Source organism: Varanus komodoensis, unplaced genomic scaffold (genome assembly GCF_004798865.1).
Source record: "Varanus komodoensis strain SLA01 unplaced genomic scaffold, ASM479886v1 scaffold2, whole genome shotgun sequence".
Lineage (NCBI taxonomy): Eukaryota > Metazoa > Chordata > Lepidosauria > Squamata > Varanidae > Varanus > Varanus komodoensis.
Genome location: NW_025335568.1, coordinates 33,037,577 through 33,181,755, shown reverse-complemented (window position 1 = coordinate 33,181,755; position 144,179 = coordinate 33,037,577).

Below are 144,179 nucleotides of genomic sequence, written 5' to 3'. Positions count from 1 at the left end.
AGAAGGGGAATCCTTGGCTTGAGAATCCTGCAAGTATGAAGGATCTTGGAATTGTTGTAGATCACAAGCTGAATATGAGCCAGCAGTGTGATGTGGCTGCAAAATGGGGAGATGCTATCTTGGCTGCATTAATAGAAGTTTCAGTCTATCAATCAGTATGACCATGGAGGTTGTGTACTCTCTCACACTAGAGGCATTCAAGATACGACTGGACAGCCATCTGAGAAGATTGGTTTAATTTGGTGCCCTGCCCCCAGCAGGGGGCTGGACCCAGTGGCCCTCTGGTCTTTTCCAACTCTAATAGTCTATGGTTCTATGAAATGGCTTCACCTGTTACTCTCTCAAAGACAGAACAGCGTTTAATTCTAAAAACAGACTGCACTCAAGGGAGCCCTGTCTTTGGTCTTATGGCTATATCTTGTATTTAAGTGCCAACTTAAGATGCGATAAGTGTTGTCTAACATGTAAAAGCTCTCCTAGCTAACCTGGCTCCTTCAGAGAGCAAGCTGTTTGTGAAGCAATTGCAAAATGTCAGAGTAACCCTGGGAATGCTATGGATTGACTCAGGAGCAAAGGCTTTGAGTTGACATTTTGAACATTCACAATGATGATTGCACACATGCGTCTTTAAGCTTCAAAAGCTACGAGTCAATATTTAGAAATGTTCAGGGTTTGCTTACCAAGTGGGAAGTCTATCTTTTAATGCACTATTCTATAGACCTGTCAGCAAGACATTGCTTATTTTTCTTTTATCGTGCTGCAGGACAATTTCTGTTCTTATTTACATAAGTCTAAAACTGGAGGTGTTCCAGTAAAGTCGGTGCAATTATCCCAGCATCGCAATCATGCAAATGAATGGAAAAACTGTCCACAGCTTCCCCTAAAGTAATATTCCTCTTTTGCCACATATTACCTGCATTCCTTTGATTGCATGAAACCCACTGTGCTGTTTTACATTAAAATGCAAGCATACTTGTGTTTTAATGCTGCAATATGTGATACCAACAATTTAAATTTTGAGAAGACCATGCTTTCAAAGCCACAGTTGTGAAGAGATTGCTTTCCGTGGAGTGCAACCCGATTGGAGGTACTTTATCCACAACCCAAGTGTACTTCCAAAGAGTCCTTTTGATTTCAGTAGGGCTTACTTCTGAGTAACTATGCTCTGCATCATACTGTGAAGCTATAACTCTCATGCACACCATCTCTCTCTCTCCCCCCTCACTTTATTCTCTTTCATGCATGCACCCGCCCCCCAGGGGAGGACCAACATAGGAAGGAGATACTTAACCCTGCCTTGGCTGTGTGAATCTTCCCATGTTAATGGTGCCCCCTGTAGGCTACCTAGCAGCTGTTGAGTGGGGTGTGTAAAGCACAATTTTCTTCAGCATGTCATATGGAAACACAATTTGACAAGGAGAACCATGCAAGTGAAAATCCATTCCCAAGCCCATGGCGTTTCCATCCAGCCTATCAATAACTGTGGGAAGTGTGCCTTTCCTGGGGAGGATGACATGTTGGTAGAGTCATTCTTGTGTGTGCATCAAGAAAGTTATACTTCCCTCCCCATGTCTATCAAACAGTAGAGATAAAGGCTGGAGGGAGCATGATTTGCAGATAAATTTGGCAGAGGTGGCGGAAAATCTGGCAGGTCCTGGCAATACTTTGTCACCTGCAGGGACTGAAATTTCTGGGGCCCTCAGGTAGCTCAGGGCACATAGGTGATTAACAAAGAATGTATATCTTTACAACAGCATTGCAGGAAATGTAGAAATAATATTTAGGATTTCTATGCTGATTTCCTAAGTGCCAAAACAGTGAATGGGTGTGGCATAGGGTCCATCTTTGGCCCCAGTTAATTTGATGCCTGAAGAAGAGCATCAGATCTTCTTGTCACCACAACCCAAGTCAGCCTCTGCTGCTAAGGCTGGCCAAACTATCTGGGCAGCTAAGGCAGGAAACACTGCAAGCATCTCCCCCTTCTCCCCACAACACCACTATCACCACCATTTTCATCTCAGCATGTGCTGGCTCTCATGACCTTCTGAGATGGCCACCTCCTGACTAATGGGTGAGATGGTCAATTTACCATCTTTTAATGTTCCAAACAATGGTCATAGCAAACACTCTTTTCCAACAACCCAAGAGACGACTCTACACATGGGCATCACCAGACGGTCAACACAGAAATCAGACTGACTATGTGCTCTGCAGCCAGAGATGGAGAAGCTCTATACAGTCAGTAAAAACTAGACCAGGAGCTGACTGTGGCTCAGATCATGAGCTTCTTGTTGCACAATTTAGGCTTCAATTGAATAAAGTAGGGAAAAGCACTAGGCCACTCAGGTATGACCTAAATCATATCCCTGATGAATATACAAAGGTGACAAATAGAGTAGAGGTGAGAAATAGATTTAAGGAATTAGATCTGATAGACAGAGTGCCTGAAGAACTATGGATGGAGGTTCGCAACATTGTACAAGAGGTAGCAACTAAAACCATCCCAAAGAAAAAGAAATGCAAGAAAGCAAAATGGCTGTCTGAGGAAGCTTTACAAATAGCTGAGGAAAGAAGGGAAGCAAAAGGCAAGGGAGAAAGAGAAAGATACACCCAATTGAATGCAGAATTCCAGAGAATAGCTAGAAGAGATAAGAATACCTTCTTAAATGAACAGTGCAAAGAAATAGAAGAAAACAATAGAATAGGGAGGACCAGAGATCTCTTCAAGAAAATTGGAGATATGAAGGGAATGTTTCATGCAAAGATGGGCATGATAAAGGACCAAAATGGCAAGGACCTAGCAGAGGCAGAAGAGATTAAGAAGAGGTGGCAAGATTACACAGAAGAACTATACAAGTAAGAGCTTAACGTCCCTGATAACCAGGATGGGGTGGTCACTGACCTCGAGCCAGACATCCTGGAATGTAAGTCAAATGGGCCTTAGGAAGTCTGAGCAACAACAAAGCTGGTGGAGGTGACAGTATTCCAGCTGAGCTATTCAAAATCTTAAAAGACGATGCAGTTAAAGTGCTACACTCAATATGCCAGCAAATTTGGAAAACTCAGCAGTGGCCACAGGATTGGAAAAGGTCAGTTTACATTCTGATCCCAAAGAAGGGCAATGCCAAAGAATGTTCATATTACTGCACCATTGCACTCATTTCACATGCTAGCAAAGGGATGCTCAAAATCCTACAAGCTAGGCTCCAGCAGTATGTGGACCGAGAAGTACCAGAAGTACAGGCAGGATTTCGAAGAGAGAGAGGAACAAGAGATCAAATTGCCAACATATGCTGGATCATGGAGAAAGCTAGGGAGTTCCAGAAAAACATCTATACTATGCTAAAGCCTTTGATTGTGTGGATCATAACAAATTGTGGCAAGTTCTTAAAGAGATGAAAGTACCAGACCATCTTATTTGTCTCTTGAGAAACCTATATGCGGGTCAAGAAGCGATAGTGAGAACTGGACACAGAACCACTGATTGGTTCAAAATTGAGAAAGGAGTTCAGCAAGGCTGTATACTGTTGCCCTGCCTATTTGATTTATATGCAGAGCACATCATGGGAAAAGTGGAGCTAGATGAATCACCAGTTGGAATTGAGATTGTTGGGAGAAATATCAACAGCCTCAGATATGCAGATGATACCACTCTCATGGCAGAAAGTGAAGAGGAACTAAAGATCCTCTTGATGCGGGTGAAGGAAGAGAGTGCAAAAGTTGACTTGAAACTCAACATTAAGAAAACTAAGATCATGGCATCCAGTCCTCTCACTTCCTGGCAAATAGATGGGGAAGAAATGGAGGTAGTGACAGATTTTATTTTCCTGGGCTCCAAGATCACTGCAGATGGGGACTGCAGCCAAGAAATTAAAAGACGCTTGCTCCTGAGACATCACCCTGCCAACAAAAGTGCGTATAGTCAAGGCTATGGTTTTCCCAGTTGCAATGTATGGCTGTGAAAGTTGGACCATAAGGAAGGCTGAGCACCAAAGGATTGAGGCCTTTGAATTGTGGTGCTGGAGCAGACTCCTGCGAGTCCCTTGGACAGCAAGGCAATCAAACCGGTCAGTCCTAGAGGAGATCAACCCTGACTGCTCTTTAGAAGGCCAGATACTGAAGATGAAATTCAAATACTTTGGCCACCTAATGAGAAGGAAGGACTCCCTGGAGAAGAGCCTAATGCTGGGAACAATTGATGGCAAAAGAAGAAGGGGACGGCAGAGGATGAGGTGGCTGGATGGAGTCACTGAAGCTGTTGGTGTGAGTTTAAGAGGACTCTGGGGGATGGTGGAGGACAGGAAGGCCTGGAGGAATGTTGTCCATGGGGTCACGATGGGTTGGACACGACTTCATGACTAACAACAACAATGTTCCAAAAAAGGATGATGTACAGCATAATCCTAAGCAAGTTTATTCAGGACTAACACCCTTTTGACAAAAAGAATATGGTAGAGAATATTCAGACAGAATTCTTCAAAGTAGCCTTTTCTTACTTTGGAAACAAAAATAATCTCCTTCCTTCTCTCTCTCTTAGAGAAAATACCTTCTGGGGATTTATGGCTCATCTCTAATATCTGTTTACATTTGATATTTATCTATTTAGTATTTTTATGTCATGCTGTTCTCCTGCAAGGAACACAAGGGGGGGTGGGTTACATAATTCTCCTCTGTTTTATCCTTGCCACAGCCTTAGGTGGAGAGGCAGTGACTGGCCCAAAGTCACCCAGTCAACTTCATGGCCAGGTGGGGACTAGAACCCAGGTCTCCCAAGGCCCAATACAGCTCTCCAAACACTACAACACACCAGCATATTTTATGGTACAATATGATTTCTTGGCTAACTTTAGTTTATATATGGCAGCAAAGACAGAATAAGGTGAGGAAAATGGGAAAATCTAGACTGGGTTAGGTACAATTTTATTCTGTACTTGTGTTTTTGTTGTATTTAGTGTGTTTTATTGTTTAATTTATTTGAATTGTTTTGCAAGCTGTACCTGAGTGCTAGGTTTTTTGTAGACAGCTGTGGTATAAAGGGGTATTTTCATATTTGTATGCAAATATTTTTAAAAATCTAGCAAACACCGCATCACCAGCAACCATATCTGATATTTTTTATTCTCAAAGTCACCCATTGCTTTTGCATTGTACACAGGATATGAATGAGCTCTCATATAGGCACTGTTCTCACTTTAGTTGCTGATATAGTATTATTTTAATTGTTTTTTTTAATCCATGGCATCACAATGAAAAATAACACCTTCTGTCTAGCAAATGTAATGTTCTTAAATTCTACTCCGATAAATTATATTACCTGGTTAAGAAATAGGAAGTCAAAGTCTAGGTATGTCATTTTGGATCATTATTCTGTTTGCAGAAACAGTAGGGAAAGAAGGGATAAGGAAAACGGAAGAGTACCAAAGAACTGTAAAAAGCTAACTCATAAATAATTTCAGTGTTTTCTTTGACACAATTGTAATATGTCTATAAAAGAAATCCAATAATATCATTCTCATTGCATTGATATGTAGGAAAAGTGTATTTCCCCCTTTGATTTGTATAACTGTGTTGAAATTGTATGTGTGATTTCAACATAGATTTTTTGTCCTCTTGTTGAACACTGACTTCAACTGAAATGTACAGCTGAGCACTAGATTTGCAAGCACTGACATGGGAATAATTTTAACCAGCCCAGCAGGTAATATGTTGGCACGCAGGCTTATTTGTTTCAGCTTGGTCTTATTACCAGGCAGCAGGCATCAATTCTACAAACACAAGAAGAGCCTTGCAGGGAAAGGCCCAAGGACTACACAGTCCCAAGGCCAGGAGCAAGCTGGAGCTGTGCTCAAAACATGGAATTGCTCTCCTGCCTCTCCCCAACACTGCAAATGTTGCCAGTACAGCATACCATGTATTTCAGTGCACAGACTGCTGTGCAGTTTTGTATGTTGCATTTCAGGGGGTGATGGGCACCCGTCCGGCCCTCTCCCACTCAGGAATATGCCAGGTCACCTTCTCAGGTCCTCAGCTAAGAAACCACTGCAGCAATCCAGATTCCTAGTAGCCATTTCCTCCCAATATTCCAATGTAAATATTGGAATATTGGGACCTGATGCAGATCAAGAACCTACGTGATGTTCAACCTTTGCCTCCGCTATGGTGCCGGTTTGTCTCTGGTTCCCTGAGCTTGCAATTCATAATGCTCCCAAAGGGTCCATTGAAACGATGGCCAGTATGAACTGCAGGCAGGGGCTTCTAAGCCAGATTTAGTGGAGAAGCAAGGGATTAAAGTCCCCCCTCTCATTTTAAGGCCCTAATCTGAATATAATCCACTGTGGTTGGTTTTGAGGCAGGACATTGTAGCTATTACCTACTTCATTCAAGTAATGTGTGGTTTGACATTGGTTTGCAGTATCTTCTTGGGAGAAGGCTTCCAGGTTGATTCCTTATGCCGAAGGTGCAAGATGGATGGATACAACTTTGTTTCCCTGCTAACCTATGTGGTGCAAATCAAATGGTTTGCCCCCTTTGCCTCCCTCTCTTTGCATCCCTGCCTGTCCAGCAGGTACCCAGATGCTTTTGGGAAGCTTATACGCAAGTCATGAAAGCAGTACCACACCCTTCTGTGTATCAAGCATCTCATGTGTTCAGGTATGCTGCTCCTGAACAATAAAGTTCCATCACATTGTTATGGCAATTTGCACTTAATTTAATTCTGTTTCTGCATACTAATAAGTGAAGCAACACATGCAGTAGCTGAAGTAACTGGGTTTTTTGCTCACACTCCCTCCCCCAATCCTTGGGGAAAGGAACACAATAAATATTGTTTAGAAAAATGAAGCAGTATTGCTAACACGCATGATCTAGTAGATAGGTTTTGTTGAGCCAAAACCTCCTTAACCTACCTGATTGGTAAATTTATGAGCACAGACACTTTCCTTTAGAAATACTAACATTAAAGGCTCATCGCTATTGATTTGAACTGCCTTTCTGGAAGGCTGCTTCCTCCATAAAAATCAGAGATGGTTCTCATTTGCCTACAAACTAGATTGAATTCTACAACAAAGCTTTAATCGTTAAAAGAGAGGGGGGAGGAGAGAGATTTGAGAGGGAAAGGAGGGAAAATCAGAACAGCAAAGAAAAACAACCACACAAAATACATCAATGACATTGTTCCCAGGAGAGATTTTGGGTGCAAAAGAAAATAAAAATGTTCAAGAGGGACGGGTTCCTTGGAAAAGAGATCATAGGTAGAGGGAAGTTGCTCTCTCAGTTTTGCTCGACTTTATGATCACATCTGTGTGTGTGTGTGTGTGTGTGTGTGTGTGTGTGAGAGAGAGAGAGAGAGAGAGAGAGAGAGAGAGAGAGAGAGAGAGAGAGTATGCAGTGTAAAGCAGAGAGCTGGATGCACTACCCAAATAGCTATTGAAAAGTGTAAGACTGCTCAGCTCTTGCCTGATTGCTGGGTAGCTTCTCCCATCAGTTAGATGACCATGTAAGGAAATCTAACTGCATTTTCCCAGTACAAAAACCTTAGCTAAGTCCCCTTTCCTGACAATTGTCTACAGTAGCTCAACAAAAAGATGGAAAGAAAAAGAATATCTTGTATTCTGCTCCAAATATATTTGCCATCTATGTATAAGCCATATCTCTCACTATCACCATCTCTCTCCCCCTCTCCTCCCCCTCCCCCTCCCTCTCCCCTTTGAAGCAACGTAGCGAGAAGACATTTCCCTGGAATACTTGACGTGATCCAGTGTTATAGAAAATGGCAACAACAACAATAAGGTGGAAATGGAATCTTTTAATAACATATTTCAAAACTAGGGGAAATATTCTCTGCTACTTTTCTTTCTGTGTTGTAGCAGATGGGTTAAGAGGCTTGGAAAAAAGAAAATTGGCTTGATGATTTCTGGAATGCCAAAGTTATTAGAAAAGGAATAGCTGCTCAAGGTAATGCAACAACTTAGATGGCTGCAGGATCGTGATGGATGATAGTGCCTAAATATAACACATGAACTGCCTGGGATTTCCGCTGATGATTAGGGCTAAAGATACACTATTATTTTTTATATCTGATTTGTAATTGGTGGCTGCCTTGTTATTCAATTGTGCTTTACACACACATCTCTGATGTTTACTTTAAGGGTCAAGTTCATTACAGCCGTAAACAGCAAAAGTCACTGTATCATGAATCTTAATGGGAGAGGAAAGATCTGATGGCTGAGAGAACTGATGGTGCTGGAAGTTGCTCAAGAACTCTGTTCTGCCCTGGAAGGAAAGTGTTAATGAAGATTTGCTACCAACTGCTTGTTTTAAAATCCAGAGTATGCATAGCAAACTTTTATTACACTGTGCTTGCAGTATCTTATCCAACAGAGTCCTTCTCACAAAAGGCCTGCTGTGCTGGGGACTGGCCCATTTCAGGCATTATTTCAAAGTTTCCCTCAACGTGTGAATGGAATGTACCACACATCACATGTACTCTTTCATCCCTTACTCAGGTTTCCGTGTGTACAGTGTGGCCTTTGCGTGCATGAATATGACTGCTGGTAGCACATTAAGTGTCTTCCTCCACTCTGAAGGGCGGCCAAAGATCTGCCCTCTCTTGGTGGCGCAGTCCAGCCCAAATCTGATTTAAAAGAAGAAGTCACGGGCCTTGAAGAAACGGAGGTGAGCGCTGCTTCTGATTAGCCACAGGCTAAGTGGAATAAAATACACAGAGACTCTTTCATGGCCCTTGAAGTTGCCCATCAGCAGCTCCTGGACAGTAGATTGAGCAAGGCACATGCGCCAGCTGCTCATGTGTTTCCACACTCTGTGTGATATACTGTATTTCTATTTGGATAACAGCAATACTAATTCCTATCTTTGCATCTGTACATATTGATTATTACATGCAGGTTGTATGCATGTTGATGCCCTCTTTTGTTCTCTAGTTTTGGTGATGCATTTCCCATTTTTTGGCAAGTTGTAAGTGCTCAACCTGGATTCCAGACCCATACATGTGCAGAGCAGGAGAAAGGGGAAAATAAAAGTTCCTGCACACATCCAAGTTTCTTTGATTCCTTCCGTTCCATTGGAATGGCTATTATAAATTTATTTATTTATTTTATTTATTTATTTTTCAATTTATATCCTGCCTTTTTCCTTCAAAGGGCTCAAGGCAGCTTACATCATTCTCCTCCATCTTATCCCCACAACAACAACCCTGTGAGGTAGGTTGGGCTGAGAGTCTGTGACTGGCCCAAGGTCACCCCGTTGGCTCCATGGCTGAGCGGGGACTAGAACCCAGATCGTCTGAGTCCCAGTCCCAGGCTCTTAACCATGACACCACACTGGCTCTCTCAAATCAAGCACCACTGGGACTTCATACCACTGAGATATGTTAAGAACTGATGTGATGTGATGGAGCATCAAGGTTGGACCAGGAAAACTGAACTTCAAATCCCTACTTAGTCATGAAGTTCACCGAGCAAACTTAGGCCAAGCACTCTCACAGGCTAACCTACTACACTGCCATATTCTCCAACAAATCAGTTTACTTCTTCAGCTACAGGCCCTGAAATGTTGAGAAATCAAGTGACAAACTCAAACCAGTGTGGAAAAGCCCTGCCTAGGCACAACCCCATGCTTAACAAAAGACGCGAGTCTCTATGCTCTATGCTAATCTCCTACAGTGCGTCACCTTGTAATACAAGCAATGATAAAGTAATGATCAAAATGCCCCCTGTCTAAAAAGGAGAGGAAATTCCTATGCAAGCCTTTTGCACATGAGGCAAAGATGTGGAGGAGAAAGTAAGTTTGCAAAGGGTGTAAAGGGGTCTGTAAGTACATTTGGTGGAGCTATGGCACAATAAGAAACCCCGACTGGACTTGCAAAACCTGGTACAGACCTTCATGTTCAGTGCACAAGAGCATGCGAACACTGGGAAAGGGGCCCGGGTGCATGGCTGCTTCTCACCCAGCGCTTTTGCTCTGCATGAGGTCAAGGGAATACCTACCTAGGTTTGCAGGAAGTTTGGCTCCTATTTTTAGTTTCATCTATATTGGGTCATGAAATATATTTTGGACTGTATAGACAGCAGCCTTGACTTCCTACAGTCAAGAGAGCTGTACCTTTTAATTAGAAAAAGAAATGCACTCATGATTTAAAGCAGTCTTTTCTGCTCCAGGTACAATTTGAAATGTGGGCAACCATGACGGATCTTACTATTAATTTGTATGCATGTGATGGTTGTTCTCAGCTGTATGTAAGTAAATTTACACTCACCTCTTGGGGCAAATGGGCCACACTGAATTGGCTTTTCAACTGCCATCCTCTGAAGCTTCTGTCAAGAAACACCTTTTACATGTGGTGTTAAGAAACATAGAAACATACAAACAGTATGTCAGAAGGGGTCTCCCGGGCCATCTAGTCTGACCTCCAACAGTCAGCACTCGGCATGGCCTTGGTCACCCTTACATAGAAACAGAAACAGAGTGAGTCAGAAGGGGCCTCTTGGGCCACCTAGTCTGACCCCCAGCTCCACCCGGCTCTGCTCAAGACATGCCCACCATGTGCATGTCCAGCCTGTCTTTGAACACCCTCACCGATGGGGCCTCAACGACCTCTCGTGAAAGCCCATTCCACACCCTCGGGGTCCTAACTGTCAGGAAGTGCTTCCTGGCATCCAAATGGAACCTTGGCTCCCTGAGCTTTGCTCCGTTGGAGTGCGTCCTGCCTTCCTCTGCAGGGGAGAACAGGTCTCTACCCATCTCCGTGTGACATCCCCTCACATACCTGTGTGTTGCCAACATATCCCCTCTGAGTCTCCTCTTCTCCAGGCGGAAGAGACCCAGTTCTCCCAGTCTCACCTCATACCCCATCCCCTGCAAACCGGCCACCAACCTTGTGGCCCTACGCTGCACTGACTCTAACCTGGCTATATCCTTTCTGTAATGAGGGGCCCAAAATTGAGCACAATACTCCAGTTGCAGGTGCACTAGAGTCATATAGAGTGGTAGCAATACCTCTCTCGATCTAGAAGCCACACTTCTGGCCATGCAACCAAGGGTGGCGTTTGCCCTCTTGACCACCGCATCACACTGCTGACTCATGTTTCATCTGCAGTCAACCAGTACCCTGAGGTCCCTTTCACAAATGCTGCTCTCCAGACACTTGTCCCCTAACCTGTACTTATGACACCTATTCCTATGCCCCAAGTGCAAGACCTTGCACTTATCCACATTGAACGCCATCCTGTTGTCTCCTGCCCACTTCCATAGTCTGTCCAGATCCTTCTGGATCTGGAGTACCTGCTCCTCAGTTGTGGCCACTGCTCCAGTTTTAGTGACGTCTGTGAATTTGATCAGCAGACTGTTCACTCCTACTTCCATGTCATTAATGAGAAGATAAAACAGGATCGGCCCCAGGACAGAGCCCTGGGGGACCCTGCTTGTCACTGGCTACCATCCCGATGATTTCCCACTAATGGTTACCCTCTGCTTTCGGTCAGTCAACCATGCCCTAATCCACTGGACAGTGCTTTGGTGTATCCCCAAACCCCTCAGTTTCTTCACCAGGATATCATGGAGCACTTTGTTAAAGGCCTTGCTGAAATCCAGGTATACCACATCCACTGCATCCCCTCCATCTAGCCATCTTGAAACCTTGTCATAGAATTCCACAAGGTTTGTCTGGCAGGACCTGTTTTTGCGGAAGCTGTGTTGTGTGGCTGTCAGCCTCCCTTCCCTATCTAGCCTCACTAGATCTCTCTCTATTATGAGCCTTTCCATTGTTTTTCCTACAATGAACGTAAGGCTAACAGGTCTGTAATTTCCCATGTCCCTTCTATGACCCTTTTTGAAAATTGGGACCACTGATGCCACCCTCCAGTCCTCCAGAACTTCACCCGTTCGCAACGAGGCCTCAAAAATGGAGGCCAGCGGGCATGAGAGAGCCCCTGCCAACTCTCTAAGTACTCTCGGGTGTAACCCATCAGGGCCTGGTGCCTTTGTAATGTCCAATGCCCTGAGGAGCCCCTCAACTTCAGGGGGGTGACTCTAATCTGTGCCCCTAAGTCCCCAGCCTCATCTAATCTCCTATGAGGATATCCCCCGTTCTGCTTCGGGGAGAACACAGAGGCAAAATAGTCATTTAGCATCTGTGCCTGTTCCCTCATATCAGTCACTGGATCTCCTTCTTCCTTATTCAGTGGTTCCACTACTTGTCTCCCCTTCCTCTTCCTATTTACATGCTGAAAGAAGCCCTTTTTGTTGCTCTTGATGTTCTTGGCAAGTCTCAGTTCGTAATCAGCCTTAGCCTTGCGAAGAATCCTGCAACAGGCCTCCTCCTCCCGGTATACCCTTTTGTCTATTTGCCCCAGTACCCATTTCCTACAGAGGTTCCTCTTCCATCTAATCCCTCTAACCACCTCCTTTCGCATTCATGGCGGCACTCTCCTCTGCCTCCCCACCTTACTAACCAGAGGTATCGTCAAGCCTTGCGCCTCCAAAGCCTCCCTTTTGAGTGCCATCCACCCCTCCTCAACTCGCTTACCTATCCCAGGAGACTTTCCCCAGTCTGGCCTTCAGTCGGCCAAAGTTGGCCCTCTTGAAGTCCCAGCTTCTAGTGCTCGACCTGCTGCATGTCCCCAGTCCCCTGATCTCAAAGCAAAGGATGGAGTGATCACTCGCATCCAGAGCTCCCCTAATCTGCACTTCATCTATCAGCTCCTCTCGATTGGTCAAGGATGTTTCCCCCCCTCATCGCCTCTCAGACCCTCTGTGTGAAAAATCCTCCCTCCATAGCTTCTGGGAAGCTACGTGACCTGGCTGTCACCGCCGAGTGAGTCTCCCAACTAATATCTGGGAGATTGAAATCTACCATAATTATTGTGTCTCTCCCCCGAGATATCCTTAGAATCTGGCCTGTCAGGACATCATCCAGGGTCTCAAGTTGATCTGGAGGGCGATAACATACCCACACTGTCAGGTCTCTTTCCCCGTCAAAACCCCTAAGTTTCACCCAGACTACATCTACCGAATCCCCATCTGTGCTGTATTCTATCTCACTGCATCCTATCCCTTCCCTGACACCACGCCACCACCTCTCTTTCCCTTCCTGTCCTTTCTAAAAAGGTGATACCCCTCTATGTTCACATTCCAGACTTGCCTTTCATCCCACCAAGTTTCTGTGATTCCCACCAGGTCATACCCTCCTATTCCCAGGAGAGCTTCAAGCTTTTCCAGTGCAGACACATTTCTGGGGGACCTGAACCCCGCCCCCACTGGCTCAGTTTAAAGTCTTCCGAACAAAGCTCGCTAGAGCATTTCCAAAGGACCTTTTCCCATCCCTTGGGAGTCCATTGGCAAGAAACCAAGTGCTGTGGTCGAGGAACCTGAAGCATTCCTTCTGGCACCACACCCTAAGCCAGTCATTCATCTCAGAGAACCTCCTGTCCCTGCCTGGCCCAAATCCCCGGACCAGTAAGATCGATGAGAAGGCCACTTGGGCCTTTAGCTCCCTGAGTTTCTTCCCCAAGGCCTCAAAGTCCCTGGTGATCCTGACCACACCCTGCCTGGCCACATCATTTGTGCCCACATGGATCATCAGGAGTGGCTGGTGATCCTCGGAGCAAACAAGACGCTCCACTCTGTCCTTCACATGCCAGATGTGTGTGCCCGGCAGGCAGCAAACCTCCCTTGTCTCCAGGTTGGGGCAGCACACCGCCGCCTCAGTGCCCCTCAGCAGGGAGTCCCCAACAACAATCACCCACTGTCGTGTCTTCCTGGTGGTGGTAGGTGGCCATGCCCTGGGCCTGGCTTCTCCTGCAGCGGCCCCCTTGCCACTTGTGGTCCCAGGCTGGGGGTCCTGCTGGTCCCCCGAGGCCTCATCAGCCCCAGCCTCCCCAAGCAGAGAGAACCTGTTGCGCAGCTCCAGATTGGTGTCTCCCTGGCTGCTCCTCCCGTTGCCTCTCCCTCAACCCTCTGTCCAGATGGGAGCTGCTCCTGGGCGGCCTGGAGAGCTCTCTTGGCCCCCAGGCACCTCAATTCCTCCTCTAGCAGGACCACCAGCTTGCACCGAGGGCAAGTGAAACTCTGCCTCTCCTGGGGGAGAAGGGCAAACATGTTGCAGCTGTCGCAGTGGACAGTAACACCCGTGACTCCTGCCAAGGCCATCTCCTGGTCTGCCATTGGGAACTCTACCTTGGTCTCCCACCTTGTCTGTCCTGCAGTTCCCCTCACTCGCCCACTTCTCCCAGACAAAAACCTACACACACACGCAAGGATAAAATAAAATTTAAATTGGAGGAAAAACAAAGGAAAGCAAAGTAAAGCACAGAACAGCACAAAACAAAACAAAAAGAAATAAAAACAAAGCAATTAAAAACAAACAAACACAAACAAACAAACAAACAAACACCCAGTCTCCCAGGGAAGGGAGTCCCCGGGCAGCTCGGGCCACAGTTAAGGGATGCAGACAGGGGACGACGCCAAGAGGCCAGAGCCAAAAGAACACAGCTTAGGATGAAATCTATTCTCCCCAAGCTGAATGATTTTGAAGGGCACAAGACTGGCAGTATGATGGAAGAAAGTGATATGTGAGCACCTATAACCATTCAGCATATTATTTATAAACTTGATTTTTTTTTGTGTGCCACACACTTCAGCTTTGAAATAAATGGCAAACTAAATTGCTGCCAAAATTGTATCATTTCCTATACATTTAGTGCATTAGCCACATTACTGTGAGAAAACAAGATATTTATTTATAAAGCACACACACAGATGCACATGCACACACACACAAATGGAACTGCAGGCACATATGATTACTTTCTCCACCCTCTGCCTTCCAGTTGTTATAATTTCCATTCATTCTCATAGCTGACGGTGCCTAAACATAATTACGCATTTCAATTTTTTGCTTTGTTTTTAATAGCCAGCTTTTATATGCATGCTTGAGTAAATGTACAGTGATGAAAAATAATTTCAGCTCCTAAAGAGAAAGGATGAAGCAGAAAGATGCTGGAAACAGTGTTGGGTGCACCTCTTATCTCCAATATAGATGCAGTGTGGCATAGCAGTTGGGACTGGACTGAAACTCAGGAGATCTGGGTTCAGGTCTGCACTCATCCATGCAGCTAAAGTGGGTAACTTTGGGCCAGTCACTGACTCAGCCCAAGCTACCTCACAGGGTTGTTGTGGGGATGAAATGGAAAGGAGGCGTTCCATGAACACCACCTGGGGCTCCTGGCAAGAAAGACAGGATATGAATGCAATAAATATTAAGCATTAAATTTCATTGTCTTGATAGAATACTAACAGTGATCTTGTTGCTGTCCTTATTACTATAAATATAAAAACTCAATATATTGTATATTTACCAAAGGGGAGGGGAGAGAATAGATCTACTAATCCCTCTCCCCCAGTCTTGGAAAGAATAGTGTCATTGGGCAATATCTTATTATTAAAAATAATAAACATATGAGGGGCCTCTTCCAGGAAGTGTGTCGTGTCTAAACAGTCAAGAGCTGCTTCTCTCCAGACTATAGTGCCCAGTATTCTTGAACTTTGTCCATGCTGGCAGGGGTTAATAGGAGGTGAAGTCCAAAATTTCTGGAGGGCACCAGCCTGAGCAAAGCTGACCTAAAAGCATCTGCTGAAGAAAACAGTAGTTTATGATGTCCAGTTGCATCCCTGGCAAAACTGTCTGGATTCCCTGATGCTATTTGATGACAATCCCTATCATCCCCAAGAAGCATGATGGCATGGCTCAGGGATTCTTAGAGCTGCCAATAGTATCCAAGAACATCTGGGGATACTAGGTTGGGAAAACCAGCTTAGAGTGTGGAGACAATAAAACATGGGTGCTCAAACTTTGGCCTGGGGGCCTGATCCGGCCCGCCATGCCCATTTGGATCCGCTGTGCACGTGCCCACGCACGCACTCTGCTGCCCACCTCACCCTGCACGCGGGGAGGCAGTGGTTTGCTCGCTCAGAGAAAACTATCTCCGAGCGAGCAAGCCGCTGCCTCGTGTGCCTGGTGCATGCCTGCCCCCGCCTCACCTCGCCTCCCCGCGCACGCCTGCATGTGCCACCCCTGCCCCGGCACCAGCCCACGCACACTGCCGGCACCACCTTTCCGGCCCGTGCCAGCACTGGCACCTTTCAGCTGGCCCCCTGTTGGAAAAGTTTGCGGATCCCTGCAATAAAGCAATGCTACTAGAGACAGGCGCAGGGGAAGAAGGAGCACTCTGTGTGGAGATGCTAATAAGTCTACATATTTTCTTGCTGCTTTAGTGCTTTGCAAAAGGACACCTGAGAGCTAAGTCTCAGAATATTCAGCTCCACCATCATCCATGACTGAGATCAACTGCTAACATCCTTGTGACAATTCTTACCTCTTAAAGAGCAGGAATTGCTGGACCCACTGAGGAAAGACCTTCAAGGTTAGGGTTAGTGTGTTGCTTGAGGAATCCCACTCCCAAGCAGGGAAGGTTTTCTTCCTCAGATTGGTATTTAGATGGTTGCTAAACTGTTCTGTTCTGTTGAGCTGCCATGCTTAAAGCAATTCCTTGATTTCAGAGGCTTCTTCGATTTTGTTGACCTTTTGAGACACCTCTACACTTCCCTTTCATAATTTATCTGAGGACTTTAGAGGTCCATAGCTGAAGTACCTGCCTTCATGAAACAGCCTTGAAAATATCCTTTAAAAAAAAAGAAAAAAGAAAAAGAAACATTCTCACAGAAGGGCCAATTTTGATGCCGAAAACTACACAAATTTACACCAGTCATTTCAAAGATTGATATAAATTTGTGTAGTTTTCATCATCAAAATTGGCCCTTCTGTGAGAATATTTCTTTTTGAAATGACTGGCTTTCATTCCGATCATTAACCAGTATCAAAAGTTCCAAAAGAAGTCACAGTGAGGGACAAAAATTATTATCTTGGGCTTAATCTACACTGGGGTTACCTTCCTTGGAAACAGACAATTGTATGTGAGAGGCAGGGGTGAAAATCCTCTTTAAAATGTTACAATTTGGATTAGATCTACTCTGATAGATTTGCTGCTGTGTTCCATATACAGCTACAAATTTTGAAGCACATTTCAAATTTCTAAGATGGAAGGCTTAAATTGCAAAGAGAAGGCAACTGATCAGGGCACATAGATCCTGTTCTTTAAAAAAGAATATGGTCAGGTGAGCCATGGGCCACTACCACACTAGTTAGTCCAGCAAAACTCTATGACTTTAGTAGAAATTTCCAGAGAAATAATGCTACATGATGGCTCCCCAAGATTATAACAGCAGGTGCTTGTGAAGTATCCTTGTTCCATTACTCTCCTCTAAACTGGACACTAAAGAGACTCAGCATCTGCTGAGTCTGTTGGTGTTTTACAAACATCTGTTGGTGTTTTACAAAATATTATATTGTGCAGATGCATGTGCTCAATCAATAAAAGGGCAAGGACTGGAGAGAGAGGGAGACAATGCATTTGGCTGTAGCATTAGCCTTACTTACATTGGGCTTGATGAAATGCTCACACAAAATGAATCTGAATAAAATGCCAGGCAACTCAAGCATTTATTTCAAAGCAATGCCATTTTTACTTCTTCCTGAATTTCTCCAAATGCATAAAACAGTATTTTGGAAGAACATTGAGGAGACGAATTCCTTTGACAGCAGGGGCTAGCACTTAGATCATTACATCCAGTGCACCTTTTCTAAAGCAAAGTGGGTTTGGGAAGGTACTTTCTGATGCTCTTACAGAATGTAGAAAAAGAATGCAAAATGTGGCATCTAAAAGCTAGATGGCAAACATGCTGCGGCCTTCTGAGAGACAGAGATCCTGTCCCTCAATGCCTTCACTGGCATCACAAACCTGATAATGCTCAAAATGTTTTGGACAGTTAAAGAAGCAGGTGGGTAAGAAGTCACATGAGCAGAAGACATCTTCACCAGTGACAATATTTGCACAGCTTTCCTTTCTGGATTGTACAAAAGCCACCATTTTTATTTATATCTTCAGTCTTGGGTAGCTGAGCAAACCCTGCCCGCAGATCATTCAAAAGTCTGCATAGATCTTATGTATGTAGCAGTGTCTCCCAAGGTCTGGGTTTTGTGCAGAAAATCCACACGCATGCAGCTCAAATGAAATAATGCAGAAAAGGGCCATTCCACAATGCATATTCAGTAGCAGAGGCTGTTGTATACATGAGCCACACATATCCACTAACAGCAAACTTAAATCTCTGAGTATTTCTCCTTATGCAGAAAATGTGTGTATGTATGTATAGTATTTATATCCCAACCTTTATAAAATGTCCTAGGATGGCTTACAAACCAAAAATAATCAAACAATAGTCAATTAAAATACAACATAACAAGCATAACAAAACATAGCTGAACATAACAATGTTAAAAACAAGTTAAAATAATTAAATATTAAAATATTGGGCAAATAAAAAGGTTTTTGCCTGGCGTCAAAAAGAATATAACATCAGTGCCAGGCGAACCTCTCTGGGGAGCAAATTCCACAGCCGAGGCGCTACCACAAAGAAGGCCCTCCTCTGGATATGCACTCTCCTGACCTCCGTCAAGGAGGGTTCCTGGAGCAGGGCATCAGATCTTAAGAGGCAGGGCATATAAGGAAGAAGACATTCCTTCAGGTATCTTGTTCCCAAGCCATTTAGGGCTTTATAGATCAACACTAGCACCTTAAATTGGGCTCGGACCTCAATTAGTAGCCAGTGTACTGATAGCCGATCGAGAACCGGCGTTATATGAGAATAACGACCGCCTCCCATCAACAATCTGGCAACTCTATTTTGAACCACTTGAAGTATCCAGACCACCTTCAAGGGCAGCCCCACGTAGAAGCGTTACAATAATCGAACCAAGAAGTTACCAGAGCATGTGCCACCTTTGCCAAGCAGTGCTCGTCCAGACGTAGCTGATGGATCAGCCAATGCTGAAGGAAAGTGCTCCTTGCCACCGCCATCACCTGAGCCTCCAGGGACAGCTCTGGGTCGAGGAGCACTCCCAAGCTCCCAAAAAGACACAATCTACCTTCAAAAAGGAGGTATCAGAAGGCTCGAGGATGCTGAAAGTTTTGCAAAACTACAATACAATACTAAACAAATATTTTGAAAGATTGCAAAACAGACCAATGAGGACGAAGCATGCTCACTGGGCAAAGAGCACTGCCTGGATGTTATAGGGTGGGAAATGGGGGAGAGGGGAGGTCTTACAGCAGTGCATAACTTCATGTCTGTATTTGCTTACAATGCATGCAAATGGTATGTGTAGCTTTTCATTAAATCTGCTGGGAAGATGAAGGCATATTTTAGGGTCAAAAACTCGTGCAACAATTTGATTAGCCAATAGAAAATGAAATCCACAAAATGTGTAGGAAAATAGTTTCCTTCTTAAATTATGGCACAGATCTCTACATTTCCTAGGGAAAAAAAAATATATAAGATAGCTCTTGAGGTCTAGGAAGCTGGAAGATATCTATAGTTTAATAGATACAGTTGGGAAGTTTGAATGCTTTCTTCCCCTCAGAGTTGTTTAAAAATGCTTATTCAACAGTACAGCTAACAATGGCTGATTTGGGGAAAGTAATTATAATTTGGCCAAGTTGCAAAGGGCCAGACAAAAGGTCTTCAGGAGCAGATTTTAACTGGGGGCCATACATTGCTCATCCTTTTCTGCTGTGACATCCAGTGGAAACCTTCTATAGAGGCTACCTTTGAAGGTGCACACTAGTTAGAAAAGAAGTATGCCTCCAAAGAATTATTCTACCAGAATAGTAGACGTGTTAAGTGAATAAAAGTGCACCTCAGTATCTTAAGTGGTTCATGACAAATACATAGAACATCAAGGTGGAACTGTAAATGTGGAGGCACCAAGAAGACAACTGAGACCACTTCTGTGTCTTAAGGCAGGCTCATCGTATTATTTATTGATGTAAAATGTTTAAAATAAATCTGTTTGGCCTTCTTCAAATGGAGCTCAAGGCAGCTAATAAATCAAAATGAAAATAGCAAAACAACATCATTAATAAAACAGCAGAATAAAACAGAGAGAAAAGGAAGACACCTTTACAATGTTGTCCAATCCGAATATAGAAGCTTCAAAACTGCAAGTGTCTCCATAGCTTACCATAAAGGAAGTGTTTGGTAAGCTCCATAGCTTACCATAAAGGAAGGGCATTAAAGGGGAAATGAAGTGAACCTCCCTTGGGAAGGAATCCAAAAGCAGGTGCACAGCCTCCAGGCCAGATAATCACAAAACGTATTTCTAGGAACGTATATGAGGGTTCCCCATGAAGTTCCCCATTGGAAAATAGTTCATCTGACCACCCCTGTAAAAGGATGCCAATCACATAAACCAGAACACACAAAAGATTCTGCAAAGGAGTGTGCTCAGAGTGCCGGAGAACAGAAGAATGCATGCATCCCTTACAAAGTTCCCCCACAGTCTATTCTTATTCCTACAACTTTCCTTTTTCATCCAGAGAGAAAAGAGTTAACTTTCTCTGTTGATTATAGAAACATTTATCTGACTCTAACACCTTTTCTTTTTGCCCTTCAATCTTTCTGCAGATTATAGACTAGATGATAGCTTCTCTTGCCTCTATGGTTATCCACAAACCCTTTGATAGATCCCCAGGGAAATAGTTACAGTGTGCTGTTGTCTCCAGGCTTGTGGTTTTCATATACAAGGTCTCCCCCTGCTTCCCTACACAGCTGCCCTTCCTGCATTACAAACTAGAATTGACCACATTTACAGCATTAAATGAAATCATTTAGTTGTGGATTCGTTCAGTGATCGTTTATTTATAGATCAAATTCCCTATAGCCATTCTTTGCCATTGCAAAAGTAAAGTTTACAGACTTGCAGATGCTTAGGCCAGCTAACTGTTGTGTTGAGCCTCAAGTGTGCAAATGTGTGAAGCACACGAGCTCATGCACACACACACACACACAATGAAATGAGAAATGAAAAATGGATACGTTTATGAGAAAAGTACACATTGAATGCTGGCATTTGTACTTTGCCTTTTTCTTTAGGGAGTTCTATTATACTCCTCTTAAAAGCAATGAAAGAGAGGAGCCTAGAAGAGAATTACTGGCTCATTTTCATTATAGACCTCTCCAAAGTACTTTGAGGAAGAATTTCTTTTCCTTCTCAAGAAGAAACTCCTGCTGATGTGAGGCACAGCACAGATTTCTTTCAACTCACAGTCACCTTAAAAAAACAATATGGTCTCTAGGCTGATATGTAAAAAAAGCAAAGACAAAGGCTTTTTTCTTGAGACATGATTCTCTTTCATACGGGTGAAAGTGACTAAAATAAAGCCAAGATCAAATGTGAGTGCAGGATTAAATTGTGGCAGCGGTCACACTTTTTTTTTTAAAGATGGTGCCCTTGTACATCTTATTCCATCATAAGGCAGTGCATCTTTTGAAAGAACCCCATGCATCATTCACAACATATGCATTTTAACAGTGGCTAATTGAGAAGGGAAACAGCAAGATGGAGAGGCAATGAATCAAGGAACTAGCACTAGCAGGGTATGCATATGTTGCAGAACTGTGTTGGCTCCACAAGCTTAAGCTTGCAGCGCATAGCGAGGGGTGCTTGAATTCACTGAACGAAACTTTCACCCCAGTGCTTTGGCATCTGGAAAAGGGATTACAATTCTTCTACCATGACGAGATGCATGTTGTGCACATGCACTCGGGTGAGATTCCCCGGTGTGCACGAGAGACGGAGGGCTTTGGTGGGAATGACAGCTCAGACTCGCAGGAGGGGGAGTGGATGGCTGAACCAGCTGTGGCTCGGATTGCTCACTCTGATATTGGAGTTGTTGAGACTAGCGAGGCTCTGGCTGCCCAGACCCTCCCTATGAGCCAGCTTGAGCCAGCTCTGGATCAAGCACTTCAAGGACAACCACTGACCCTCCATCCCCTGGGCTGTGGGAAAAGAAGCCAGCAGGGAACAGGCTGGGGAGGGGTTCCTGGGAGGAGAACTTGACTTCCCAGGAGACGTGGGTGCAAGCGCCCATCAATGCACCTGCTGGCTGCACAATTTGGGAAGGACCTTGGCGTGCCCGCTTCCATAGTGCACCCCCCTCCAAAGACTGGCCCCAAAGGGTTCATAAGCGAAGCTTTGGATGAAGGGGGCAGAGTGAGGGGTCAAATTTCCACCTGGAATGCGTGTTTTGAGTTTTGTTAATACATTGATTTCTATGTGGAATAAAGACTCCTCCAAGTGCCTGTATCATTTGGGAGGGGGTGCCTAGCTCATAACAATACATTATTCAGAAGATCTGCAAGATTGCCATCATGGCTGATCCCAAAGGCAGCCTTCCCCCACACAGTGGCCCCTGAAAACCCACATCTCCTGTGCAGCCGGCATGGCCAGTGGCCAGGGATGCTGCGAGCACAGTCCAAAATGTCCAGAGGGCACTAGGATGGCGAAGGCCATGGAAGGTCTTATAGGAAGCTTTTGATTGCTTCACTGTCCATTTGCCTGTGCAGAACAGGAGGTGTAGTTTTGCATCAGCTGTGTTGGTTGCAAAACTGCTTCCAAGTCCAATTTAATGCACTCACATTTTATTGTTTACTTGTTATGTACTCTATCTTTTTTCCAAAATGACACTAGAGGATGACCATTAAGGGAATAGCTGCCAGGTTATCTGAAGGACTTGTATGAACCTGCCCAGGCCTTCTAATCAGCCTCTGAGGAACTGCTCACAGGCCTGCCATCTAAAGGTAGCAGCGAAAGCGCCTTTCTAGTGCTGGCCCCATGTTTATGTTGCATAGAGGCTCTGAAGTCATTTTGCTTACTTGCTTGTTAATAGCGAACTGCTGCAGATTAACCTTTGAACACTCTATTTAACCACTTGTGTTTTACATTTTTTATTATCTGCTGCTTTGTTCTACCTTGTGACATCATTTAACTACAATGATAATATCACTATAATATGGTTAGATTGCAGTTTTATGACACGTTATACTACAATGACACTTTATCTTTCAGTAGAGTATGAACTGCCTGAGAAAGGTTAGCTTTAGAAACAGCCTATAAATAGCTAGGAAGATAGACATTGCAAAACTGGGAATAGTGCAGCTTTTGGAAGACAGGTGAGTTTTGATTTGCCTGGTGGTTCGAAAGCTGAACATAACATGGGTTTGCAATAAAATATGAACTGAATGAAGTTCTCCCATGTCCCTATTCAGAAAATGGTAGTCTCAGCACACTTTGTGGTATACCGGTCACAAGAAAGAACGGCAATAGGGAGGCCGTACGCCAAATGAGAGACGCAAGGAAGAAAGACAACTTTTGCTTCATGCAGAGAAAAAAGAAGCTGCTGCACAATAGTGTATTATGATGGACAGAGAGAATTCCACCTCTCCTTTTCTTAGCTTTCTATTCTACTTCCATCCTTGTTCCACCACCACTGTTCCAAAAGGGACCATATTAGAAGATCTGATGTAGACAGGAATATACAAAATTCAGCACATCAGCAGATAAGCCAAAAATAGCAGCAAGCTCTTATAAAAATATAAGCAATCCACTTTCTTCAGTTGTGAGAGGCATTCTTTTGAGATAATGAAACAAAGCACTGATTTTCTGAATATATTTGCCAGGCATAGATAAAGGAATTCCACAGATAACACAAACAGTCTGTGGTAGAACATTTATTTTAAGTGTATCTTAAAAGTATTTATCCTCACAAATTCAAAATTTGGCTTAAAAAATTCTCATCTATTTAAAGCCAAGAAATCTAATATTCAGTTTATTCCAACCGAGTATAATCATTTGAGATATATCTCTGGGAATAAATACTTTAAACTCTTAACACATTTAAAAAACAAGAATTTTGGTTCCTGTCCCAGACAGGAAAGAGAAAGCAAGAGATGGAGCAGGAGTGGGATAAGGAAGAGATGATTTCTTTTTTTTTTTCCTAAAGAAACTTAAAAATGCATAGGTGATCAATTATATTCCATCTTTAGTGATAATAATTCATGTACAGAAGTATATACAGATTGTGTGCCCTAAGATGCTAAGAGTTTACCTGTTCCTCCTGCACTTTCTTTTGGAAAAATGAGTAAAAATTTGAAGATCACTTATTTTCCAAGGGTATCTCTTTTAAACTTTATGAGCAGAAACCAAACACCATTTATCTTGCTGCTGGATGTCCTTCCTTCTACAGATCTATAGATCTCAAAAATGCCATTTTCCTATGTGCAAAGCTTTCAGACTTCATATGGGTCGGTTGCCAACTGGAACAAGACTTTATGTTCTTTCCATTGTGCTTTCCATTCTTTGCCAGACGCACCACCCAGACGCATTTTCCAGTATAATAATGCAATCATGCAAAGTGATTGATTTTATCAGGATGCATAATCTATTAGAAATGTTTGTTCATCAGCAAGTATGAATATTTATATTTGAACTAAGCCTATGTTACACAATTTTCCTGTTTGAGGGTGCTGTTTGCATGGAGCATGTTCTTTCAGTTGGCCTAAATATAGAGCATCTTCTCTTTTAATTTCCATTTCTCCATTGTGAATTGGAACTTAATAAATAAACCAGCTCTTTGTGGCTCTTTCTGGACTAGTCAAGCTTCCCAGTTGTCGTCATTCTGTTAACCATCTTGTTTACTGTCATTTTCTGGAAGGTGTTCTGCACAGGAGCACACCACGGGTCTGGGAGATTGTGTGTAGGAGACACTTCCATTCTTTGCTAACTGGAAACATATGTCATACTAACCTCCTGTTCAGCCAAAGCCAGAAAATTACAAAATGCCACAGTATTATTCATAGGGATTGTCTCCACAATGACCTTAGTTTATCTAGGCCTGCACTCTCAGTGCTGGGAATTGCCGTCCAATGTATCTGCAGGATAGATACAGGGAACCCTCCTTGAGGCAGGTTAGGAGAGAGAACTCTCAGAGGAGGGCTTTCTTGGTGGTGGCGCCCCGGCTATGGAATACGCTCCCCAGGGAGGTTCACCTGGCTCCAACGTTATATGCTTTTTGGTGCCAGGTCAAGGCCTTTTTTATTTACCTGGTATTTTGAAGTAAATATTTTAATTATGTTTTTATCCTCAGACTTGGGTTATTATGATGTGTTATCGGGTGATTTATTGTAAGCCGTCCAGAGATGTACCGTAATGGACGGGTTAGAAATACCCCTAATAAATAAATAAAGAAGGAAGACTGGTTTCAAAACCTCTGACTGGCTATCTGAAATGGGACTAAGTAAACAGACTTACAAACAGGGAAGGTATTGGCTTTCTCATGTTGTTTTCTTCAGTTTCCAAGATTCAGGTTTATTCTGTCTTTATTTATCTGAAACCAACGCCTGATTTGAGGATGGGGGAAAATCATTCAAGAATTTCCTCCATGTTGCCTTTTCTATATTGGCCGCTGAAATTGGAATGTAACAACGAAGTATACCTGGCAACATCAGAAACATCCTGAATGGGGGTGGGGGGTGGTTAAAGTTCTGAGCCACACAGGCAAGAAATAAAAAAACATACTACTATTACTATAAATCAATCAACCAACCTACCAACCAACCAACCAATCTAGGGCTTGAACAGGGTGAAGAATCAGTGTAGACTAAAGAACAGACCAGAAAAAAATAAAGAAGACTTCGCCTTGTCTCTTAAAACAATGAAAGGAAAATGTCTATTTCTGTATGAGGTGATGTCATAATTGTGGTTCCACCATTGGGAAGGCTGAAATGCTCACCCTCCATAGCACATCGCTTCCTTAGCACCAAAAGGCAGCTATTCTTAGGATCTTTCATTGATTTACATGCATCCTTTGTATATACTACTTAACTTTTCTTTGAACATAAGAGCCTGACACTTGTCTGCCATTTGGTTTTGCACTGGCTGAGCACTTTCCAAGGACTGGGCCCATTGCTCCCATATCCATTTCTTAGACCTTCTAGAATCACCACTTTCATAGTTTCAGTTATTTCATGAATAAAAAAGTCCACAAAGATTCATTTCACGCCATAAAAGATTTCATTTTAAGGAGCATTCAGCTTTATCTATGTAGCAAGTATTCATTTTTATGGCTATTAATACCTCCAGTTTCCCTGACTTCAAAAAGTATGTTTTCATGGATCATTCTTGAACTGTGTTTCAGAGGAATACATTAATCTCTTGCTCACTTGTCCTATTTCACCCCAGTGCTACCTGTCATGCATACCTCTGCATGCCAGGTGTGGGGGCACACTGACCTCCACAACCTGCAAGAAGCAAAAACCACACTGGTGCTTATCCTGAGAGAATTCCTCTTTAGAATGGAGGGTGGAAACATCAACTGGAGGATGGTGAAGACAAACAGATAAGCATATCAGAGAGTGATGCCCAGGGAAAGGGGGAATTGCTTGGGATGTTATATTGCTTGGGATGTTATATATGTAGCTGATGGTAGACTCAAAGAGGAGAGCTGAAAAGATGCATTTTCCTGGCTATTGTCGGAATCCTGCTTGCAGGTAGAGGATAGACAAATTATTCAATTTCACTTTCTTTCAGTTTCTCATTTTCTCAGTCTTAGCTTGAATTCATTCCAATTCTCTTTTTTTTAAAAAAAAAGTTTGATTTTTTTTTTGGTGCAGATTTCTTCAATCGCATGCATTTTTCTATGCAATGTTATTAACATACTACTGCATAAGATATGCAGATTTTGAAGGATAACTACGTTTCAGTTCTCGTATTGGTTCGGCAGTGCAAAATGAGATACTTACACAATGAAATGCTAACCAAATCCATATTTGCTTCCTCTCTAGTTGTAACTGGGGTCAAATGCCATGTGAGATTGGCTTCACTGTTCTCTTGCCACAGCCCTGTAGTTCTTTGTCATGGTCTTATCACACTGGGGGCAGAAGGGAAAAAAAAAATAAACTTTCACAATGCTGATTTAAGCCCCTTCATTTTGAACTAGCTTCACATTTTCTCCTCCCCCACACACTGATTTGTGCTCCTGGCATTTTAGAATTTATATTCCAGTTTGGTTTTGCTCTTGATCTCTGCCATGTGTTGACTAATCTGTCTTAACTTGTAAAATTAGATGACCATCTTACTATGACAAATCTTTCTCAGAGTTTTCAGGGTATTAAAGGGTAATTCAAAATTAATGCACAAAGACTTGGGCATAGTTTGCCCTAAAGCATGGGACATTCAGTTCAAGAAATGTTATTTGCTTATGGCATAACCATTTATGTTAACCATTCAGGGTCAGGAAGATGACTCACAAATGTATTTGAATATAAAACATGTTAAGAAAGGATACCATTTGCTAGGGTCTGTTATTCATCTGAACATTTAAATATAACAGATTGTTTCCTCTTCTAAGGTTCAGATTGAAAATACTTGGCAGACAATATAAATGAATGAGTGCATTCTAAAAATATTTTATCTGTATTGTCTCAACAACAACAACAACAAAATCCAAGAATAATGTGGGACCAAAATTAATAAGTCTGCCTTTCCCTTTTCTTATGCTGACAGTCATATGTAGCTCAGCAAATTATACTTCCTGTTTCCATGTTTTTAAAAAAGTAAATAACCCAAGAGCAGCATTTTTTATTCCTTATAACAAAACAATTTTCTTATTGTGTAAAAAGTGATAGAAAATTCTAGCTGTAGTGTGGGAACAGGGCAGAGATCCAAATACTATATGTTTATGAAATGTTAGAACCACCTAGATTGGCTCCTGGTAGAGAGGAAGGAAGGAATTGTGAATACTTCCAGACAGTTTTTGCCATGTCTTTTGACTTGTCTCAGACATGGAATTTTACAGGGTTCATTGCAATCTTCCTGTCTTTTCCCACCCCTTCTGTTTTTTTAGTGCCATAAACGGCAACGACAAGCCAAGCCAAGCCAAGCCACTAAAATGATGGAGTAGCTGCTGAGTGTATTTGGTGGATGATACCATTAATACTATGAGCTATCCTCTTGGAAACACAGGATAGATGGCATCGAGGGAAAAAGAGCTGGCTCAGTTTCCCTTTTTCTTCAAAGGAACACCTGTTACAAAGCCTAAATATAAGCAAAATGTTGAAATATGACTATTTTCCCAAAACAGGATTGGATCAAAATGTCAATTCCATAAACAGAAGGAGATACTGTTCATGGAAGAAGCAATTTCTTAATGGAAAAGGCCATTCTTTGAGTGAAATACCCTTGGATCCCTCCCACTGTTCACACAACTCTTCAGTTTTCTTCTCTTTTCCAGCTTTCCACTAGTTTGCGCTTCTCTTGCTGGTCACTGATTACACCCACTGACATCGCAAGCTCTGAACAACCTCACAGTCTTCTAGGGATTCTACTCTTTTCCACTGTGGTGATCCAGGAAGGGAAGTGGGCAACTTCTGGCCCACCAGATGTTTTGACATACAGCTCCCATGATGATGCCCATTCAGGCTTATAGGAACTGTAGGCTAATCCATATAGAAAGCCATAATTTGCAGCCTGTGATCTAGAGGAACACAAATCCACATTCTGTAACAATGTAAGAACTCCTGGTGCTGCTTGAGCCTTACTCACAGTTCAGATCACTTTGCCCTTTCAGATTTTGACCAGCATGCCTGTAAATTGAAACTTAGACCCTATCCATTGTAAATAATGTATACCCTTTCTTTACAAAAGACGTCTGGCAAGAGAAAATGCTCTGACCGTAAAAACTCATGGAACACTTTGTTTACTCCTGTTCAAGCCTGCTGTTTCTGAATAGCCCAAGATTTGCAGCTGATGATTGTTTAAATCACATGCCATGGCCATTCGCACATGCCATACATCTGAATGGCATTTTCCTGTGCCACATTTTGCTATCATTTGTAGAAACAGAAGAACCAGAGTGCAACCAGAGTTAAATTTCTTACCTGTGTAAAACCCGAAATACACAAGCAGCACAATGTGAAGTTGATCCGAGTGGGTTCTTTGAGCTGCTCAATCATACTAAATATCTTTGTGGAATTATTTACTTTTGAAAGGCATTATTGGCCAATAAGTTATTTGCCCCCAATTTTGAAGTCTCTGATATTAAAGTGCTGAGTTGGGACTCATCATATATGCTAAGGATCTTGTCCAGATTTGCAGGGTAAATGTGGACAAAGCACAGAATCCCATTTCACTGCAACTGTTAAACAGAGATAACAGTGTGTTGTCCTCTTTCATCATCCTTTCTTCTGACATTAGCATTTAAAGACCTCTGAAAAGAGGCATTATTTTCCTGGTTTGTATACACAACTTAATGTAATGGCTCCCTGTACTAAGCAGTGCTGCAATTAAAATAATAATGATAGTAATTGCTGCCTATTAAACAGAACTGAAAATGACATCCTGTAATGTGGGGAAAAATTAGTAGAACAAGTAGAGTATGGTTCATATGGGAAACGAGTTTTGTTTTTGTTTTTTAATCTTGATTAAATAGTTTATTAGTTAATCAAATAGTTTGCTCTCAAAAATTGAAGGAGTGACTGGTGAAGAACAATATATTCCATGAAGATTGAATGATAATGCAGATATATGTGTGTCCTGCATTATACATGAGACACAGAAACCTACTTCACAGTCTGGTTTATTCCATGGTAAAATATCCCTGATTTTATTTATTTATTTATTTAAAACGTTTATATGCCATCCTTTATGTGTAACATCTCAGGACAGCTTACAACAATTTTGCTGGAATTTTGCTGGAATTAGGAATGTGAAACTTACTACATACTACCCACCATATTTTGTGACCTTGGAAGTTCTTGGGAACTCTCCAATTTTGACAGTTCCGGGTGGCAAAGGGACAAGGAAGCCACTTGGCTTCCCCTGACTGATAGGGTGCCACACAAAGCTAATTAGTTGTGTTAGCTTGTGTTCCCATAGCTCACATTTCTCATACACACACAGATTGTGTGTAGGCATGGAGGTAGGCATGATATGCACCCATGTACCCTGTGTACTGTGCATCTCAAAGGGGCTCACGGCAAGAAATGTCAAACTATACAAATGTCAATGCATGACCCAGTATTCTATCAGAAATACAGAAGAAACTGAAGCAAAGCACCAAAACCTAGAGCAATTTACTTAGATAGGCATTTGTTTATTTATTTTGTCCCTTGCCTTTCTACCAAAAATGACTAACAGAGCCAATTAAAAATGATTAAAACAGGACATCGAAAGGTCATGAAATCATGACAATTACATTAAAATATTATTTCGTGCTTCACTCAGCCCACTGGATCCTTTACAGGCTAAAGGCCCTCTTCAACACAGAAGTCTTTCCTTGCTGGCAGAAGGGCAGCAGAGAGAGAGAGACAACCTAAGCTCCATCAGTGGGGAGTCCTGTAGCCTCAGAATGACCATTGAAAAACCCCTCTGTTGGGTCACCACCAAAACAGCCCAAGGGAGATGGTCTTAAAAGAAGGGCCTCCCCTGAAGATGTTTGGATCAAAGCAAAGTTGTATGGAGAAGGCCGGGCCCCAAAGTGTTTAGGGCTTTATAGCCAGCACGATGAATTCTGATCACTAGTCCAATAGCACACTGACTTTTATTGCACTAGTGAAGCTTCTGCAATAAGGGAGTCAATGGTTCCCTGTTAACCAGTCACAGTCGACAGGCATTCTGGATCAGCTGATGTTTCCAAATAATTTTTGAAGTAGCACCATGTAGTGTGTGTTACAGTAGTCCAAACAGGATATTTCTAAGGTACGTGTGACCATGGACAAATCAGATGTCTCTAGAAACAGGAACAGAATCAGGATCTGTGCTCATCTGGGCATCTAGGTGCAAAGCCAAGTCCAGGGACACACCAAAACCTGGAGCTTTGAAAGCAAGGTAAGTTGAAACTCAGCTGAGCAAAAGCACTTCTGTCTTGTCTGGATTAAACAGTGTGGTTAGTCTCATCCAGTCCAACACACACACACACACACACACGAGGAGTCTTCAAAAAGTGTCTGCACTTTTTAAAATTCTATTAATAATTTCAAAAACCCCCATCACTTTTCTACATAGTTACCTTCCTTTGCGATGCATTTTTCCCAGCACCATACCAATATTTTAATACTATCAACAAATATATATATAAAATATATTTATAAAATATGAAATATAAAAGTGTAGAAACTTTTGGAAGACCCCTTGTATATATCAGGCACCCATTTCATACCAGCTTTCTGAAAAGGAAAGTTAGAGTTAGTTGGCACTGAACCCCAAAGCTCCAGGCAATTTCTTCCAGAGGTTTCATGTAAGTGTTACATAGTATGGAGGATAAGGTATAACAATGAGGAAATAAAAGGACAAAGGCCATGGCCTCCTAGAGGAATCCCCCAGCACCACCATCTGGGATTTCCCCTCTGAGAATGACTGAAGTCACCATATAACGCTGCCTCCCAGTTCCATCTCAGGCATGAGCCTCAAAGCATACCATGGCTGATGGTATTGAAAGCCACCAAAAGGTCCAGCCGAACTAACATGGACACAGTCCCCTTGTCCACCAAGGCAACCAAAGTAGATTCTGTCCCATAACTTGGCCTAAAGCCAGATTGAAATGGATCTAGATAATCCACTGCATCCAGAAATCCTTGGAGCTGAGAAACAATTTCATACTAATAGACTATTAGAAACTGGCCAGAAATTATCCAGAATGGTAGGGTGGGCTTCAGGGGCATTGGCTTGTTTCCTTGTTTAACTAAGTTCTTATTAAAGCCTTTGGCAAGATAGAACTATATCTTGCTGCAACGAGGCTTTAATTTCTGCTTTACCAGCTCAGCCAGTCCTCTGGTTGCTAATACATGCCAGGAAGAGCACACATCCAGTACACAAACAACCTGAACACAAACATGTGTTCATGAACACAAACAGTACAAAGATCCAAAAGCTTTTCTAATAACTCAGGCTTTAATTTGGTACCTGAAAAATCGATCAATTCAGGCTTGGTGTCCTAGCAAAGGGAGGCAGTCCACAAGATAGTGCCACAGCCAAAAAGATTCTGTTCACTTGCTCAGAACACCACAAAACAAGGTGAAAGATGGTGAATGATCTTTATCAAAGGGCAAATTATGAGGAAAGATGGTCCAAAACTTAATTCACTGACAAAAATGGTGCGCCCATTACAATATTACCTGGTGTAATTTATCTGGTACTATCTTCAGAGCTTTCTTAATGACCACTATATGTCCCATAATAGTCCTTTAAACTTGGAAGCTTGATTTTGTAACCCTGATCTTTTTAAGCAGAATAGTTTAAAAAAACTAGCTGTCCCAGGAGAATGGTGCTATGACAACCCTAGCCTCAAGAGGCTGATATGGAGACAAACTGCATTGTGCAATCCCTAGTCTCTAGACTGAAAGTATATTGGACTTTTACATGGTTTGGACAGGAAATGGACAATGTCTGGAGAATCTGCATTCCTTTTCCATCGATCGAACACTGCCCTGTTCATTTGTTCAATACCTATGAGTACCAAACAAGTGAAGGGGCTATCTAGAACATGTTTGGTTAGTTCTGCACCCACCCCGGCAAATGAGTGTCCTGTGTTGGTCAAAAGCCCCATCTTCATACTATGCAGATGTACACATTCTAGTAGGTACTGAAAACCCAAAAGAATTAGTGCCTGCCTAATTTGCAGAGATTGGGAATTCCAGAGAATGGGCACATTTACACTGAAGCCACTATTCCAATCCCTGATGAACCAACACACCAAATCTTCAGTACCACCAGGAGAGTTTTTTCCTCTGAGCACAGCAGCCAAGCAGGGAAGGAGGGGATCAGGCCATCTCATAGATATCCTAGTCCTGAGTTATTTAATATTTTTAAATGAGCACAAAAGCCTTGAAAATGGCCCACCATCGTATAAGCAACCAGCAAAGATCCCTCAATGTAAGTATAATTGGCAATAAATCTCTCCCATCACCAACATGGCGAAATTGTACCAACTACCACTTCAAGACTAACCTTAAGTGCAGACACATGGAACATGCCTTATGGTAGCCCAATTTTGAGGTTACCAATGCGATGATCACAAAAGTCAAGCTGGCTGGGTCCAGGGATGGTTGTAACTGGCCTAACCATCAGTGATGTAAAAGGTGGTCCTAGTCCCCACAGACACTTGTGCTTGCAGTGACAGTGCTGGGTCAATGGCCATTCCATGACCATGTCCATGCCACCCCGTCCAGACATGGGGCCAGTTAACCACACAGCCTCCTTCTTACCAGGAATCAGGTCATTGGCCTTCATCCAGCCCACTTGCCCAAGGCTTGCAGAGCTCCTCCGATTCAGATACTTTAAAGCAGGGATCTCAAACTCGCGGCCTGTGGGCCAATTGCTGGGACAGGTGGGGCACGGGGAGGGGCCCTGCGGCCTTCAAAGCACTGGCAGCGCCTGGGCCGGCCTCCGGATGAGCGGCCCACCACCACCGTGGTGGTGGAATACTTGATGCGGCCCAGCCTCACCCAGACTCTACTTCCAGTGGCCCCCAGGTAAGTTGAGTTTGAGACCCCTGCTTTAAAGAATAATGTGGGTATCATCAGCACACTGATCACATCTTATTACAAATTCCACAATGAGCAGTTGCAACAGCTTCACATACAAGCGAATGTATACAGTTGTGTACTGTGCAGAGATGTTGAAAAAAGCTGCAATGGACTCAAATAAGTTTGGATTTCTAAGAATCTGACCTGCAGATTCTGTAGCAAACATGCTTTTCCCAAGCCACATAGATTCTATGGACATGTGGACTTTAAAAAATAAAATCCATAATTTTGTGCAATTTAACTCTATGGAATGCGCTCCCCAGAGAGGTCCGCCTGGCACCGTCGTTATTTGTTTTTCAGTGCCAGGCGAAGACCTTTTTATTCAAATGTTATTTTAATTGTTAATATTATTTATTTTATTCTTTGGCCAGGGCAACTTAATTATACTGTTAAATTATATTGTTTTATAGGATGTTATTTATTTATGTTTGTGAGCTGCCCCGAGGCTTCGGCGAATGGGGCGACATAGAAGTTCCCTAAATAAATAAATAAACTCTAGAAAAATAAAAAACACACACAAAAAGTATTTTATATTTACATTTACTCCCTGGGTTAGTGTGAAAATATGCTTTTATTTCCTAGGAATTTGTGCATTTTGAGGAGGCTTGTGCTTTCTAAGGAGGGTGAAATTGTGCAAATGCATATAAATGCATCTGTACAAAATCTGATTCCATCAATGATGGGATAATGGAGCAAAAAGCACTTGACAGTCCTTGAAACAGCTATAGAATGGTTTTTGCAACCTCCATAAATCCTTGATCCTGCTGTACCACACAGTCTAAGCATCAGGAGGCCAAGGAGAACTCCCTCAAAGTTACTTTCTGAGACTAACCTTGCAGATGAAACTGTAACCACTGATTGCCTCTAAAGCCCATCTCATGTATTAAATCAAAGATCAAACAGGTTCAAACTTCTGAAATATTTATCTAGTCAGAGCAGCAGGGTAGCATTCCCCAGATCCCTCACTTGCTGAAGGTCACCAATCAGGTTATCCCACCAGAAAAAATAATCCATTTTGTTCTATAAATACTATAGAACTATTTATCATCTGTTATGTAACATTATATACTATCTACCTACCTACCTACCGACCTCATCTATTTTTCTCAGAATTAAAAGGATCACATTGAAAATGGATGCACGTTTTGTTTATACAAATTGGCAGATTTAAAAGTTTTTTTTCTTTCTTTCAGCAAGCCTCATTTATATTCTGCTGTGAACCTGATAGCAAAACAGAGATATAAGCAAATGGGGTTGCTACCCACCAATTGACTTTAACTAGAAAAGCTGGTCCTGATTTAAAGAATGTGACCTTGTTAATCTTCTTTTTCCTGCTTTTTATGACTTTGTAATTTTAAGGCATCTGGAAATGTTGCTGTGCCCTTGCATCCTGTCGCAGGCAACCACACTACTGCTGTGGTGTGTGTGTGTTTGTTTGCCTTCTTCTTCCCCCTCCCCTTCCCCCTGATTAATTCCAAACTGCAGGGCACAGTTTGTCCCTGTATAGCGGAAGAACCTGAGCAGTGTATGTGAACATGTTGGCTCTTAAGCCTGTGGGAGAAATGCTTATTTATCTCACAGCTGTGGTTAAACCTTTCAATATTTCATGACCTCTGCCATAAAGTGGTTAGATTTTACATGAGCTTTACAAACACTGTTCATAAAACATACATATACAGGGGACTGAACAGAAGGGGGAGAAAACTTGAGAATCACAGCATGAAGCAATATAACTTATGGATATAAAATAAAAACGTGTGGCAAGTGTTATTTATTAGAGCCAGGGAAAGCAGATTGGGCAGATTTTATTTATTTATTTATTTAAACCATTTTTATGTCGCCCCATTCACAAAAAGCCTTGGGGCGGCTTACAACAATAATAAACATAAATGAACAATTTGTACAATTAGAGTTAAAAAACCGGAAGCATCTCGTCATATACCTAAAAATCCCATAAATACAATTCATAAGTTAACAATTACAATAACTTTTAAATAAAAAGGTCTTGGCCTGGCGCCGAAAAACAAATAATGACAGCGCCAGGTGAACCTCTCTGGGGAGCGCATTCCATAGGTGGGGTGCCACCGCAGAGAAGGCCCTCCTCTGAGAACTTTGCCTCCTAATGTCTTTCAAGGAGGGTTCCTGCAGAAGGGCCTCTGCTGCCAATCTCGGGGGGTGGGAGGGAATATATGGACACAAACGTTCCTTTAGATAACCAGGTCCCAAGCCATTGAGGGCTTTATAGGTGATAACCAACACCTTGAATTGGGCCCGGACTTCAATGGGGAGCCAGTGAAGCTGACGGAGAACTGGGGTTATATGAGAACAACGCCCAGGCCCTGTCAGCAGCCTGGCAGCTCTATTCTGCACCAATTGAAGTATCCGGACCGTCTTTGCACAGAGTGGGTGTTGCACAGGTGGGTGTTCCATGTGTTAAAATGCCCCCCCAATCTTTGAAAAGAGCTGTGTTTCCTGCCCCATGAGCAACTCTCAGCCCATAAAGATGGGGAGCACATCAGTCTGTGTGCAGAACATTCTTAATGCATACCTAAGGATTGCATTATTATCGATGCATGCTAATTAGCTATAGAATACATTTTTCTGCCTAAACACACACAGGATTATGCCCCAAGGAAAATTCACCGTGGGAAAATATAATTGCAGTTATATTGTAGGCTGAAAGGAACATGAACGAGGCTGTTGGGAGAGAGTGCTCCAAGATCTATGTAAAGCACAGGTCACCATAAATTCAATTTATTGAACAAGTTAAGCATCCATGAGCTGTGTGTGTCCTTCATGTAGATCTTTCCATGAAGCAGCTCACTGAAGGGAAAACATACTCCACAAGGTGTGAAACCCTAGTCTTGACGCTTTTCCAAATCAAAGCAAAGCAAACTTCTATAAACAGAACTTGTTTTGCCTAGAAAATAGAAGTTCACACTTTGCTTACAGGTGAATTTGGAAGATCTTGGAAGATGGAAGATAAGAGGAGAGGACATTGTTTTCTTTGGATTGCTTGTCAGATCAAACTCTACTGGAGCTATGAAGCTATTTGCTCATCGTGTCTGCAATGACCACAGAAGGGCATGCCAACTAGGTCTCTTATATGTCTGGCCAGGGTGAGATCAAGCTTATCAAAATCCAGAGCCTTTCAGAATGGTAAGCACATGCCCAAAGCCACCCAGCTATAAAGTTTCCATTCCAAGTCTGCACTAGTCCAAATAAAGTTCGCTTTCATCACAGCAGCTTGACCAGCCACTGCTTTCCACTTTTTATTTTATTTTTTTAATTTGAGTTCCTGTCATTTTCTGATGCAAGAATGTAAGTGTGCAGTACAGTGACATAAACTGGCAAATGTAGCCTCACAATGCCTGAGAGTTTGCCCTGTCTTTCTTGCACTGAGTTCAGTGGGAGACCATTAAAAGTCAGTGGAAATGAAATGCCTGCGTTTGACATCTCAGATGGCTAGAAAAATGCATTTAAATAGATAGTTCTTTACAATAATGCAGAATATTCTGACTGAGCAATGAATTCATGTTATGCACTTACTGTTAAATGGTTTTAGGTGTTTATGACAATGAACACCCTGTGCGAACCATATAATTTAAAAAGACCATTTAAACGAAGTTCCTGGCCGTAGCTCATATCAAAGTGGCATTGTGTGTTTCCAGAAGGGTGATAAATGTTCAGGATATATTTTCATAACTTCCTGCTAGGGGGCTGTGAAAGAACCCTTAGCAACTAACTAGACCAAGCAATGAAAATACAAGTAATCAATTAATGAAAAGATGCACACACTTGGATTTGAGGGGACAAGTGATCATTTCAATGGGTGAGTGACTTCTTTGTCTTTAGATAATAAATATTCTAGAAACCTTAAAAGATGTATTCCTGCAAGCCCCTTTCACATAGGAGCAAATTCTTTTAAGGTGGTGATGAAGAGGGTACTGGTTGGCAACACAATTAAAAATAAAAGATCCAGAAGACTATCCAATGGGGGGTACTTTTTAAAAAAATTAATTAGCTTACCTAATGAGTTAATTGACTGCATTTCTCACCCCTCGTTATCTTTCATCAGTTCTGAAAGGTCTTCCAGGACTCAAACTGCCTTGCATCGCTTATAACTGGTGTACCAGATGTAACCCCCTCAAAGCAAAGATCTCCACAGTTATCCGTGGTTTGGTAGCATCTGCTTAGACAACTGTGCAGAATTGGATTGGGACATTTGACAACTACTCAGAAACTTAATGCAAAATAGAACAGTCAGGTTACTATCTGGGATTGGGCATATGGGAAACTCTATCACCAGTTCCTGATCCATTTCTGAAAGTATTTAAACCTCTAAATGGATTCGAATAAAGGACTCTCAAGCCCACTTTCCCTTGCATGAATCTAGCTGAATGTTAGTATCCTTCTCTGAGACATTTTGGAAGTGAGGTGGGGAGAGAGATTCCTTGTTCTTATTATTCTAATTGCGAAACATTTCGCATCCAGCCATTTGCCTGGCACCAAATTTGGCAGCTTTTCAGCTCTAGGTGAACATGTTATTTCCCAGACCTTTGAGTGTTGAAATCTGGGTTTTTTTTCAAAAAAAATTGTTTTGCCCTGCTGCGTGTCATTGATTTAATGCTGTTTTTATTGTTGTGTTTTTAAGACAGTGCAAGCCATTCAAACAGTTTTTAGACTGAAGGACAGGTCAATTTGAAATAATAATAGTAATAATAATAATAGAAAACAAATAATTCTGCTTCTCTTTAGGTCCAGAGGCTTCCCAAAATACTTTGCTTATATTATACTCTACTAATTTTCTTAATGAACACTTAAGTTAAAACAAACATAGGCTGGGCTGGTGAGTTGATTGCAGATGTCCTGGATTTACAAATGTCTCCCTCTGCAGCTTTTGGACACAGGTTTGTTTCTTGTAAGCTTACAAGGAAAAAAATAAAAATACCTTTGCCCTACACAAATGTGGTAAATTTTCTTCTATTCCAGACTCACAAAGTCAAACGAAACAGCTGTTTAAGGAAACAAAGCACTGCAATCACTCAATAGAGCAGGATAAACAGTCATTGATGCTTAAAAGTGTGATTCCTTGAGCAATGAAATAACACTTATTAAGACTTGTAACTGTTGCCTACTACCTGCATTTTTACTGATTATGTTTGATTTGAACATGGGGATTCTCCTGAGGTGGAATCACTAGGTGTGTGTATGTAAAAGCAAAAATAACATCAATAAGCCTTCCTAAAGCATTAACTTTACGTACTGTTGGGATCTGACCTGCTTTTTACAAATACAGCCTGCTCATAAGTCAGAAGAACATACATTTACCAGATGGTTACGTAAATGTCCCAATGCCTTCCCAAGCAGGAGAACACACTCTTGTCTGCGCCAGTGGCCGCATCTACGCAAACATTGTCATCACCTTCCCATCCACGCACCACTGCCCCGCCATGTTACATCAGCCCTGAACCACCACCACCTGCCCTGCAGCGCCCCCTGAGGAACCCATGCAAGTGAGCCCTAGAATGACCTGGATCTCTGAAGAAAGCACTGAGCCCTGCTCTTCCAAGGGCTGCAGAATCTAAGCTGCTCCTTGTTTCCAACTGGGCATGGTAGGGCAGTTGTCCCAGGAGACTGATAACGGCTGATAAACACCCATTGTGGTGTCACCTCTCTTCTAAAAGCCCTAGAGAAGTTGGGTGGATGGCATGGGTTTACCAGATGCCTGTGGCTCAGACAGGGCAAGCGAGGGCATCTGCTGCAGATATGCATATAGGGATTAGGAAAATGTAGGGACAAGGACAGAATTCACCTGTTCAAGCTCTTCAACTGATGGTATATATTGTAGAGCTTAGGGCATTGGAATTGTGCATTATGACATTAACCCTCCCTCTCACTGCACCATAAAGAGATGCTTCAGGAGAGAGAAAGGCAAAAGGCCAATACATTCCTCTTTCCCATTCTCCAGAATATATACTGACACCACTATATGAAATGCTCAGCGCGGACAGCCAGTCCCAAATCCAAACCCTAACTTTATAGCAGAGCAGAGCAAAGGTTGCAAGGCTAAGCAGGAGGAAAGGTGCTGCTTTTCCTTTCCCCTTCCTGCAGTTTCCCATCACAACATGCCTGTACAGCATCCTGATGCAGGCTAAATGGCGCTTTGCAGAGGAGCATTCTTCTTAAGGCCTGATGGCTGGGCCTTATCCTCCAGCTCAGCTAGAGTAAAGCTGTCATATATTACAACTAGTAGATCTTGGAAACAGGAGACTTGCTCTTATATTTAAGAAATCCCTATACTTTAAAACAGCAGAAATGAAGTACAATCTTTCCTCCTCAAAGGACACGATTTCTTAGCTAGCATGGACTTTTTTCTACCTAAATTTGCACAGTGTTGTGCCTAAGTCAATTAGTCATGGGATTTGATTCCATCTGGGTTGTAACACCTCAAGATTGGTCTGTTTCTTGTGTTTATTTCAAACGAGTCACTTGATTCAACATGGTTTTTCTCTGCATCATCAACCTAATACGGGGTGCCGTTCTTCATACAATTCTGCTGTGTTGTGTAGAGATTTTCATAAGCAGCACCCTGCACAGATTTATGACAGCATAGAAAGATCCATATGAAGCCAGTATCAAGCAGCTTGTGTACAGCAGACTTGCCTCCCAGAGAATAGAACCAAATGGAATCCCAAAGATGTTCATGACCAAATAGGAATGCAATACTTCATGATAAATTCGTCCTTGAACATTAATGTTGACAAACTATATTGTGGACATTAAGAAGATTAGTAGTTTGTCTTTTCAGTTTTCCCATTCAATCATAATGAAGACACATTCACTGACAGAGATAGATAGATAGGTGTATAGACAGCAAAAAGATGTTAAATATACGTTTTACATAGCTTCTAATAGTGAACTTATCAGATTAATATACATTTTAAAACCAAGAATTTAATATACCTAAGCTTTTGAAGATCTTGATATGCTTTTTTCTGCAAAACTAAATGATCATATCTCCTGAGCTTATTAAGTCAAAATGTGAAGGAGCTTTGTTTCTCTGTACACAGTGGTCTCACACACCTATCTGCAGGAGCAATTGAACAAACCAGGAAGTCCTCTGTTAAGAGATTCTTGTTATGTCCGGACCAAGCAGCTATGGTTAATGGATAGCAGCAGCACCCAGAATAGAGGACTTTCTTTGCTACCAAGCTGATGCCTGATTAGCTGGGCTGGGAGGAAGAGCAAGCAGGATTCCCACAGCTTTGTGGACCACAGGGAGAACAGCCACCAATTGCACATCTGTGGTATGAAGGCGTGCATTGGAATTTTAATTTTCAATTTCTTGCTAACCATGCTGGTGACCTCTTGATCTGTGGAGCAAGAATGCCCCTGGATACCTTCCCTGCAGGGTTTATATTCAGCTATGCCTATATCCCACTGGTTCTTTCCATTCCACCATATTTGTTCTGAACACTATTATGAATGTTTTCATTTGAAATCAAGCACCTATCTTTCCCAGCTTGGCTTGTAGACTTTCAACAGCATCATAGAAGCACTGACACATGTTCTGCCATATGCTTGTGACCTACTTCTCTCCTATCTCTCTTTGGGTGGTCGTTAAGATTTTCACCCTCAGCCCACCAACTGGCTGGTCCCCAGCTCCCATCAGCTTTTCTTCAAGAATTAATTTAAATCCTGAACACATTTTTGATGCTCAGTGCCAGCAGTTTACTTCTGTTCTGATTCTCTTCTGGTTCCACTGCAGTCCTAACAAGGATATGTCCAGATGGGAGGGGACAGTCCAGCTTATGTAGGACTTTTCAACACATTGATTCAGGTGAGACAGTTAAGTATGTTCTTACAAATCCCCCACTGAAACCAATGGAACTTGAAAGTACTTAACTTTGGTTGGCTCTTCCCTTCTAGAAGAAAGTGGATGGCTCAGCAACCATCTATTTTTCACTAACCGTGGATTTTCAGAACTTTTTAACCTGTTCTAGAGGCTGAGGGCATAGAAATGCATTTCACCTGACTCAGAGGGACTCCATCAGAGAGTGACACAATCAGTCTGCAGGCTTCCAGTATATTCTTAAAAAGCTCGGCAGGATTAGACTGACAGCCTGCACTGATTCTGCCAAACAAGTTCAAGAAGCTGTGCAGAATGAGGGAGCCTTGGATCTACTGACCCTAAAGCCTCCTTACTTTCTATTGTTGCCCCATAAAAGTAATTAGCAATTTCCTATCATATTCCTATTGAATATAATGGCAAAGAAAGAAATTTAAAGGAGGAAAAAAGCACAGAGAAGGAAGACTAGTCATATGGCCATAACATCCAGTCAATCCAATAGAAATCCAATTCAGTAGACAGACAAAAGGGCAAGTAGTTTTCTCAATTCAGCAGTGGGAAAGTTCCAGGCGGGAGAGGTAAGAAGGCAGGTGAAGAAGGAGCAGCTCAAGAGGGGAAAGTTCAGAGGGGAAGCCAAGGCTGAAACACAAGTAAGCATTCTCACACAATTGTAGTCTAATGAACAGATTCTAGGAAGAGACCAGAAAGGAGCTGCACTGAGGATTAGTCACAAAGTATTGATTTAATATACAGATAGGATTGAGAGTCCACTGGGGGTATACAATCAAAATAACATTTACACTTTATTCAGACAGACAGGAAATACATGTGCATGGAGGCAGTCCCCAAAGAGACTGCAAGATGGAGTCTGGACAAGAAGCTTTTATAACCTATCAGTTACGGACATGATATGGAGGAGGGATTGGGGATCTGGTGGGGGAATCACGTACACAGATGCACACCAGAATGAAACAAAAAGGATCAGGACAACACAAATAGAAGGACCTCCAGGAAAGGCAGATATTAGCAGGCCTAAGGTGACCACCTTCGCTCCAAGGAAGACCTTTCACAACAGGCCTATTAGCATTTCTAAGGGGTAGGTAGGAAGCAAGACTTGGTCAGATCAGGAATCCTATCTTAAGTCTAAAGCTGTTCTTACAGTGTCAGCCTTTTAGCAGCCATGCTATGGCAAACCTGACAGCACTAATGCTGATACAAAAACACTGGCCCATCAATTAGCAATTCCAATGGAAAGCTGATAAAGCTAAAGCTTGCAGATGTCCATTTAAGGATCAGTTGTAAGTCATCAGCATTTAGACAGGAATCTTTATTCATGAATAAGACCTTTACTCCTGAGTCAGTTTTTACTCCTGTGGACTTCATTTAATATGGGGCCCGAGAGACAGAGTGGTATAATGATTAAGAGTGAGGAACTGGGACTCCTAAGATCTGGGTTTTAGTCCTCACTCAACCATGGAGCTAACTGGGTGACTTTGGGCCAGTCACAGACTCTCAGCCCAACCTACCCCACAGGGTTGTTTTTGTGGGGATAAGATGGAAGAGGAGATGTAAGTGCCTTGAACCCTTTGTAGGAAAAAGGCAGGATATAAACTGGAAAAAAAAAAACTGAACAGTTGATGCGCCATTTCAGCTGCAGCTGCAGCTACTTTGCTTTATTTACAAAATGTCATCTGTTCAAACAATCAACTCCGGTGCTAGAACAGAGTATTTGCGATTGCCCATTTCTCTCTGCATCCTGAGCAGGAGGAGAATTATGTAGGCTGCCTTGAGTTCCTTGAACAAAAAAGGTGAGATATAAATAAATAAAAAAATGTGTTTTGCCCTTGCCTGGCAGACTGAGCCTCCATCTTTTTGAGCTGGTATGCAAAAGACTGGTTGGATTTCAAGCCACATGTCCAATATCATGGTCAAGGAAAGAATCCCTAATTGGGGCTTCTTCCAAATCTACTGCTGCTGAAGAGCTTGGTGCATCTTCTCCAGTAGATGCCAGAAGCCTTGTTGAAGTCTGGGGATTCCACAGGTCCATGCACTCTTCTCCAGTAGATGCCAGAAGCCTTGTTGAAGTCTGGGGATTCCACAGGTCCATGCACTCTACCAGATCAACCCAACCTATGTCAAGATCAGGTATAGCACATAGTGAGCTGGTAGACCTCTGGAACTGGTACATCCCCTGCCATATTATATCACATTCCAATCCATTCCAATCCATTCCATTCCATTCTCCCGCATTGAGTATTGCTCCACTATTCTGCCATTTAGCTAATCAGCTGTCTCAGCCAGTTATAGAAGCATTAAGTATTTGGAGTGGCAGGCTGGTGACTGCAATTATTTAAAGAATGATGAAAACTACTGCAGGCTACATCTGTGACAAACCTGAGCTGTAATGCAATCCCTCCCAGCCCTGAAATCCATTCATTTTAGTGTTGTAAAGTGGACACCAAAATCTGTTTTACCATCCCAAAAGCAGGGCAGCCCTTGGGCTCTATGGCAGTTCTAATGGCTTTGAAAATGACTTTGAAATGAAAATGCTGGCTGTTTTTGCATGAAATGCTAGTCTTAAAAAGATCTGAGAATGTTCTCCCATTTACCTTCAGGACAATGGGTTGCTTTTGTCCTGGATTAACAATCTAGAAAGTATTAATTATCTCTCCTGTCTACAGTATGGAAGTGCAGTGCTTTTAACAACACTCCCAGGGAGCTGCCCTGCCTTGGAAAATCTAAGCCAGAAGGACACACTTGTTCCATCCTTGGCCCAGGTGTTCCCAGGCAGAATGGACATGGGCTGACCCTGACACCAATTCGCATCTCCCAGACCCTTCTCTCAAGCCCCACAACCTCTGGGGAGCCTTCTCAGCAGTTCTCCTTGGAGTCCTCCATCTGCCACCAGAGGAGGAGATAGCTCAGTCCCACAAGAGAGTGGTCTGACGAAGAACTGGGCACATTCATCAACCTGTGGGGCAGTTCAGAAGAGCAGGTCCATATGCCATGGCAGGCTCTTCCTATGGTTTTCCAAGCAGCTGAAAAAGGAAGTCTTCCTCTGCACCCCAGCCCTGCACATCTTCATTAAGCTGCACAACATCAAGAAGAAATTCAAGGAGGTCACCACACTCAATAAGTACTCTGGGGAAGACCTGGGAAACCTTCTAGGACAAGCCTGCTACACCTCAGGAAGGCCCACTGCATCTTCCTTTCAGCTCCCAAGAGTGTGCATCCATGCCATGACAGGCACTCAGGCACCCTCTAGAAAGTCCCATCTCCAGAGGGATGGAGCCACCTGTCATCTAGGCAAGCAGAGCCAGTAGCACTGCTGTGTGCGCTGTGCCCTCTGCCAGACCACTAGAACCCCCTGCCAAGAGAGGCTAATGTCCTGGCACTTCAAAATGAGCTCAGTCCTAGCCTTCACTCCCCAGCAGCCTTGCCAGCTCTCTTCAGGCCCCAGCTTGCCTGCCACATCATCCTCAGCACCAGCAGCCTGACCTATGTACCCCCTGTGGTGAGGAAAGGAGGGATGTGGTCTGCAAAGGCCTTGCGTTGGACTAGAAGGAAGCAGCCAGTGCTGCAGGGCCTGTCCCCCATATGCAGGGTAGACTGCAATGACCAGGGAATGGCATCCGAAACTGGAACTGGTGTGGGAAGGCCTGGATATCCCATCTCAGCTGCCTCCCATGCTCCAGCCCCTGCAGGCAGCTGTCTCTACGGAGGGACTCTCTAGGCAGCAGGCACAGCACATAATCTTTGATCTTGGCAGGACAGTGATCTGCAACTTCACTGGCATGGAACTGAGCCCTTGGCACAAGACCGAGGGGACTGCTGCATTTCTTACCTCCTGGCTGTGAGGGAACCTTGCCAGAACTGAGACTGGATGCAGGATGCTTAGTATGCAGGAGGAAGTTCCCTTTGGCATGTTCTATTATTGGTGTAATAATAGAAAATTACAGTCAATTTGTAAACAAACAAACAATTGCTTCAACATCTTCTGAGAGTCACCTCTTTCTTAGTGTGCAGAGGGCTGGTGAGATAAGTCAGAAGAAGTTTCCAGTAACCAAGAAGAGTGAAGAAACTTTTCTCAAAATCGTTTGGCCAGTTTAAACCAAACATTAATGTGCTTATTTCTTATTCATGCTTATCTACTACTAGCGCATGCACACATTACACAAGGATGAACATTAAGTAGCTAGAGAGAACACAGCAAACACCACTGATTTTATTTCAGAAGGAATATGGGGAATTCTGGTTCCTGGCTCTCTTTTTTCCCCTTAGCTTTCCCCCCTTAGTTTTCTTCCTTGTAACACATTCCTTGTACTGCTAGGGCCGTGTTTTAACTTTCTGGGAAGGCAGGAGAAAGCTCTGGTTGTAACAACAGACCCAGCAAGTTAAAATCAAAAAAGAAGCAGAAAGAATGGACTGAGAATGGACCCAGAAGAAGTGGTGGTGCCCTGCAACATCTGTGAAAGGCTTGTTTTCTTGCCTGTGATCCACATGGCCTGCATGCGCAACAAGTGCAAGCTGGTAACCCTGTTAGAAGAATTGCTGAGAGCTCTGGACCAGTGAGTGTCCACCCTCAAGGTAATAAAAGAAAACGAACAGTTTTTGGACAGAGTGGTGGAAATGCAACCACTAAAAGTAGCGCAGAAGGTAGAAGTGCAGCAGCAAGCTGAGGCAGAAGAGGAGAACAATGAGGGAAGGGAAAATGAGGAGGAAACTCCCTGGAAAAGGGTGACAGGTGCAGAAGAGCTAGAAGACACTCTGCAGCAGTGGAAATGGTGGAACTCTTGAACCACTTTCAGTTACTCATGGATAAGACTGGAGGGCAGCCTGCTGTGGAACAACTGCCAGCCATCCCGTGCAGCTCAGAACAGGAGGCTGCAAGTACTGGCGATAATACCAAGGCTTGCAAGAACAAGAAGAGAAGAGTGCTAGTTGTGCAAGGCTTTCTGCTGCATGGGATAGAAACACATGTGAGTCAGGAAGACTCATGGACTCATCAGGTTTGCTGTCGATGGAAGACAGGTTAGTGATATAACCAACCACCAAAACATGTTGGCAGAAAGCTAGAGTATAAAGCAAGTGGTCTTTGCTTTATACTATGCTAATGCCTGGAGCATAGGAAACAAGCAGAATGAATACAGGAGGGTGAATACAAGCTGATAGATATATGTGAAACTTGGTGGGATGGTTCCCATGACAGGAATTCAACAATTGAAGGATATTCCATGTTCAGGAAGAACAGAAGGAACATAATTGCACTTTTTGTTAAATGTACTTATCTCTTCACAGAAATACAGAAGGATGAGCTTGATTCCCATCTAGAGCATTTGGATGAGTATACATGGAGCAAGGAATAAAAGGAACAGTGGTTGGAGTCTATTGGAGTCTCCAGCAGTGGTTCTAGTGTATTACCAACAGCACAGTCAAGGATGAGACAAGGATGAGATTTTTGAAAAGCAAAATGCCCGTGTTTCGATGAGGCATGATGTTATTATTATGGGGGTCTTGAACTTCCAAGAGATTCCTGACAGGTGTAGCTGAAAACTTCCTTCAAAAGAAAGTGGAGGAAGAAACAAGAAGAAGGGCTATCCTTGAATTGATACCAACCCAAAGGGAAGACCTAGTGGGCAAAGTGGAAGCTACAGGAACTTTGGAGGAAAGTGACCATGCCTTACTTGACTTCTTGATTCTAAAGGAAGCAAAATCCAAATATAACCAAACATGCACCTTGGATTACAAGAAAACCAATTCTAATGAACTCAGAACAATGATAAGTAAAGTTCCATGGGGAGTGACTCTAATAAGAAAAGGAATCCAAGATGGGTGGAAATTTTTTTTAAAGAGATAGGTTGGAACAATGGGCTGAAAACAGCACAATGAAATTCAGTAGGGACAAATGCTAACTACTGCACTTAGAAAAATGAAACCAAATGTATCATTACGAGATGGGTTTACTTGACTGAACAATATTGAAAGTGAGAAGGATCTTGGAATTGTTGTAGATCACAAGCTGAATGTGAGTCAACAATATGATGTGACTACAAAAAGGGCAAATGCTATTTTAAGCTGAATGAATAGAAGTATTACTCCCAAATCAATAATGCAGTTTGCCTTTCCTCAGCACTGGTTAGGCATCATCTTGAGGACTGTGTCCAGTTCTAGGCACTGCAGTTTAAGAAAAATTCAGACAAATTGGAAAGGGTTCAGAAGAGAGCAACAAGGATGATCCAGGGAATTAAGCTAAAGTCCTGTGAGGACAGATTGAAAGAACTGAGCATGTTTAGCCTCAAAAACAGATGACTGAGAGAAGATATGATAGCACCCTACATAGACTAGAAAGGCTGTTACAAAGAGGAACATTCCAAAGTGCAGTACATGGAATAATGGACTCAGGTTACACAAAGCCAGCTTCCAGATGGATAGCAGAAAAAATTGCTGTTGAACTCTTAAAGCAGCACACAATGGAACTAATGGCCTAGGGAGATTGTTCCCTAACTGACCTTAACCCTAACCCTAACCCTAGCCCAGCTCTGTTAATCTATGATTCCATGATTATATGGAAAATAAAAAATTAAACACTAGGTTTACAGAAACACCAATTCCTTTTGCAATATGCAATGGAATGCATCTGGCTACAAGGAAATCCAGCTCTGATGAAGCTAAATTAAGCAAATTAATGCTATTTTAGTTGTTTATCCTACAGGTCCCATCCCTAAAGACCTCATTTAGCAGAGTCAAGTACTCACAGGTGGGATACTTTAACCTTTGCTCATCCACCAGTACCAAACATGTGCTACTTTAAAATGGTCAGTGTGCATAGAATACTGAAAGCTGATGAAAATAGATTAATGCCATGCTGTTGTTTTTAACTCAGGGTTTTTCTCTCTTTTGACACACAGAAGTCTGGCTTAACCTCATGGGGTATGTTAAAAAGATGAACTGCATCTCAGAAAGATTATTAGTGAGCTTTATAAAAATGCACAGTGTTTAAACAGGAAAATTAAACTGAACTTGAAAAATATGAATACTGAACAGTAAGAAGTTAATATACTTTTAGGTCTAAATATGTATTCAAAGCTGTTTAATTTATATTTAACTGCATCTACTGCCAACATTTTCAAAGCACATAGTCCAGAGTTATTTAGCTAGTCCAAGAGGTAATCAGCAATGACACTGGGAAGCTGTTGCTACTGCTCATTAGATTCAGTGGCATATGACCTTAGCAGGACCTCACTTCCGGAATAAGCACTTGGAAACTATAGATAGTCTATAGATGCTTTTCTATACAATCAAAGAACTGCTTTATCATGTAAACATTTATTTTGAAAAAGTTTTTCGGTTTCTCATATCATATTTAAACTGCATGTAGTGGTTCCCTCAAAAAGCTATCTATAGGTGATAGTCATATCTGGAAACTTTGAAAGCATTTCAAAACTTTCCAGTGCTTCTTTGATGATTGAGAGTGTTTTACTTCACCTGAGTATTGGGTCTTTTAAGATACCTTGTTACATCTTACCCAAAGAGACATATTTGAAATCCATGGAATTTCATTTCTTAATGTATCAGACAAAATAGGTGAATGTTATGTGTCAAATGTCAACCCCCAATGTACAAAAGTCAGCATCAAAATCCTATTTATTTCTTTAATTTGAGAAGCAACTGCAATTTGAAAACTTGCAAAAATTTATTTCCATGTTACTCTGTAATTGCCTTGTATACGTAATCATATCTACTCTGGCGCAGCACAATTATTTTAAACCCTGGACTTGTAAGTCTTATTTCTCCAAACCTAGACAGCCATATGTATCACTTCAGTTGTGGAATATACAATTAGCATGTGTTTTCTTCCCAGTTGCCATTCCATGCTTTACAACTGCTTTCCCACCACTGGCTTGTTAGAATGACAAACCTGCTGTGCCAGCCTTGATTGTAAAAATATTAATAGTCTGAGCATGGGCAGTTCCACATTTTGGACTCACTCAGATCAAGGCACCATCATGATTACACAATAAGAATGGAATTCGTGTTGGCAGGCCCCGTCACGTGACGTTTGGGCAGTCATCCAGGCCATGGAGCCCTGGACTTCGACCCAAGGCTTGGTGTAACTGCACTAATGCAGCTATTCATGATGGTCTGAGTGCGGTCGAACTTGAGCAAGGAAATCATTTCTTTGTGCAAAGGAGGGAAGTCACTGTTCCTGCAGATCATGCTCCATCAGCTAGACTCAGTGCCTTCTGATATATGTTGCAATACTGTGGTTTCATTACTGCAGGATATGTCCCCAGAGTGTAAAGCATATAACACCACATACTGAGGGCGAGTAAACTATGATCTAGCATATCTTGTGGGCAATGCAGTATCTCAGCTGCATGTTTTATCACAACACAGGCAGTCATTATTGCCAGTGCTGATTCTATTTTACAGCCGGTGCTAGAGGTGCATATTTAACAGCTCATGTGAGTAGTCTAACTGTAGCGGCACAGTCGCATGCCAAGGAGAGAATGCGTGCAAATTGGCGACACATTTCAGCAAGTGCACCTGGGCTCCAAAATGGGAAATCTTTCCTCTCGAAGCTGATGATATATGTTACATTGCTCACATCATCGGGAGACCTCTTGTACCTTCTGCTCAATGTGTATATAAGTGGCTGAAATGGATGCATTTATTGGCCCTTAGTGTTTCAAAGTACAGATCAATATTCAGTGGGAGAGCTGTGTTAAACAAAGCATTAAGCACCAGTATAGAAAAATCAATTAACTGAAAGATAAAATGTCTATCTAAGTAATTATATCCTGGGTGCATAACTAATGCACTTTTTATTAACCTGTTGAAAACAGATGGGTGATTTGTAAATCTAAATGTGACCTGGTTGCATGGAGTAATCAACACCATGCTAAATGTCAGAGGTTTTATGATATGTTATGATAGCATGATGATTCTTGATAAATGTATGGCTTCAGATTTGGTAGCCTGGATTTGATGCAGGGGAAGGGGAAGGGACAGGGACCAGTAGGAAACAGAATGGGCTTCGTTTAGGAATGTTCTGATATTTTGCTTAGGAGAAAGACTCAAATGCCATTTCCTGCAGGAATGATCATGTAACAGCAACTCTGCCTTCTCAGCATGCAATAGCTCTGCTGAGGGAACTGCATTGGCTGTGTATTTTTATGCTGCCAGGTTAAGGGTTTGCTATTGGTGTATAAAGTGCCTGGTCACAGGGGTTATCAGATGAGGCAGTCCTGGAAGTTCTACATGGGCCTACAGTCTGTTTGGATTCCACTTGGAGCAAAGCCTTTAGTATCCTGGATCCCTTGCCGCATCAGACAACAAGGGCTGCATGAAGCAATCAAGAATTGGATCAGGTTCGTCTGGCTTGCAGAACTCCTGCCCCATACCGCCTCCCAACAGTTGTACATCTTGGTTATTCTCTGCACTTATCTTGGCACCTGGAGAGAGTGGCCATGAGAGGAGCTCCTCTGCTTTTCTCATCTCAAAGTCTGAACCCCCAAATTTCTAGGTCCCCTGTACCTTCTTCTCCTCTGAGGAGTCCATAATGGGGTGACCTCAGAGTGCACACCAAGAACAACTGCCCCCTCACTTACAAAAACAAGATGTCTGAAACATCCAAAACAGAATGGCAAAAATTAGAGGCAAAGTCCTAGGTTTAGAAAATAAAGCTATATTCCTTGCAGCAGTGAAATGCATGTCAGCCGTGAAGCATGCATCTCTGGGCCTTCTTCAGGGGAGATTTTTTTTTTAAATGTAGCTTGCAGAGATTCCTGGAGAAAAACCCCATTTGTATCCAGTCACAGATATTTTTCTCCTCGCACCCCTGAGAACTGCTAAAACGAAGTGTACTTTTCTCTGGCAATAAAGTGGCAAACCATCCTTAACATTTCTTCTAAACAAAATGCTGTATTCAATGAATTCAGTGCTGTTTAATTTATGCATCTATTACCAACATTATCAAAGCACATATTCCAAAAATTCCAGCTGATCTCAGAGGTAACAAGCAATGACTTTTTTCAACTTTTTTTTGAAGGTCCCAAAATATGTGGCACAGGGACTAAATGTGTTTCTCCATCCCCAGACTTTCCTTCTGCTTTTTACTGATGTCAGAAGGCACCAATATCAGTAGTTTTTGGGTTCTACTGACACCATTTTTATTTAAGAAAGTCTTTCCTGACTAGCCAGCTATGGTTTTATTGGTACAATCTGATGTTAAGAGATTTAATTCTGCATTTGTAATATCGGTATTATTTTTCCCAATGTTTTATTGTTTGCCACTTGGATATTTATTGGATATAGAATGAGTAAGTGAGTAGGTAACTTCAAAAGATAGCATGGAACCCCATGGCAAATGGGCCTAATGTGGCCCATGGCTGGTGCTTTCCAACTGAGCCCTCAGACATTCTGGGTCCCTCCAAGAGGCCTCCAAGATTCACAGGTCAAAGACTGCAGTGGGGATGTGGGTACATGTGGCCCAAGCAGCCAATCTTTCCACTCGAGTGCAGTCTGCACAGCCATGAAATGTCTCCAGTGGAAGCTTCCAGACTCTTCTAAAAGATAGCACCATACACAGTCCCACTATGATGCTGATCTTGGAAGTCAGGATGGTGTGGTAGTTAGTCTTGGATTGGAACTCAGGAAATTTGGGTTCTGGTCTCTACTAGGCCCGAAGCTCACGGGGTGACATTTGAACCAGTCACTGATATTCAGACTAACACATTTCACAGAATTTACTTACTTATTTAATGCTTTTATAAACCATTCAATTAGCAACCAGTTTTCAGAATGGTGCACTCAGAATTGTTGTGAAGATAATATGGAGTTGTCTTGGGCTCCTTGCAAGATGAAAACAGTGGGATACAAATGCAATCGCCATCATCTTTCATGAGTTATGTAGCCTGATCCAGGACAGGTTGAATCTGAATTGACAGGACTTCTGCAAATAAGTTGTGTCAGTAAAAGGTTACACAATTCACTGCAAGAACCAGCTAGCAGCTTCCCTCTCTTTGTCTTTTGAGTGCTGTCAGGGTAAAAGAAACTGTACATTTTTCTAATAGTAAGAAAAGGGGTTCATGACTCACTTTATAACATTTGAATTAAAAGCAGGAAAGTGGTGTGTCTCGCCCTCCCTCTTGCTTTATCTTTGAATATTTCAAATATTTTGATTACAATCATACGTTTTTTTTCTGTTACAATTTTCATGTTTAGTGGCTTTTGTATTAAATTGTAAAGAGCTATTTTATTGTGAGATGTAAATGTTTTAAAATCAATAAACTATCTTTTCCACTAGACTTGTATCAAAAGCTATGCAGTAGCTGACTTTTCAATTCTAGAATGGCAGTGCTTATTTTCTTGTTTTGATTTCTGAGCCTCTTCAAAGGAAAAACATATTTCCTGAAGGATGCATTGAAAGTGAAACATTCATTTCCCTGCCCACAGCTTTCCTTATCTGTTGATACTTTGCTCTCCCCCCCCCCCTTTGTTACCAGTTCTTTCCTGTTCCTTATTTGATTACAAAGTTGATCATAGGAAATCAAGGACCACATTGTGAATGGGATGATAATCCTACACAGTCCTTTTTTGTAAGAAAAAGGGTGCCAGAACTCATGAAATTATTTACTTTTCGCATGTAATCAGTCACTGTACACACACCCACACACATCAGTTGTGTAACAAAACATATCAGTTACCTCCCGCAGTAAGCACTCAGCGCGCGACCACATGACCAATCACAAGCCAAGCAGCACCACGAGCTGAGCAGCGCCATCACAACCAGCACGGACGGAGCACGCATGCATCGGATTCGAAACACAAGCAGCCCGCATGCACCGTTTTAATGATTTTGCCGCCGACCTGCTATGCTCGACAGGGTGAGTCAAATCCACGTAGACCAAACATCAAATTTTCAAAAGTTACTTTTAAAACTTGGAAAATCTGTCGAAAAAAGGTGCCAGAACTGTGTTCCGGTGTGTTCTATGACAAAAAAAGCACTGATCCTGCACATTTTAGCCAGTCAGATAAGACCAAGATCAACTAACATAGAGAAAAAACGAGGGCAGTGTAAATGATTAGGTGACCTTTTTCCAGGGGCTGCTGGAAAAAAAAATGTTCAGAGAGGATGGTATAAAATTGTATTTATACAAAGCTGAAAAGGTTTCTAGTAAACAATTAAATTCTCAGTCCAGTCCTATTGACCTCAGTATATGAAATGTCCTTGTTGAAGTCAAGTCTCTAGGAAGAACAAATGTTCACTCTGGAAAGCTCACTGCAATTGATTTAATTCACTCACTAATTATTATATTTCTGAGTGGTTTCATGGCCTGCCTTGGCTGTTAGCTGCAAATTTTACAAAACTAAAATAAATGTTTACAACTAAGAACAATATATTTCCCTATTACATCTATACAAGTGAAATTGCCATTCAGCATAGGATCATGCACTAAAGTCAATTATCTGCTAAGAGGAAACATTGATTTTGTTCTTCTTTTCACAGCAGGACACCTGAAATTATGTTTCTCCATTTTGTTAGTATTAATTGTATACATGCACTGGGAGCTGATAGTATAAGATTGATTGTAATTGAGCCATAAATTTGGCAGAGAGAAACACCATCCATTTGGCTAGACAGCTTTGTGATGAAATGCATTTCCCAAGCATGGATAGCCAGCACTGTGTCTTAGATACCAAATGATAAATGTCTTCTACCCAGATCTACAGTGAGGCAATCTTCAACAAGAAAGAAAAAAAAACTTGTAAGCACTGGGAGAGCTCACATAAGTTATTTCTCAGTGATTGGGCATCAGAGCAAATTTGGAAAGTTAAAGTATTTATTGCTCAGCAGCTTCAGCTGATGAAAGTAGCAAGCAAACATTCATAAAATTCGAAACCTTTCTGTTATCTGGATGGTGTTATACCAGTTTCAGAAACAAAGGAATATAAAGATGCCTCAGGTAACTGGCATTTAAATAAATATGACCAGGACTAGTGAACGGCCCAATATATAGACTGGATATATTGAAAATAATTGATGACATTGATCAAGTTATTGACAAGTTATTTCAACTCTCTTGATTTACACACATCAAAATGACCTTTTTGCTTCTTCGGTAAGAAAAAAATAATATTAATTTCACTGCAAAGGATAGTCATTTTCCTGCTACAAAAAAGTTCACATTGTTTTTAGCAGCATATAACTTCTGTAATTGCAAGTTTTTAATTATCATTCACACCTTAGAGTCTCTCTCTAGTTTTAAAATACAGTTATTGATAGAGTAAAATAGCTTAATATAGCTTCAAGTTGGGTGCAAAGCATTTATGGAACTCTAGTCAAGGGTGACACGAAGGAAGTCTACTTTGAGAAAATGTTCACACTTTGCATAAAAAATGTAGCTATCTCCATCTTTCTCTACCTGACGCTTCCCAGATGTGTTGGACACCTCTTGCCAACATCCTGTAATGAGAAGAGTTTTTTCTTTACTGACACACCTTGAGCATTAAAGAGTTGGTAATACGAGGCTTGCAGTAAAGCCACTTGGCTTGAGAGGCTACAGAAGCCTGTAGGTTGTTTTTCAAGCGTTTTCTTAGATTCTTAAATTAAAGCTATATTTTAATTTATTCTACATTTCTTTAGCCTGTTTTGGAACCAGAAATATTACCTGCTTTCAGAAGCAAAGAATGAGAAATATGTATGGTACAAGGGGTTCTTGGATGCCCCTTTAAATAAAGTTCAGATTTTAAATCTTATGAGAAACTGGGCAGCATCCAATACCCACAAGCAAGTTCCACCATTGGTTCTATTCCACCGGCACCAGCCCCACTGATTCCCTTGTTCAAGCAAAGCAGCATCCATCACTTCATGAGTGCTTCTGGGGTGACCAAAATAAGCAGAATGCTTATTTCTGGAATGGGACAGGAATTCGTTTAAGGGGGCTCCAGCAACCTGCCTCCATTCCAGAAATGAGTGTATTCATGTGTTTCGGCCCTTGTTCCCAGAAGCACTCGTTTCTGTTGTGCAGATGCTGGGCGCTGCTCGCATGATGGAGCAGTGGCCTTTTGGGGAAGGAAAAGAGAAGAGGGCCCCACTTCTGCACAAGCTGTATTAAACACTGCCCTCTGGGCCGATGTGCTTAGAAGAACAAGATGGACTAAAATGGCAAAATATTTTTTTTCTGAGCAACTCAATAATTGCATTCCTTTCTGCAGAACACGGGCAAGCTAGGAAACTAGGACACCTGTTATTAGCAGTGCCAACAGCTGCTGCTAAAAACCATAATATTTTTTAACAGGTACTTTGTTTTGACTTGTTGAAACTTGCATCAAATCTGTCATGTAGCTCAATATTCTTTCCATTTTACAAATGAGGTTGGGATGTAACAACTTCCCCAAAGAATATTGGGCTTTTTAGTGTTGTCATGTCAGCCTTGGAATAAACTTCTACTAATGTTATCTGCATCATTCTAGAGCTGGCGTTAAGGTTTTGGTGGTTAATATGCAAAGCTCTAAACAACTTGGAACCAAGATTTGGTTCCAAAAAATTGCTGTTTCATTAAAGATATTCTTTCCAGTCTGCCCACTCACTGAGTGGGACATTAGAGGGGCATTTTCATGGTAGTTCCACATGGACGTAAGGACTTAAGCATGGTGGCTGCACATCTAAGGAAATTCCTACCTCTGGACCTTTTGTTGTTTTCAGTGTCAGCAGAATAAACCTTTGTTTCAAGAAGCATTCCTTGCTGACTAGCCATGATTTTAAGGTTTTAATATCCTGTTTTGATGCACTATCCTATTTTTAAACCTGCTTTATCTTTTACTGTTCATGGTGCCAGGATTTGTGTAGATATGGGGCAGTTTGCAAATGCTGTACATAAGTAATGGATCAGCATTTCAGGTTCAGTACCTGCAAGACCTGACCTTATGTGGTGGTGGAAAGAGGGATGGGATAGAGGTGCTGTGCTGGAAGGAGGGTTGCATCTGCCCTGCAGGTCCTAGTTAAACCATTGGAAAACTCCATCATCAGTTGTAGCCCAGTTCGGCCATTCCATGGACCCAAGGCCCTTTTGCTTGCGGGAGAGGCCCTGTGCTCAGCTCTTCCTGCCATGCAAACCTGAATCTGGTACAACAGATCCCATCTCATGGATGGACAGAGAAGAATAAAGTGAAATGCATGGGACAGGGACAGGTAAGACCTCCACCTCTCAAATCTCCTACTGTAGGTAGTGTAAGCTGGCAGAACTTTGAAAATAGTCATGGATCTTCCTCTTAGACTCTTGAAAAAATGATTGCGATTCTGCTGATAGAAACTTACTTGGTATCATTAAGGCAGCAGCTGGAAGTGAAATATGCCAGCTTCAACAGCACAAAGATCATCACTATTAATATCAAACAACCTCTGTGTGCGATTCATTAAGTGCCTCTCCATGTAGCCTGAAGTGCTTGATCCTTCCTAATCTTGGTAGTTAAGCAGGGTTGGGCCTGGTGCAAATCTGGATGGGTGACTTGAGTCTTGCATTGAGCAGGCAGTTGGGCCCAATAGTCTGGTAGTTCCCTTCCTACTATATGATTCTATGAATCACAAAATCAAAATATGGCTGCAGTGAGGATAACAGCAGATGGGAGATGGATAAATTAAAGTAATGATGAGAATGTGTCATTTTTAGTCATGCAAATATTGCCTCCCCCCCCCACATTAAAATGGATGACAGAAGGGCCATTTTCAGGGGCATTACTGCATGCATGGGGGTAGTACTGATAAATCTCTCCCTATGTGTCACCATGTTTGCCATTTAGGTTCAAAGGGGAAAGGTCTTATTTGTATGAACTGAAGCTTTGTCTCCATCTTTGTCTTCTGCTTTGGTAGGCCAAATTGTTGTGGTTGAGCAGGAAAGCCACTGTTCCGAACCAAAGCCCCTGAGATTCACATCCTACCTAAAAACTGGCAACAAAACCAAACTAAATCTAGCTGGAAAGCCCAGACCAGAGACTCCTGGACAATAATCAAATATTTATTTTTCCTTTCCTTGTTATGGTTGTATGTAAAGAAATTCTTTGCTGCAGTTCCTTTCTTGACTTCTACAATATAAAGCCAAAATGGAATGGAAGACATTTTAAATATTGCTATAGCTTCCATTTGGGCTTGTGGGGAGATTGGTACTGCAAGTATGCGCGCTAAGAATTTACATTAAAAAAGCCTTCTGGTTTGCCTTGCTCTGGGTTGTCAATTCATACAGAGCTGTAGAGGATCTCTATTTTCATGCACCGCTTCCCCAAATTATTTTTGGATAATTAGTTTGCAGCAATAGTCTTTCTTTTCTTTTTTGTGTGTAGAAGACAACTGAGATGTTATTTGTAGTTTCTTTCTGTGCGTTTTCTATCTGAAAATTAGGAAGCAAGGGAGGCATGTGAAACTCTAATAGAAAATATCAAGTGGTATCCTATGAAAAATGAAAGAAAAGCACCAGCCATGCTTTTATTCTTGCTATTATTCCAAACTCCTCAGGAGTCACAGATCTATATAGCAAATTGCATCTATCAAAGCTTTTGTGAGGCCGCCTCCTCTTTGCTGAATAAAAGGGTTGTGGGTTTCAACACAGAGTTCCTGGGAGGTTTGATTTTCTCACCAAAGACGGGGCTGTTCTTTGATTTTGTATTATCATCATTGAAATATAATAATAAGACTGCAATTCTATACACACTTACTTGGGAGTAAGTCCCATGAAACTCAATGGACTACTTCTGGGTAGGGATACTTAGGATGGTGCTATAAAATTTCTCATTCTAGCCCAGAAGAAAAATATAGAGAGCAGAATTCTTCTACATGAAGATGAATTAGCCAATGTTGCAAGGCAGAGAAACAAAGAACCACAAATACTGCAGCTCTGTGTTCAGAAATCATGACCTGCTGGCTTCAGGCATTTGGAATACATTGTCTTTATGCTGTTGATGCCGCTGATAAGGCACTTAACATTTTCTAGGCATAGTGCAAAGATCAAAATCCTTCGACTGAAGTGATGTCTCAGCCTGCATTTACCTACACAGGCACTGAGATCATCTTCTAAGTCTTTTCTCCAGATGCACCCACCAAATGGGATATGGCAGGTTGCTTCAAAAGATGCCTTTTCAGTCATGGGAGCCTCAGATGGGTCAAACTGCTTCTTGACTGCTAAATAGTCCAGGTGCAAGATATGTTCAGGAAGAAATCAGTGAAAAAATAGATTAAGCATCATTACGGCTGCTGTCATGGAAAGCTATACTTACACATTGCTCAGCATTAGCACAGTCTGCACTTCTGACAATCCACAAAAGTTTATGCTGCAGTGCATCTGCAAGGCCCTCCCATGTGGCAATTTTAAATGTGTAGTTTGGCTCTGGGAGCAAGCTCTAGGTTGCATGCCGTGACTCTCTTTCTCAGTGGTTCAGGAAGGATTTTTAGGTGCGTCTACTTCCAAGACAACTTGGTTAATGATGAGTTGCGAAAGGACAGGGGGAAGCATAAGCAAGTAAAACCCATCTGTTAGGATTTTTTTTTCTACCCTGCAATCTAGCACTCTGTAAATCCTAGGAAAGTGTATCAAAGTCTATAATTATTTTGTTCAACCAAGCAGAATGAAACAGGATGCAAGCATGAATTCTATTCTCTTGTCAAAAAAACAAAAAACAAAAAAAAAAGTCAAGGATGCCTTTAGTGTAGATTTCAAAAGTCTTACAAAACTCTAGAAAATCCCAGGTGGTCCTGAGAGGATGTGAAAGAATGCTTCATGAACTACGGATGATTATTCTACATACTCATTTCTGTTAGGTAGGGCTGTTCTTCTCTTCAGATGTCTGGCCTTGTGATTAATGATATCTAAATGGAAATGAGCTTCATCATTGGAATATCATGGCTGAGTTGCGCTTATGGGCAATCATCACTCAGAGCAAATGTAAAGCAACTTTAATTTCTACTTCTATGAGTCCACACTTCTATATTCCATTTGCTTCTCTTAGTATTTATTTGAGATTTGTATAACTGTGCAAGGTCCTTGGCCTTGGGAAAGCAGAGGCCGTCATGCTAGCGTGGTACCCAACCAACTGTGTTTACGCAAAATGTCAGCTCTTGTTCTATAGAGCCGCTTATCTTCCATGCACATTAATGAAGGTAAAAAACCAACAGAGGGTGATCAAATGTGTGGTAGGTTATATTAAATAACAAAGTTACTTATTTATACCTATTCTGCTTGTGTGTATGCATTTCTTTTCTCTGTTGCAAATAAAATATTTTTTATATAAATTTTAGTCTTATTTTCTTCTGGTTAATGAACCTAAAAACTAAAAAGTCATCAATCATCAAAAACATCAGACCTACAGGGTCAGCCCCCCATATTTTTTCTTGTTATGGTAATCCATAAACATATTTAAATGTATGCATAGTCCCGTTTCTCTAGCCAATAATAGAAAGAATCCCAGGTTTGATAGAAGTCTGTATCTTCTTTCTCCTTCAGAGACAAAGTCTATCTGTCCATTTCTGCACAATCCAAGATCTTTTTTACAATCAGTTCATCGGTAGGTGGCTCTTCACTCTTCCAGTGTTGGGCAAATGCAATCCTCGCCACAGTAGTTACATGAAGAATCAAATGCATTGCTTGATTACCAACATCATCAGGTACAATGCCTAATAAGAAAACTTCGGGTTTAAATATTAGATGTTTTTGTAACGTTTCCTCAAGCCATTCGTGTATTTTAATCCAGTACTTTTTTGCCTTATCACAGGTCCACCACATGATAAAAAGTACCCAGTTTGTGTTTACATTTCCAACATCCATTTGACATATTTGGAAACATCTTAGCTAACCTATTTGCAACAAATACCATCTATAAAACATTTTATACTTTATATGAGGTTGCTAATGTTACTTTAATCTTTCTTTCCCACAGCTCTTGCTATTTCTTTAACTCAATGCTGTATCCAAAGTTTTGTGCCCATGTTATCAGAGTTTCCTCAACCTGTTCATCTTCCATTCTCCTATCCAGGAGGAAATTATACAATTTTTAAATCATTTTCTCATCTGATTTAAGAATCATGTGGTCACATGTTGTTAACTCCTTATAAAAACCCCATGTTCTATAGTCTTTAACATATCTCGATTGCATTTGAACCTTGTGCCACCAAGAAATATTAATTCCTTGTTCTTGTATTTCTTGATTCAATTTCAATCCTCCGTCATTATCCAAAATATCATCATATCTCACAATCGTATCAAAATTCAGTGTGTTTGGATATACAAGAGCTTCCATAGGCAAAAGCCATCTTGGTAATTTAGTATACAGTTTTGTCTTTAACTTTTCCCACACTGACATTAATGATTTCCTAATATAATGATTTAAAAAACAGCCACGTACCTTACACTTTTCATACCACATATAAGTGTGCCAACCCATGTTACAAATAAAATATAATTATTTAGTTACTTTCACACCCAGCATGATAGCTCCCTATAGCCTGAATATCCATCAATGCCATATCATTTGACAAATATTGATTCCAAATTTGGATTAATGGAGTCTGGAAAGTTTATGTTCAGATGTTTCTTCCACCCCACAGTTTGAAATCTGCAGTCATGGATATTTACTTATTTATTACATTTCTGTGCCACCTATTAGTCAAAGCTCTCTGGGTTGTTCACAACATTTAAAATTGGTCTTCATTCACAGCTGCCTTGTTCTGGATCATTTGAAGAACCTGGAACATCTTCCAGGAAAGTTCAATGTATAGTGCATTACAGTAGTCCAGTCTGGAGGTTACCAGCACATGAATGACTACCCTCATTCTGTAGCAAGAGGAAAGTCATAGCCATGCGTCTCTTCCCCAGTGGAATCAGTAAGTTCTTCTGGGAAATAGGTATGCAAGGCTGACTTTCCTTGCACATCCATGTCCCAGAAAAAAATCGTTCCTGAGAGCCTGCCAAAAAGCTTTCCAGCCCACTGGTAAGGAACCTGAATTTGCTTTGCCCAGGACTTGCAAGGAGATTCATTCCCACGTGTTTTGACAGAAGGCCAGTTTTACAAGGGTTTGTGGGGAAGGGATTTCTCATGGAACTGGAAGCACAGGGCAGCAGCAGGAGGAATATGCTTAGTGGACGTGGCTCCCAGGACAAGTGACCCAAGCAACCCCTGTGGACTGCATGATGCCCATCCCTGTTCTTCCCAGTGACCCAGTCAGGAAGAGGCAAAACCCACTCTGCAGATATCATGATAGAAAATCCTGGTGCCTGATTCTCATTTATTACAGTGTTACCCACTTTCCTGAAGAGAATTTTGGAATGCAACTCCAATCATTCCTAGAAAGCATGGAGATGATGTCTGGAGGTTAGGGGAGCTTCTGTCCAGATGTTTTGGACTGCAATAGATCAGGCAGCATTGCCACATAATCTGAAACCAAGTTCTTATTTGTTCGATGACATGGAATAATGTAAGGAAAAAAGGAAGCAGGGTGGACGATGAGTGTGGCTGTAGACACTGAACCCTTGGGCTCAGAGAACTGGAACAGTAGTAGATCCCAGAGGAAAATGGACCAAGTGAATGTACTGCTTCTAAAAGTACAAGAAGCCATGCAGTGGGTTCACAGAATGGCTTACCACTGACCCAAAGATCACCCTCACCCTGACCGAGAAGGAATCAGGTCTGCAGCAGAAGACACTGCTACTTTAAATAGGACAGAGCAGCATTCAGAAGGTGAGGTTTCACTCTGCATCCTTCAGCTCGACTATAAAAAACGAGGAATTGCAGCCAGCTGATGCTGAGGCCATTACTTTTCTTGCTCCTATCAGTAGGGTTGCTGTCTTTGGTACTGAAACCGTTACTCTGGAACTCTTGCATCCCCAGTCTTGACCAACTCTTCACCTCCTGGCCACATTCCATTGGTCTTGAACCTGCTTTCTGTTGGGGTTGTTGTCTCCCTGGCGATTACTATAGATTGAAACAGATGAAAAGAAGATTCTAGTTGGTTCATGCAATTTTTGTCACAGAGATTTGCATCAGCGTAACTATTGTTAGCAACTATCTAACACTGGCTCTGTTTTGGCAACCTTAAAAGTGAGGGCCTATAGAAAGCTCTCTGCACACAGTAAATTATTCACTATCCTTCTGTGTTTGCATGTAAGAATGGCTGAGCTTGGGCAATCATCCAAACTCTGTGATCATGCCTCCTCCCTCAATTCTTTCCTGAACCACGAGAGCAGGCGGATGGATAACTGATCCACGTTCAGGCAGGGGTGGAATAAGTTGGGCAGCACAGTGTAAAGGAGCTGATGGCCCCACTGTAACTCCTGAGGAAAGTCCCTCAGACATGAAAGCCAGAGAGGGGAGAACCACCTGGGAGCACAGCAGCTCTCCCCGCTCATTTGCCGTTCTTGCTCCTGCTTGCTGCTCAGGCACCTTTCTTTGAAAACCATGCACTGCCAGCTGGCCGATTAACCAGTCTTGCCCCAAAGAAGATTTTAGGGCAGGAGGCGAGCACAGAAGGGAGATCTCTCACAGCCTGGTTAACCACTGGCCAAGAGTTGTAATGGGCCATCATTCTTGTCAATGGCTTTCTGATTTTGGCCTTTATACTACAAATGGGTTCTGCTTTCTGAGTCTGAATGACACTACAAGTCGTTGTACTACTAAGAAAGCATAGAAGATAATGTTTGCTCTCTTTGTGTTCTCTGTAGTCCAGACCTTCTGGCTGGAATACCACAATAAGGTTCTGATGACAGAAGAGACCAACAATGGTTAAAAAAGAATGAGACTTGTTGTGTTCTGTGTACCTTCCTTATATGTTTTGTGAAGTTGATATTGCTTAGCTGTGATGTAGTAGCCTGATCTTTTCTTTTTCTTTTTTTTAAAGAAAAAGTTATGACAGGGAAAGGCATCAATTTATTTGATCTCATGAAGGCAGATTAAATCCTCTGGCTCATTTCCTTTAATGTCTTCATCTCTGGCATAGTGTTCAATATGACTTACAAAATGGGCCAACTTACTAGTATTTGGAGAGCAGCCAGGAAATGTAATTCTTGATGGGGGTGCATCTGTAAAGGCAGACAAGAGTCACATATGCCGGGAGACAAGAAATATTCTGCGACTTTCTACAGCAATTCAGCATTGCTGCTTCTATGTTTATTTATTTTATTTATATATTTTTTGATTTATATCCTGCCTTTTCCTACAAAGGGCTCAAGGCAGCTTACATCATTCTCTTCCTCCATCTTATCCCCACAACAACAACCCTGTGAGGTAGGCTGGGCTGAAAGTCTGTGACTGGCCCAAAGTCACCCAGTTGGCTCCATGGCTGAGCAGGGACTAGAACCCAGGTCGTCTGAGTCCCAGTCCCAGGCTCTTAAGCACTACACCACACTATTCAGGATCCGCTGGGTTTCTGTGAAGTTGCTCAAAAGGATGGACCAGAAAGATTTTCCCATATTCCAAAACTGAATCATGTGATTAAAAAGTATATTATAGTTTATAACTAATATAAAATTTTCATTTACAAGAAGTTTTCCATTCACTGAATGCATAGCCATATTTCTATATGGTGCCATTTAGGTTCTTGAACTGTGTATATACATGTAGCAGAGTATACCTGGGACAAGTATGTATAGGTATCCAAAAGTACTCAGGCAGAAACTTGGGAATAGGACAAAACCAAAAATTCCCTAAGAGGATGTTTTTTGGCACCCACACCCTGCCCGCCCCATAGCACTTCCATTAAGGGTGTGTTGTTGTTGTTGCTGCTGCTGCTGCTGCTTCTGCTGTTGTTGTTTAAAGGAGAACTCAAAATTTATCAGCATTATATTTGATTTTAGATTCATAGATATATAAAGTCAAAGACCTGATGCAGTGTTACCCACTCACAGCAGCTGCATATACCATGGGGTGTGAAAACAGTTTTCCTTATGTAAAGTACCAAGTTATCGGACTAATCGTCCATATCTAAAAGCAGGACATGTTTAAGAAAGAAGGACAAGAGGGTCCCACAAGCCTCAGAAGAGAGAACTTGGATACCTATGGTTGCCTATTCTGCTTCTCTGAAGCTCTTCACAAGCAGCTGTCCTTCCCAACAGACAAGGTCAGACAAGGTCGCTGTGTTTTTGTTGGTCACAGATTGGTTAATGAATTGTTTTGATACTGATGATTTATCATGTACCCATTAGGAATCATTCTGAATGTTCTTTAATATGGCTAGGAAAAGATTCCTTTTCATCACACTCTGTTGTGAACCACTTTAGGAGAATCAGGTATGGACAAGCATTATACAAACTGATTAATGGATTAATTGATTGAAAAGAAATCATTGCTAATGGCCTTGGTATAGACTTAGTAATGTTCATAGTAGACTCACTGATGTCAATAAGATAAACAGTGCAATCATCTACATGTCTACTTAGAGGTATTCTTAACTGGTGGCAAAAGACTGTAGCCTTAATTTAATCATGCCTAACTTGAATTTGAGGATACCACTCTAATGGCAGAAAGTGAAGAGGAACTAAAGAGCCTCTTAATGTGGGTGAAAGAGGATAGTCAAAAGTTGACTTGAAACTCAACATCAAGAAAACTAAGATCATGGCATCTGGTCCTATCACTTCCGGGCGAATAGATGGGGTAGAAATTGATGGAGTAGGTATAGCCAAGGCTATGTTTTCCCAGTTGCAATATATGGCTGTGAAAGTTGGACTATAAGGAAGGCTGAGCGTCAAAGAATTGAGGCCTTTGAATTGTGGTGCTGGAGGAGACTCCTGCAAGTCCCTTGGACTGCAAGGCGATCAAACCGGTCAGTCCTAGAGGAGATCAACCCTGACTGCTCTTTAGAAGGCCAGATCCTGAAGATGAAACTCAAATACTTTGGCCACCTAATGAGAAGGAACGACTCCCTGGAGAAGAGCCTAACGCTGGGAACAATTGACAGCAAAAGAAGAACGGGATGGCAGAGAATGAGGTGGCTGTATGGAGTCACTGAAGCAGCTGGTGTGAGCTTAGGTGGACTCGGGGGATGGTGGAGGACAGGAAGGCCTGGAGGAGTGTTGTCCGTGGGGTCGTGAAGGGTCGGACGCGACTTCGCAACTAGCAGCAGCAGAACTTGAATATATTGCAGTGACTTTGTTCAGAGCATGACTAATACAATAAAACATGAACACTAAAAACAAGATGGTGCACCAACTATATTCCATACATTCATACAGCTACGTTAACTCTGTGTGTTCTGGTACAATTTTGGTATGTAGCCAATAATTGGATAGACAAATAGCACTGCTGAAAATTGCAGGTCAAAACATCGGAAGGCCACTCTGATCTGGATTAGGTTTCTTCCAGTGTGTTTTTTATTTAATGAATTAATTTATATACCTCCAATAGCTGAAGCTCTCTGCTTCATGAATTATCACCACTTCGCAGAGTTATTGTATTGCAGGTCAGAGAATTAGGCATTAGATATTAGGCCTTACCATACCGCAAGACTTCACTATAAATTTCAAGATAGCAGAACGGAAGAAAAACCTTATGCAAATAGGCAATCAGAATATAAACAATAAAGTTTCTTTTCATTAAACATGTCTAATTACATCTCAAATTTTGTTATATACATCACGTCCACAAATGTTCTAGGTTCTGGAATGAGTGGTTTTAATCAATCACACTTTCTATAAACAAGATCTTTTTCTGCATAAACAGTGCAATAGTAACTTACTCACAATTCAAGAAGACAATGCAATCTGAAATTGTCAGATTATATTTTGTTAAATTATTGGGATTTTGCATATGTGAACATCTTCAAATTATGGGTGTTAGAGATGAAAATGGTATTTCTCCATATTTGTTGTTTTGTATGGAAAACCTTAATCTTGAAAATAGAATTTCATAAGTTTCAACATTATGATAAATATTTGCACATGTTGCTAGAATTATTTCAGTCTACTCATCTCCTGAGGTGTATAGCTTTCAATCTAATGCTCTGCTTCTCTGTCTCTTTTCATTCTTTGTCCCTCTTATTTCCTTTCCCTAACTTCATTTGCACACACTAATATTTTCTTTCTTTGTATTTCATTACCTTCATTCTTTGCAGACATTTTCAAACATTTGCAAAATTGAGTGCACTTTATCCAACCATTCTCAGTGTTTGTATAGCAATCAAAGGCTTGTAAGTGAACATGTGCTTATGTTCAGTAATAAGAGATGGAACAAGTAAAAAATTCAACTACTGCCATGTAATCATTCTGGAGTACTACAGTTACCATTTATATATTGTTCTACACAGGTAAAAATACATGCCTCATTTTTGCCTTAATTATGAAATGCAGATTCTTAGAAATGTTGTAGATAATGCCTGTTGCTTTAGTTTCTACTTCCAGAGATATGTCATTCATTTTCTAGCATGCCATCCTGTGCAGGGTAAGGCTAATTGCCCCATTTAAGCTCATTTGTTAATATCAGTCAATTCCCTTACCAGACAAGAAACCTCTTTTTCCTGTGTTGGAAGTGGTTAGCATTTTGCAGAACAGGGAAATATGCCAAAGAAGCACTAATAGCCTGCTTTAGCAACTAATTATAAAGAATTGTTATGAATCTGAATCAACAAGAGAAACTAATGATTTCCCCTTATCGTGAATGAAAATATCTAATAATGTTGGTCCATAGAAAACTTAAGGTTACAATTATTTATCATTTGTTTGTTTGTTTGTTTGTATTTTTATACCTTCCATCAGCTCAAAGGCTCCCTGGGCCCTTCACAGAATCAAAGTACAATAATAAATATTTTAAATCATTATAAAATCACCATAAAAACACAATAATGCAATATTACAACCACGGTACAGTAAAAATATAATTAAAATGGGGAAAAAATCTAACTATTAAAGTATTGGGAAAATAAAAATGTTATCACTGGTGCCAAATGTAACAAAGAAAGGGTGCCAGGTGCACCTCTTTGAGGAGCTGTTTCTGCAGATGGAGGACCACAACTGAGAAGGCCCTTCCCCGAGCAGCCACCCTCCTTGCTTCCTTTGGAGAGGCAGGGTGATCTCAGGGTTTGGGTAGACACATATGGAAGGAGGACACATATGGTTCCTCCAGCCAACCTGGCCCCAAACCATTAGGGCTTTAAACATTAATCAGGCCCAGTCGTCAACTGGTAGACAGTGGAGTTGGAAGAGGACTGGTGTAATATGTTCTTGTTGGCCAGTCCCCATCAGCAGCCCTGCTGCCTTATTTTGTACCAACTGAAGTTTCTGGACCATTTTCAAGGCAGTTCCACCGAGACTGTGTGGCAGTAGTCCAGTCAAGAGGTTACCAGAGCACGGATCACTGTTGCTAAGCTCTGGCTATCCAGGTAGGGATGTTTTTGGTAAATCAGGCTGAGCTGATGAAAGGTACTCCTAATTACTGAGACTCCAGTGGCAATGAAGCATCTAGGAGCACGCCTAAACTATGAGCCCTGTCCATTGGGGGAGCGCCACCCCACCCAATTCGGCTTAATATCACTCAACTGGACACATGAACCCCACCCCCAACAATAGCACCTGGACTGAGTCTCAGTTTGTTGGTCCTCACCCAAGCCATTATCTTGCCCAAACACTGATGTAGAACGGCCACTACCTCACCTGGGTTTGATGAAAAAGAGCAGAAGTGCTGAGTGTCATCTACATATTGGTGACAGCCCATACCTCCAGATAACCTCCTCCAGAGGGGAAAAATAGAGCCCTGTGGTAGCCTATGGCATAACCCCCATGGCTCAGAGCAATAATCCCCCAGCACCACCTTCTGGAATTGGCCAGTCAGGTAGGGGCAGAACAACTGCAATGCAATGCCTCCTACTTCCTACCCAGCCATTCTATCAAAAGCCACTGAGAAGTCCAGGAGAATCCACAGTCTCACCCTCCCTGTCTTTCTCTCAGCAAAGGTCATCCCCCAGGACAACGCAGCCAGTTTCCATTCCAAACACAGGACTGGAACCTGACTGAAATGACTCTAGATAGTCCATTTCATCCAAGAGTGTTTGAAGCTTCTTGGCCATCACCCACTCCAACACCTTGCCCAGGAAAGGGATGTTACTCGTAGCTATGTTAGATATCACCTGCCAGAAGACTGAATTGGGCCCTTTAATTTTAGTGTGCATAAAACTGTAGCTGATGTAAAAAGACAGTGGTTAAATTCCATTTATTGTTACTGATTCTTATTGTGTGGCAGCTTACTATGATGTCTCAGTATGATGCAAAATGTTCAAAGATTGGGTTAAAATTTATAAAAATGTATATGAGCTGCATGTGTTCTAGCATACTTGCCTAAAGTAAACAGAAAACTTGTGGTCTTTACAAAAGATCCAAGATATGAATTCACAGTCATTACCATTTTTTAAAAAAGTCTCATGGATAGTAATCACATTTTTGGGCTACAAGTAATAGCCTCCTATTGCAGTGTGGGATTGGGGTGTATTTCCATTAGAATTCTAAGCAGTTCCATTTGCACACTCATTCCTTAAATACTGTCCATGCCCAAGGGTAAGGTGGATGGGCCAGGGCATATGCAGTTAGCCTTTGTGAGCATTTCTATAGGAGTAGGAAAAGCAACCAAGATTCTTAGAAGCATAGAATAGTAGAGTTGGAAGGAGCCATGAAGGCCATCAAATCCAACCCCTGGCTTTTTCATGTCATCAGTTTACACCTCCCCACTCAGATGACTGTCCAGTTTTTTGTCTTTTTTAAATGTCTCTAGTATGAGAGAGCCCACGACCTGTCTAGGCAACTGGTTCCACTGTCACACTGCTCTGACAGTGAGGAAACTTCTTGAGGTCTAGTCTGAATTTGGGTTGTCGCAACTTGAGATGATTATTCCATGTCCTACACCCTGGTATCAGCAAGAAGAAATCTAGACCTTCCTCTTTGTGACAGCCTTTGAGGTACTTATAGAGGGACATCCTATCCTATCCCTCCTCAGCTTTCTCTTCTCAAGGTTGAACATACCCAGTTTTCTCAGTTGCATAGGGCAGTGTTTCCAAACCCTGGATCATTTATGTTGCCCTCCTCTGGGCCCTTTCTAGCTTTTGCTGCCTCTTTCTTAAACCTTGGTACCCAGAACTGGACGCAATATTCTAAATGAGGTCTGACTAGTGAGGAGAATAGGGGAAATATTACTTCTCATGATTTGGAAGTACAGTGGTACCTTGACTCACAAAGTTAATCCATTCCATGATTCTGGTCACAACCAAAATTGGTCGTGAGCCAAGTCAAATTTCCCCATAAGGTTCAATGTAAATGAGAGCAATCCTTTCTGTAATTTTTTTTTTTTTTTAATCGTAGGGAAGATGGGTACGACTGGGGGCACACTGGGGGGAGGAGACGGGCATGATCACGGGCATGCTGGCGGGGGGGAGACGGGTGCAATTGTGGGCACACACGTGCAGGGGAGATGAGCGCGATCACAGCCACCTCCCTCCGCCCCCCAGCACGACTGTGATCGTACCAGTTCAGGGAAGACGGGTGCAATTGTCACCCGATGCGAAGTTTGCGACCTGAGGAATTTTTTTCTGAAATTTCTGTTCACAATCTGATTTGGTGGTGAACTGAGGTGTTTGTGAGCCAAGGTATCACTGTAATATTCTATCCCAAAATAGCATTAGCCCTTTCTGTGGCTGTCTCACATATAAAGAGTACTGGGCCTAGAAATGGACCCTGTGGCACCCTACTAGTTAATTCCTCCATTTTGTGGCAGAGTAAAAACTTTCATACACTATGTAGTGCAGTATAGTCTGTGAAAATCTATGGTAAAATATACATGTTAATCTTTTCATGCTAGTCCATGAAAACCTATGGTAAAATTACCATGTTAATACTACACTGGTATTCTTACTTAATTCTGTTCCTCCTTCCTTCCTTCCTTCCTTCCTTCCTTCCTTCCTTCCTTCCTTCCTTTCTTTCCTTCTATTTTGATTTGTATGCAGTTCCAATAGCCCCTATCTGGACTCATTGCATGGCTTACTAGCAAAACTGAATCAGCATCCAAAAGCAACCCTCTTCAGCCACGGTTTTTCAAAAGTAAATTATCTCACTCTAGTCCTCCTAGCTTAGCTTACCTTTTCTGCATTCCATGACCTGTTCCCCCTTCCACTTCTAAAGAGCTTTCCTGGGTTTCGAAGCCGAACATCATACAGATAATTACATCCTAACATCACACAGATAATATGAACACACAACGTTCTGCAAATGGGCTGCAGAGTAGCCCTGAACTCTCTTTGCGGCGATTGTTTTCATTAACCAAACACCCTTCTGAACCGTTCTCATTAAGCATGGTTCTTCCATTATGAGCTTTTAGTGGTGATTATTTAAATGTGGAATGTTGGCATTTTCCCATTTACACTTCTATACTGGCCAATTTGTTTTAGCAAAAAGCTAAACAACCTTGCTACTTTGCAGTCCGCTTTTTAGTTTCCTGGACCACCTGCTTGTTTTCCTCAGCATTCTCTCCAAAACCCATTATGATTGGTATAGGTTATGCAACAGCTTTATTGTCTAATGAGAACAAAATCTAAAACTGTGCAAAATACCTGTAGGAACACTATATAACATATATAACACTACTGGGATGGTGAAAACAACAGCACTGGATGGTGCAACATGGTGCCCTGCAAGAGCAGGGTGTTGGACCCAATGTCTTTCATAACCCCTTCCAACTCTACTATTCTATGAAAAATGGGAATCCAGACTTGGTGTGATTCCATTTTAAGGCTTTGGGGGGGGGGGGGGTGTCTAGGTATCCTGATATGAAACAAGGGCTTCTGTGACTGCCATTTTCTCCTTTAAAATACATGTGAAGATAAAAAGCTTTCCCCTCCTTTTATATTGCCACCCATGCACATTTTAAGAAGAAAAGTCTGATTTTTTGATGTGACAGATGCCATCTCATCATTTTCCAGCAATGCCCTTCTGCTATTTACATAAGCCAGCAGAGTAGTTGCTACATGAGAGACACATGGACCAAAATTTAAAATGGCAACCTCAAAAAGCCAGTGGAATATTCCACTATCCCAAGGCATAACATCTCTGACCTTAAGAGTCAGAGTGCATAATCAGGAAGTATTCAGCAGTGGCCTAGAATGTGAAGCTGTTGCTGAGTGAAAGCTGATTACCAAATTCAAGACTGCATCCTTTGGCTTGGATACACTAGGTATAGCTATTGCAGTGTGGAAAGTAGTTGTCTCCTATAGCAATGAAATCTGTATTTTCACTAATGCAGATTGAACTTTTTTGGCACAAGCTGAATGGATCCATTTAGCTTTCACCTGGTAACTCATACCAACAGCAATAGGAGAACATCATTCTAACTGGATTTCATCTTTGGGAGCATTCGGTCTTAGATCTAGTCATGCATCTTAGTCTGACCAGGCATCTTGTTCCTGGCATTTTGTCGGCCTTTTAGCCTCCTTGTGTAAAAAAAGATTCCTCAGTCACTGCATTTATGAAGCACTGCCTGAAGAACCCTAGACCATTGCTTATTAAAACTCACACTACATCAACTTGGCCAATCTTTATAGTACTATGTGATGCTTTCTCATTTTACTGTGAACTGTGATCAAGTAAGAGGTTTAATAAAGCCAGCTGTGGGTAATGGGAATCTTGTACATTAAAACTTGGCCAAGGTAATAAGCACACTGCCAGTTCAATACTCTTTGTTTTAGGAAAAAAGCTAAAATTCTCAGGTCCTTCAATCCAAACAAAAAGTAACAGACCCACTTCAGATTAATTTTCTAGAAGGTGTAACTTGCCTGCCATCAGTCTGCATCAATTTTGAACCCCTCCAGTGCTCCTGAAACTGGGACAGTGTGATATGAGTGATTCTGGTTTTTGAGGTAAGTCACAGGGGGCAATACTCAGATTTTATTCAGGCTATCTGTATCCAGGAAGAAATCTTTAATTGCTTTCTCCTTGCCTTGTTTCCTTGATATAAACCAGCCTTTCCCAAACCAGTGTTAGAACTAGTGCATGTACCTGTTTCCCATTGCAGATCTAATAACACCTTGAGGGATGATTCCAAATGGAAAATGTTAGGGGAAATGGTTAAACAGCTCCCTCCCTCCCTCCCTCCTCCTCCTCCTCCTCCTCCTCCTCCTCCTCCTCCTCAGACCTACAGCATTGATCAAAATTGGAGCACCCTGGGGATGCTTTTAAGTGAAACAAAAATGGGGTATCCAATCGTGGTTCTCCCACATCACATCTGTTTTGGTCCCAAGTTAAAATGGTAATATTTTCTTTAATTGCAAATGGAAGGATCATTAAGCCAGATGTGGTCCTCAGAACATTCTTTCCTTCAGATGTTTCTTTTGAGGTTTTACTGGTTCTTCTAATCTTAAACTGCATCAAAAATGTTGTTGCTTTTTTGTTTTACTTTCAGGAAAGCCCCCATAATCATGGCCACAAAAGTAAATCAAAGCATAGCTAAGCAATGTCTCACGCAGTCTAAATCCATATGGAGTACCAACAGTTTTGACCACATCCATAAACAATGGTGAAATGTGATTCACCTATCAGACTAACCTGTCAGCCCATGCAAGAAGGAACAAAGCATATTCTGTGATGTCTTCCAGAATGTCTAGCATTCCTATTCACAAAACAGCAAGTTTTACAGGAACCAACAATAAATCTCTTCAGGAAGACTTCAGATCGATAGACTTTCCTAGTGGAATCCTGGTGTCAGACAACTGTGGTCCCAGACAACTGTGCCAGAAGCTTCATGAAGCAACTTGGTACATTCATAGTTAAATGTTCCATTACATTTCTTCTCGCTGTACTGCTAAAATATACATATTAGGCCTTTAAATTTCATGTGGAAATTATTAACTAACTATTTCAAATTAAAGATGGTAACTTCTGGCTTTCTAGTGGAAAACACATGGTTTCAAAAGAGAATTTGCCTTTGAAAGTTTCTGCCACAGAGTTAAGGGGAGCACACAGCTATTGGGACAGACATCCATGGGCGTTCATTGCTTTCCATAATGACCATTGTTCATTGCAACCTGGCAGTTTGCAGATTTGAATGCAGTATGGGATCTCATGTTCCAAGATGCTTACGGTTTGATATGTTGTTCTTATAAGAGAGGTTTCTAGTCCTTATGGTTCTATGAAGTACTTTAAAAATCCTTGTCTTATGAAATACATAAAAGGAGTAGGTAGGTATTCAATATCAGACCTATGGTAACTTGCCATGAGTTTCATGATGGAAGTAAGGCAGGTATTAAATGTTGTAAATTAAATTAAATTAAATGGTCACTCTTGCATTTTATGAGGAATAATCCACATGTTATTACATTTACAGCAATATTCTTGTCCCCCATAGTGCGAATGGAGACCTCAGAGAAAGCTAAGCATCTGTCAGTCCCACTGTGTTACATTCCTCTCCAAACTGCATCCTCCCAAGCCTGTTTTGCATTATAAAGAAAAGCAACAGGAAACATTCATGTGACTGTATCTTAATCCACAGAGTATGAGCTGGGATGCTATACTAATACGTTTGCCACCCCTACCTTCCAAAAAAGAAAAATGAAAATATTTTAGCAGATACAATAAAAATGATCATCCATAGTAGAATATTACAATAAAAACTGTTTAAGAATCCCACAAAACACATTCACATTCTTCATAAAACATAATGTTTCAGGCAGGTGAGGTAGGGGAAGAACATAGATCCAAAAATCTATGTACAGCCTGGTTACATAAATCAGAAAATAGTATCTGTCTGCACACTTCAAAAATTGCCCCTGCAAGCTAGTTCAATATTTCATTTTGGATCTCCTTTACTCAGAGAACAATCATCTACAAGAAACCCATAAGAATTCTTTGTAGTCAACATGGAGGAACAGTGTCTTAAAAGTGCCCTAGGAAATGCTTCACATTTTCCAGATATTAAACAGGATTAAACAACTGAATTTAAGTCTTATCCTAACAACCAAATTTAATAAATACTTTGGGAATTAGTAGTAGCAACAAAGCTGCAAAATAATGGGGGTGGACATATTGATTTTGCATTTATACAAAATATTTACATTTATATTCCCTGCCAAATTTTTGTTCCTGTTTAATAGGCCCAAAAGCAGAGAAGGGACATGTAGGCATAGGAACTGAAGAGGTCATTACTCCTCAGACACCTTGAAAGAATAAAAAAAACCCAAGAAAAAAAGAGAGAAGAGTCAGCAAGTAAGCTAATTCAGACAACCCAGTGATCATAGATTCCACCCACAGAGAATGAACCCGTGACACTCAGTATGTGGTCCAGTATCAAATGCAACTGATGATCTGGAACCTTTGCCTTCTTTGCAGTTTGAAATGTTCAGGTTTGTAATATGTCTGCTGTGCACACTGTTCCCAATTTGCTAGCTTGTGCTTTATTATGGACTTCAGAATCAATAAGACGGCCCCTGTCTACAGATGCAGATATCATTCTGACTCACACACATGGATAAAGATTAATCATGACATACTAATCCAAACTTCAGTATAATCTGACCTTTGCTGGAAAGGTTTCCCATTTGATGTGATCTGAGGACAGAAGGCTTGATTTGCTTTCTTGTTTTTCCCTAGCAAACTCTTGTGCCTTTGCCTTGTACTGAAAACTAAAAACTAATTCCATTGAATTAAGGCAAAACCCCCTTTCCTGAATAATTCATTCTCTAGCATCTGGTTGGGTCTGGGAGGCTTTGTTGCTGTAAGTAACTTCTAAACCTGATTTGTTTTGAACGCAAGCATTATTCTTTGATTCTTAATATGATGGACAGATTTCACACTGGGTTGTGCCTACATAAGGTAGCTGTGTCAAATGAAATTTACTCCAAACTTCTCTAATGTTGCATGAGCTACAAGTCCTCTTCTACCAAATACATTATTTTCCTTTCATTGAACTTGAGACTGTGAACAAATCTGATACTCATGACTAAAGCGGCTGGCCTGATTTACCATAAACTGCTTTAAGCCATATGATAGCTTCCTTTAGAGCTTCCAGGATTTCAAAAGTTTATTTCTAGCTGAGAGCATATAATTTTATTGCTCATGTGCAGCAGCAGAATAATCCTGTTGTTCAAGTCTATTAAACAGTGAAAAGTAATATTGGTTATATATTGATATAGGTATACTCTGATATGCAAACCAGTGTGTTTCCTCTCTCCCCACCTCAAATGAGAAAAAGCTGCCTTCTTTAAATATTACTCTAAATGGTATTTCAAAATACACATCTAGGTTTATTCTACTCAGAAATTAAAACCTGACTGTCTTCTCTTTAGCAATTCTCTGCTGCATACAAGCATATTTTCCCAATATATCTTTAAGCTTTTTATATGAATATTGATTGTGCAGTAAAAAAATTAAATACAGTATGCAAAGAGTAGCAGATGAAGATAATTAAAAAGTGAATGCAAGGTGTGAATATGAAAGAGACTATAAATATTAAAATTGGGGCTCTACATTCCCTTCCCAATTAAGGAATATAAGCTGCAATATCAAGCTTCTAATTCAAACATAATTGTTACATAATCACTATGACCTTGATTTTGACAAATCCTCTACGTTAGATGTAAATGCCGATATAATTAGAATGATATTGAAAAACAGATCAAAGCACTGTTCCTTTTGTTGAAGGGTTAACCATTTTTGGTAGACATCGGTAGAACTTCCTCATTGGACCCATGGAAAGTAAAGTCTTGTCCAGGAGACTAAACTTGCAAGTGAGGGAAATCTGCTAGCGCTTTCCCCTTTATTCTTGCTTTCATTACCCTCTACATATGAAGGGCAACTCACACCTACTCTTCCTGTGTTCCTAATGAAGCTCGTTACAGAACAAAAAGGAGTAAATGCATGCATGTTAATTGCAACCACGCAATTAGCATCCTGTTGAGTCAGGTCCATGAGACAGAATTCCTGGCCTGAGATCGCTCATGGATGAGTGTAGATTTGAATTCAGACCACTCCAGCCCATGTCCGATGTTGTAATCATTCTAGCAGTTCTCAGTTACCATATTTCAATACAGAAATTGTCCTTGTAGTTTTATTTTTTTTGCTGAATTGGCATGGGATAGTTATAGCTTCTCCTGGCAGCTTCCTCTGCATCTCCTGCCAGTTCTGGTGAACAGGAGTCCCAAACATGTTAAAAAGCAGGGAGATTTGCTTCTGATGCAAATAGGAGCTAGAGGGGGATTAATTGCTGGGTTTATGGTGAGTTCTGTCCAAAGGCAGGACAATTTGCTCCGGGCTCTTGTTCTGACAAGGGGAATCTTACCTCAGTTCATATGTATTCCACTGGTTTCAACCTCGCACATGATTCACAGGAGCACACATGTGACGCGACAGCAGGCAATGCCACCACTGTTTCGGAAGGTCCTCCAGCAAGACTTCACTTCCCACCACAATGGTCACTAACTGCTCTTGCTCTTCCTCCTTTCCTTACAGCATTAGCTTGCTTGATAGGCAGAGAGGCAGTGAGCAAATGGACAACAGCCCTGACCACTCTTCCTTCTTACCACCACTATTGTCTGGCCCAGAATGAGAAGCAGGCGAACAAACAGGTTGTAATGGGAAAGGGGAGGAGCAGTTTCAGGGGATCTTGTTGGGAGGCACCTGCGGAAGGAAGGAATCTTCCTTGGGGGAAGGAAGCATGTTGGAGGAATCTACAACTGATTCAAATGAGGTCAGATTTCTGTGGCTCCAAGTCATGGATTCCACAGTGGACTGACTGTCTCCAGGTGACAATGTGCATTTTCCTATATAAACTAGGAAAATTGGGAGGGATTTGAGAACGCACATGTTTGAACAAAGGTGTCCTTTCCAATGCAAACATGTTTGGGAAATTGAGAAAATTCTTGATGTTGATGAGCAGACAATGGGATAAAAGACATCTGACAATCCACAAAACAAAGATGGAATGGAGATAACCATCCATTCCAAGATGTGGGCCATAGCAGGTGTGTGCCCACACTGACCCTGACCCTGGCTTCTAGCTCTAGCTGCAACCCAGCTCCATAAGCCTTCCGGGTATTCCTGATCATGGCAGGTAGTGGAAGAGTTAAACTCTCCCTTGCACAGTCTGGATGCTTCACCTTTCAGTTTGGAATCTCCACTTGCTATCTAGCAAACTTAGAATTCACACTTGCTCATGGTGTGAATAGCTTGGATATAAAGTCATCACTACAAAAACACCCCTGTCTTGCATGGAAGGGCAAGAGCCTGGACATCCATCAGTGCCATTTCAGAAAATTCATGGATGAATTCATGTATAGCTAAGGTGTGTAAGAAATGAAAGTCCATCTAAGTCCCACTTCCAGCATCTTCCCATGGATCATCCCCAGTAGGGGATGTGAGCACAAGAGGGTTTTGCCAGCATTTTCATCTGAATGTGCTTACAGAGTTCCTGCAACTGGCATACCTAATAAGGCAGGACTCATGGTAGCAGGAACTAAATGTACTTGCTCAGTCCTCAGCACGTAAAAGTTTAGCTTGGTACTGGGCACACGGGCACACTGAAATTACATGTATGCCAACACTCCCCTCTACACAGGGTTGCACTGGGCTTCTCCATTATTCAAAGAAAATCCTGAAATGATCCAAAAATCCTAACATAGCAACTGTGCTGTGCACCCATTAAATAATGTTTGCCTGATGAAAAGTGTATTGATTCATTGATTTACTTCATTGATTTATTCCATTTATATACTGATCCAATAGCTCAAATGGCTCTCTAGGCGGTTTACAAACATTAAAATCCCATATACAACAATAAAATACCCAGACAAAATGCTAAATGCTAAAAAGAACACTAAAAATGCAAGCAGCAATAACTTCATATAGTACAGCAGCAATAATGCAGTATTAACATATAAATACATAAAATTTTCCAATTATTAATTTTTAAAATAGTTACACTTTTACATGCTCTTATAAACAGTAGAATTAAAAAAGTGCAGAACAAGGAGCTTGAAGCAAATGAGTCCTGAATATAATCCATTTCCAAAATGAGTTTTGACAGCCTCCAATGAGAAATAGAAAGAAAGAAAGAATGAGAAAGAAAACCCTTCCTGGCTTTACAAAAATCTCCACCATTAATTATGTCTAACTAGGCAGTACACAGAGGAGAAATATTATCTGCTTTCCAACATATTTCACATTAGCAGGGTGAAATAAAATGATGACTTATGACTTTGGTAATGCATGATTCCTCAAAAGACAACTGGATGCATCAACCAAGGGCCCAGACTTCTCAAAGATTCTGGACGCATTACAGGGATCAATCAAAAGTCAACACTTAAGTCAACATAAGAATATAGGAAAATATTCTGGACTGTGCTATACCAATGCTCTGTCTAGGCCAACTTTGTTGATATACCTGCCAGCAGCTCTCCAGGTTTCCAGGCAAGGGACTCATCTTGAGATGCCAGGACTGAACTGTGAGCCTTGTGAATGTGCGGACGGTGTTCTATGCCTGAAGTACAGTCACAAGGCCCTCTTCCCATTTCTCTTCAGCTCAGCTCTGAGATGTACAATGAAGAAGAGAGCAGCCCAGAACCACCTCACATGTTATACCAGATTTGAGACTGGATAGACACTGAACAGGAAGTTGTAGCCAATCATAGCTTTCCAATTAGTATACTTAATCGATATACCTAACACAGTGTTGCAAACAGTCATCATATTTGCAATTTACCTTTTTTGATGCAGCTATAAAACGTTCTAAAAAATAGACTGGTAAGTGCCTGTTCATTAATTCCTTTTCTTAGGAATTAATTCTCTCTGTTCTACTTTGGCAGGGCAATTCTACCCTAACATTTTTGTGTATGGAAGGGATTTTGTGTGGTACAACAATCCAAAATTGGGAAAAACACACAACTCAAGAATTTGACTGTTCTAAATATTGTTTTTTGTTTAGTTTGGGGTGTTTTGGGTCTGATTTATGTCTGCAATCCTAATTTGAATTTGAGGACATGGCAGAAACGGTGTCAAGAGCAGGCAAGCAGACAGGAAAGGATCCCAATCAGGAGTTATCATGGGAACAAAGAGGTAACCGGTTTCTTACTTAAGCAGTGGTTCTTTGCCTGCCCACTGCAAACATGAGATCATAACAAGAATAACACTCCACAATGTGGTCACTCCAAGTGCCTAGTCTACTGTTTTATTCCTACAATGGCCAACCACATGCCCATGGGAAGCCTACAAGCAAGACAAGAACACAAGAACACTCCAAGAATTCTTAGGTAGGCATTTACAGGTTGCCAATTCATTAAACGTATCGATGTAGTTATCTATTTTATACTGCCTTTCCTCTAAAAAATGGGATGGGAGCTCATCTGAAAAGGACCCAGGCAAGACGACATTCACCGGTTTTCTGAGTCAAATCTGTAGCATGAGCATAGAGTAAATGGTTTGGGTTCCACCATATAAAGATGAGAAGTACCACATTAATGTTCAGCTACCAAACTAAAACTTGCTTCACACGGAGAAGAGGTAACCGGGGTTATTCTGCGGTAAATTTCAATGGCAGAACTCAGTGGTCACCCCATAAAAAGTGCTCCTTTAAGATGCAAGTTGAGTCCTTCTGCCCTAGTCACACAGGTGCCCAGTGGAGTCAAATGCCTGCAAAGACAACTTCATCAAGTTGCGCAGCTCATGCTAACCTTTTTTGTAACTTCTCCTCTAATTTTCAGAGCGAGGTGAACTCTAAAGGAAATGCCTTATCAAGTTATTTTCAAGCGAGCAGACTGAAGGGCAGGAAAAGAGGTGTGAAATGTTCCAAATCGGTTTAATGAGGTGCCAACTTAAGAATCATGTGGGAGTGATGTAAATGCCAGCAGAAGTAGAAACGAAAGGCAACATCAGTTTTCATTTCTTTTTTAAAAAGCAATAACTTCTATGGAAAATAAAATAAATTTATATTGGCTACTATGCAGCATTGTTTGCTTCTCCCTACTACTGCCCCAAGCTGTGGGGAAAATATTCCTTCACTCGTCAGGTTCACCTGTGGATTTTCTGATTTATAGCAAAATTAACCACTCTCACAGTTCCACAAGCTGATACTTTTCCACTACAAGTAATTCTGTTAGAATACTTTATTTCTTTATTTTATATCTGTGTTCACTAACAGCTGAAACTCTTGCAATGGAGTACAACACTTTATACATATAATAAAATACAAATAAAAATATGAATAGCAATAAAAACATAATTACACTAAGCGTTTTAATCTACATTTTACAACTTAAGCCATTAAAACACGTGCATACTGCTAGAGCTGCTAAAAATAACTGTCAATACCCACCCTCCACTGCTGTGTGCTATTTGGGATTGCTAAATACATCAGCATAGAGAATGGTCTTAACTTGGTGCAGAAAAGGTGGTGAAGCTGAAGAGATCATTTCATAATTTGAGACTAGCTCAGAGGAGACCTTCCTTCTAGGCATCACTCACCAAGAGCAGGGCCTCAGATATGGAGCATTGTGTCTAGGTAGACTGGAAGAGGCACTCTGCCGGGTATTGTGGTTCCAAGCTGTTTAAAACTTTGTAGTAGCATGACAAAGGAACCAACAATAAGGGCCAGATCGACAATTAAATTAGTAATTTATTAAGGGATATTATGTACATGATGGATTAATGGTACTTACTTTGCCTCTTTCAAAGTCTTCTTGCTAACAGTTAGGTGGGACTCAGGCAACGCTATTTCAGCTGCAAATATCAAAGGACTTCTTTACCTCCACCCCAGCCAAATGCAAGCAGGTCCAGTTTTAGGGTACCGTCTTCCTCAGACACCAAAGCTTTTTCCATTGTAATTCTGGATGCTTGGACAAGTTATCTGGGTTTTTACTGCCAACACAGCCACCTGCTTCCTTCTCCTGCTACCCAGGATTATCCCAACAGAAATAATAGCTTATTCCCTTCCTCTTCAACTTTCTCTTAGCCCTTCTCAAACACCACATGCCAGCCAGTTACAAACCAACTGCCATAGCACCTATTCATTTAATAAAAAATTACTGCAGAAAATTGTCATTCCATAGAGAGAGAAGAAGTGAAAGGGGGGAAAGGGCTGCCTCCAAAGCATCACTATAGAGAGAAGGGAAATGAAAGGGGTAGGAGGAGGCCTCCGAAGACCTGTGGCTCTGCCATCACATCTAGCTTGGTTTTGCCGAACAAGAATTTTATTTAATGATCGACTTGCAGTCCTTTGCTACCACCATCCCCCACATACCATCTTATGGATTAAATTTCCTCCAGAGGATGAGGCAGATGAGCAGACGGCTTATGTAACGCAAATCCTTGGTAGAACTTGGAGTGGCTAAAACAGAAAGGCTTGTTAGCCTAAGTATCACATGCTCCCACCCTGACAACTCGGTGCTGAGGTTCTGGGGAACAAACAGTACAGCCTACCTCCCTTCTATAATTGAGAAGAGCGATGCACCACCCTCTCTGTGTGTGGCTGCCTGGCTGGAGATCTGTTCTACTTGCCTGGATTCACAGAGCAGAAGAGGCTCTTTCTGAGGACCTGAAAATGTGCACAAGGCCAAATAAAGAGTACGCTATGCCAACAGTGGCCCCTTGCTGGTACTTCTTTTTCAGTAGCTGCCCTGGTGTACTAACAGTTCTACCAAGGAAATAGCCCTGAGTTTCTAAAGTATAGATGAAAGATAATTGTAATAAAACAATACCATTTGCTTCCTGCATTTCCAGTAGATCATTTCTCAGGCAATATACTTGTTCCTTTTAGAGACAGAAATAAATACAGCCGAATGACACAGCAATGGAAGCTTTGCTTCTCAGATAGTTTGGAGATGTAGAATTCGCAAATTGTTCCCAAGGAAGCAGGCTGCATCACATGGAATGAACTGGATGCTACCTGCAGTATGGAGTGGGGAAAGGAGCCATATTTAGTGGTCTAATGAGGCTAGCAAGCCATATGTCTCCGCTTGACTGCATTACATAATTTAAATCTATTGCCTGGCAACGTATTTACCATTGAATGATTTTTGGCCAAGCTTTGGAGAAAAATATCCAGTTGTACATTAATTAAGTTATCCCATCTAAAGCACATGAGATTTTTAAAAGATTGCTGGATACCTGTACTATATTATGTCACTGAGGTCCATCTGGATATTTTGGCATCGTCTTCAACTGGATGAATTAACAATCTCAAGAGAAATTTAAACTTTAAATAAAATATGCTCTGCTGGATGAGAACAACATGAATAGTTTGCACCAAACATAAAATATTCTATAGCTCCTTGATTCCCACTTCAAAGGTCACTCAAATTTTATAAATAAGAGGTGGGAAACATGCACAGAGTTAGTGCAAATAGACAAGATTTATTTAAGTTGAGTCCAGAACTATATCACCATCTCAGCAATATATTTTCATGACAGTCTGGTCTGGTTCAGCTTGAAATGACTTAAGGCCTGCAAGAGGTTATCGTAATGATATGAGCCCTCTTAAGATATTCTACAAATGGGTAGACTAAACCAGAGTGTGCTAAACAAGTATCTGCTCTATTTGCTACCTCCATTTATTTATTTATTGCATTTCTATACCATCCGATCGCCCACAGGGCTGTCAGGGCAATGTGTAATTTAAAACATATACATAACAATAAAAAGCCAGCAATAAAACAAAACAACAACAAAAAATACTAGGAACACTAAAAACACAACAAGAAATAGCTGCAATAGTCTATAAATTTATAGCAGCAATGATAAAACAAGTCTAAAATTGTTTATAATAGAAATATTAAGAGGTCTAGTTTTTTAAATGTCTGTTGGGAAAAATGATTTCAACCATGCACCTAAAAGAAAACAGAGAAGGCTCCAAGCATACCTTTCCAGGGAATATATTCCATAGATGGAGTGCAACCACCGAGAAGGCCCCGATCCTATTTGCCACCCCCCCCTTACTTCCTTAGGGAGTGGCTCTCTCAGAAGCACCTCTTCAGCAGATCTTAGTGTTCAGTGGGAAAATATGGGAGAAGGCATTCCTTCAGCTGTCCTGGCCTCAAGCTATTTAGGGCTTTATATGGCAAAACAAAGACTTCGAATCGGGCATGGATCTCAACTGGTAGCCAGTGCAAGTGATAAAAGATATTGTGGGTATGTGGACCAGTCCTTAAGGACATTTTCTTATTTGTCTTCCTCAATTCATGGTGGGCGACTGTTTGAAAATGTGACCCCTGAAGAGGGATGGACTCCATGAGATTAAGAACATTGATTTCCCAAGCCCTCTATGAAATTAAAAACGATGGTTTACATATGGAAACCTTCAATGCATACAGGGCACTCAACCCTTCAGAAAATCATTCTCTGCAAATAGATGGTGATGAAGGTGGGCCTAGCTCACACATTTAGCTCTAATTGTGGAATACCTGAATGGGGCTGTACTTGTTTTTCAAATCTGGGAATCCAGACTGCTCCATGATCATTGGGATGAAAGAATGGAACTGTTGCTCAGGATTATTTTAGTATCAAAACTCCCTGTTTTCCATCCTAATTTTTTCCTTGCATAATCAAGTTGCCCAGGCATTTATTAATTTGCCACATAGTATAATGCAATAACTAGGATAATGCATGACACTAGATCAGAGAAACAAAAATAATCAAAATCAAAATGGAATTGATCCAGTTTCCAGCACTGTAAACCTACTTCAGAGAAAACATGGAAACAGAATTATAGAAAGCTAACATAAACTTTCTCAATTTCCTATTATTTTTTAATGCAAAGGGGCAAACAAAACAGATTTAAACCCAGGTATGACCTATTTGTTCAACCATCCTTTCTTTGGTGTGATGGTGATACAGATCATTTTCTCATAGTTCTCTCACATGCTATAATGTTCCATGTACTTCCATGTAGTGAGCAACCTCTAACCATTGCATCATAGACTATAGATTATGTTAACTTTATTTTTTGCTATTACATTTTAATCCTTTTCAACAGCTGGTTCCATTCAGAAAATTTTGGACCAAAATATGTATATTTTATTTTTGAATATTTAATTCACTATAATTTATGCAAAATGTTTAAAATCAGCAGAAATAATCTCATGTTTGCTCACATGTGTCCCTAAACATACAAGACCTTTGCTGTGGTGTGCAGTAGCAGCCGCAAGGGCCAGCCAAAACTATTTTTCCGCAATCAATATCTATCCACCCACCCACCTACCCAGTCAGCCCAAGAAAAGGTGCATGGTGTTCAGGGAAAGCCAAGTTCATTTTGCATCCCAACAGAAAAACCTACAAGTTCTTACTTGCTTCTTAGACAATAAAAACAGGATGGTTAATTAAAGAACTAATGTTTTTCTCTCTTGTTATGTTACTCCCAATCCGTTGTCCAAACTGGCTGTCTCACTTTGCCTAATAGCAGGACTCAGACTGGCAGCCATGAGTGAGCAAGCCCTAAAGGTATAAGGCTGCCATCCCTGAAGGTAGTTCAGTAAATCTTACAGCACCTGGTGACACTGCTGCTGGGTATACTGAGTATCCTGAAAGCTCCTGATGAGACCCCTGGCCCTTCTGTTTGACATCTCTGTTTAGTTAATCTGTAATTCCAGCCAAATTGTTACGTATTCGTTCCAGCATTTTAATGTGCTGGTTATTTGCATCAGTGACATTTCCAATGGGTAACAACAGATGTCACCTGAAAAAATTAGTTTCCCACGGGTCCTTTTAAAAATGTCATGTGTGTGCCGATGCCGTTCAGTTATCATTCAAACCAATCTAGCATTTCCTCCTGAATCAAACTGAAGTGTTTGATGTGTCCTGGAGTTTTCTCTTAGCTACAGTCTTGGATTGCTGCATAATATACAATATTTGTGTAGAGACTCTCCATAGCAACTAATGAGCTCCTGAGGGTAAAAAATGCAATGAAGCTCAGCTTTGATTTACAAAGAAGAATAAGTCATTTTCTCTCCTTGGTGATGGGTGTGCTGTGATTCAGGATAGTTGTCATTTGTTTGTTTTAAAATCACCTGGAAATTTTAACTTAACTTTCAAGAAAAACAACACAGCACACCAAGAGAAATATTTCTCCATCCTTCATATATATCATGGCATGTGTGCTTTCTGATCACAATGTTAGTACACCGATCAGGTTTTACAATCAATACACATCAACTGAACTGTATTATTGGGTGGGAGGGAGCAATCAATCACATTAATACCATCATTCATCATTTTTAAAAGCCAATAGTTCATTTTGATCTTTGTTAGAGCTTTCCCCTGCATCCTCTCTCTCTCTCTTCTTTGTCTTTCATCTGAAATGTAAAGGTAACCAAAACAAAACCGATGCAGGTGGGCATGCAGGAAGGTTTGTTAAGCTTGTTGTAAGAATAACCTTCCTGATAATTAGTGAAACAGACACTGCAGGCACTTTCTGTTCATTTGCTTTTTATTCTGGCCTATGGAAACAAAGGCTTTAGCATGATTGGCAAAGCACAGAAGCAATTAAGAAGCATTCCTATCATTGGAAAATAAAATGGCAGGCACCAAATGTTCTATTTCTCCGTCCTTATCAAATGTAACAGTGAAGTATAGAACATCCCGTGATCATGTTCTTTCTACTTTCTTGTGCATATAGCTTTTATATTTCACTCACCTTCACCTTCCATTTTAAAACATTGCCATTAAATGGGATGGTGACTTGAAGGCTTTGGTTGAAATCCATCAAATATTATCCCATTTGTTCGTTCATGTAGAACAGGGCTTCCTGGCCTGGGGTGCCTGCACCCCCAGGGGGTGCAAGATTGCATTTCAACAATCAAGGCATACAGCAAAGGGGAAGGCCACTTCACAATTTGCCAAGATTGACAAATTGCAACATTTTTCACCAAAAATTATCCCAGTAATAAATTTGGTTTGCATTTGGATTCAGTTCTCAAGACAAAATCTAGGAATTGCCTGAATTCACAGTGAGGTTTGTGGATCACAATCAGTGAAAAAGTTCCATGTTTTGACAAAATCATGAATGAGAAGCAGGAGCAAAGAAGTAATTGAATTTTATGGTCACCATTGATATTGATTTTACTATGTTTTTAATTGCTCAATTTATATTTGAATTTTATGCATTGAGTTAAAGCTTATTTTTTTAGTTCACTGTATTCACCGGCAGTACTATGTGTGCTTCAATTCGTCATTCAAAAATTTGAAATGTGACTTCTTCACTTTCAAATGTGATATTACTTATGTAGGGGGTGCAAACACAAATCAAACATTTTCTAGGGGTGTGGGCATAGAAGGGTTAGGGACCACTGATGTAGAATATTATTTAATGAAAAGTCAGGCACATTTTGCATTCTCTGTAGAGGTAGAGATGGATGTTCAAGTGCTTCTTAGCCTGAGTACATGCAAAACTTTGTCCCTGCAGTTGTCTGAACTGTGCTTGTTGCTCTGAAAGTCCGTACAGAGTTTCCCACTACAACGAAAGTATGAAAACAGGCATTTCTCTCAGTCTCATCATGAATATGCAATGTCTCCAACTCATTTCTAAATTAGAACAGGGTTTCGGCCTCCTAGTTCTCACCACTTAGTTGTGTGTACACCTCCGACACCTGCTAGACATGTTTCTCAGTAGTAAATCCGTGTCATGAGTATGGGTTTGTTTTGTATGATGTAATTTGTATGGCATCACATGGCATGTGTTAGGCAATGTAGCCAAGATAATAGGAATAAAAATGCTAAACATCTGGAGAACTGGTACCTATGGGAGGGTACCTATGGGACCTATGGGAAAGAGAGGGTGGACTAGTCAAAGTATCTTATGCTATCAAAAAGGAAAGCAAAGGTTAAGATAGATGGTCTAATCACCTGGCTAGTAATAGAGGTAAGACACCTGTGCAGATTGTACAAATGAGATATGCTCCTTTAGCATATCCAGTCCACATAGTTATAATTATCATGTTAGAAGTTGTGGTGAGTGATTTGATTTTTGTCCCTTCAGCTCTCCTAAAGAGGACACACACTTAGATTTATATTATGTTGTAAGTATGGTATGAGCATTCATGTTTTTACCACATGAATGGCTTTGAAAAGATCATGTACTGTGAGCTTATATTATCATTTATCTCAGAGCTGACTCAAATGTTAAGCAGAGCATTCATCCAAATCTGTACTATCTCAGATATACAGTGAATGCTCCTATATCAAATTATTTCTGTACGTGCAAAGTGGAAAGTCAAAGACAGAAGGAATAGGAAATTTCTTCTTATGGACTAACTTTGTATGTTCAAGGAACCTTTCATACGGAGGCCCATATTTAAATACTCACCAGACCCCCATGTGCTATTTAGAGATGACATCTTACCTTATAGATGACAGTGTGTGAGCCACATCCAACTTCAGGGTTGTGTCTAGTGTGAAGGGATTAACACTGGTGCTTACATGAATGCAATTTCTCAGTTTCTGGCATATGTTTGGCAATGGAAGGTGGGTCTCATGTATATCAATTAGTTAAGGAACTGCAACATATTACTGATTAATTTATTCATTCTGTAAATTACACCCTCCATATATCAGGTTATGTTAAATGAAAATACAATTAAGACTTCCACTATAACCAAGGAAAAGAGAAGCAAACAAAACAAAAGACAATCCAGACAATAAATCTGAGAATGAGATTAAAAATTATGTTGAATAACAGCAAATCTCATGAAGTACCAGTTCCCATTTACTCAGCATGGCTTAGGCCTCCTCTGAAATACTGTGTCAAGTTCTGGGCACTACAGTTAAAGAAAAATGAAGACAAACTGGAAAGCGTTCAGAGAAGGGCAAGAAGGATGATCCAGAGACTGGAAACCAAGCCCTGTGAGGAAAGATTGAAAAAACTGGGCATGTTTATCCTTCAGAAAAGAAGACTGGGGGAAGGTATGACACTTGAAATACAAGTACAAGTACTTGAAACAAGTACTTGAAAGGTTTTCACACGAAGGAAGGCCAGGGTTTCTTCTTGAACATCCTAGACTGCAGGATATGAAATACGAAGTTCAAGTTACATGAAGCCAGATTGCAACTAAACATCAGGAAAAACTTCCTGGTTATTAGAACAACATGCCTATGGAACCAATTACCTAGGAGATCATAGGCTCTCCTACGCTAGAGGCATTCAAGTTGGAGCTGGACGGCTATCTGTTGGGGATGCTTTAACCTGGAGTCTTACTTTGACCTGGTTGGACCTGGTGGCCTCATGGACCCCTTGCAATTCTACTGCCCTTTGTTTCTACAGATTCAAAAGCCTTAGCAGTAGAAGAGACCTTAAATTAATGAAGGATCCCATGTCACATTTCTTAGGAGGGAATCGCACTATTAGGGTACTGCTACCTGAAAAGGCCCGGTCTCAAGTAGCTAGCAATATGCCCTCTTCAATTAGTGGGACAAACAGTGTGGCCTGAAAGGATGATGATAAAGCTGGTGTTGGACAAGACTCTCTGGCAGCAGTCTCTGATTTCTCCAAGACAGCATGAAAGACAACCAAAATTCAGGTGAATTTCTGAAATCAAAATATGTCATTCCGAGGGTGCCAGGAATACTGATAATGGGAACATAATAATGGAATGGCTTTTGCTTCTCTTGCTTCATGAAATATCTTTCCATCTTTTTGTTGTAACATTCTGATTTTCACAAGAAACCTATTACTACCTTGTTGCTGCAAAATGCCACTACTTTTTGGCACAGCTGTGCATCAGTCCTCTCTCTCTCTCTCTCTCTCTCCTTTTTGAAAAATACAGGTGCATAAACAGAATTCTGCTTTCTCCCCTCTTTCTTCTTCATCCTTGCCTTGCCAAAAGCCATGGGAGAAAATGTCAGAGATTTTTCATCTCTGGGATCTGATGAGATTATATGCAGTTTCTTTCCTTTGAAGAACTTGAGAGATGAAAAGGAGAGATAGTGGGAAAGTGTTTACTGTCTCAGATCTTTAGGAAAGGACTTCCCTTTGAGTCAGTTTACTTTGTCAATTATAATTAGTGATTAAAGCCTCTCACATTTGAAATGCTTTGCCACTGTTTTCTCATCAGTATTTCTGGAAGTACACTTGTATGGTGTGTTTATGCATGTTGCATTTCTGTATGTGGTTTGTTTATTTATTTATATTATTGATCTCGGTCATCATAGAGTCATGTTTCATTATAGGGTAAATTTTGATCTCAGCATTCAGATCAGACCATTCACTCCACTAAAGATGCACACTAGAAAAGAGGAAGGTCAATAAGATGGGAAAGCGAAGATCAAGTGAGTCCCATTGTCCTGGACTGAGATGCCTCAGTGGTTAAACATGTGTTTACATATCCTGCTTTGTCATCACAAGATGACTTGGCTCTTGCTTTACTTGCACAGTTATGCGAACTGAGCAGCTCCACTGAAAGCAGCCTTTCAGGTGGATTCAAGGCAACGTCAGTGGGCATTTGATATGAGATGAGATGGCACTTGATGTGTGCAAGTCACATGCTGCAGTCATTCGGTGATAAACATGCAGCCATTCATTTGGTATTGCTCTTTTTTCCCTTTGTGGCAATCTCCAGAACTGCTCCATGGGACCTGGTCTTCATTACTGCTTAGCAGCTCTGATTCAAACTTTATTTCTTTACAGATTATGTAGTGAGTTCATACTCAATCAAGTAGAATTGCTTTAGCTCAGGTGTTCTGCTGAAGGAAAGGCAGGTTAGATGTCAGCTCCATCCTATTCTATAAAACAAATTATTATTCAACAGAAAGAATCAGTCAGAAAAGAATGTAGTATAGGTTTTGCCAGCTATATGCACTACACACAGAGAGATAATCCATCAACTCAGTGTTGTTTATACTGATTTAGCAGCAGCTCTTCAGGGTTCTGGACAGGAGCTTTCCCAGCTTCACATAGTCAGCTGGGGATTAAAACAGGGATGCATTGCATGGAAACATGGGTTATATCACTTAGTAAAAGCATGTCTGCATAGATAAATATTTACTCCTAATATCGACTGACCTTCCTATCACCCAATTAATGCATAGAATTGCACCCTAAGTTGATAAATTACCAAGTTTTAGTTAGCCAACCGGCAAATCAGTACAAGAAATATACATAGATTTGCATATGAATAAAGACAAAAACTTCACTACCCTTGTCTGCAGATAATTTGAAAAGCAGCCATCATTCTAGAAGAGATGTGTGAAAGAGAAAGGTGAATACCTTTTTGAAGACACTGCCTTCCCTTTAAAGTTTTTGAAGGCTCTTATGCTAAAAATAACTATTGATTTTGAGGGTGGTGGGAGGGAGAAATTGCTGACAGATGAAGGCCCTTTTTGTAGTCAATAGGTTATTAATGTTGTCTGGTAGCGAATGGATTGTTGCCAGTGGATTATTCCAATCCACAGGTAGGAAATTTGAAGTGGACATTTTATCCCCTCCCTCCCATGGGCTGTACTTTCTGGGATACTGTTGCGCACCTGCAACAGCAAAAATGGTTTCAAAAAATTAAGCCATTGTTGCTACGGACGACTAAAATGTTCAAATGCATTCAGAAAAAGCTAAATTTGATCCATCTAGCTATGATTCATGACATAATATATAAGCCTGAATGAAGAGTCTTAAAAATCCTTTCTCCCCTCAAAGCAAGAAACACATTTACCAAAGCTGAAGCCGATTCTTGTAAAGGTTTTATGGAACACGGTGGGCAATTCTGGGTTTGGAGAATGCATATCTTGTCTGGACTCACTGCATTATGCAGAAGAGCTGCTTGGAGGTCTGTAAGAAGCTTCCTTCTGCTGGCAAGTAAGGTGAACACTCTCTGTGCACCTTGCTTTCTGGGAGAATCGCAGGAATTGGGGCAGGAGGTGACAGGGACAACAGCCATGGCAAGGCCAGGGTGCGGCACCAAAGAAATGGGACAAGTTGCAGGGGACACGCTGCCCATCCCTGGTACAGAACATCCACTGCATCTAACTGGGCTACAAATAATAAAAAAGACACAGATTTCATTTTTTAAAAACTTTGCCCATGCTTTTATCAGATGCTGTGGATAATTCCCCACCTTTGAATACCATGTGAAATTAAAGGGTTTGCTGCGCATGCTAGTAAAATGCAAGTTTCCGAGGAGGCAACCCAGTGCCTGTTGCCAGCAGAAATAGAAACAGTGACAGTTTTGCCTTTTATCGCAACACTTCTCTGTCATGTTTTTATAATCAGTGTTTGGTTTAAAGAAAAAAAAGCCTTCTCATCCTCCTACACACCATAGCACAGGGAGCAGTGCTGTTATTAGATTCTGCCTTACTCTTTCTACTCAAACATGCAGCTTTCCAAAACCAGGCAGCCAAAAGTTCACAGAGAGAAAGAAAAAATTAACAGCTTATTTCTCATTATTCTTCTTTGGGCAGTTTGAAATAAACCAGTGTAAAGGCCTGGATCCATTATTCTCAAAATAGTTGACAAAGACCGGAGGAATATGTTCACCACACATATTGGCAAAGCATTGTTTGTAGATGCATAAAGGTGAGATATTCTCTGCATAAAGAAGCATAGCATTTCCCTTTTTATCACAATTCTATTGTATTCTCAATTAGCAGTCTTGTTTATTTGTTACCCAGATAATAAATAAATAAAACTTGCAAGTTTCACCTTAGTAGTGATACATAAGATGCCAAAGTCTGCATACAGAATAATGCATGATTACAGTGTCGCTTTATCTTATGTGCATATGAATAATTTCCTAACAGCATACCTGAAATCTAAAGGGTACATCAATAAATGTTGGTGTATTTGGAAGTAGAGACCCTGGATTTACCTTATTCAACGTATGTTAAAGACATGCAGCTTTTTAAATTTGTGGACAGTATCCAAATTTATTCATCTCTGGAACAGGCATTGATATCAGTGAAAATTTAGTTTCTCAGGACGAATGTAACTTCAACTGAATTTGATGGAACTGCTCAAAGTATGATCCAATTCTTGGACCCATCGCACCTGATGACACCCATTCACATTATGGACTAGAGTATCCAATAATCAGCCCCAAGAGGAGTTACATGGCAAAGCAGTTTATGTAACAAAGGCAATTTCCAAAAACTGGAAGAAATCACTACAAAGACAAATGAATCACATGAGAAGTATTAAAGGACTTTGCGATCAATGCCAACTGATAAGCTGCTTCCCCTCCCAAGTTAATACCGACTCCACAAATCAAAGGCGCGTAGCACAAAATGCTTCAGCAAATTGTTTACATTCCAGACATATGTGGCTTAAGTTGTCAAAAGCTCATTAGTGCTAGAAGAAGGTAAATGTGGGAATGTGCACCGCTCAAAAGGTTTAGAGTTTGGATTTTGTTCAGATAAACTCCTCATAGTGCAGAAGATTATATAAAGCTTATCAAGAAACCCTTGATTCTGCAAATTTAGCTGAAAATCTCAGAGGAGCAGGTTTTTCTCATGGTATTTACAGCCAAATGTTACAGAGCTGCTTTTGGGTAAGATCATACGGGCCTATGAGCACTAATCCAAATTGAACCAACCGTTTCTAACCTTTTGAGGATTTCTCATCACTGGTTAACATTTCCAAGCAGCAAATTAAAAAGGAAAACAAGAGTGGAAGAGCCAGGCTACCAAGGAAGAAAGGGAAAAGAAGACATGTAGTGCATATGGAAGTACTACATGGAGTGAAAACAGGAGTAAGGATTTACTAGGTCTGCAAATACTGGTGGTGAGAAATAATGTCAAGAAACAGAAAACTTGTTTGGAGACTGAAAGCTAGAAATTGGTGGTGGGTGAGATAGTATGTCAATCATAACAGCAAAATAAATAAATAAATAAATAAATAAATAAATAAATAAATAAATAAATAAAAGTATCCTCATGTAATTGTAACTTTTTAGGCTGCCAAGATATACAGTTTATTGTGAGTCAGCTCCATTTGGGCATACTTCTGAATAAATACATATAGAATTCTGTCCTTCTTCTTTTAACAAATTAGCTGAGCATAAGGAAGCCGGAAGGCATTTTGGACTAAACAGCTTAGCAACAGAGTTTTCTCAAGGAATTTTCCATGTCTGCTTTTTATAATCACCTTCTCATGTTTGCAAGATGTTCTTATTAAAAGAGGGAGCGAGAGGGAAGTTTTTCCTAGTCTTTTTTTTTCTAATGAGCCTGCTTTCATCACTGTCCTGTCATTGTTGGTTAAGGATGCAACAATCTGGCTGGATTCCAGTGCCCTTGTGCTTCCTGAAGTTCTTTCCCATGCTCAGCCTTGGAAGTGAACTGATCTGGGATTAAGTCTCCGAATGCTTGGGAGCACTGGTGGACTCTTTCTTTGCACAAAGTCTGCAAGTCACGTGTGTGGAAGTAGAATTCCATTTGCACAGTGGACATGCAAACAACATGCGCATATCCAGAAGCAGAGCCCTGAGGTCTCACATAGATTGACTTTGCTGGTCACTCCTGCAAATGCTTAGCATAAGATGGACTTAGGGCAGAGAGAAAGCAGGTGGGAGTCCAGGGAGTCAAGCCAAGGAGATCCACTTAGCTTTCCAACCCCAACTGGATTTCTTACATATTGCTAGGTGGGATTTTCGAATAAACCGTGGAGAGAACAATCCACATATACTTCATACATGTTATTTGCTATAGCTATTCAATTGCTCCAGTATAATGGCAACCCCTGGCGAGGGACAACTGTTTGGCCTCAGTATCTGGCATTCAGGATAGCGTGTCTCTCTCTTCTGCTATTTTTCTAGGCTTCTTCCAGTGATACAGAATGACAAGGCATCAGACAGCAACAACAGTTCATCCTAAGCTAGTGGCTCTGGTTGGTTCTAAACCCTTATGAGTAAACCATTTTTAAATGTTAGATGTTTAGTGTTCCTCCTGCACAACAGATAGACGGAACCAATTTCCTCCATCACTGAGCACTGTTGCAGACAATGCGTCTGCTTGTACAATGGAGGCCTTGCATTGTTATAATCAACTGATAGAATTTTGCTTTCCTTGAATGGTCCAAAGTTTATTCTCATAAACTGGTGAATATAGGCTATAGGAATATATGACTGCAGTAGGAACTATCTCTTAATAAAATAAGTGGATTTTTCTTTTATAGTCAAGGCTCATATTAAAACTGATCTGTTTCACAATTTCATAAATATCTTCATTTTTATTACAACTCCATCCATAGCTATTACAAAAAGTTGAATATAAGGTTTCTGCAATAGAGAAGCTAGCTCTTGCAGGACTAAAGTTGAATTTATTTTGTTGGATAACGTTTTTTGGGATAGTTGGATCTTCCAAGAGGAATAAACTTGCAAGGTTTCAGAAAAACATTTTAAGAGGTATTACAAGACATGTTCTGTTTTGAGAAGATCTGCTTTTCGTCTTGTGCTCTTTTAGACCATTTTATGAAAATGACAGACAGCATAAAGATAGCAGATGGGTAAGGAAAAATGTGGCATTTTAGATTGAAGGGTTCAGCTATTTATTTTTAGGGGAATCATCAGATTTGAATGGGATAAGCAATTCACTTTCTCTCCCCCATGGTTTTCAGGTTACTTGAATGAAAATAGTGCAAATCATAGAGTGCTTGTACTCATGAGGCCAGCAAAGTTTCAGGAGAAGAATGAGTGAAAACCAGATTAAGGCTTTTTTATGCTGAAGCTGGGTTACAATGAAAGAATCCCTTTCATGGCCCCATCTTTGCCATCTTCCAAAGCACAGTGATTGGTGCCCCCTGATAACTCATGCCTTAAGATTTGAAGGTGAGCCTGACAGTCTCTCAGCCCCACCGCTGTCCTCCTCTTCTCCATCAGCTCGTAGAGAAAGAAAGCAAAGGACACTCTTGAGATGCACAGTCTCCCTTTCCAAAGCTGGCTAGTGATGGAACTTGACACAGGAGACAGCTGTAGTTCTGGTCGCCTCAAAGAGAAACCCAATTTGCCTCAGGAGCACCAGAAATGATCCGATGGGGGACAATTCAGCTCAGGCTTTAGTCTTTCATCATACTGAACATTTGATCTGTTAGTGGGTCAAACTAACGGTGATACAAACCACCCAGCAATAATACCTCCATCTTGTCTGAGTTTCATTTTAGTCTGTCAGTCTTGCCCCAGAGCTTCACTTGACCTTGCTGAAAAGGAGAAACAGAATGAGATGTCAACAGTACACTGATGGTGTCTGACACCAATTTCCCAGATGTTCTCAAATGGTAATTAGCACAGAGGGACAAAATGCAGCCATGGAAGCTACCATATCATAAATACTATGGGCCAAGACAATACATTCTCAGCACCATCTTCTTAAACTGGCCTTCTCAGCGGCTTGAACTTCCTACTTATACGTATATTGGCCAGAGAGCCCAATGGGCTACAGAGTGGCATAAAAGGATGATGATGATGATGATCATCATCATCATGGGCATCATCATCATCACCACCACCACCACCGGAATACTTTATCTTCAATCCCCGTTTCAGATAGAATGGTAATAAAGGCGTGGAGAAGGCCATAAGAATGAACAGTATTGTTATTAGCCTGTCCTTCTAGGGTCCATCAAGGCTACTAAAGCAGTTTCTATGCCAAATCTTGCTCTGGATCCAGAATCTCTCACCTTGCTCTTTCTAAGGCAGACAACAGTTTCCTAGGAAGTTCTCTTACATATATCCCTTTGCTATAATGAGAACTGTTCATAAGCATTGCAGCAATCTTGCGCTTGTTTCCACTCCATTCAAGAAACCCCATGCAAGAGAATTTTCCAGCAGATGGAAAGCACACGTTCCAGTGATAGCTTTCTGTCATCTTATTCCAATAATAAGAGCAAAAATGTTTTTATTCTTCTTTTTATAGTGAAGGCAGAAATAAGGATTCACTGATTTGCTTCACAATTTAATGAATGTTTTCATTTTGTTACAAATACATACTGAGTCAGAGAAGGGTCTAAAGCATCAGATTCTCACAGCATATACCTTTTCATAATTTATAACCATCTGGCTGAATTTGCCCATCTTGAAGATGTAATTTGCTATTTTTTCCTTCAGCCCTTTGCTTTGATGTGTTAGTACTGAGAACAATTTTGTGATAGTACTAAGAACAGTAGTCTGTTGCTAGCACCAGGTGAATTATACCATGTTTAAGGAAAACTTTCCAAAAAGCTGTCCTCATCTTAGTTTTTGGTCTCCTGGGCCAGGGAACAAACAGCACTTACAGATCCTGACAGAGTGAAAAAGAATGCAGCATGTCTCTGGAATTGACAGGAAAGTTGGAAGGGTCCCAGAAGGAAGCTGGTTTAAGAGGAACAGTATGTTCAGAAGTGTCTCCCCTGTGCTCCCACAAGTCATCGGCACCCTTGCAGTACACCACAGGCAGTTGCCACAGAAATTGTGGGGATAAATCGCTGGAAAGAAGGAAATGGGAAACAAAGAGAATGTTTGAAGTAGAAGGACTTGGAACACTTTCTCCATACAGATACAACTCATTTAGTATAATTTTTACAATTGGGAATGTGTGTGGAGATACAGGGCTGGTGTTTTCTTGCTGATCCCTATATGCCCACATTTATCTTTTCTTTTGTTTAAAATGTTTATATTCATCCCCCCTCCCTTCTCCTCCTCTTCCCACTAAGGCATCTGTCAGTGAGTCAAAATGAATCTATAATAGCATGGAATAAGGCTCTTGAAAAGGCAGTGGTGACCAGGGTTAGAGGATTTGGTGGTGGGGATGATGGAAAATTTCCATTCCCCAGCAAGTAGCTGTTGCTACTGGTGCAGTGTTGCTGTTTCATCTATTACATTTTGGAGATGTCATGAAGAATGTAAGGGAACATAACTCCGCCCCCAGATGTGTTGCCTAGCAAGCAGGGTCAGTTGGCAACTGCCGTTTTTGCTTCCCGAAGAGAGTGTCTGCTGGATGCCTGGTAACTTCTAGTCCTTCCTAGAGGTAGGGCGGTGCATCTGGCAAATGCTCTGGGACATGATGACAGAAAATTGCCATCCAGAGTAAAGTCTTTTCTTAGGATGCTTTCAAATCAAGCTTCAGTCACATCCTTGCTTTGCCCCTCATTGCTTTCCATTCATAGCCTTCCCATGTTTTTACACCACTTTTTCCATGCTTTCTCTTACTGTGGAGAATCTATTCAGAAAGAAAAGGTGGAAAGGTGGCACAATGCCTCCCACTGAAAGGGGTCCGATTTTATGCACACAGGTAAGTCTGGGATGAAGGACAGGTCCAATGACTGATGCTGTTGGTGTGCGTAAGCCCAAAATACACAACAGGGGAAGATTTTCTTTTAAAGGATTAATTGTTGAGAATAACTGGCTGGGCTGGGCTGGTGTGAATTGCCCTTTGTGTGAGCTGCTATTATCTGTCAAGGGCCAACTAGCTTTCTCCGGACTGGTCAGAGCCAGCTACATTTCAAGGATGCACACATGCTGATTTCTAGAAAAGAGGGTTTTTCTCAGGCCTGGTTATGATTGCATGATTTAACCAATGAAATTTATACCTATTGATTTGTGCAACACTGTCATGAAAGGCATTGATGGCTCCATCAAAAAGGAGAAAGCAGTGCTATTACTCGGTGCAGTTCCCATAAGAAGCAGCATTTCTTGACTCTTCTTACCAGGTGGAAAATGACATGGTTCATGAGCAGTCTTGTCTCTCCTCTTCTCTCCTTCATTGAACCTCACCGCAATATTGTTCCCTCTTGTCCTGCCCCCTGCAAAAAAGGAGGTTATGGGCAAGACTCCTAGAGATGAGTCAATTATTCAAGTTATGAAGAATAGTTTAATGCCCAAGACAAATGCTTGTTACCAGAATGGACATTGTACTAGTTGGTTAAATATATGAATCTGGAATTGTGAAATGTACATGTGGCATGTGTATAAAGCCATGGATTAAGCAGTGCCTCTATTTTGCAAGTATACTGTGCAAAATCCAAAATAGTTTTCACCAAGCTCCCCTCCATTCGTAGTCTCTTTCAACTTCTGTCCGTTTGCTCTTCACAAAGCAAAAGCAAACTCTCTTCAACATCACAGGAGGCTCCCAATAGTTTGTAAAAGAACACGACGTAACAGGAAGTGATTTTGATAAACCCCAATTCGCTCTACACAATATATGTTCTTTCCAGGTATGTCCTTTCAGCCAGCTTCTTTTTCCATTCCGCATCCTCCTTCACTCACCAGCCTCTCTCTCTTTTTCTCTCGTCCTGGTGAAGGATAGTGTGGGCAGAAAGAACCAGTACAAATGAAATGGGCTGAAGAGTTAAGAGTAAAGGGAGAAAAAGGTAGAAGAATGTGATGCATTTCAGTTCAGTTAAGCACCAAAAGACATCTTCCGAAGGAGTGCCAATTAATCATAGGCATACATGATTGGCTTTATTCGTGTTGTAGCCCTAATTACAGTTCTCCATCCAGTTCAACGATCCTTTAATGCACAGGGATGAACAAATCAGTCAAATTCCTGTCTGTGTGAGTCTCATACGTGGTGAATCATAAGGCTGTTCCATCCCTTTCCTGCACCAATCTACGATTTTGTTTTTTAAAAGTGTGAACATGTACCTTTATGTGCCTCTAAAATATTCTGTATGCAATTTCCATTTGCATTAATATGCAATTTCCTATAAAATATGCACTTGTATATGTAATTTTCCCTAAAATACGTATTTTATATGCAGTTGCCACTAATATATGCATGTTGTTTGCATATCTTGAGCTGAAAAATCACAAAATTCAGGGAAGGGGTCAGAAAAGGAGAACTGCATACTTGTCCAGAATGCGGTACTTGGATTGGTTCGCATAAAAATACAGATGGAACTAAATTGTTCCCCATCTTTACAGATAAGAAAGCCAGCGGGGCACAGTGGACTAGGATGTAGGAGATCTGGGTTCTAGTCCTCACTGAGCCATGAAGTCTATTGGATGAATTTGGGCTGGTTACTGCCTCTCAGGCTAACTTACCTCACAGGGTTGTTGTGTGAAGGATAAAATAAAGAGAATGTCTTGTAAGCTTACCTTATAAATGCAATGGAATGTGCATCTAGAACTTCCCAGTCCACATGGTTTTAAGAAAAGGAATTTTCATTCATACAAAACATACGCAGAACAGTGCAACTTGTTTGCTGTTCCAACATCTCATATAGTGTAACTAAAGAACTGGGATTATGCTAGAGAGTCTTGCCCAAGCTCAATTATTTAAGCCCTTGTAAAGATTTAATCTTGAAACTCCTAATTCCAGGTACATAAAGATGGTGTCTGAGTTAAATCTGTATGTAGCCAAAACAGCACCATTCACAAACAGGATGGATATTTGTCGGTGTGGAGAAATTCCAAGGTTTGAAGATGTTTTTAAAAATGCTTAGAGAGAACACGTGCTAAAAAAGTCAGAGGAGGGAAGAGGTAAAGCAGCCCAGTGCTAGGTTGCAGCCTTTAGATCAGTATAAAAACAAATCTGAGGATTTTTTGAGATCTGGCATAGCATAATGATTAGATTGGACCAATCAGCTCCTTACCCCTTTCATCCATGAAGCTCACTGGCTGTCTTTGGACCAGTCACTGGCCCTCAGCCTACCCTACCTCATGGGGTTGTTGTGAGGACAAGATGGAAAGGATTGTGTAAGCTGCCTTGGCTTATTTGCAGGTGGGATATAAATGGCATGATAAAATTAAAATGTATGCCCAATTTAGCAAGTAGCAGAGAGGAAACGTTTCTACCATTTAGAATGCTTCCCTTGGTGGTGCTGTGGATATGGGATGCAATCCTGCATATGACTTTCCAGAACGCAATCCAGTTGAGTTGCATAGGACACCAGGGTAAATAACCTGCAGCCTCCGCACCTGAATGGAAACGAGTGAAGCAGCAAATGCACACCCTCGTCTTGACTCACCTCTGATGGGTGACGCCAGTGCTTTTGGGGGAACTGCCAATTTGCCATGGAATCGGGTTCAGAGCACGGGAGCCCCCGAGAGATTGTCAGGGCATTGCAGGACATGCATTTCCGCACCTGTGTTTATTGCACCGATCCTCAGATAATTTTACGATCCTCACATCGTGACCTGCTCTATTTAACCTCATGATGCAGGTTCTGAAATCTTTTCAGAACCATCAGTGAAATTCCTCCCAGTATCAGGACTTTCCCCTTTTGCAACCTTTTGTAGGATCTGTGGGACTTAACATTTTTCCATGACTTCTAGAGGTTCAATGTACTTTGGAGGCTGATATTTTGGCGAATCCTCATAGAATTGGTCATGACTGTGTTTCTATGGTTTGCAATTCTTGTATAGTTGTAAGTTTCATTGGGTCCAGTGATATGCATTTCAGAGTATAAATGTATATGATTGTGCTATAAATATAATGCATTTCACAAGTAGTCTTTCTTTGAATTCACTTGCCTTCGCTTATGGCCAAGTACATACATATTTTTATTGCAAGCTTAATTTGAAATCATAGATCAGTGATAAGGAAATCTTGTCTTGGACCATGAACATAGCACAAGGGAAGAGGAATCATTTCCAACTACCGTTTCACATGACTGTATGAAAGCCTGCAAGCCACAATTTTTCCTTTTGCTCCTGGAATGCAGATATGACTATATTTTCACCTCCTATTTCCACAGCTCCAGCCACAGATTTGTGTTGATTGTTACAGTGTGAATTTGCATTATTAAACAGCCAAGCTGGTTCAGATGGAAGAGTGATTACAGGACTGTAATTTCAACCATTTAATTGGATTCTTCTTTTTTTGTATTCTTCTAGAAACATGTCACTGTTGAATAAAACCCATTTTAAATGGAAACTTGGATATAATTGTTCCACAAAACAGTGATAAGGTTCTGAGGCTTAATGTTGGCAGCCATAGAAAAATATACTAAAGGTACAATGCAATGCATGTTTAGAAAGAGTCAAATCATACAACTCTGAGCATTCTCCAGGCAGCATGCTGGGAACTGTAGGTCTTTCCCCCTATCTAAACATGTAGGCATGCGTCTAAGGCTGCAATCCTGCACAAACATACCTGGGGATAAATTCCGTTAGACCTGATGCTTAGCATCCTACTATTGGACTGCCTCCCCATATACTTCATCATTTTTGAAGTCTGGAGCCACTTCTGCAGTTCAAGCATATAATACAAACAAACAATAATGCAAAGACAACTCCATAATGCTACAATGTTAGGAAACTTGGTGTGTTGTCACTGCATTCTTAATTCACATAACTACACTCAGCTTCCTGTGCTTGGGAAAATGTGTAATGCTGAAATCTTTCGTGATGGAATGGAGGGGTGGGTGGGGGGAAACTGAATCTTATTTACAATGAATAACTTTGTACATAATGAATCCCTTATAAGTTCAAATTTGAGAAACTAAACATGGTAGTATAACACCATGTTATTCGAGTGAAAATGAAGCATTCTGAAGCACTATTAAATCGTAAAGTAGACTGCAACTTATGCAGAATACAGCAGTCAGATTATTAACTGGGAACTGTTGGTCAAAATGCATAAGACCAGTTCTAGCCCAGCTGTATTGGCTGCCTGTATGCTTCTGGGTGCAATTCCAGGTTCAAGTTCTGACCTACAAAGTCTTACATGGCTCCCGGCCAGAGCACCTCTCCCAGCAGCAGTCCACCCAGACACTAACTCAATTTCTGGGGATTTCCTCTGAGAGCCCACTTGGAGGAGGCCCAAAGGGTGGCAGCAAGAGGAGAGCTTTCTCTGTGGTGGTCCCACCTGCGGAACAACCTCCCCACTGCAGCCTGCCTGGCAGCATCCTTGTCATCTTTTTGGTGCCAGATTAAGGCAATCCTTTACTAAAGGCTTAACCACTACAGGCTTGAGGGGAAAAACACACAACCAGATGTTTTTTACAGGATCATTCTTTACTGTGTATTTCAGCTCTTTAAAAATTTTAAATGTTTCTTTAATTCCAGTGGTATTTATTTTGTTATCTAATTTTTATGGATTGGTGTAGACTGCCCAAAGAGCTTCAGCTATGGGATGGTATAGAGGAGATGATGATGATGCTGATGCTGATGATGATGCTGATGATGGGCATATTTTAAGGGTGCAACACTTACTAGGTAGTAAGATGAATTGAACAAAGGGACTTACTTCTGAGTAAACATATAAAGGTATTTTCTGCACATCACTCAAACTGAAATCAGTGTACCTAAAGAAGCTGATCTACTCCCACCTGCATGGATTAGCTTTGCCTGCAATGTGCCTTTCATTAGCATTTCTTGAAATTTTGTACTTAGATTTGTCAGTTATATTTTGGGATATCTTCAGGCACAGGGTATAAATTCTCTTTTACATAAATGTCTTCATTCAATACATACACACAGAGAAAGTAGGATTATACCTTCTTGTTCTTCTAAGTTGTTGATGAGTTCAGTGGCTAATGGCCACATGCCCTGGGGGGAGCAGTACAATTGGTGTTGGGTGCAACAAATATGTACAGGAGCCCTACACCCTTACAGCTGGGAGCCCTGGCTAATCAGAGTCCCGTGTCATACAGCAAAGCAGATTAAATGTATATACCACCCAACTCTCAGCTACTTCCCAAACAAAATGAAAACAACAAATATAGAAATCCAAATATTAAAGATCCAGCAGTATAGATAATCAGAGCAACAGATTACAGATTCAGTGCCTACTGGAAAAGGAAGGTCTGGTGTCAAAGCGTATACAGTGAAGATGCCAGTCCGATGTCCCTGGTGAGGTCATTGCACAGCTAGGAGCCACTGTAGAGAAGGCTCTTCACCCGGCAACCACCCACGATTGCTGAAGGTAATCTCAGGAATGGATGGGGGAAAGTGTTTCTTTAGTATGCTGGTCATAAGCCATTCAAGGCGTAAAAGCTCATCACCAGCACTCAGTTGGGTTGATGTAGTGTGCAATAGCACTTTTATTCTAATGCGGAATGTTCAGCTTCTGGGGAATGTAGATAGAAGGTCCATCTGCATAAGGGGGTTGCTAGAATTGATCCCTGAATACCAAGGGAGAGCATAACCATTAGCTTTGCAGCCATTAAGACCATTTCCTCAGCTCACCGTGCAATGAATACTGCTCAGCAATTACTTACTTGATGTCTGAATTTGGCTGACATTCCTAAAAGCAGCATCCTGCCATTGGGATATCACATTGTAGTGAGCCAGGAGCTGCAATACATTGTTGCTGGAAACATGCAAACCCTTCCCAGCTCAACCACCTTGTCATTTGGGTTTCTGTTGAGTGGAATGTAGCTGGACAAGACTCACAGACACAGTCATTTAGGGCTTCTTCCTCCCTAAGCTGTGCTCTGTAGAACGCAGGGGAGTTTTCTCAGAAAATCCTAGAAGGGAAGGACCATAATGCAGAAGCAGAATGCAGGCATTGCATACAGAAGAACAAGGGACCAGCCCCTGACATCCCCTTTGCCATCTGCTTTCAAAGCTGGAATAGTTTCAGCAAAACCATCCACGATGATGCCACCAGGCCAAGAGTCCTGAGCACTATGACGGTAGTCAGCAGTGTGATCTGGAGTCCCAAAGGCTATCCCAAAACCTGGTTCTCTGCAGATTTTTACTTTGCTTGAGGAAGATAAAAATTTCTGGCAGTCGTTATGGAGAGTTACTTGGAGAAAGAGGGAGGAGGGAAAGAAGCAATGTAAAGTAGAGTATAACCACAACAATGACAATGTGACAGCACCAAGAAATGCAGAGAGAAGGAAGGAGACACTCAAGGGCAAGAGAAGGTCCACTGCATGGACAGCAAACAGCCAAGGCAGAAGCTTCCAGCATGGCAACAGAAGGTGGGAGAAAAAGGAGAACTAGTCCTGTGAGCAGGAAAAAGTAGAGAAAAGAGCCATGAATGAGGAGCTCACCAAATCTGGTGAATAATTAGTTTGAGTGGAAGCATAAGAGGGAGAAAGGGGAAAAAAGGAAAACAGATATTGGCAGGGAGCACAGAACAGGCTAAAGAAGAGTCTTCCCTGATCCCACTCTAAATTCATCTGGATCTGGGAGTTATCCTGTAGCTACTCACCTGTATCGCCAAAACAATTCTTCATCTTTCACTCAACAGGACAGAGATGGAGGTTTTGAATTTACCAATAAGATTGGGCATAGCTTTGCAGGAAATCCCAATGGAGAAGAACTGACAGAACCAACTTGTACTTAAGTGCCTAGACCAGTGATGGCGGACCTTTTAGAGACGAGTGCCCAAACTGCAACCCAAAACCCACTTATTTATCGCAAAGTGCCAACATTGCAATAACACCTGAATACTGAGGTTTTAGTTTAGAAAAAACAACTCATAGCCACTCCAAGCAAATATATATATCTCCTTGGCAGCGCTCTGCCAGCCATGCGAATGTTTGGATGAGTCACGGCTAATGTGTCGCGGCTTGTGATGTCATTGCCTGGCACCGCTATTCCTTTCCGAGCATGCGCATGGCCCCCATGTGAGCTGTTACCCAACGTTCGGCTGCCGGGGTGATGCTGGGGCGCCTCGGCTCGCATGCCAATAGAGAGGGCCCTGTGTGTCCACATAGGTTTGCCACCACTGGCCTAGAGAGTCTTCACTAATGGTCTAGACACCAGACAGTCTTAAAGGAGGTCTCTCTGTAAGAATAAAAATGCTGGAGGGAAAGGGTCGTAATGCTGAAATGCCATTAGACTATCAGTATATTGATATGCATGCTGGACTGAGTTTAATCAAATCTGATATATAATCAATTAATAATGATGGATAAGGGAGGATTGGAGGCTCAACTAACCCCTGAAGACATCACACGAAGTTAAAAGTCAGTGATGTGAAGGAGCTACCAATCAGAATAGGCAGTACTGGTATGGGAGGGCATCTAGCCTGACCTGGAATGATGCTGATTCCTACAGTCCATGCTTCTCTGAAAGAAATTGAGTCTCTCTGTTGCAAGTTTTCCTTGCAAAGTAGGATGGTTGAGTCTGCTGTAGCTCCTGCTGCCAACTCAAGTGAAGCAACAACGGAGCTGAACAAGCCGTCAGTCACACAAAGAGTGTGTCTTCCGGAGTAGTCCCCAGGATCTTCCATTAGAGAAATCAATTGACTAAAGGCTCTGGCTGAGGGTGCATAGTGCAAAAACTTTAAGGTGCAATTGCATGCATAGTTGGACAGAAATCCTACAACCCCCAGCAAGGCTGGCTGAGGGTCTTCCAGCTTTTCCTCTCCAAACGGGTTTAGGATTGAGACTTTAAACAATTTTGAATGGCAGTGATGGGCAATAGAATGATCCCCAAGGTCATGCCATAGTGTAAACTTCTTTTCATTTTAATTGTGCAAATTATTCTTTTTTTTTCTTACAAGACTAAGTGGTCTTTTGCTGTACCAAAGAAATGCACTGTTTTTTGAAGGAAGGAATAGTAGTAGACCTGAAGCACAAAGACCAGACTTTCAGAGAAGTATGGAGTAGATAACATTCCTGGGCCCTTGGCACATTTTCCAAATTAAGACACTGCTCCAGGCACCACCACAATGTGGCTGCCATGGAAGGCATGGCTAAAGACAAATAACCTGCTCCAAAGACTGATCATAAGACGTAAGGACTGTCTGAGGCCTAAAACACTAAAGATCTTCTCCAAAACCTGCTTTTAGAACGAGCAGCGGCCCATATCAGAGCAATCCAAGATTCCAGTAAGAAAATGTTTTACCTTTGTTAAGATGGAAGGGTTGGGCATTTGGGTGAGTTGTGGGAAGAGTATCTGGGGACACACTAATTTCCTAATCCTGCCCTACATGTTGGAGGGGCCTGCCTAGATTTGAGGACTCTGGGGTCTTAGTCCAAAGGTAGCCCTTGAAGGGGAAGGAAAGTGCTGTATAAATCCTAAAACACAACTTAAAATATAGGTATATGATTCCTCATTAACTTTCTGGCTCATTCCCATTGACCAACAAGGCAAGCTGGATAAATGTTATTCTGAGCACATTAAACCTTTTTAAACTTGTTTTGACCTCCTGCATCACATGGATCAATAAGGCAAGAAGGTCACTATATTTCAATTTGCTCACCACGAGTGGATAGTAAAGAGCTTCGTCCTTTCATCTTTTCTCTCACACACATGACCTGGTTTCATGCAATGTAGATGAAGACCTCAGAGGATTACAACAGCTTAAAGCTTGATAGAATAGTGTGGAAGGTGGATGAGGGGGAAAAAACAGATCATCTTATTTTGCTCTAATGGCTCCCCATAATCCCCACATTGCACACCAATGACCTTTATGGAGAATTTAGTAATTATCAAAACAGTATTTTGTGCAATTGCCTCTCTTCAAGTTGCATTGTAATTGCCTCATGTGGGTCCTTGCCATTTCCTATTTTCACCTCTCACTAAGCAATAGCTTCCAAAACATGCATTGGAAAATATTTCAGAATGTGCTGTGTTTCGAACTTTCAGGGTTAACTCCAGGTCGGAGCCCTTCTGTGTTGGTGGGGCAACACCAGCAGCGCTCCGAGCTGGTAGCTGGTTCTAGCTGTCATTTTAATTTTCCACAATATACCTGATCGAGCACTGCAGGGACATTGTGGGGAATCAAAATGGTGGTCGCAGGCACAGGGAAAGAATGCTGCTTGCCTGCCTTGGCTAATATGTTCAGACTAGCACGGAAGTCATTTTGTATGAACTGCAAGTCCTGCTAGCTAAATCAAAAGGGCAAGGTTTCACTCACACCCAATGGGAATCTGTGGACACACCTGCCACCCAAACTATTTAGTTCAACATCCTGCTCCTATAGTGGCTATCCCATGTGTTCCTAATAGCCCCAGGCATACTGAAAGCTTGCACCGGCTTTCAGTGGTATTGGTGATACATACAAAACATACTCATAGGCCCTTCAGTGTTTATTCCTGTTTCATATATTCTAGAAAGTTCCTGATGTGTGTCACATTCTGGTTTTTATTTCAGTTTTGCTTGGGATGGATGGATAGACAGACAGAGACATCAGCAAAGAGGCCATGGTAGCTTGTTTAAATCCTGTGGGTACCATTATCCGAATTACCCACCAGGGTACATCTTGTTGTGCCTACAGCACGGCAGGTATGAAGAGGAAACAACCCACAAATAACCCCCAAACAGCCCTGGGTTTGGATGACATGGCAGGTAATTGGGCCAGCTGTGCCCAGAATGGGCCAGTGCAAGCCACCCATTTAAACAAGCCAATCTGGCTTGTTTTGACCATGAGTACTGAGTGATACAGACGCACACTCTCAAACTAAAATTACCCAGTGAACTCAACTCAGTACTGAATACGAATTACAGGGGGTATGAAAGAGCAAGTGCTGTGGACCGCTATTGAGCGAAGGAGTGTTTTTTTCCTCAGTACAAAGATGTAACCTAAAAAATATTGCAGGGAAGGAAATCAATCTGCATTTATCAATATTTGAAATGCACCTACCTCTCAGTCTAAATGCATACTTGCAATGGGGCAAAGAGCTAATCAGCACTTTGCTGACTGAAACTCTGAAGAGCTGCATTCTGCAAAAATTAGCATCCTCCTGTAAGTAAATTGTTACCACTGAAATAAAATCAATGGGTGCGTTATCAGCTGCTGACAGGAAGTAGCTGCAAGCAAAATAATGCGCTAGATTCTAGTGTGAGACCTCGGAAATTTAAATTTGGGAGATTGTATTTCAGCAGTATGGCAAGAAAAAACCTTTGTTTCTGCACATTCAGCAGAGCTCTCCAGAGGTTTAATATCCTGCCCATATAGTTCTCCTACAGCACTGGGAAGCATATGTCAGGGAACAGTATAATGAAGGTCACTTGATTATCCACTAGATAAAGAATGTAATTTTGGACATGTCACTGAAACAGAAGGACTGTTGGCTTCTGTGTAAACAGCCTGGCATTGGTTCAAACCTCTGTTGTGAAGCCTTTTTGAAAAGCTGACATTCTTGATCATTTGCCACAGCAATTTCTGGGATTCACCTACCAAGAAAACTTGATGCTCCTTTTATCAACATCACAGAAGTCAGCAACAGGCAGCTGTTTATTTCTGCTTTTCCATAAGGGTTCCAACGGGGCATATCTATGCTACATATTTATGTTTGTTTTATATCCATTTAACATTCCTGGCTTTTACCAAAGCATCCTAGGAATTGTTGCATGACAAGGATGCTAGGAAACCTCTTAAAGACTCAGACTTTGCTACCCACCCCTGAGAAACAGGATGTTTCAAGCCAGTTTAAATCTGTCAAAAAAATTTAAATTTAGATCTTCTCCTAAGATTTTATTTCTTGTAAATGTTAAGTGGGTTGATATTTTTGCACACTTAGCCTAAGTATGTATATGAGAATAAACCTGTACTGATGGATATGCAATCTATCTACACCTTTTCATAATTCTGCTAGGAATGGGACCATTAGTGAGGCAGAGACTCTGAGGTCTTCCAATTTCCACCCAAAACCTAAGTCCACATTTTCCCCATCCTGAACATTTAAAGGATGCACCCAAATGTATACAGTGAGCCAAGTGTGAAAAAGCCCCCTGCCCCCTGCAATGCACAAATTCTTTCAGCACCTATGCTCGGGAATAAGTAAGCTTCATTGGACAAATCTACTCCCATTCATGTTAACATCTGGGCTGGTGAACATGGCAAATTCTGACACTTAATGAACTGAAACAAAAGTCTCCTGTATCCCTGAAGTCTGCATCTGACTTACACTGTCATTTTGGCATGTTTCTGAGACTGCGTCCTTCAATACTATTTTTGCAATTTTCTGGTGCTGCACATTAATTAAATTTGTTGGCTGCCATCCAAAGTGCTAGAGGAATAGTTTGCATAGATTGGGTGCTTTCTAAGTCCTCTTCCCAACAGCAAATTCCAGCCCATACCCAAAAATAATCTCAGGAGAGCCTCACTAATGCAATACCCTGCAGTACCCTGAAACGCAATAGAAAGAGCTATTGTTCAGAACAGAATGATGCGGAACCCACAGTGCATGTGGTGTGGAACAGACCGGAGAGGATCTTTGGATCCTGGCCATTGGCAAGACTCTAAGAATTGCCTTCTCCATCCAGTGCCTGCGACTGAAGATGGAGGGAGGTCTCGGCCAACTGAGGACTGAGGGGAATGGGGAAGACCTATTTCCATAGCTGTTAACAGGCTTCCAGGCAGCAGCTTGAGTTTCTGAGCACAGTCTGTAAGGATCTGAGTCAGACTGAATCGGGGTGGGAGTGGGGGGCTGGGCAAGATGGCTTCCTTCATCCTCATTTAGGAACTGTTCTCACCTGTTGTGAAGCCAACGATTTATATGTAAAATATCAAACACATGACCCCTCATTATTCTCCTAGTATTGGCATTGTCTGGAAAAAGAGTGTTTGAACTGATAAAGGGGCCATCGTCTGCATGATGCGCCTCATAGAGAGCTGAGAGCTCAGATACGTTTGAGATCTTCCTTTGAAGGTGCATCGACTCTGATCTTAAAAAGAAACCTTGGAAAGGAAAAACCTCTGATAAGTTTCCTTTCATATCAGTATCCAGCAGTGCCACACGACTCTTCCATTCTCACTGCAAGGTTTCTATTATAATTGATCTTCTTTGTGTGGATATTCAAATGAGAGGAAGAGAAGCAAACATTCAGATGTACCTGGTAGGTAGTTGTGTCTGTGAGCAGGCACAGTAAACATTAAACCCTGCAAGGAAAACCAATTCTCAAAACATCGACAGTTATGTTTGCCTTTTCCGTTTGATGGAGCTTAGGACCAAATTAGATATGAAGAAAATTATCTGCATCTCTGGTGTGTCGATTTTAAAGCTCCAAAGCAGCCACAGAGAGGGCGCCTGTTTGGATTATGTGATGCTGGGTGGGCAGGGGTGGCAAATTTCCCCCATGGTTCTCACCAGGGGCCTGGTTCTCACCCAAACGTTTGCCAAAATCTGGCTATGGCATGACAAAAAGGCATTGATTTCTCCTTAAAAGGAGGTGTGTAAGAGTGTGCATTTTGAAGCACTCTCTGAAGTCTCTCGGGGATGTGATTTTTGTTGAAGATGCTGAGGCATCTTGTCTTAAAAATGAACTGCTGTGTTCTTTGCTGCCATTGTGCTGCCAAATTCGGTGGCAAATCCAACTGCATGGAGGCGGAGGTGGAGGCAGGCCGCAGGACATGTTCTGCTGATCCCTGAGCTAGAGGGGAAGGAGTCAACCTTTTTTCTCCCAGTGACTCTCTAAGTCACTAATGTGAGAGGAAATGGTTAAAGCAGTGCCAGTCCTCCAAGCTAATCGTCTCTTTCACAACTTTAGAAAAGGCTTGTAGCTGTCTTGTATCTCAGCTTATTTGGCCCATGGTCCTAAGAAAATCAGAAAATTGTGACTATTCTCCGAGACTCAGGAAGTAGCAATTACTATGGATAGATGGGATCTGGCAGCATCCTTCTGAGCTAGAGAAGTCTGGGAACATCTGGAGGTCACATCTGACCTTCACTAGTGGACAATATTCCTGCAGCTGCTGTGCTACCAAAGATGGTGGGGGCAGCAAGAAAATTGGCTGAAACTCAGCAACAAATTGCTGATTTCTTTTGCGGCCTACACCATGAATGTTGGCCATGTGGGCACTGGCCTGGAGAGGGGTGAGGGCCATATGCCATGTGCAGGCCAAATACGGACTTCCATTGTTTTCTAAGTAAGTATTAAGTCTGACTCTGGAAGTGTTTCCTGTTTTTCTTAGTTCTTTCCTGTAGAAACTTTTGGAGGCAATCCAGAGAGGAATGGCGGAATTATAAAGGGCATCTATCTCTATAATTTACCTCAAATGTGCATATGGATAGGAGAAGAAGAGGATTTCAGCTGGACAGGATCTTTCCTGGTACATCTTTCTTGTTTCCCAATTTCCAGATGAGCCATTGCATCAGTACTTGTTTGGGTTTTGGTTAATGCATTCCTAAACCAGTGAAGAGCACTTTCTTCCAAGCAACTATTTCAGAGTCATACCACCTTCCAAAACAGAGGTAATATAAGCACTGATAGCCTTGAATGTGTCCAATCCTTTTTTAAAGCCATCCAAGTCGGCAACCATCACTGCACCTCATTATCCAAATTATAATAATTGCACATAAATTACATAATACTACATGTAATATACAAATGATCCCAGCACTTCTGTGCAAACAGCTGATGGAATAGGCTTGAAATGTTCTTAGATGCATTCTTAAGTGATATGTGGATGGCTACCTAATTCGATCACCCACACAGAGAACATGGGCAAATGCATTAGCCTAAACTGAATAGAGATTGGTGGCAAAAGAACCCGCTGTGCCTGTAATGGGAACCTAAATTAATTGACACTGGGAAATGTTGCTCTCCATCTTTTGTCTGATTAGATCTCCGCTACATTCACTACCTTCAATTCTATAAAGGAATGATGACAGTTTGGCCAAGCATGCTTATGGTCTAAGAGGTTGCATATTATTCCCAAACAAAGAAATTGTCACAGGGAAACCATTAAAATCGGAGATCTGATGCTATCTTTGCCACTGTCTCCCACCCACCCCAAGCAGCTATGAGGGATAGGAGAATATAAAAAAGGCTACACTACGAGAATAAGCAGCACAAGCAGATAACAATGGTTCTTTGTACAGATATTCCAGAATTAAAGGATCTAAGGTTAGGCAGGCTGTCTGGAGAAAGGCAGCAGGGTTCACAATTATCGGGAAAAGGTGGTTGTGCCAGGAGGGACATGTGTTCAGTTTGTTACATTCCGGCACCTTGATTGATTGATTGGATTTCTAACTTGCTCCATTAGGCACATGGCTCCTTGGGCGGGTTATGACAACAAAACCATAAATACAATATCAAATACAATATAAAAACAGAGATTACAAATAATACTAAAACATTAAAACCAACATGAAATGTGCAACTAACAGAACTGATAACTTCATAAAAAGGCATACCCCACAGTTAAAGCTCTATTAAAACAAATTAACAATTAAAACACCATTGGAATAAAAAGGTCTCCACCTGGTGCCCAAAAGACTGTAGAGAGGGCACCAGGCTAACCTTTCTGGAAGGTTCATCCCAACTCAGGGTGCCACTGCATAAAAGGCCCTCCTTCTTGTCACCACCCTCGTTTCCTGAGGAGGGGGCTGCTCCAGAACAGCCTCAGATTCACATCTAAGGCGTTGGGTAGGTTTGTGCAGCAAATGGTGCTCCTTCAGGATCCCTGGTCCCAAGCTGTTTAGGGACTAGCTTTAAATTGGGCCTGGACCTCAACTGGGAGCTAGTGGAGATGGTAGAGGACTGGCTCTATTTGATCATATCTGCCAGTCCTCGTTTGCAATCTGGTCACCCCATCCTAGACCAATTGCAATTTTCCCAGGGAAACCCCATGTAGAGCACATTGCAATAATCAGGCAAGGGGTTAGCAGTGTGTGGATAGCTGCTCCCAGGTCCTGTCTTTCCAGATATGGCCACAGCTGATAGTGTTCCTGGCCACCAAATCCACTTGAAATTCCAGGGATGAGTCAAGGTCCAAAAATACCCGCAAGCTGTGAACCCTGTGCTTTAGTGGGAGTACGACCACATCCAGGACAAGCAAGACGTCACCCATCTGAACAGACACAATCCCCACCAATGGTCTTCGCCTTATCTGGATTAAGTCCCAGTGTATTTGCCCTCATCCGATCCATTATTGAGGCCAGAGCCCAATTCAGAACACCCAATGCCACACCCATGTCCAAGGAAAAAGAAAGGAAGAGTTGAGCTCAGCCCACACCTTCTGATGACCTCACCCACCATTTTCATGTAGATGCTAAAAAGCATGGGGGATAAAATAGAGCCCTGCATAAATGCCATGGCAGAGAGCAATAATCCCCCAGCACCACCTTCTGGACATGGCCAGTCAAGTTGGAGTGGAACCACTGCAAAGCAGTGTCCTCTACTTCCAACTCAGCTAACCTGTCCAGAAGGATACCATGGTTGATGGTATTAAAAGCTGCTGAGAGGTCCAGAAGAACCAACAGGGTCACACTCCCCCATCCCTCTCTCAGCATAGGTCATCCCACAGGGCAACCAAGGCAGTTTCTGTTCCAAATCCAGGCCTGAATCCCAACTGAAATGGATCGAGATGGTCCATTTCATCCAAGAGTGCTTGGATACATGTTGGATAACATCAGCAACACCCCCAGCAAAACCACCATACATCAAGTCAGTCCATTGGCAGTCTGCATTGCCTACAGTAGGTGCCAAAGAGTCCCAGGAAAGTTTCCCTGCCCTACTTGGAAACACCAAGAATTGAACCTGGAGCCTTTCACATGCAAAGCAGAAGCTTTTCTACCAAGCTTCTAATTATCAACATCAAAAGCCACTGTGAAAAAATGGGTCTCACAACATTCATCTCAACTGATTAGACTTAAGCTCTGGTGAACTTCTGGGGAGAGCAAATTCTCCAACTTAATCTGGGGGAGCAGTCACAGTGAATCATATCGATTCATATTTTCATTTGCAACAGCTGCCAAAATATGGAACTGCATTCTTTGATCACTTTCATCCACACCTCTGCAGCCTTTTGCTGCAGAGTTCATGATGGTCTCACAAGGAACATCTATTAATTCCAGCCAAAGTTTGGCCTAGATTCATCATGTTTTAGAATTATCTGGAAATCCATAGTTCTACACAGCCATGATTGGGAGAGGGAGGATTCTATTTCATTTTAAAACCCTTGGTAAGAGTGTCCCTGACTTTAATGTATGGAATTATCTCCAGTGTAATAATAGGTGAAGATATCTTTGGCAAGCTCTTACAGTTTCCAGAACTGAAATAACTGTTAAGTTATAAAATAGCATGCTTTCTGCTATTCGAGATGGGTGCACATTTTTCTGCCATGTTTGGCATTATTCTCTGAGCAAATAAAACACCTGTTCACCACTGCAGCTAGAAACCTGTTTGATGGCACTAATGTAAAGCTGGTGATTACAATCTCATTGACCCTATTACAACCTAAATCCTAGAGCAAAATTCCTATTGTTCATTAAACTCCTAATCCCTTGAAGGAGAAATCAAAAGGAATTGGTCATCCATGTAGAAAATCCCTGATTGTTTTGCTATTGAGTCTGTTAGAATGTCGTTTCCTTTAGGGATATCTAAAAATAATTGTTATACTGAAAATTCAAAAATATAATGTTGGTAGTTCTACAATGGAATGCTATCTATATGGTTTTTTGTTTCCTTTTTGAAATGCTTATATTTTATTTGAAAATAAAGATGAGATGAGATCCAGCAAATTCCAACTGTGGGGTGGGAGTGAGTTCACACACATGAGTGTGTGAGCCTTGTACTTTAACCTTGAAGACAAGGTGGAATGTATTTTGTCATAATTAAAGAGAATACATTTCTGGAAGTAACTGGGCAAAAGTATAGTGCAACCTTACTTGTGTCTACTCAAAAGTCAGAAGTTAGTTGGTACAGGATTGAAGCCTTAGAGCACAATCCTATGTACCTTCAGTTAGAAAAGGTTGTACAACTCTCAGCTACTAGCACTGCTGTTCTCAAACAGACAACAACTTAATTCATGGAATTGTTAAAAAGAGTGTTTTCTATGACCCCTAAATGTCTGAAGGGCCAGAGAGACTGAGGATCTCTGAGGACAGAGCTACAACCTCAGAATGGACCAGGGATGGTCATCTCTGTCCCCTGCAGAACCAGAGACATGTCCATGAAAGCTCTTCTTCCAGTGTTGGTGCCATGAACTTAGATGAAGATGGGAGATGAGAAGGGAGGCATGTTGTTGCCAAACTGATAGGGTTGTACCTGAGATTCAGCTTCCTGCTAGATGGAGTATCAGATCGAGCTTTGGTCAATTATGTTTATTGCCTTCTGTAAATAACCGGTGGTAGTACACTACAGCTGCAGAGTAACTTGACCCAAATGTTGGCTTGTAGGAATCTACATTCTATAGATTTGAATGGGTGTACTTTTTTCCAAAAGTTTTTCAAAGTTAGTGAACTAAAATACCCATGAGATATTCTTCTTTAAAATGGGCAGATTCATTTTTAGAGGGTTCTTAGATGTCCCATTCTCCATAATTATCAGTCCTTTCAATCCTGGATAGCCTATTTTGTAAGGCAACAGGGATCATATCAGGGCATTTTCCTTGTTCCTTCTTCAAAACACATATTTTTATCAGTTTCTTTTAGAAAGTTCAGTTCTTCCTGCTGATCCACCTTTACCCAGGTCATACACTCACAGGTATTCATAATAAATTCCTTTCACAAAAAGGCCACCTTCAGTTCAGTTCAGGCCACCTGAACTTCTGTTTAATTTATCATTCCAATCCATATTCACAGTAAGCATGTCAAATGATTGGCGTGCAGGAAAAGCACAGAACACTGTCCAATCCTATTTCACCTTTTAGGCAGTACAGAGACTTCGCTCAGATCATCTGTCCTGTTTTAGGCTGGGAGGGGAAAAAGGCAGCCCCCAACTCTTTGTCCACTGCCAGTTCACAGAAGCATCTTTTTGAATTTAATGAAAATGCACGGGTCATCAAATGGCTCTTGCCTGTTGACAGAAGCGGGCCAGATCTCCCCCACCCATTTTTTAAATGCTATTCCACCAATCTGTCTGGCTGAGTGTGGGAAAGAGTGCAAACTTCAATAATGGAAGGGATTAAGAGTCTGGAAGAGTAATGGAAACAGATTATGGAATTCAAATCACTAGCACACAGGGCACAGATGAACTCTCTGAGTACATGGAAGCACTTTAGAAGGTAATCAAGAGAGGTCAAAACATTAAATTACTTCCCACCCTGTTCATAGTTTCATGCACATACAAGAAAGCATTACAGAGCCCCATTTTTCTGCTCCAGGCTGTAACATTTTCCTCATTACAAAACCACCAAATGGAATTTCAGAGTACATTTGGCTCGACTCCGAATACATCAGTGACTTCAGCGAGGTTAATCTTAGGGTTATATCTGTGCAAATCTGCTTTAAGTGAGACGAGAACCGAAGTCTATCCATGTCAAAGAACTGGCTTGAAGAGACACAGGTGTGTTTTTTCCGTCCATAAAGTCAGAGGCAGAATGTTTGCAACCCTGTAATTGTTCATCTTTAATCATTTGTGCTATGTGAACACTCTGCAAGAAAACAAGTCCCAAATCTATTGCTAAATTTGTTTTCTGTTACATTATCTACCAATAATTTTTGACTGGGGATTTGAGGATAAAAGATATTGTGTTTTGGCCGGTAACAACTGTATGGAGTATTTCAAAGGAACAATATCAGTAATATAACAATAGGTTGCATACTGTTTATAATTTGCAGTGCTTCTGTGTATTGTGCCTTAAATATTATACCAAAAAATAAAAGCAGGACAATAACATGGTGCTGACGTATTATAATGAGGGGTTTTGTTGTGGTTGCTTTTTTGGCAACAAAATCATTCTCCAACTGCTCATCTGCTAATGGCCCTGCATATATGCCCAGTTTTAATTTGCTGTCTTCATCTAATTGAGCCCCTTTTAAAAACTGCACAGAGGCATGGAAACAAAGACCGTGACACCATGTTGTGCTCTGTGTTAATTACTCTGAAACAATCACCTTTTGGAACTTGTCAGGATGCAAGACTTAAGCCCTGCTCAGACTTAGAATCTCTGAAGAGGAGTAAAGGGAGCAGGTTTCCACATTGCTAGTGCCCACACCCAGATTCCTCACCAGCTCCTCTGATTCCCTTCAGAGCCACCAGGTCCAGTGACCCAGGCCTCAGCTCTTGCGAAAGCTCCTGAAGGCACTCGCCTTGTTTGGGGTCTGGCTGAACATCAAGAAGGAGTAAATCTTCTGCATAAGCTGTTAATGTGAGATCATTGAGTACGGAAGCAACAGTGAGTGTCCTTGCATTCTAAGCCTGAACTGAGGAAGCAGATAATAACTGACCAAAGGTACTTGGCAAGGGAATGGCAAAAAGCACACGTTTTTGGTTTTCTTATTGTTTGTGAAATGTAAATAAATAAAACACAATTGCAAAGAGCAGGGTATTTTCCACACTTTTTGTGCGTACTTCTTTACATATAATAATTGTAACAATAGTTTTAATAGGATGGCTTGTGCGGGACTGGTATCCTCTGACCCTTTCTATTAATAATATAGTCATCCTGAAACATTTAGGGATCACACAGCAAATCCTAATAGCTGTAGCCACAAGATTGCTACAATATTGTATTGTTGAAAGGACAACAGGTCAACTATTAATACCCATCACTCACTGCTTTTGTAGTTCACATACAAAGAATTTTGTGGAATGATACTTCATGCTGTGTGAACAGGCCTCCAACGAGTACCATACTGCACCTGAGATACCCTTAATGAAAATGAAACAAAACAAATATCCAGCAGCAATCTCTTCTCCTCGCATTATCATTCCTTAGGAAAGGTATTAATGGACTTCCACAGAAACGTGCATCCCTCAAGCGGGAAATATAAGGCTGCCTGCCACCATCATTTTTGTCCTTGATCCAAGGGTTACAGAGGAAGCAAGAAGCATTTGATGAGGCTTCCAGTGTGACAAGACTGATGCACAGGCAGCTGCGAGAGGTGAGCCAGGAGTTGAGCTACAGCTGACAAGCACAGAAGAACATCAGAGCCAGGAAGAGGCTGTTGCTCAGCAAAGCGAGGACAGCATGTGTCCCCTTTTGCAGGGGTCACTCTTCTGTTTCAGGGCTGCCAGGTGTTCTCTGTTTGAAGCGCTGGCCAGTCCAAATCCATGTTAAAAGAAAAAATTATCAGAAGAAGCAGGCCTTGGAGTTGCCCCTCAACAGCACCTGGACAGCCGACTAAGCCAGGCATACTGGTCACAATCATCCACACTATCTAAACTACAATATTCATTTCTAAATTTGCATTGGTGTGTATAGATCAACACCAGCATATTATAGTTTATATAAGAGATAAGAGATACTATAAGAGATTATAGTTCTCTTTGTTCTTTGGCGATGCATTTCCTCTTTCAAGGTAGCTGTAAGTGATCGTCCCTTCCTGTCCAGGAAAGTTGAATTTCCACTCTGCCTTGAGGCCATTTGAAATCCCAAGAATAACTTTACAGAAGTTGTTTCAGGCTCAGATGTTGATAGCTCCTCACGCAGGATCCTCTTCATATGGTGCTGAAGTCCCCAGATTCTAGCCATGGCACCTCCTGATACAACCATATGACCCACGCCATATGGCAAGCTGTCCCAAATTCAGAGAATGTTTGGGAGCGGTGACAATATATCAGAAGAGCTGCGAGGAAATTTGGAGAAAAGAAATGGAGAGAGCCAACTCTTCACAAGTATACAAGGATCTATTTGTATCACAACACTTGTTTTTTAACATTTTTACTCGTGTTTAAATATTTTAAATACATTAGATATGTAAGAGTCTATTCTGTTCAACAAAGAGGAAAAGACAGAAAGATTTAGGAAAGAATGTGCTCTAGATAATCAAGGAATAGTTGTATAGGTTTCCACAGGCTACTGTAATACCAGTGTTTTCTTTGTGAACTTTTTTATTTTGGGAAATGTTAAAATAACCACTGTTAAAGCATAAATTAGTTAGAACTCAGCAGTAGCAATATACAAAGATTTACACTTGCTTCCAAAAATATATGCATTTTTAATTGTTGCTTGCTTCTGCAAGATCCCAGCTTATTAATTCACTTTTACAAAAAGTGTTTTTATCTGTCAGTTACATTAATTGTTTTGCCTTCTAGAGAAAGGCACAAGTCAGTTATCTTTACAATTTACAGCATACCATTTGGTATTTTATGGGAAAATTCATTACTTATCTATTCAGGATTGGTTTGGATTGGATTGAATTGGCAATGATCAACATGGCAGTCTTGGCAAGGTTGCATGTCGAAACTGGAGAGGCACAAATGATTTTGCAAAGGAATGTTTTTTGACCATAGTTTAAATATTTCTTGGGTAGTTCCTCTTGTACTTATTTGTGGCTTTTACGAGAAGCATAAGCCAGTAGGCTGTGCCTCACATGCTGGCTGGGGATGCTGGGAGCTGTAGGACACTTTTTCTGTCTAAGCATCCATAAGATTGTGCCCCAGAGAACTACAGAAAATGTTGATGAATGAAACTCTACTTAGAAAAGCCCTGTTTTTATCTTTGGCTTCATGTATAAGCAGACATTTGAAGAGGAAGAAGAATCGCCCTGCTCCTCCAATCCAACCCCCTCAGAGTGAATTGCATGCCCATACAACTGTAGGGTCTTTGCACACACAATCAGCAAACTGTACACAATCAGGCTCCTGGCTGTGAGTATTGCCACACTTGTGTACAGTTGTGGAAGCCAGTCTTGTTATTAGCTGTGCACAGAAATCAGAGCAGGACCTACCAGTCTGGTGCTGCTCCACCTTCATGTGGTCACTCAGTGCATGCAGCCAAAGCGGAAAACAGGGCTAAAACATTGCGTTTTTTTCCAGTACTACTGAGAATGAAATAAATACTCTGTAAGTAATGTAAATGTACTGAATCTCCTCAAAATTATTTAGAAAGAAAATCCCACTGAGCCTACCCTCATTACATTACAGGAAGTCCATAGGTTATGAGCGAGTTCCATTCCTGAGAAAATGGAAATTCGTCTTTAAGTTGAATTTGTACATACATTGGACCCCTTTTAGGTGGCCCTCCACATTCATGGGGGTTAGAGGTACAGGACCTCCGTGAAAGTGGAAAAACTGCAACTATCACTATACCCACTACCCAAACTCAACAGTTCTTCCTCTTTGCAGCAAGACATGCCAGAGAACTTTCCCTCTCAGGATGGGTAGGACTGGAAGGCCTGCTTTGGAGGCCTCCCTCCCTCCCCTTTTGCTTCCTCTCCATCTGTGGTACTGACCATTTTCCACAGTAATTTAAAAAAAATGGGCTTTATGTCCATTCATTCATAAGTATGGGTTGTTCTTAACTCAGGCGTCCATAACTCAGACTGCCCAAATCTTACTGAATTGGGAATCAGGGCTCCATGGACTTCAGAAGGTTCCGGGTTCAATGTCCAGCATCTGCAGGTAGGGCTGGAAAAAAGAATTTCTCCCTGATATCTAAGCATCCCATTACTGCCAATCAGTATCAACAATATTGGACCAGATGGACGGATTCAGTTTAAAGAAGTTTCCTATGTTTCTTCCACTGAATTTGGGTGGGTGACTGAGTATTGCGTCTGTTTCCAACAATACCATGTCACCATCCCCCAGTCTTTGGCCTGAATACTTAGTATTGCTGTCTAAAACCATATATGCCAGACAATTTTATAAAAATACAACCTTTTTTGTAATCTAATAGTCATTAGGATGTTGTTATGGCTATAGGAAGACTTACATCACAAAATCTGCAGGTGTAGAAGAGAGCCCTGAGTCACAGAAGGCAACGTTTTCCTCATTATATTAAACTCTACACAATTTTAAATGTTTGAAGGAGTTATTGTTATTGACCTTTATTTCTATAACACCCAATATCCAAAACTCTCAGGGCAATTTATAACAACAACATATAAATGCTAATATTCTGAGTAAATGTTGACAGACACACACACATACCAAGTACAAAATGCTAACCACGAAATTTGCTACAGGAATGCTTGTGATTATTTGCAAGTCCTATGTTTTTCTTCTTAACATTTTAGCTCCATATATTGTTACTAGCTGATGTGAAATATGTGCAAGAAAGATATAGGATATGCAGTGCAGCTGAATTAATGTTTTTGTTGGACCCACAGTATGTTTCTCCTGTAAAAGTGAATCTATAAAATTGCATCTGTAACTCAGCAAGTCTGTTTCTCAGCTACCTAGAGTTATATCTGTTGAGTTCAGAGCCAAACAAGGACATTTTTTATTTTCCTAATGTGGAAGCTGGGCAGTGCACTCATCCTTGTTCTGCACAATTAATAGACCCATTTCCAAAATGAAATGTACTCCCTGCTACATGTTCATTAGAGGTTGCACAGGTGGCTTTCTTGGCAGAGTGCTAAGATGGTGTGGGATGCAGAAATACTGCTGAAACCGTATTTTGCCATGCCAAGCCGCCAAAGGAAAAATTGCCTATGCAATCAGTTTCTTTGTGTCACAGAAGTAGGCTCTGAATAATCCTACAGCAGCTCAACACAGACATGATGGTAAACAGAGGAGGTTGCCCCCAAACACAGCAGAGGTGTGTCAGATCCCCACTGCTCTCCACACTAACCGTAATGATCACTGTGTGCATCTCCCTACTCCCTTTCCACTGCACGCATATGAGAAAACTTGGATTTTCACACACGTTAAAAAGAAGCAAGGAAGCACACGTTGGGAGTTGTCACTTTTGAAGGCAACGTTATGTTTGTCACTAAAGTCAATTAATCTGTCAATCTCTCTCTCTCTCTCTCTCTCTCTCTCTCTCTCTCTCTCTCTCTCTCATTCTCTCTGCTTTATGTTTATTCCATTCCATTTCTGTGTTAGTTAAGAACTTTAAAAAGTTAACTCTGCCTAAAAATGTGTATGCACTTTCATGTGCCTCTTTCTAATATACAGTTTGCCTAACAGACACATTTTTGTCAGTGGTTTTCCTTATTAATGTGCTTAATGTGTTTATTTTACCAAACGGATACATTTTCCTAGGTACCTACCCCAATGTATGCATTCATGTGCATAATAGATGAGATTGTGCCACCTGGGTTTCCTCCAAATTCTTCAACCTTTCCTCTACCACTTATGATCATGAGCAGATAGACCCAATCAGACAACCTTGATAAACAAAAGACGATGATGAGCAAGTTCCGCAAGCACTGTCTACATCCAGACGTAATGTTTGGTTCCAATCCAAAAGGAGCCAGTGATCACTACCTGTTCGCTTGATGTGATAAACTTGCAGGCCTATCCAACCATCCCTGCATTGCATTGCATTGCATTGCATTGCATTGCATTGCATTGCATTGCATTGCATTTCCCTCCCCGCCAACATTTTCTCGTTTTCTATCTTCATCCTCTGCAATGTGGCCCTCCCGACGTTTAGCTGAGCTGACTAAGGCTGATGAAACCTGTAGGATGACAAGTTGCCCACTCCAATCTGTATCAGCAGCTCCCATCCAAGCACCTGTGTGTTCTCAGTCTGAGTACACTGCACCTAAAGAAGACATCTGAACAACATTACTGTATCCAGTCTTTCTCATTTAAACTGAGAAATGAGAAAAATACTCCTGAGGCAGCTTAAGACCCATTAAGCAGGTTTCCTCATTAGCAAAGCTGAACTTCAGAACTTTGCTGCAAAATACCATCAATGTACCATCTGGATGCCATTTGTAAGCATTGTAGACATGGCTGCACAAACTCTTCCACAAACAGTAGGAGGGCCGATGAATACTATTGAAACAATCTATTTATTAAGGAATCCTAAAAGAAAGCTTAATTGGTTACATTGCTATAAAATTGCTTCTCCATAGCTCCGTTTGATTCACAAGCAGAAACAGCTGAAATAATTACAGGTTATCCACTCAGATGGGTAGCATAATAGAAGTTAAAACAAGAAATCAAGGCACTTTGAAATGAGGAAACACTTAACGGTAAGGCATCCATGTTTTTTCAGGTATTACTGTACACCTGCCAATTATACATGACTGTTTACTGCCATGCAGTTGGAGAAAACAAGTGCTCAAGTGCACAGGATGGCAGGCACAAGTGAACCAGTTCCTTCCAGCTGGAACTAGGTTGTTACTATGGCAACACCCATATGACAGACAGATTGTTTGAATGTGCAGGGGCTGAATGTGATAACAAAGCTTCCAGGATTTTTCTGCCAAATAGTTTGAAAAACCTGTGAGAAAGCAATGGTGCTACAACTGCCATGTGATTTTAGGAGCTGACTATCTTCTCAGTCCTTTGAAATGAAGGATTGCTCCCAAACTCCATCATCAGTGTTTTAAGTGATGTTGTTCTTTGTAGGCTTCCAGATAGTTTGCTGTCAGGTTCTGTGGGGACACAAATCAGGAGCTGATGGAACAAAGAGCTTATTCAGACATTACTTTAGAAGTACACCTAAAAGCTGTGTCATACTCCTATGCTGCATTTTAACCCTAGGAGTAGGAACAGCCCCTCCCCTCCCCATCTATCCTTGACACTCAGGGTGAGGCCCTGATTCTCCTGCACCTATTCTATACTGAGGGTCTCTTTTGGACCTCAGCATGGAAGGGGTGGGGGGCTCTTTAGACAAACAGGAGCAAATCTCTGGGAAGAAAGCTCTTAGGCTAGGGGTGAAATGCTCAGAAGAAGGCAACCAGGGGCCATTTTGGCCTATAGAAACCACAAGTTTTACTGTTGCTTTCAGTCTAAGAGTTTATTCATGGGAAAATGTTCAAGTGCCCCAGAAAGCCTACTGAACAGTTCCTGCCGCCTGGATAACTTCTAGGTGTTCAACCGGTCCTGCAAACTGACCAGTGCAGTCATGAGGAACCCAAATGAGTGACTGCTGTAGAAAAGGTTGTCTCCACGCAACCTTCTTATATAGACAACCTGAAGGCAATCTACTTTGCAAGAGGGCTTTGTTTATCCTGGACAGAGGTTTTCCAGGAGTGCTTGCCTGCCTGCCTGCCTGCCTGCCTCTCTGTTGCCCCAGCTGGCTGGGATTCCAGAGGGGAATCAGTACTCAGTGCCAGAAACCTTACCCTACAATCCTACAATGGATAGTTTCTTGGTATTGGGGTATACATCAAATCCATGCAACCTGGCATGAGTCTGAATGTTTTCTGTGCCATACAATATAGGGATCTGCCTAACCACTGAATATGTCAGCTTGTTTCTTTTTCAAACACCCCCATTTTTCGCAGGGAAGCCTACTGATAAATCTACCCACAGCAGTCAAGTTCAGCATATGCTTTCCTCCAGAAAACAGGCAACAAATTTCATCCTCTTACAGTGACCGGAAAAAGGAATCCGAGGGGGACCAAGGAACCTATGACTCAGGACACCATCACTACAGGGAACAGCCACCGTCCCTCCAAACCTCACATTTTCTTCCCATTGTTCCAAATTTGGCATGAGAAAAAGGTACACTAAGCAGTATAACCAGGATGCAAGAGATTTCTCAGCCAAGGGGAAAAGGCAAAGCTAATCTAAAAGCAAGAAAATGTGATATTTTTTTCTCCTCTCCAAACAGCCGAAAGAGGAATCATGCATAGTGATAGAATTTAGCAAGACAAGGAGTTGAACATAACAGTAGAAAGAACTCCTTCAAGAATAAATGAAGATGGAGTGCCATTTAGGTGAGGTCTTCAGATGTTTTGGACTTCAACTCCTAAAAGTCCCTCCCAGCAAGACCAGTGGTCAAGAATGCTGGGATTTAAAGACCACTATATTTGGAATCTACTTTCTGCCTATCTCTGGTGCAGCTGTCCATAGTATATCTTATTTATTCATTCATTCATCAGATTTATATCCTGTTTTTTTCTTTAAAAAAAAGGAACTCAAAGCAGCTTACATTATTCTCCTCCCCTTACTCCCAATATTATTCCCATAACAACAACCCTGTGAGGTAGGCTGGGCTAAGAGTCTGTGACTGGCCCAAAGTTACCCAGTTGGCTCCATGGCTGAGCAAGAGCTAGGACTCCAAACCCTAGAACTGACTTTTTATATCTTAGAATACTGGCACAGAAATTATTTTTTCTGTTGAAAAAATTCCTTAGGGCAATCTCTCAGAAATGTAGGTGATGACAGCCTATGAGACCAGAGGCAAAGTGAGTGGACCAGACTAAAGTGGGTAGTGCTTCAATTCTATCTTTCAGCCTTCCCTGCTATTCTCTGTTTTATGATTTCCCCTCCTTTCTTAAGCTTGTGAAGTCATAAAACAATGCCAGATAGGTAAAAATGTCTCATAGGAAGAAATGTCTCACAGTGCCTCCAACACAATGGGCTAGCATCTTTGTAAATATAACTAATCCTCTGGGGTATCTGTTTCCATCTGTGTAATCCTCTTAGAGTATATTCTTACATAAATATTTTTGTACACAAGTTTGTCTAATACATGCATTTTTGTTAGCAATTTTCTTATTGGATGTTGTGTGTGTGTGCGTGCGCACACACTCCAAAATGCATGTATTTTCTGAATACAATCCTCTAATGTACACATTAATATTCATAATAGATGGGAGGGTGCCAACCCAAGTGTTGTTCCAACAACTTCTCTACTGCCATGATCAGCCTAATGCAGACTGATCCAATCAGACAGCCAACCAATGTTTCAAGTTCTCACGTTTATATGTAGAATAGAACATAGACTGTTTTTGTCAATGATGGCACTGGAGCATCTCTTCTGTGAGGACAGGTGGCAGCAACTAGGATTCTTCAGGTCCATGAGAGGAGACATGACAGAGCTATACAAAAGCGCAAATGTGGGGAATGGATTTAGGGAGGCAATTTTCTCTCTCCGCCATAGGGTCATCCTGTGAAGTTCATTGGTGGGAGATTTAGGACAGAGAAAAGGCAATATTTCTTCAGACAGTGCAAGGTTACACTACGGAATTCACTTCCACAAGATGTAGTGACACCCACAGTTTGGATGGGTTTAAATTACTGTAGGACAATCCACAGAGGATAGGACTCTCGATAACTAGTAGTCCCAGTGGCCGCATACTCTACTCATAAGGCCTGTGTTGCTGCAGAACATGGGAGGGTGCTCTTGAGCTTGGATTTCCTGGGGGAACCTGGCTGGTGTGAACAAAACACTGGATCTGATCCTTGCTCTGATCCAGCATGGTTATTCTGGCGTTCTTTTGTTCCTAAGCTTTCCCTATTGCTGGCATCTCTCACATTCCTAGTCCAATAAAAGAGGAAGAGGTCTCTTGCAAGAAGTCTGAACTGATCATTTTATGTGCTTATGTAATTAGGCCAAGAGCTCCTTATTGCTCAGCCTGAGGTTAGAAACTTTGCTGTTTCTAACATGGGCTATGGGTTTCATAGCAATAAAGAAAATGGGTTATGGAACCACAAAGTCCCTCAATCTCATATATACCTTTTATTGTTTTTTAAAGTAGGATCCATGTGCATATTGTACATGGGGAAAGTGTATTTGGTGGATAGCTAAATACAAGCAACTTTCCCTAAAGATATTGGAATAAAGCAAGGCTAAACTTTAGACCTTGAAGGAGAGAGAGAGTTAGGCTTCATGAAGTCATCTCTCACTGGATGAGTTTCCAAACTTTTAAGACAATTCTGCAACTCACAGAAAGCTAAAATATAGTATAGACATATTTTCCACTCTGGTTTTTAGAAAAGTCCTGAAGGCTCTGAATCTGGAGTTCTTTTAACTATGATAGCTCTCACCCATATTTATTTATTTATTTATTTATTTATTTATTTATTTATTTATTTATTTATTTTCTATACTGCCCAGTGACTGAAACTCCCTAGGCAGTTCACAGCAGCATGGTTGAAAACAATATAAAATATACCTGTTAAAGCACATAAAAGTTGGTTATAAAAACTGAAAACCAAATAAAAACAGAGAAACAAAAAATACATTTAAAAGATGGAATTAAACCCCATCTAACAACCAGCATGCCCCAATATATTATTTATGTATCATTTATTTATTTATTTATTTATTTATTTATTTATAGCTTTTCTATCCCATCTCCTACAAATGTCTTGGGATGGCTTACAATAAGTAAGTAGAATAAAACAAACCCCACAGCATTTATTTATTTATTTATTTATTTATTTATTTATTTAGGGTATTTTTACCCCGTCCAATACACTGCAGGTCTCTGGATGGCTTACAAGTCAAAATCCAATAAATACATATAAACCCAAATAATACAAAATAATCCCCAACTGAGCATAAAACATAGTTAAAATGTTAAACATTAAAAATATGGAGAAATAAAAAGGTCTTGACCTTGCACTGAAAAGCATATGATGTCGGCACCAGGCAGACCTCTCTGGGGAGCACATTCCATAGCCGGGGTGCCACCACGGAGAAGGCCCTCCTCTGAGTATGTTCTCTCCTAACCTCCTTCAGGGAGGGTTCCTGGACCAGGGCCTCTGCTGCAGATGGGCATGTAGGGAAAAAGATGTTCCAACCATCCAACCATTAGTATACTAAAACCCCAGTTAAAATCGATTAAACATTAAAATAATGGGGAAATTAAAAGGATTTTGCCTGACGCTAAAAAGAATATAATGTCAGCACCAGGCAAACCTCTCGCAGGAGCATATTCCATAGTCAGGGCGCCACCACAGAGAATGGGTATTCTCCCTCCTAATCCAGCCCTCCAAGGAGCAGGACCTCAAGGGGCAGGAGGGGAGAAGGTGCTCCTTCAGGTATCCCAGACCCAAGCTGTTTATGGCTTTATAGGTCATAACCAGCACCTCAAAATTGGGCCTGGACTTCAATAGGTAGTCAGTGCAACCAGAAGAGGACTGGTGTTATATGTGAGAATCAACTAGTCGCTGTTAATAGCGCTATTCTGAACCAATTGAAGTATCCAGACTGTCTTCAAGGGCAGCTGCACATAGAGTGTAATTAAATGTCTTTTATTAGAGGACAGTCTTTACCTGGTACCAAAAAAAGATTAAAGTTGACACCAGGAGGACCTCAGTGGGGAGCTCATTCCATGACTGGAGGGGCCACCACTGAAAAGGCTCTTCCCCTTGTCACCACAAAACCTCTCTCGGAGGTGGCATTCAGAGAAAGGCCCCAGAACTTGAACATAGTGTCTGGGTGGACAGAGGTCAGAGGAGGCATTCCATCAGCTATCCTGGTTCCAAGCTGTGCAAGACTTTATAGGTCAAGACCATCACCTTGACTTGAGCTGGGAAGCATATAGGCAGCCTGTGCAAGTGGTCCAGAACTGGTCTTGTGTGTTTGGAGGTGTGGGTCTCAGTTATTAATCTGCCCACCATGTCCTGCACCAGTTGCAACTTCTGAACTGTCTTCAAGGACAGCCCCATATAGAATGTGTTGAGGTAACCTAATGCAGAGATTACTAGAGCATAGATCACTGATACCAGATGAAGCGGGCACTCCAAGCCACTGAAGCCACCTGGCCTCAAGAAACAAAGATGGCTCAAGGCTACACACCTACTCCTTCAAGGGGAATGCAACACCATCTAGAACAAGTTGTGTTGTCTGCATGTGATCAGAAGAACCGCCCACCAACAACATCTCGGTCTTGTCTGAATTGTGCTTAAGTTTGTTATCCCTCATCCAGTTCATTGTTGCAGGCAGGCACATCTACAGCCCCACCTGCTGAAGAGGAAAAGGGGAGACAGAAAGGTGTGTCATCAGCATATTGATGGCAACATTCTCCAAAACTCTGGATGATCTCATTCAGTAGTTTCATAGAGGTGTTAAATAACATTGGGGACAAGACTGACACATGAGAAACCCCGTACTGGAAAATCCAAGAGGCAGAGCAATATCCCAAAAGCACCTACCATTTCAAGTAGAGGTGGAACCACCTCAATGCAGTGTGTCTCACAGCCAACCCAGAAAGTTGCCATGGTCAATAGTATCAAAAACTGCTGAGAAGTCCAGGATAACCAACAGGATCACACTCCTCACATCTCTATCTCAGCATAGGCCATCATACACGGCAACCAAAGCTGTTTCTGTGCCAAAACCTGGCCTGAACCCTGACTGAAATGGAGCCAGATAATCAGTCTCATCCAAGAGCCCTTGGAGCTGGTTGGCCACCACCCACTCAAGGCTTTCTTCAGGACTGGTCCAACCAGCACTTATTTCAGGTAGCCAGGGACCACTTTTGAGATGAGAGAACCGAAACAGAATCCAATATCCTGACCTGGCCACTTGCATTTGTACATGGGCATTACTGGCTATTTTCATTTCAGTGCCTTTCCTAAGAATCCCCAGCATTACTTTGCCTTTCCCAAAGCTGCTGTAAATGGAGTTCACATTTGCATGAGCATCAATCACAAACCCAAGATTAGCCACTGCCATAGCAGACACCTTCTGTTTATACATGAAGCTGTGATGGTTTTTCTTCCAACATTATCACTTTACTTATACAACTACAACTGTAGAGTAAGTGCAGGAATCCCAGATTATGTAGGGGATTTTAACCATTCTCTCTCTCTCTCTCTCTCTCTCTCTCTCTCTCTCTCTCTCACACACACACACACACACACACACACACACACACACCCTCAGCACTGTGGTCCCAATCCAGACAATAACCTCCTGCACTTGTGCATTATTTGGCAGTAAGGATTGCAAGACCAGGGCAGATGGATGACCTGGACGGAGACCACAATGTCAAAGAAGGGTTGAAAAGCCCCCTACCAACTATACTAGGGTTTACACTAAAAGCACGCAAACAAAAATGACCAGTACAGGTAGATGCTAGTTATGGCCTCAAAGTAATATTTGTAGGGATATGATTTTTCAGTATAGTCATATTGGAATATAGTTGAATTGTTGTTAGTTGCGAAGTCGTGTCTGACCCATCACGACCCCATGGACAACATTTCTCCAGGCCTTCCTGGAGCAAATAAAATTTTTAAAGCCTTATTTGCTTTTTAAAAAGCCACTGATGTGGTAGTTTTGTCCTGCAAGGCTGGTGGAGGGAATTGGAATAGTTTATGTAAGTGAAGCTGGAAAACAAGCAGGCAGGCAGTTCATGAGTTAGAAAAAACCAAAGTGGGGAGACCCAAAGGCGAAAACCAAGCATGGCTCAGCAGCTGGATTCCAGGGCATAAGAAGCTGAGCTGAAAACAAGTTACTGGAAGTTGTACTGCCAAAAGACTAGGATAAGCTGAGATTAATGGCTTTGTAAGTTGGACCCTGCTTTAAGAAAGAAAGTCTATTTATACCTTGTGTGCCTTTTCCATGTTATTTTCATAGGCAAATTCTTTGTATGGTTAACAGTTTTAAATCAGCATCTGAAAAGAATCACGGAGGGCCTTGAGTTCCTTGTATCATGAAACTCAGCCTTGGCATAAATAAGAGAGAATGCCCTAAAATTGTTATACAGCATTTAATCCAAAAAGGATTAATTATACTACTGGAGAGGCTAGCCATTTGTGCTGGATGCACTGAAGTAGGAAGGGCACCCTGTTTCCTGTGTGGTGAGGTTGTAGGACCTCGGACAACAGAGACGTTACCAGCACTTGGCTTGCTGACTACTTAAGAAGGACAGAAAACAGTTCTCAGGCACAAGGAAGCGACAGAAGTTGATAGCTTAACACACAGAAAGGGCAGAAGAATGGAAGGCAGAACCACCCTTAAGTTGCAGCTTTGGGACTTTGCTTTAATGGCAACTCTTACAAAGCACATTCAGTGTGCAGTGCAAACAGATCACTTTTATACTTTCTGGTGTCCAGTCATCGAAATGCAGCACAAAATGACTTACTTCCTACATGGCAGCTTGTAGAAAGATCCAGCTGGAGTAAATTCATTTGCTCCAGTCTATTATCTGCCTTTTTTTCTACAGCAGTGTACCCTTTTGGGGTGGTCAGTAATCCATGGTTAATTACTCTGATGATTTGGTTCTTTCTTACACTGAAAACTTAAAAGTGTTCACATTATTTTCCCAGAAATATGATCAAAATGATTTCTAAATTCATTGGCGATTTGATCTTAGTCAGTTAAGAACATGAAAATGTAAAGAACATAAGGAAAGCCATGCTGGATCAGACCAAATGTCCATCTAGTCCAACTTTCTGTACACAGGATCCTTCGAGCAGGAAGCGTGCAAGACCTCCTCCTGCCCAGGCTCCTCAGGAACTGGGGTATGGAGGCCTGCACCTTCTGATAAAGAAGATAGCACATGGTCTGCAAATCTAGTAGCCACTGAAAGCCTCTTCCCTCATGAATCTGTCCAGTCTCCTTTTAAAACAATCCAGATTGGTCATCATCACCATCTCCAGTGGCAGTGAGTTCAACAGTTTATGTTGTATGAAGAAGTACTTCTTTTTATCTGTTCTAAACCACCCACCAATCAGCTTCATGGGATGACCCTGGGTTCAAGCATTATGGGAGAGTGAAAAAAAAAAATGTCTCAGTCTCCACTTCTTCACACCATGCATTGTTTGAAACACCTCTATCATGTCTCACCTTACTTGCCTTTTTTATGCGCTGAAAGTTCCAGTTGTTGCCCTTTTTGTCCAGATCTGTCCAGATTATTTTTGTTGCCCTTCTTTGTACTTCGCCTTGATTTTCAACAATACTTAGCTGCCTTCCACCTCTACCATCTCTGGTTGGCTGCCAATGAGGGAATTCAAAGTAAATGCCAAAGTGACGAAGGACTAAAGTGCTGTTCTGGTGAAGGCATCCACCAAATGATAAAGACCTTTGAGGAAGCAGTAAGGACCACAGCAAGAGAAGAGCAAGTGAGAGGGGAGACTTGTTGTCTTCTTGCTTTCTCTCTTTTCCATGGAGGGAGCTATAACTCGTGACATAACAAAAGCTCTGTGCAATACACTTGGAGTTCACTTTCCTGAGCAGGCCTGCAAACATGGACACCCTACCTCTCATTTGGATTCTAGACGTCAGATCTGATCCATAACAGTGACTAAAACCAAGCCAAGGAAAGGTCTGAATCCAAATGTGGCATTCTATAACGGAAACAGTTGCATTAGCAAAACTGGAAAGCAAAAGCCAACCACCTGCATGCCCTCAGCTTCTGTGCTGGAGAGATGAAAAAAATTCAATACCAAATTCTCCAGTGGTACAGGAACTTTGTGAGGGAAGAGAAAGGAAGGAAGTCTGAAAGCACTGGCAACTTTCTGCAAGGAAAATGTTGGAAATTTTAAATCATTTACATTTATATTCCACAATGTTTACCTTTTGCAAGGATGCCAGGGTAGCATGCATGCCCCTCTTTCAATTTATCTTCACAACAATCCTGTGAGGCTGAGTATCGGTGACTGACCCAGAAAGCTTCATAGCTGAATGGGGATTAAAACCTGAATCTCCCGAGTCCCAGTGCAACAATCTAACCACTGCAAACTGCCACAATATTATGGGAATTCTACCTGCCATATCTGAAGCAGTCCAGGTTGGGGACACGGTGATTTGCAGGAGAGATTTCAATCTGAAAATGCAACAAATCACATTATTTAATGGTTGTTTTGGCTGATGTCGCTTTAATTTTGTAAACTACAGAGGTTATTTTTAATTGACAAGCTCCACAGAAATTGGCATCCAGTTCTGCCCCTCTCAGAGGAACTTCCTCATGTTTGGGATTCTGTGGGCTTTCCGTCTGCAGAAGCAGCCGTCACAAAAATCAGCATTCTTGTCACATTCCCTTCCCAGTCAGCTCAACTCACTCTGGGCAACCCTTCCCCCTTTGCAGTGTATGCTTTGAAGGGTGCTTCGGTTACTTCTTGGCACTGAAACTCAGTTGCCTGAGGCAGCAGCAAGTGTGAGCATAAAGAGGGGAACCTTCACAGTCAGCATAATGTTTCTTGAGAAGCAATTTCTATTTTAATTTAACCCAAAAAGAAATCAAGGAGTAAGAAGGAATATGACATGTAATATCTACTAATAGGGCGCTTATCACCCTAGTGGGCTGAGTTGCTCATCAGGAAAGATGATTTCAGATGAATCCTGAGCAGTGGGTAAAAGCCCATTGATGGGAATCAGTTTGAGTGCAATAATTATCTCTGTATTGGCCTGGTGAGATTAGCAGGTACCATTCTCAGGTGTTATACAAAAGAGGCCATGGACCTGAAATGGAGCCCAGAGATAGTTAGGCGCGGCTTTCTGCTTCAATGCCTTTCCATGCTGCTGTGGACTGGGCATCATCAGCCTTGCAGTAAATGATGTCATTTGGTTCTTGCAGGGAAGCCAAAACCATTTAGTATAGGTAGCCATCAGATCTTTCTACCATTCAGATGGCCATCATTCATGGCTGGAGAAATTAGAGTTGGTAGGTATCCTTCTCTCTTTTTGAAAGAAGATCCTGTAGTTGATGGGACTCCAATCCAGGTTTGGCTTGAAGTCCAAAGGAACAAGGCTTTGAAGGTCTCCATGAACAGTCAGCCCCCAGACAGCAGACTGAGCAAGGCGTGAAGGTCTTTTACATTCCAGTGAGATGTATCGTGTTGATTTTTACATTATTATAATCATCCCTAAATGTACTTTGACACATGGAAACAAGCAAGTGCAAATAATAAGCTGATGGGCACCCTGCTTTGTCCTCTTTTTTGCTGATGTAATTCCTCTTTCTTGGCAAAGCCTATCTAGCAAATGCCTTCCCCAACTAGTTTAACCCTAATGAAAGTGGGGAATATCTTTGCACAAGTTTGGGGATATTTTATCCATAACTTTCTGCTGTACAGATGGGCCTGGCACATGCAAGATCTTGGGAACAGGAGAGCCTCGTAAGAAAGGCGAAAAGCTCCTCTTTCACAGAGAAGAACAAGGATCAAGAGTTACTTACTGCTGACCTATCCTCATATTATCTGAGTGCAGCCAGCAAAAGAATAAGCAACACGGCTGCTGCCAACATCGCTGCTGCTGCTGCTGCTAACAAGTCATTGTGGGTTGCCTCAATATATAAGAATATATAGGAGGATGAACCAGCCCTGCTTCAGCTTTTCCTCAGCCTATAATTGTAGAGAGGGGACTCATTGCTTGCAGATTACAGTCATCTAATTCTGAAGAGGAGGCAGAAGGACTAAAGTTGGCAGATGCCTTTGCTGTTTCAAGTTTACCTAGGGTACTTTATTGTTGAAATTTTATTTAATACTGTTCAGTAACCCATTAAGTTGTACTCAAAGACCTGTGCTTCTAATGTTTCATTTGAGTCTCCTGGAAAAGGAAAGTGGGAGGGACCTGCTTTCAACAGTAATGTGTGTGTGCATTATAGAGCTCTGTTCATTTTCAAAACAGGTGGGAAAATATTCAAACACCTTGCTAAGAAGGTGGTATATGACTCAGTGCATAGAAGTAGGATGGGAAGGTGTGGCCTTCCACATGTTGTTGGACTTCAGCTTTTATCAAATCTTGCCATGGTGAAGGATGACAGGTGTTGAGTCCATTAACATCTGGAGGGCCACACCATCCTATCCTGCTTCTTCTTTATGTCGATTCATAAGAATAAAGCAGGTGTTTAAATTCCCTCCCACATTTTGGGAAACTAGCTGAGCTCTGTAAGAGAGAGAGTTGCATAGAGTTGGCATACATGAAAGGTTGGAGGACCATCTGGCCAGCTCACAGGCCAATCTTTGCTTGGTTTATAAATAAAATAAACCTGTTCATTAAAATTAGTTGTACTCATCCATGCAAGTGAGTAGGACAGTGTGCCATAAGTTTTACCCTAGCCACCAAAGTGTTCATATGTTACATCCAGACAGCACAAGCAAAAATTAGTGGAAGAGGTTTATAATTCAATTTGTGAAATGCTGCAGACACAAAGACAACATCCACATTGTACATAAAACTGAATCCGGGTTTTGCATGGCAGTAAGATTTGAGGAAGAATATGAAAAATCAGAAGGAGAGAGTCTGTAATTTATTATAAAAAGTTAATGAATTGAAGGCTGGAATTAGTCTTGTTAAATCAGTCTTGTTAATCTGAAAGGCATTTGCCAAATGCCTGAAATTAATCCGATTCCAAACAGGAGACTTTCTAGAGTGCAGGGGCCTCTGGGTCCTCTTGTGCTCCTGTGATGCCATCTTCTGCCCAAGGACCTCAGAAGCTTCAAGCCACCTCTCTTGCAAAGAACCGGATCTTTTCTCCAATCTTCGGTTATTGCAGTCTCCTGTTGTGCTAACTTGTCCAAAGAAGTGCCACACACAATGTATCCAAAAGTCACTGCAGCCTGGCTTCAATAACCACAGTGAACCACAAGAAGTGATTCCTAGTGGTTCCTGGGTTGCATGAACTCTACTGCACATGTTCTTCAGAGCACCCATGGCTTCCAGCCTGATACCAGCTATCAGGGTTACCTTCTTCTCTATCCTCAGCAAATGGGGAGGCGTGACATCCAAGAAGCCTCTCCAAAGCAGAATGCAGCTACAAGACACATAGACCTGAGACACAGACTGGCTTCACACCACAGTAAGCCACACTCAGGGGCTGAGCTGAGGGTGGGTTGTTGCTGGAATGTGAGTTATCATGTTGTCCGAACCCAGCCAATATTAAAAGCAAAAAAGGAAAAACACGCAAGGAGAATGCAATAAAAATGCAGTAAGGAACGGCCTTATCTAAAATGAGTTGCCCATTTGATTAGATCATTTAACTCTGAGCCAGACTACATGGAATTCAGTGTAACTCTCAGCGGTGATGAGCGGCAAGTGGGCACGTGCCGGTGCTGCACCAGGGAGTGGTGAGCTGCAAAATAAACTCAAGGGGCCACATGAGGCTCCTGAGCTTGAGTTTGGCCACCCCTGCTATATACCATACAGAAGATAACGATCACTGGCTGTACTTCATGCATTTCAGCAATCTCTGATCTTGTGGACTCGGTTTTAGACCTTGGACTGAATGGTCGTAGAAGGACCCGCTTTGATAGCACCCCAAGGACTACAGGAATCAAATGTAGTTTGTTTCTGTACATTCTGCTCCCTGTGTTGTCCTCCGGTGGGAGCTTGTGGGGCCCTGAGCTTCGGCCATCTAGTTGCACACCACTCTGATCTCAGTGTTTACAATTCCATGCACACCCCTGGGACTCCGCATAGCTCCTTGTGCGTCTGTAGTCAGTGGCTTTTGACTCTTGGCTGGCTTTGCTTCAACAGACTGCCCCACTGGACAGTTTAAAGCAGAGATAAATGATGCAAATACAGTTATGGTGTCTCACAAAAATGATGAAAGAGTTGTCTACTTCAGTCGCACGTACATGACTATACAATGTTGCAACTACATACACATTATGAGGGAACATATGCATTCGGGAAGGTTATGTGGCTTTGTTTGACAAAAGCCATCCCACACAGATCCTGTTACTTCTCACACTTACCGAATCTTCTTTTGACACTGTTTGAGAGCTCCTTTCATTGCTGAGTACACTGAAGAAGGCCATTTCTCTCATCAGTTTAATAACCCAGCCTCCAAAAGTCATGGGAGCCAGTAACACATTTCTCCAAAGACTGGATTTCATTGAGGTGCTGGCTAGAATCCAGGTTCATGTAAACAAAATAGCTAATTGTCAGTGCATACACATGCCACCCCGTGCCTCAAGTACAAAGAAGATCCTCTGGATGTTCTCAAGCAATGCTTTTTAAGGGAGATTTTAGAGGAGGAAGGGTGATGAGAAAGCAAACAGGTCCCTTTCCCAACTAACCAATAGGTAATTAAAAGAGATGAACCATGTATTTGTATTCTGATGTGCAATCTTCCATCAAAATATGTGTGGGATGTGTGTGTGTTTCTACGTCATCCACAGCAGTTAAGCAATGAAGCAGTCTGGAAGACTGAGTGCATACATATATGTTGCAAATAAAAATATAGGTTGGTAACAAGGGCCTTTCAAGATAAGTTGCATGATAGTAAAATATTCGGTTTTGTTGTTGTTGTTGTTAGTCACGAAGTCATGTCCGACCCATCACAACCCCATGGACAACACTCCTCCAGGCCTTCCTGTCCTCCACCATCTCCTGGAGTCCACACAAGCACACACCAACTGCTTCAGTGACTCCATCTAGCCACCTCATTCTCTGCCGTCCCCTTCTTCTTTTGCCATCTATTGTTTCCGGCATTAGGCTCTTCTCCAGGGAGTCCTTCTCATTAGGTGGCCAAAGTATTTGAGTTGCATCTTCAGTATCTGGCCTTCTAAAGAGCAGTCAGATTGACCGGTTTGATCGCCTTGCAGTCCAAGGGACTCGCAAGAGTTTCCTCCAGCACCACAATTCAAAGACCTCCGTTCTTCGGCGCTCAGCTTTCCTTATGGTTCAAATTTCACAGCCATACATTACAACTGGGAAAACCATAGCCTTGGATATGCAAACTTTTGTTGGCAAGGTGATGTCTCTGCTTTTTAGTATGCTGTCTAGATTTGCCATAGCTTTCCTCCCAGGAGCAAGCATCTTTTAATTTCTTGGCTGCAGTCCCCATCTGCGGTAATCTTGGAGTCCAGGTTTTAAGATCCTTATTTATTTCTTAGATTTCTTAGATTTTTCTTTCTTAAATAACTCAAACATGCTTTTATGCTTCTCCATTTTCATTCCTTTATTAAAGTTAGGGTGCTTCCCCTTCTTGGAAAGAGGGATCATAAAATTAACTGGAACCAAGAAGTCATATAATTACGGACATGGCATTATTTATTTGACAATATTCATGGTACTAAAAACAGTGCACCAACCTAAAGATTTTCCTTTTCCACTTTCATTGATAGAATGAAAAGGTTGTGAATAGCCTAGTTTTCCTAGGGAGTTACCAGCCCTCCTGGGAGTACCCATCTACTGGAATTAAAGCATAGAACCGAAACAAATGTACTTACACTAAGCTCAGTATCCTGGAGCAAGGTCCTGCTTCCATCAGTATATCTGCTAATAAAGGACAACCTTCAGCATTCAGCTGAATGAACTCACCCAGCAGGTCACCAAAGAATCTGTGGATTAAACCCAATACTAGGAGAGCTAGTATTGGGTTTAATCCACAGATTCTAGGAGAGTCCAGATCAGACCAGGGCTGGGGTTCTCTGAGAACCTGATTTCTTGGGTGGTAGAAATCAGGGAACAGCACCAGAGGAATGGGTTGACCCTGCCTCTCTCCACATCACTGGTCAGTCAAGAAGGCTGCTTCTAAGCAAAAATTAACATGGTGGGAAATCTGATCACGGATCTACCATGCTTCACTAGTCTGGGTTCTGAAGCAGACCTACTAGCTGCTTCTTCCCAGGGCTGCACACTGCAAGCTCATATGCAGAGCTGTCTTACCTGACCACAGATAGATCCAGCCCTTTCTTGACCCTGCCTCTAAACAGTTTCCCTCTCTCCTGACTCTAGGCATGCTTCCAATTGACATGCCAGGGACTATGCAGAGTGTCTTCTGTATGCAAAGTGTGTGGTCTGCAAGGCTTCTTCAGCCTTGCAGTTGTGCATCAAATACACAAGCACAGCTCTCAAGAACCCTAACCCACTGATCGAGGATGGGGAGTGAGGGCTTCCTTACACAGAGAGATACACAAATGTTTCAGAGAGCATGAGATTATATGTAAAGGCCACCAAGATCAGGTTCTATATACACATATTAGACCAAACAAGTGTATCATGTCTTGCTGCCTAGCCTGATGTTGATAAAAGATTTAAAAAAGCAGACCGATTGATTGATGCTTGCCTCTCTTTTCCCTTCAATTTTTCCCTTAGTTGCTAACTGTCAGAATAAGATCCAAGTGTACTCCTAAAATAATTTTTCCCAGTGCCTTTACTTTAGAGAGGGAGTGAGGAGAGATTTTTTAATCTTAGCCTTATGCCTGGTTATTATTTTTTCCTCTTCAGTTTGCAACAAAATTAACTAGCTAAAAATTCTACCAGCTCGTTTCCTCTGCATGCATGCCAACTGTACAGATCTCCTACATCAAAAGTGCTGGAGAGAGGATTATGGCTAGCAATTATTTGTTGCAATTATTATGAAGTATCCCCATAACTTCTCCACTTTTTCATGATTTATCCTCCAAAACAACCAAGTAAGGTACAGCAAGGCAACCAAGAGTAAGTCCCTGTTCAATCCACTTCCATGCTCAACAGATCAGAATTCCTGATTTCTTTGGGATCTTGCCCCCAGTTCCAAAAATCTTCAGTCTCCTTCTATATTATGGATTCTCAAGGGGGGAAGAAGTGTAAATCCTTTTCCTAACCCCAATCTGCAATTACTTTCTTCACTGTCTCAGGATGGTGCATAGAAAATGACTACTATGTGGGCATGCATGTAGATGTTAGAACCTGGAATAACCTGTTTGCAAGGGACAAAGAGTTTGCACTAGAAATCCTCACAGGTACATAAGGATAGGTAGGTTTTTATTCCCATTAAGCTAACTATTCCAATTAAGTTAAACAATGCTATTTTCCCCTGCCTGATTCACACATAAAACAGTTTCAGACTGCATAGCACTTAGCAATCTTAGTTGCTCTGTAAAGATGATGATGTTTTGAAATCTGTATGGCTTTCATCCAATGGATATACCCACAGGAGCATTGAGAATAATGCAGCAAGAACAGTATAACTCATGTTGCAAATCCTTAAACCTCCTCCTGGACTGAGTGATCACTAACCAAGGATGGTAACAATTATAATTCAGTAAAAGTCTACTGTCTTTTATCTGATTCAAATGCCAGAGATAAAGAACGAATAAACCATGCACGTATGCATGAAGAAGGGTAAAATGTCAACTAGCATTAATTATAATATTAATCCTCCTTGGGGAACTCAGTGTTGTGAAATTGACAGTTTTCTCACTTCCCTCATTGACTCAATGATTTAGGATAATATCAGACAGGTACAAATTAGGCAACCTTTCACAAGGCCATTTATGTCAAGTGCGCACAATAGTTCAGCAATTTTTAATGCTATGACTAATAAATTCCACGCTTTTATAAATATCTAGCGCATATCTCTACATGTTCACTAGACAGCCAGATCATAACATTTAAGAAAGCAAGAAGGAATGTAGATAAAATGGCTTTCAGTGCCCCTTGTGACCTCAGAAGGACAAGATGCCGGTCACCTGATGCCAAGAGGGTCAGGTGAAGCTGCTGGTAGACACAGGCAGAAGAGTTGGGATAATATCCATTCATGGGATATTCTGAGCAGTACCTACTGCTACTCCCACACTAGTGGTACCCACTGCCAACACCACAGGAAGCGAGGGAACCGTCGCCCAAATGGAACCAGCCGAGAAGATTCTATCCTGGAATGGGGTTGGTCATTGCAGAAGGAGCTCCCGTGATTTGACCCATTCTAGAGACGAGTGTTTCTGCCCATTGCAGAGAATGCTTTAGGTGGGGTAGGTGCCATTGGCACAAAAAAATGGCAGGAATGTCATGATTGCCCAGGGTATTGCCCAGTGGATCTGACTGGATACAACAGGGCAGGGGTAAGGCTAGGGGTGGAACCACGTATGAGGCAGATGTCCCAGGAAAGTTCCAGTTGGAAAAAGTCAGAGCTCTTGAGATAGCCTAGTCCCTCTCTTTAAGTGACCAGTCATCCATACTGAAAGATTCTGGCCGATCTTGAGGATATATAACGGGCAGCAGTAGAGGGTTGGCTCTCCTGGATTACTTGACATTCAGGACCCAAGTGCAAACTGAGTAAAATTAACCCTTTTCAGCAGATCCTTGCTTTCTTCTCTCTCTCTCTCTCTCTCTCTCTCTCTCTCTCTCTCTCTCTCTCTCTCATATACCACTTTTTTCTCATGATGAACTTAAAGCACCTGACATCACGTTCCTCCTCCTGCTCTCCATCTTATCCCCAAAACAACAACCCTGTGAGGTAGGCCAGGCTGAGAGTCTGTGACTGACCCAAAGTCACCCAGTTGGTTCCATGGTTGATCAGGGGGGAGGCTAACATCTGCATCGCAGGAAGGCAGCTTGGCCTTTGAGGTCACCCAGTGAGTCGGGGCACAGGGCACATTAAGGCCATCCTGGCGTTGTCCCTGTGCCTGCTGTCATCCTTTGAAAAAACCACCAGGGAACTCTCCTCCCTTTTATAGCATCCCCTCTTGGAGAGCTGTCCATCCTGAGTCTGGCTGAAAGAGTGTGCTTGCCTCTGCGTAAAGGAAGGGGCCCTGTGTATGTGCCTCAGCACCACCCTGGACGGCACTCTGAGCAGACACTCAGGTCTGTGGTCGCAGTCGCACCTATTCTTGCCAGAGCCATGCTACTTCTACTTCAAACACAGCAGCTATTTCTAAATTTGTAGCCATTTACATGAATTACCATAAATAATGGTGAGCAAACCTGTAAGCACTTCCCCCTGTTCTGCTCATCCATGTTGCTCAAGGAGTGAGAACTCATTTCCTTTGCAATCAGCGGTGGCAACCCAGGGAATTCTGCTCTGTGGGCACATGCAGCGTCTTATTGCTAGCCAAAGATCTAATTACACTAATCAGTCTGAGGTACATGGAGTGCGAAATTAACTTGACTTTGCATTTACATGTTACAGGAAACCAGCTTTATAGAGTCTGCAGAAAACAGAGTTCTGAAAGGTATATGAAGGTGGTGGTTGTTGTTGTTTCTTCTTCCAGCAGCTGCTTCTGTTGGAATTAGACTACTAACACTATGAACAGCAAAGACAGTTCTGTACAATCATCAATGCACTAAATGGGAAACCATTTTCTGCACTGGGACAGAGGTTACTAAAAAACATCAATAACAGCAATTATCCCAATAAGCTTAAGATCAAAGACTGCTTCCAGCCATTTTTATAAAGGAGAGTGGGTTTGGTCTTTTACAATCAGTGAAGCACTTAGGTAATTTTAGACCCTAGATTTAGCCGTCCTTTTTTTTGTTTTGTTTTTTGGGTGTGGGGGGGCTGTTAGATGACCTTGTGTGTTACTTCGGGCGTGAAGCACACACAAAATCAATTTTTCTCCAGCCCTGCCTTCCTCAGCTGCCAAGCTATGCTTCCTGCTTCTGCATTCCTCAAATGCTAAAACAACAGTAAAACTCTTTGCCTGACCTTAAAAAAAGACTCAAAATGTGTTTATTTATTTTAAAATTTCTTGTAGCACAATTTTGGCTGCAAGAATAAAAAGGGACTTTGTTTCTCCCTCATCACTTGAAGCCTTATGGGTGATGATTGTAGTAGTAGTAATGATAATAAATAATAATTCCATTTCTATACTGCCCCACAGCTGAAGCTCTCTGGATGCTTTACAAGAGTATATTATTATTACATTGCATTAATATTCCATTTTCTTCTTCTTGCAAGGAACCCAGTTTGCAGACCCTTGAACTGCAGGGTCCAAACCTTGGTCCTAAAGTCCAGCCCTGGCTGCACCACTTTTTATAGACTCTGCTCACTTAAGTCTAGCAGCTTCACCAATAGCAGCCATAAAGTATCACCTTCAAGCTGTTTGTATTTGCGCATTGTAGTGTCCTTAGGTTCTGCTGACCATAGCTTCTTTAGGAGGCCACTGCAGTGAAACCAGCAGACAAACTATTTTTACTGAATGATTTATTGATTCAACCTACTTACCTAAGAGGGTTTTCATTATCCATGATAGATATTATTTTTAAAGAACTTGAATTAGTCTGAAATTTGCTTCGCCCAGAACCGTCATGGAATATTTTGTACAGCATGTGCGATGTAAGAGCAAACTGATGTTTAGGTTTGCTCTGCCATAATCTAGAGCTAATTTCATCACCTGCTGGTAATATTTACATTACTAAATACAATGTATGTGAATTGACTAGTCTTGTAATGATCTTTCTTTAGGTCCTGTCTGGATCCAGTTTCAGCCAGTGAAAATACATTAATTAACAGTTCTTTGTAAGTGCTAGATGTTGATTCTGAGAGGCAACATTTCATGGTGATGAAATGATTGATGCTAAATTAACTTGGAGAAATATTTGCATAGTACAAGGGTAAACAAGGATAGACAGACACGCCCCCCCCAAAAAAACCCCCAGACATTGTTCTATAGGCCTATGTAGTCAGGTAATATATTTTTTAAAATCAAATTGTCTTGTAGTAACTATTCGGCCCACAGAAACCTGGCTGCATTTCAAGGAAAATGTAAATCTCAGAAGCATGGCATCATGGAGGGTGTAGAAACTGTGACAATTAGTGGAATAAGTAATTGACAGTGATTATGAAAGGCATGTCACTTCTAGGCTATTCTTATTAAGATATACTGTTCAAAATATAAGGGGAAATGGAAGAAATGAACTAGTCTGTTCTTCTATGATTGTAGCAAGGATCACATATGTTAAAACCCGGAAATAAAATAAAGAGTTTAGCAACACCTGGTTTTAAGAAGTATGAATAAACCAGATCTCCCCTGCCCCCTGTCCATCCTAATTGGAGGTAGAACCACTAATATAGACTTTTGCATAAATAGCTTTACAAAATGCACATGCTTAACATAAATATCTTCACCCTTGTCTTCTTCCTCTCCTCCCTGCTTCTCCATTTCTTATTTTCATTTGTGCCTTCCTAAATGGCAAATAATACAGATACTATGATACTATTCATTTTTAAATAATTGTTCAAAAGATTTGCTGTGTATTTGTTCATGTTAAAGAAAGTCACATAGTGACCATTTTTACTGGCAGTTCCCCTTTTCTGCCTCATCCCAGCTGTTTCCAGGCCCTTAGGATTTGAGATGGAACCCTAACTCCACCTTGACGCTTAACCCTAACCATAAGTGTACGGTAGATTTGCTGCTTATTTGGACAGCATCGAAAAAAGTCACATAGGAAGCGTTTTTCTTGGCAGCTCCCTTTTCTACCTCATCTGAGGTAACTCCATGTTCAACCTTGTTAGAAAAGTCCTGCTGCTAATACTGATCTCTGCTTGCTGTAACCAGTGCTTTTATTGTAAGAAAAAAGGTGCCGGAACTCATGAAATTATTTACCTTTTCCATGTAGTCAATCACTGTACACACACCCACACACGTCAGTTGTGTAATGAAACATAACGGTCGCCGCATGCAGTGAGCACTCAGCACGCGACCACACAACCATTCACAAGCCAAGGAGCGCCACAAGCTGAGCAGCGCCATCACAACCAGCACGGACGAAGCACGCATGCATCGGATTTGACACACAAGCAGCCCGCATGCACCATTTTAATGATTTTGCCACCGACCTGCTCTGCTCGACAGGGTGATTCAAATTCACATGGACCAAACATCAAATTTTCAAAAGTTACTTTTAAAATACAGAAAAACTGTTGAAAAAAGATGCCAGAACTCCGTTCCGGTGTGTTCTATGACAAAAAAAAAAGCACTGGCTGTAACTGTAGAGATCAAGTG